The 123,821-nt window shown below is 45.3% G+C and overlaps 2 protein-coding genes across 2 annotated transcripts; one reads left to right on the top strand and one right to left on the bottom strand.

The window, feature by feature from the left end:
- Positions 1–30,638: 30,638 nt before the first annotated feature.
- Positions 30,639–79,202, bottom strand: NLRP13 (NLR family pyrin domain containing 13; the record flags this gene model as incomplete). Its single annotated transcript, XM_080828634.1, has 13 exons — positions 30,639–30,830; positions 30,909–31,010; positions 32,693–32,806; positions 47,148–47,262; positions 49,235–49,405; positions 50,040–50,210; positions 52,913–53,083; positions 54,663–54,833; positions 55,281–55,448; positions 56,395–56,490; positions 56,822–56,967; positions 59,777–60,942; positions 78,902–79,202. The coding sequence occupies 13 exons, from the start codon at positions 79,200–79,202 to the stop codon at positions 30,639–30,641; spliced, it is 3,084 nt and encodes a 1,027-aa protein (XP_080684760.1).
- A 16,581-nt stretch (positions 79,203–95,783) lies between these two features.
- NLRP8 (NLR family pyrin domain containing 8) lies at positions 95,784–117,149 on the top strand (the record flags this gene model as incomplete). Its single annotated transcript, XM_080828635.1, has 8 exons — positions 95,784–96,072; positions 98,142–98,216; positions 99,960–101,559; positions 107,064–107,231; positions 110,998–111,168; positions 113,848–114,018; positions 114,439–114,492; positions 116,975–117,149. 8 exons carry the CDS (start codon positions 95,784–95,786, stop codon positions 117,147–117,149), a joined length of 2,703 nt encoding a protein of 900 aa, XP_080684761.1.
- Positions 117,150–123,821: the final 6,672 nt, after the last annotated feature.

The following is a 123,821-nucleotide window of genomic DNA, read 5'->3' on the forward strand; positions in this document are numbered from 1 at the left end:
TGTGCAGAAGTTTTGAGGTCCCAAAAGTTCACCTTCACTTTTTTACTTTGCCTTTGGAGACGTGTCTTGAAAGAAGTTGCTGTAGCCAATGTTGAAGAAGTTACTGCCTATGTTCTACTCTAGGATTTTGATGGATTCCTGTCTCACGTTGAGGTCTCTCATGCATTTCAAATTTATCTTTGTGTATGGTTTAAGGGAATGGTTGAGTTCCATTCTTTTATACATAGCTGTCCAATTTTCCCAGCACCATTTATTGAAGAGACTGTCTTTTTTCCACTGTATATTTTTTCTTGCTTTGTCGAAGATTAGTTGACCATAGAGTTGCAGGTCCACATCTGGGCTCTCTACTCTGTTCTTTGGTCTATATGTCTTTTTTTGTGCCAGTACCATGCTGTCTTGGTGATCACAGCTTTGTAATAAAGCTGGAAGTCAGACAATGTGATGCCCCCAGCTTTGTTTTTCTTTTTCAACATTTCCTTAGCAATTTGGGGTCTTTTCTGGCTCGATACAAATTTTAGGATTGTTTATTCCAGCACTTTGAGAAATGTTGGTGGTATTTTGATTGGGATGGCACTGAAATTATAGATTGGTCTGGGCAGTATAGACATTTTAACAATGTTTATTCTTCTGATCCATGAGCATGGAATGCTTTTCCATCTTTTTGTGTCTTCTTCAATTTCTTTCACAAGTGTTCTGTAGTTCCTTGAGTACAGGTCCTTTACCTGTTTGGTTAGGTTTATTTCCAGGTATCTTATGGTTCTTGGTGCTATAGTAAATGGAATCGATTCTCTAATTTCCCTTCCTATAGTTTCATTGTTAGTGTATAAGAAAGCAACTGATTTCTGTACATTGATTTTGTATCCTGCCACATTACTGAATTGCTGTATGAGTTCTAGTAGTTTGAGGGTGGAGTCTTTTGGGTTTTCCATATAAAGTATCATGTCATCTGCGAAGAGGGAGAATTTGTCTACTTCTTTGCCAATTTGAATACCCTTTATTTCTTTTTGTTGTCTTTTTGCTGTCGCTAGGACTTCTAGTATCATGTTGAACAACAGTGGTGAGAGTGGGCATCCCTGTCTTGTTCCTGATCTCAATGGGAAGGCTGTCAGCTTTTCCCCATTGAGAATGATATTTGCTGTGGGTTTTTTGTAGATGGATTTTATGAAGTTGAGGAATGTTCCCTCTATCCCTATACTTTGAAGGGTTTTAATCAGGAAAGGATGCTGTATTTTGTCAAATGCTTTTTACTGCATCAATTGAGAGGACCATATGGTTCTTCTCTCTTCTCTTATTGATTTGTTCTATCACATTGATTGAATTGCAAATGTTGAACCACCCTTGCATCCTAGGGATAAATCCCACCTGGTCATGGTGGATAATCTTTTTAATGTACTGTTAGACCCTATTAGCTAGGATCTTGTTGAGAATCTTGGCATCCATATTCATCAGGGATATTGGTCTGAATTTCTTCTTTTTGATGGGGTATTTGCCTGGTTTGGGGATCAGGGTAATGCTGGCTTCATAGCAAGAGTGGACGTTTTCCTTCAGTTTCTATTTTTTGAAACAGCTTCTGAAGAATAGGTATTATTTCTTCTTTGACTGTTTGGTAGAATTCCCCAGGGAGTCCTTCGGGTCCTGGATTCTTGTTTTTTGGGAGATTTTTGATCACTGCTTCAATCTCGTTACTAGATATTGGTCTATTCACGTTGTCAGTTTTTTCATGTTTCAGTCTTGGAGGTTTCTAGGTTTCTAGGAATGTGTCAATTTCTTCTAGGTTGCTTAACTTATTGGCGTATAACTGTTGATAATAATTTTTGATGATTGTTTCTATTCCCTTGGTGTTAGTTGTGATCTCTCCCCTTTCATTAATAATTTTATTAATTTGGGTCCTCTCTGTTTTCTTTTGGATTAGTTTGGCCAGTGACTTATCGATCTTATTAATTCTTTCAAAAAACCGGCTTCCAGTTTTGTTGATGTGTTCTACTGTATCTCTAGTTTCTAACTCATTGATCTCTGCTCTAATCTTAATTATTTTCCTTCTTGTGTGTGGGGTTGGCTCAATTTGTTTTTGATTTTCTAGTTCTTTAAGGGGTAAAGAGAGTTGGTATATTCGAGATTTTTCAGGTTTTTTTTTTTTGAGTGAGGCTTGGATGGGTATGCATTTCCCCCTTAAGACCTCCTTTGCCTTATCCCATAGGTGTTGGACTGATGTTTCTTCATTCTCACTATTTTCCATGAATAGTTAAATTCTTCTTTGATTTCCTGGTTGATCCAAACATTCTTGAGCAGGATGGTCTTTAGCTTCCAAGTGTTTGAATTCCTTCCAAACTTTTTCTTGTGGTTCAGTTCCAGTTTCAAAGCATTGTGGTCTGAGAATATGCAGGGAATAATCTTAATCTTTTGATATCAGTTGAGCCCTGATTTGTGACCCAGTATATTGTCTGTTCTGGAGAGATTTCCATGTGCACTCGAGAAGATGAGTATTCTGTTGTTTTAGGCTGGAATGTTCTGTATGTATCTATGAGATCCATCTGGTCCGATGTGTCATTCAAAGCTCTTATTTCTTTATTGATTCTCTGCTTAGACGATCTATTACTGAGAGTGGCATGTTAAGATCCCCTACAATTAATGTATTCTTGCCAATATGACTTTTTATTTTGATTAGCAGTTGGCTTATGTAGTTGGCTGCTCCCATGTTGGGTGCATAAATATTTAGAATGATGTGATGTCCTTCTGTATTTCTGACTACAGTTTTTAGCTTAAAGTCTAATTTATCTGATATGAGGATTGCTACCCCAGTTTTCTTTTGAGATCCGTTGGCATGAAAGATGGTTCTCCATCCCTTCACTTTCAATCTGGATGTATCTTTAGGTTCAAAATGTGTCTCTTGTAGACAGCATATGGATGGATCCTGTTGTTTTATCTGATCTGCAACCCTGTGCCATTTTATGGGAGCATTTAGGCCATTCACGTTGAGATTGATTATTGAATGATAAGTTTTTATTGTCATCATGTTGCCTGTGAAGTCCTTGTTTCTACAGATTGTCTCTGTGAATTTCTGTTCTATGTCACTCTTGGGTTCTTTCTTCTTTTATAGAACCCCCCTTAATATTTCATGTAGTGCCACCTTGGTGGTCACATAATCTTTTAAACTTTGCTGGTCTTGGAAGCTCTTTATCTCTCCATTGATTCTGAATGTCAGCCTTGCAGGATAAAGTATTCTTGGCTGCATGTTCTTATCATTTAGTACCTGAATATGTCTTGCCAGCCCTTTCTGGCTTGCCAGGTTTCTGTGGACAGGTCTGACATTATTCTGATGGTCCTCCCTTTGTACGTAAGGAATCTCTTCCCCCATCTACCCTTAAGACATCTTCTCTGAATTTATGACTTGTGAATTTCACACTCACATACCTGAATGACTTTCTACCCTCATTGATCTTGGGTGTCCTCTCTGCCTCGAGAGCATGAACCCTAACTCCATTCCCCAGATTGGGGAAATTTTCATCCACTATTTGTTCAACTATGTCTTCTAGTCTTCTCTCTCTCTCCACCTCCTCAGGGATCCCAATAATTCTGACATTGGAATGTTTCATGGCATCATTTATTTCCCTAATTCTGTTTTCATGGCATCTAAGCTGTTTGTTCCAGGCCTCCTCCTGATCCTTCTTTTCTATCAGTTTGTCTTCTATATCACTAATTGGATCTTCTGCCTTGTTTACCCTAGCCGTTAGAATATTTAGATTAAATTGGATCTCACTGATAGCATTTTTAAGTTCTGCAAGATCAACTCTCACTTCTGCCCTTAGAGATTCTATGTTTCTGCTAATGGTCTTCTCCAACCCAGCCATTGCCTGGATAATTGTTACCCTGAATTCTATTTCCGACATATTGTTTATGTTCATATCCAATAGTTCTGTGGCAGAGGTCAGAGTCTCTGGATTCTTTCTTTGTTGGGTGTTCCTCCTCCTAGTCATTTTGGTGAGAGGTGGCTCAGGGAATATATTAGCTGAATACATCAACCATGATCCAGGCAAGGTGCACCCTGGAAAGTTTCAGAGCAATTGGAAGTCACCACCAAAAAGAATGAAAAAAAGAAAAAAGAGAGAGAGAAAAAGAGAAAAAGAAAAGAAAAAAAAACAGCCAAAATGAGCCTCAAAAGTAAGATTTATAAGGTACAAAACCAAAAACAAACACAAACAAAAAGACCAACAAAAGTAAAAGTAAAAAAAAGAAAAGAAAAACCCACCCAAAACGAACCCCAAGAATAAGATCTATATAGTACAAAAACAAATACACAGAAACACTGACAAAATAAAAAGATGGGAAGGGGGTTATAAACCCTCAATGTGGCTGAGGAAGGTTATTTTGGTTCTTCCTGGGTGTATCTTGTTATCTTTGTTAAAGGACTCAACTTTCCAGAGATACAGGGAAATTAAAACTGGTTTATATATAGGGGTAGTACTGAATAGGGGAAAGGACTACCTTGAAGCTTATATCTATATCTATATCTATATATTAAAAAAAGAAAAAGAGTGAAATAAGTCAAGCAGAGAGAGTCAAGTATCATATGGTTTCACTTATTTGTGGAGCATAAGAAATAACATGGAGGACATAGGGAGATGGAGAGAAGGAAGTTGAGGGAAATTGGAAGGGGAGGTGAACCATGAGAGACTGTGGACTCTGAAAAACAATCTGAGGGTTTTGAAGGGGCGGGGGGTGGGAGGTTGGGGGAACCAGGTGGCGGGTATTAAGGAAGGCACAGATTGCATGGAGCACTGGGTGTGGTGCATAAACAATGAATTCTGTTACGCTGAAAAGAAATTTAAAAAAATACAATACATCTCAAACCAGAAAAATAGATACCAAGTTAACACAATGTTAGTGTTAAAATGTTAGTGTTAAGAAAGCTACAGTAACTCTGAGAATATCAGACAAAGTCTACTTCAGAGCAAAGATCACCAGTAACAAAGGGTCATTTCATAATGATGAAGGGGTCAATTAACTGAAGAAGCAAACAAAATCCTAAACATACATACATCTAACAAAGGTGCTTCAAAATACACCGAACAAAAACTGACAGAAGTTCAAGAATAGACAAATTCAGTTGTAATCAGAGAATCAATATCACCCTCTCATTTCAGAGAAGCAGTAGACACCCCCCCCCAAATAATCTATGGGGATATAAAAGACTTGAACAACACCATCAACCAATTTGACCTAAATATTCTACCCAACAGCAGTAAAACACCTATTTCTGTCAAGAGCACATGGACCATTTACCAAGATAAATGGTATTCTGAGTAGTGAAAGTTGTCTCATATTTCAAAACATCAAGCTATGCCAATCGTGTTCTCTAGTCACAATGGAATTACATTAGAAATCAAAACCAAAATGTTTTCTGGAAAGTCCCAAATATTGAAAACTAAATACACTTCAAACAACCTTAAAGAGGAAAATATAAAGTAGTATTAGATAACACTTGGAAACAAATGAAAATAAAATCACAAGACATCAAAATTTGTGAAATGTAGCTAAAGCAGTACTTGCAGGAGAATGTAAAACACTTAATGCCAATATTAGAAAAGAAGGAAGTTCATAAATCACTAACCTCCAGCTTTCACCTTGAATAAGTAGCTAAGGAACATATCAAACCCAAAATAAAACAAGCAAAGAAAATAAATATAAGGGCAAACATTAATGTAATAGAAAGCAGAAAAGCAATAGGAAAAAAAAATCAAATCCAATACTGGTTGTTTGAAGTGATCAAAAAAATTTATATTCATCGAGCTAAACTGCTAAGAAAAAACTGGAAAGATAACCTGAGTTATCTGAAAACTATTACCAGGGTTAAAGTTATGATTAAAAACCTTTCCACAAAGACAATTTGAGGCCCAAATGGCTTAAGAACCAAGATGCCCTTCAATGGACGAATGGATAAGGAAGATGTGGTCCATATACACTGTGGAGTATTATGCCTCCATCAGAAAGGATGAATCCCCAACTTTTGTATCAACATGGACAGGATTGGAGGAGATTATGCTGAGTGAAATAAGTCAAGCAGAGAGAGTCAAGTATCATATGGTTTCACTTATTTGTGGAGCATAACAAATAACATGGAGGACATGGGGAGATGGAGAGGAGAAGGGAGTTGAGGGAAATTGGAGGGGGAGGTGAACCATGAGAGACTATGGACTCTGAAAAACAATCTGAGGGTTTTGAAGGGGCGGGGTGGGAGGGTGGGGGAACCAGTGGTGGGTATTGGGGAGGGCACAGATTTCATGGAGCACTGGGTGCGGTGCAAAAACAATGAATACTGTTATGCTGAAAAAAAAAAATTCTACCTAACATATAAAGTATATTAAATCTGTGCAAAATCTTCCAGAAAACTAGAGAGAAGCACTGTCCTGATATCAAAACTAGACAAGAGACATTACAGGAAAACCACAGACCAATAACCCTCTGAGCATAGATATGGTATTTCTACACAAGATTTTGACAAATTATATGCAACATTCCATAAAATGGATACTACTTTATGACCAAGTGAGTTTTGTGCCAAGAATGCAAATTTGGCTTAACATTCAAAAGTCATTAGGATTCCCAATATCAATAAACAACAAAAAATCATCTCAACAAATGTCAATGTCCATCAATAGATTAATAGATAAACACAATGCTTTATAACCATACAATGGAATATTATTCATATGTAAAAAGAAATGAACTCTTGAATCCTATATAAGTATTAAAATAAAAATGGAGAGTAAAAAAAGCCTGTCAAAAGAGGATGTAATTGTTGAATCACCATTGTATACCTGAAATTAATGTCAACTATACTTCAATTAAAAGTTTAAAAAAAAACACAAAAACACAGGTTTATGTATGAAAAAAATTCAAGTTAAAAAGCTATTATGGAATATGTTGTATTAAACATCTAGTTGTAATGGTAAGTAGGTTAAAAAAGGAAAAACAAGAATCATGAGAATGAATTAAAAGTTGTATCTATGAAATATACAGGTTTGGGGGCAATACCAGGAGCTTAATATATTGCTTTCCCCTGATGCTGGGGTTTTGCAGTTTCATGGGGACCCTGTGGTGTTTGTCCTCTCATTCTTTTGGCTTGTCTTCTGGGGGAGGGGCCTGCCACATTGTTTTTCAGTCAGTCTTGCTTGGGCTGAGTCCCCCTGCCCCCTATCAGGGACTGGCCTCTGTGGAAACTGGTTTTTCAGGCTTTTGTTCTCTGGAGGTTTTTGGTTTTTGGTGGCTTTTTGTGCCTTTTTGGAGGGTCAGAGCAAAGTAAACTGTCCGCACCCAGACCTCCACCTCAGAGAGAAGCCTCAGCCTGCTCCCCTCTGGGTGGTCCAGAACACACAGACTCCCCTCTGCAAACTCCACTGAATAGCGCAACCTCCTACAGGCAGTGTGCTCCCCCAGCCACCGTCTCAGTGGTTGCGGAAGCCCGGCTAGTCTCTGCACCCCCATACCACTAAAACCATGAGCGGTATTCTGGGTGAGCCTGAACCCAGGTGACTGCCGCTGTTGGGACTGCTGTCTGGGGTCCAGGCCCATGCCCGATGCACTCAGACCCAGAGGCAGTGCAGGTGGCGGAAGGCTGTATGCCCAGGGACCACCAACGGCCCCCCTCTCCCTTACCCCGCTGGGCTCAGGCGTGGGTGGGCACCGGCTGTATCTGCACTGGGACTGTGGGCTTGGTTCCATGCCTGTGGCCACCTGATCCCACCACTTGCCCCTTAAGACCCTTCGTTCTTTTTGAGTCCTGTTAACCAGACTCCAAGTTAGTGCTGGTCCCCAAGCCCAGGGCACTTCTGTGTTGGGGTATTACTTTCCGGTGGGTCACTCCTGGTGGCTCCCTCCCCCTTCTGTTTATCCTCCTTAGATATCAGTCCAAGTGCTCCCACTCCACGGGCCTCTCCACTGATAATCTTCTGCCCCCGTAGAGATCCAGAAGTGTGTAATCTTATATCTCGGACCGATTTCATGGGTGTTCAAAGTGTTCTGGTAGATATTTACCTCAATTCAGGGGAACGGTTGAAACAGGATCTCCTCCTCCTCCTCCATCTTGCCCCTCCTCTTGAGAAGTTCTTTATAGACCTTTGATATCAGCCCTTTATCTGTAATGTCATTTGCAAATACTTTCTCCCATTCCGTGGGCTGCCTCTTAGTTATGTTGACTGTTTCCTTTGCTGTGCAAAAGCTTTTGATCTTGATGAAGTCCCAAATGTTCATTTTTGCTGTTGTTTCCCTTGCCTTTGGAGATGTGTCTTGAAAGCAGTTACTGTGAGGTAACTGCCTACGTTCTCCTCTAGGGTTTTCATGGATTCCTGTCTCACATAGGGGTCTTTCATCCATTTTGAGTTTATTTTTGTGTATGGTATAAGGGAATGGTCCGGTTCCATTCTTCTGCATGTGGCTGTCCAGTTTTCCCAGCACCACTTATTGAAGAGACTGTCTTTTTTCCATTGGATATTCTTTCCTGCTTTGTCAAAGCTTAGTTGACCATAGAGTTGAGGGTCTATTTCTGGAGTTTCTGTTCTGTTTCATTGTTCTATGTGTCTGTTTTTGTGCCAGTACCATGCTGTCTTGATGACCACAGCTTTGTAATAGAGCCTGAAGTCAGGCATTGTGGTGCCCCCAGGCTTGGTTTTTGTTTTTCATTATTCCCTTGGCAATTCAGGGTCTTTTCTGGTTCCATGCAAATTTTAGGATTTTTTTTGTTCCAGGTCTTTGAAAAATGTCAATGATATTTTAATAGGGTTGGAATTGAAAGTGTAAATAGGTCTGAGGAAGATAGACACTTTAACAATGTGTATTCTTCCAATCCTTGAGCATGGAATATTTTTCCATCTTTTTCACAAGTGTTCTGTAGTTTCTAGAGTATGGATCTTTTACCTCTTTGGTTAGGTTTATTCCAAGGTATCTTAGGCTTTTTGTTGCTATTGTGAATGGAATTGATTCCTTAAATTCTCTCTCTTCAGTCACATTGTTAGAGTATAGAAAAGCAACTGATTTCTCTGCATTGGTTTTTGTATCCTGCCACATGACTGAATTGCTGAATGAATTCTAGTAGTTTGGGGGAGGAATCATTTGGGTTTTCCAGATAAAGTATCATGTCAACTGCAAAGAGGGAGAGTTTGACTTCTTCTTTGCCAATTTGGATGCCTTTTATTTCTTTTTGGTTTCTGGTTGAGGTTGCTAGGACTTGTAGTAATATGTTGAACAATAGTCATGAGAGTGGGCGTCCCTGTCTTGTTTCTGATCTTAAGGGAAAAGCGCTCAGCTTTCCCCCATTGAGAATGATATTTGCTGTGGGTTTTTCATAGATGGTTTTTATGAGATTGAAGAATGTTACCTCTATTCCTATACTCTGAAGAGTTTTAAACGGGAACAGATGTTGTATTTTGTCAAATGCTTTTTGCATCATTTGAGAGCATCATATAGTTCTTGGCTTTTCCTTTATTGATGTGCTCTACCATATTGATTTGAGAATGTTGAATCACCCTTGCTTCCAGGCACAAAACCCACTTGGTCATGGTGAATGATCTTTTTAATATCCTGTTGGATCCTACTAGCTAGGATCTTGTTGAGTATTTTGGCATCTATGTTCATCGGGGATATTGGTCTGTAATTCTCTTTTTTGATGGGGTCTTTGCCTGGTTTTGGGACCAGGGTAATGTTGGCCTCAAAGAAGGAGTTTGGAACTTTTTCTTCATTTCTATTTTTTGGAAGAGTTTTGGTAGAATAGGTATTTTTTTAATTTTTTTAATTTTTTTATTTTAAATTTCCTTGACAGACAGAGATCACAAATAGGCAGAGAGGCAGTCAGAGAGAGAGGAGGAAGCAGGCTCCCTGCTGCGCAGAAAGCCTGATGCGGGGCTCAATCCCAGGACCCTGAGATCATGACCTGAGCTGAAGGCAGAGGCTTTAACCCACTGAGCCACCCAGGCACCCCTATTATTTCTTTTTTAAATGTTTGGTATCATTCCCCTGGGAAGCCATTTGGCCCTGGGCTCTTGTTTTTTTGGGAGGTTTTTGATTACTGTTTCAATTTCATTATTGGTTATTGGTCTATTCAGATTGTCTGTTTCTTCCTGTTTTAGGCTGCTAGGAAGGCATCCATTTTTTCCAGGTTGCTTAATTTGTTGGTATACAGTTGCTGGTAATAATTTCTAACAGTTGTTTCTATTTTCTTGGTATTAGTCATGATATCTTCCCTTTGATTCATGATTTTATTAATTTGGGTCATTTCTCCTTTCTTTTGGATAAGTTTGATCAGTGGTTTATCAGTCTTACTAATTCTTTCAAAGAACCAGCTTCTAGTTTCATTGATCTGGTTTGTTTTTCTGATGTCTATTTCATTGATCTCTGCTCTAATCTTTATTATTTCTCTTCTCCTGCTTGATTTAGGTTTTATTTGCTAACCTTCTCCAGTTCCTTTAGGTGTAGGGTTAACTTGTGCATTTGGGATTTTTCTACTTTTTTGAGAAAGCCTTGGATGGGTATGTATTTCTCTCTTAGGGCCACCTTTGCAGTATCCCATAGGTTTGGGCCTATGTATTTTTGTTCTCATTGGTTTTCATGAATTGTTCACATGATATTTTTAAAAATTCTCTTTTGTCTGACTTTTTGTTCAAGAGTGTGTTGTTTAATTTCCTCATATTTGTGAATTTTCAGCTTTCTTTTTGTTGCTGATTCCTAGTTTTATTCCATTGTTGTCAGAAAAGGTAGTTGGTAGGATTTCAGTCCTCCTAAATGCTTAATACGTGTTCTGTGATATAATGTGGGATCTGTCCTGGAGAACATTCTGTGTACAATGTGGAAGTGTGTCGGTTGCCACTGGGCAAAGTGTTCTGTGTTGGCTCCACTTGGTCTGTCGTGTTGTTCAGGTTTGCTGTTTCCATACTGATGCTCTGTCTGGATGTTCTACCTGTAACTGAAAGTGGGACATTGAAGTCACAAATACTCTGTTGCTATGTGTTTCTCCATTCAAATCTGTCAATGTTTGCTTTATATGTTTAAGCAAAAAATTGTTGGGTGCATATATGTTTATAATTGTAATATCTTCCTGGTAGATTGACCCTATTACCATGTAATCAACTTCTTTGTCTACTATGACAGTTATTGAATTGATTATCTGATAAAAATAGAGCCACCTTTTCTGTCTGTTCCTGGAATATCTTTTTCCATCCCTTTACTCGCAGCCTACATGTGTCTTTAAATCTATAGTGAGTCTCTTGAACACAGCATATAGTTGGATCTTTTTTTTTTAATTTAATTTTTCAGTGCTCCAAGATTCATTGTTTATGCACCACACCCAGTGCTCCATGCGATACCTGCCCTCCTTAATACCCACCTGCTCCCCTCCAAAACCCTCAGTTTGTTTCTCAGAGTCTACAGTCTCTCATGGTTCATCTCCCCCTCCAATTTCCCTCAACTCCCTTCTCTCCAGCTCCCCATGTCCTCCGTGTTATTCCTTATGCTCCACAAGTAAGTGGAACCATATAATAACTGACTCTCTGGCTTGACTTATTTCACTCAGCATAATTTCCTCCAGTCCTGTCCATGTTGATACAAAAGTTGGGTATTCATCCTTTCTAATGGAGGCATAATACTCCATAGTATATATGGACCCTATCTTTATCCATTCATCTGTTGAAGGGCATCTTGGCTCCTTCCATAGTTTGGCGATTGTGGCCATTGCTGCTATGAACATTGGGGTACAGATGGTCCTTCTTTTCACTACATCTGTATCTTTGGGGTAAATACCCAGTAGTGCAATTGCAGGGTCATAGAGTAGCTCTATTTTTAATTTCTCAAGGAATCTCCACACCATTTTCTTTTTCTTTTTTTAAAAGATTTTATTTATTTATTTGACAGAGAGAGATCACAAGTAGGCGGAGAGGCAGGCAGAGAGAGAGAGAGGGAGGAGGAAGCAGGCTCCCCACTGAGCAGAGAGCCCGATGTGGGGCTCAATCCCAGGACCCTGGGATCATGACCTGAGCCGAAGGCAGAGGCTCCAACCCACTGAGCCACCCAGGCACCCCCCACACTGTTTTCAAAACCACATTGAGATACCACCTTACACCAGTTAGAATGGCAAAAATTAACAAGACAGTAAACAACAAGTGTTGGAGAGGTTGTGGAGAAAGGGGAACCCTCCTACACTGTTAGTGGGAATGCAAGTTAGTTGGATCTTATTTTATTTTTTATTTTTTTACTGATGTGCATCTCTTTATTGGCAAAGGGGCCTACAGAACCAAGACCACTCCGTCTCTGCCCTCTTCCCTGTAAAAATAAACTCTATCCTTCCCTCTCCCTGCTCTGTCTGCTTTTCTGCTGGGGCCCGGGAGAATCAGTCGGCCCCTAAGACTTGTGCCCCAAGACACAAAGAACCAGCATCCCCTATACATACACATGATACACAGTTCGCCTCTGAGCTGAGGGAAGCCGGGAGGCAGCAGGAGGGCTTGTAAAGGCCCTCAGCCTTCCACTGAGAGCGGAGGACGGTTGGTCGGTGACGGTGGGCAGCAGTGCTGGGAGCAGCAGCACGAGGAGCATGGGGGGGGGGCAGCTCCTGAGGGTGGGGCTGAAAGGGGCTGAGTCCACTGAGTGGGCCTCAAGGAGAAGTGGGGGAGGCAGCCACCCAGGCCCTGTGTGAACAGAGTGAGGCAGACACGGGAGCCCCCAAAGCCACCGAGTCAAGTGATCTTAGGACTAGAAGAGACAGACTCCTTCCTGCGGGCGCTGCCCACCTGCCCCAGCCCCCCGCCAGCCTCGTGCAGGCAGGGTGACCTGGAAGGATGTGACAGTGGATGGTGGGGGCTCCGCTGCAGGTCGGGGTACACCCAAAGCAGAGGCACAATGTGGTGTTTGAGGGAGGACCGGGATGTGCATCACCTGTGGTGTGGAGGCGCTGGACCCCCCCAGCTGGCATCTGCCTTCTCTAAACCTGGAACAAGTAACCTTGCTGGGCAAGCGGCCCGGGTCCTGGCGACAGCCCGCCATTCCTCCCCAGCCCCAGGTCTCCCGCACCTCACACAGCTGTCCGGGGTTCACGGGGGAGCCAAAGGCGAGCTGAACGCTGCAGGAAGTGACAGAGTGCCTAGCACGAGGGGTCGGTCACCAGCTCCTCAGGAGAGCGCTCAGGGGTGCAGACCGAGCTCCGCAGCTGGGCAAATCCCACGGAGAAGAGCAGGCGATGGGTGAGCCCCACCGTGGGCAACCGTTGCTCCCCTCGCTTTCCCAGCCGAGCTCTGCAAGTGTTAGAGGCTGCCTTGGGCTCCCCGTGGCCAGTGATGCTCTCCCCCAGCAGCTGGTGGCCGGTGAGCCTCCCCCAGCTGACCTGGTACGGGCTGTGCTTACTGCTCCTCCACGCAGGTCACGTGATTCTGGAAGGCAGCCGGTGGGTCACTCTGCCACGGGTTCCCTTCCTTGTCGTATTCAGTCCCCGGGTCACCAAAGGAGTCAGCTCATGGCCCATCGCCATGCCGATGCCACCGAAGTTCAGGACCTTGGGGTGGTTATGGGTGTGGAAGGGGACCTGTAGGGTGCTGGCAGGGAAGACGGTCTCGTTCTGGGCTGGATGGTAGTCGGCACTCACTGTCGGGGGGACGTGCTCCACCGGTCCTGGATGGGAGGCTCGTGGGCCGGTCCGCCATCACCTTAGCAGAGACGTTGTGCAAATCGAACACAGTCTGGAGGAGGGAGTCTCAGAGACTTCCTGCCCGTCGTAAACATCATCCAGCTCTTTGGGCTCCAGGATGAAGTCCAGGGAGCCAGTGCTCCCACAGACGGTGTCTGCTTTCTCCTTGGCTGCCTGATGGGGCTTCTCATGCGTCCAAAGCAGCTGCCCCGGGGCCTCCTCGAGGTGATGTCACTGGTCGTCCCCTCCGCAATTTCCTTGCTCTGCCAGTCAGATGTGGCTGTCGCAGAGAGGGAGCCCAGGGTGACGCCAGGTGCGACCTCCGTGTTGGAGACACAGGTCTGCTGCCTCGGCTCGCAGGACTTCTTGGTGCCAGGGAGGGTCTCCAGCAGCTTCTCTGCGTAGACTCGAAGCAGCGGTTCACACTCCAGGTCGTCCTCTGCACCAGGTGAGAGTCCAGGGTGCTTGGCTCTGTGTGGCCGATGAGCTCTGACACTTGCTGCTGATAATCTGTCCCGTAGACCGCCGTGGGCTGAGTCCGCCGGCTCTAGTGGGGACGGCAGGAAAGACAGAAACTCCAGCCAACCTGTGGAGGGGGCCAGGCCCTGCAGCTCCGCCATGTTCATGGTTGGATCTTATTTTTAGAAATCTGTTCAGCTGCGCTGTCTTTTGGGGAGTATAATCCATTTGGGTTTAAAGTAATTATTGATGGAGTGCCTGGGCGGCTCAGTGGTTAAAGCTTCTGCCTTCAGCTCGGGTCACGATCTCAGGGTCCTAGGATCAAGCCCCACATCAGGCTCTCTGCTCAGCAGAGAGCCTGCTTCTCTCTCTCCCTCTGCCTGCCACTCTGCTTACTTGTACTCTCTATCTGTCTGTCAAAAAATAAATAAAATCTTAAAAAAATAATTATTGATAAGTGAGGGCTTTGTATTGTCCTGTAGAGCATTTGTCTCTTTCCTGTCTTGCTGTCTTTGTGACTTTTAGATTACCGTAGTGATATACTTTGATTCCCTTCACTTTTCCTTTTGTGTATGTTCCACAGGGATTTTCTCCGTGTTACCCTCAGGCTTACACAAAATGTCCCATAGTTACAGTAGCCTATATTACACTGGTACGTTTGATCGCACCCAACACTCTGCCCCCTTCGTCCCCTCCCACACTCTGTGATATTGATGGGACAGTGTATACACTTTTATGTTGTGTATCCATTAACAAAAGTTACTCTTCTTTCTTTCAGTTTTACACTAAAACCGCAAGTGATTTACACAACACCACTCTAGTGGTAAACTATTCTGTCTCTGTATTTACCTTTGCTAGTGAGTTTTATACTTTTGTATCATTTCATGTTGCTGTTTGGTGTCCTTTTGTTTCGACCTAAGGAACTCTCTTTTGCATTTTTTTTAATTCTTTTCGTTATGTTCAGTTAGTCACTGTGTATCATTAGTTTTTTTTAAATTTTATTTATTTATTTTGAAAGTGAGACATCACAAGTAGGCAGAGAGGCAGGCAGAGAGAGAAGGGGAAGCAGGCTCCCTGCTGAGCAGAGAGCCTGATGCGGGGCTCGATCCCAGGACCCTGAGACCATGATCTGAGCTGAAGGCAGAGGCTTAACCCACTGAGCCACCCAAGGGCCCCTCATCCCAGTTTTTGATGTCACATTCAATGTTTCATTAGTTGTGTATAACACCCAGGGCTCATCACAACAGGTGCCCTCCTTGATACCCATCACCTGGTGACCCATTCCTCCCACCCCCCTCTGAAACCCTCAGATTGTTTCCTGGAGGCCGGAGTCTCTCATGGCTCATCTCCCTCTCTGATTTCTCCCCCTTCAGTTTTCTCTCCCTTCCTATGATCCTCTGCCCTGTTTCTTATGTTCCACACATGAGTGACACTATATGATCATTAACTTTCTCTGCTTGACTTATTTCACTCAGCATAATCTCCTCCAGTCCCATCCATGCTGATGTAAATGGTGGGTGTCCATCCTTCCTGATGGCTGAGGAATATTCCATAGTGTATATGGGCCACATCTTCTTTATCCATTCGTCTGTTGAAGGGCATCTCCGCTCCTTCCACAGTGTGGCTGTTGTGGACATCGCTGCTGCAAACATTGGGGTGCATGTGCCCCTTTGAATCACTGCATTTGTATCTTTGGGATAAATCCCTCGTAGTGCACCTGCCGGGTCCTAGGGCAGCTCTATTTTTAACATCTTGAGGGCCCTCCACACTGTCTTCCAGGGTGGCTGCACCAGCCTGCATTCCCACTGACAGTTCTCTTTTGCATTCTTGTAAAGCAGGTCAAGTTGTGATACATTCCCCCAGCTCTTGTTTGTTCAAGAACGTTCTCTCTCCTTCATTTCTAGAGGACAGTTTGTCGGACAGTTTGGGGACAACTCTGGAGAGCTTTCGCGACTATAGAGCTGTACATGTGACAGGCGGATTTATCTCCTACACCAGCCTGCTTCTCACACTCGGCATAGGTGCTGTTCCTCAGAACACCCCCCAGTAAACCTCCTGCCTGCAAATCTCTGTCTCTGTGGTTTGATTTTCCAAGCAGCATGATCCGAGTCATCTAATTCAGACAAAAGCATCAGAAAGTCTGGATAAAAATTTTATGCTTCTCATAAAAATTATGCTTCACAGTAATCAGCTTCATCCTCTGCATGTTTTTGAGATCTGAGTCAGGAAAAGACAGTTATTGGCAGGAAAACAAATTTGAAGCTAACACAGCTGTCAGAAACTTCACAGTGGCTATCTTTTAAGTGCCTACTCTTGCAAATCCTACCAACCACAGAACAATTCCAGCAAATCAAACTGAGCAACAGAGATCTTTCTCAACTGCCTTTGAAGTGCTTTTTTTAAAAATATTTTTTTAAAAGATTTTATTTTTTTTAAGTAATCGATACACCCAACGTGGGGCTTGAACTCAGAACCCCTAGATCAAGAATCACATGTGCTGCTGACTCCATTAGCCAGGCACTGATCAACTTCTCTAATTAAAGTATAATTAACATAATTAAAGCATTAATATATAATTAATATATATTAATTAATTAATATTAATTAATTAATATATTAACATAATATATTAATTAATATATAATAATAATTAATTAATATATAATTAATATAACTAAAGTATAATTAACATACAATGTGACATTAGTTTCAGGTGTACAGTATACTGATTTGATAGTTGTATACATTGTGCAGTCACCATCTGTCACAGCATTGTTGGAATATTGCTGTCTCTATTTCTTGAGTGTGTTTTCATCACCATAATTTATAACTGGAGTTTGTACTTCCCGATGCTCTTAATTTTGCCCATCACCCCCTCTGATAGCCACAGTTTATTCTCTGCATTTATGGGTCTGCTTTATGTTTTATTTGTTCATTTCATGTGCTTTTGGATTCCACACATAAGTGGAAATTGTGTGGTGTTTGTCTTTTTCATCCTGACTTATTTCACTTAGTGTGACACCTTCTAGGTCCATGCATGTTGTTGTAAGTGGCCAATCTCGTCTGTTTTCATGGCTAATATTTCATTGTGTACATTATACCATGTCTTCCACATCCATTTATCTATCAGTGGGCACTTGGGCTGCTTCCCTATCCTGGCTATTGTAGATAATGCTACAATGAACACAGACATGCATGTATCTTTTCAAATTAGTGTTTCCATCTTTTTAAAAATTATTTTTTGTTAAGTTAGTCACCATACAGTGCATCATTAGTTTTTTAATTTTTTCAGTGTTCCAAGATTCATTGTTTATGCACCATGACCAGTGCTCCATGCAATTCATGCCCTCCATAATACCCACCACCAGGCTCACCCAACCCCCCATTCCCCTGCCCTCCAAAACCCTCAGTTTGTTTCTCAGAGTCCACAGTCTCTCATGGTTCATCGCCCCCTCTGATTACCCCCCTTCACTTTTCCTTTCCTTCTCCTAATGTCCTCCATGCTATTCCTTATGTTCCACAAGTAAGTGAAACCATATGATCATTGACTTTCTCTGCTTGACTTATTTCACTCAGCATAATCTCCTCCAATCCCGCCCATGTTGATGCAAAAGTTGGGTATTCATCCTTTCTGATGGCTGCATAATAGTCCACTGTGTATATGGACCACATCTTTCTCCGTCAATGGACATCTGTCAGTGGACATCTTGGCTCTTGCCATAGTTTGGCTATTGTGGACATTGCTGCTATGAACACTGGGGTACAGATGGCCCTTCTTTTCACTACATCTGTATCTTCAGGGGTAAATACCCAGTAGTGCAATTGCTGGGCCATAGGGTAGCTCTATTTTTGATTTTTTGATTAATCTCCATACTCTTTTTCCAAAGCGGCTGCACCAAGTTGCACCAACAGTTCCCCTTTCTTCACATCCTCTCTAACATTTGTTGTTCTTGCCTTAATTTTTGCCTTCTAACTGGTGTAAGGTGGTATCTAAATTGTGGGTCTTTTTTTTAAGATTTTATTTATTTGACAGCCAGAAATCACAAGTAGGCAGAGAGGCAGGCAGAGAGAGAGAGAGAGGAAGGGAAGGAGACTCCCTGCTGAGCAGAGAGCCTGATGCGGGCTTGATCCCAGGACCCTGGGATCATGACCTGAGCCGAAGGCAGAGGCTTTAATCCACTGAGCCACCCAGGTGCCCCTCAATGTGGTTTTGATTTGAGTTTCCCTGATGGCTAATGAAGATGAATATTTTTTCATATGTCTGCTAGCCATCTGTATGTCTTCATTGGAGAAGTGTCTGTTCATGTCTCCTGCCCATTTTTTGATGTGATTATCTGTTTTGTGTGTGTTGAGTTTGAAGAGTTCTTTGTAGGTCTTGGATACCAGCCCTTTATTCGTAGTGTCATTTGCAAATATCTTCTCCCATTCCATGGGTTGCCTCTTTGTTTTGTTGACTGTTTCCTTTGCTGTGCAGAAGCTTTTGATCTTGATGAAGTCCCAAAAGTTCATTTTTGCTTTTGTTTTGGAGACATGTCTTAAAAGAAGTTGCTGTGGCCAATGTTGAAGAGGTTACTGCTTATGTTCTACTCTAGGATTTTGATGGATTCCTGTCTCACACTGAGGTCTTTCATCCATTTTGAGTTTATCTTTGTGTATGGTGTGAGAGAATGGTCGAGTTTCATTCTTCTGTACATAGCCGTCCAATATTCCCAGCACCATTTATTGAAGAGACTGTCTTTTTTCCATTGGACATTCTCTCCTGCTTTGTCGAAGATTATTTGCATAGAGTTGCAGGTCCATATCGGGGCACTCTACTCTGTTCCACTGGTCTGTGTGTCTGTTTTTGTGTCACTACCATGCTGTCTTGGTGATCATAGCTTCGTAATAAAGCTTGAAATCAGGCAATGTGATGCCCCCAGCTTTTTCTTTTTCAACATTTCCTTGGCAATTTGGGGCCTTTTCTGGTTCGATACATATTTTAGGATTATTTGTTCCAGCACTTTGAAAAATGCCAATGGTAGTTTGATTGGGATGGCGCTGAAAGTATAGATTGCTCTGGGCAGCATACACATTTTAACAATGTTTATTCTTCTGATCCATGAGCATGGTATGTTTTTCTATCTTTTTGTGTCTACTTCAATTTCTTTCATGAATGTTCTGTAGTTTCTCAAGTATAGATCCTTTACCTCTTTGGTTAGGTTTATTCTAAGGTATCTTATGGTTCTTGGCGCTATAGTAAATGGAATCGATTCTCTAATTTCCCTTCCTATAGTTTCATTGTTAGTGTATAAGAAAACAACTGATTTCTGTACATTGATTTTGTGTCCTGCCCTGTTACTGAATTGCTGTATGAATTCTAGTAATTTGGGGGTGGAGACTTTTGGGTTTTCATCTTCTTCACTCAATAATGGAATTAATGGATCATGATATTTTTATTTTTTATTTTGGAGGAACATCCATACTGTTTTCCACAGTGACTTCACCAGCTTTTATTTCCACCAAGTGTGTGAGGGTTCCTTTTTCTCCACATTCTCACCCCACATTTGTTATTTCTTGTCTTTTTGATTCTAGACATTCTTTTTTTTAAGATTTTATTTATTTGACAGAGTGAGAGACAGAGGCAGAGCAGCAGAGGGAGAGGAGGAAGTAGGCTCCCCACTGAGCAGGGTGCCCCATGCGGGGCTTGATCCCAGGACCCTGGATCATGACCTAAGCTGAAGGCAGTCATTTAACTAACTGAGCCACCCAGGCGCCCCTGATTCTACACATTCTGACAGTTGGGAGGTGGCATCTCATTGTGGTTTTGAGCTGCATGTCCCTGATGATGAGTGATGATGAGCCTCTTTTCAGGATGTCCATTGACCATCCATATGTCTTCTTTGGAGAAATGTCTATTCTGCCTTTTTAACTGGATTGTTTGTATTGTTGAGTTGTGTAATTTAATGTATATTTTGGACATTGACCTCTTGGGAGATAAGTTGTTTGCAAATATCTTCTCCTACTCAGTAGCTTGCCTTTTTGTTTTGTTGCTGGTTTCCTGACTGTGCAAAAGCTTTTGGTTTTTGTGTAGTCCCAATCATTTTTTTTCCCATTAATTTTATTTTTTCAGTGATTCAAGATTCACTGTTTGTGCACCACACCCAGTGCTCCATGCAATCCGTGCTTTCCTTAATACCCACCACCAGGCTCACCCAGGAGTTTATTTTTGCTTTTGTTTCCTTGCCTGAGGAGACGTATCTGTGACCATGTTGCTAATGGTCATGTCCGAGAGATTATTACCTGTGCTCTCTTCCAGTCTCATGGTTTCAGCTCTCACATTTAGGTCTTTCATTTTGAGTTTATTTTTGTGTATAGTGTAAAAAGTCCAATTTCAATCTTCTGCAGGTAGCTATTCAGTTTTTCCAGAACCATTTTTTAAATTTTTTAAGATTTTATTTATTCGAGAGAGAGAGCATGAGAGGGGAGAAGGTCAGAGGGAGAAGCAGATTCCCCACCAAGCAGGGAGCCCAATGCAGGGCTCGATCTCGGGACTCCAGGATCATGACCCAAGCTGAAGGCAGTCACTCAACCAATTGAGCCACCCACGTGCCCCCCAGAACCATTTATTGAAGAGACAGTCTTTTCCCCCATTACATATTCTTTCTTCTTTTGTAATTGACCATATGAGAGTGGGCTTATTTGGGGGCTCTCTACTCTACTCTGTTGATTGATGTGTTTATTTTTGTGCCAGCATCATGCTTTTTTAAAATTTTTTTTAAGATTTTATTTATTTATTTGACAGACGGAGATTACAAGTAGGCAGAAAGACAGGCAGAGAGAGGGAGGGGGAAGCAGGCTCCCTGCTTAGCAGAGGGCCTGATGTGGGGCTCGATCCCAGGACCCTGGGATCATGTCCTGGGCCCAAGGCAGAGGCTTTAACCCACTGAGCCACCCAGGTGCCCCATCATGCTGTTTTGACTACAGCTTTGTAATGTATCTTGAAATCTGGGATTTTGACACCTGCAGCTTTGTTCTTCTTTCTCAAGATTGCCTTGGCTATTTGATGTGTTTTGTTGTTCCGTACAAGTTTTAGTATTTTGTTCCAGTTTTGTGAAAAATGCTATTGGTGTTTTGATAGGGTTTGCGCTGAATCTTTAGGTTGCTTGGAGTAATATGGACATTTTAATAGTATTTTTTTCAAGCCATGAGCATGGAATATCCTTTTGTGGCATCTTCGACCTTTATCAATGTTTTATAGTCTACAGAGTATAAGTCTTTTACCTCTTCTGTTAAGTTTATTCCTAGGTATCTTATTCTTTTTGATGCCATTGTAAATGGAGTTATTTTCTTAATTTCTGTTTATGCTACTTTGTTATTAGTGTGTAGAAATGCTGATTTCTGGGTATTAATTTTGTATCATGAAGTTTACTTAATTCATTTATTGCTTTTAGCAGTTTACTGGGGAGGAGTCTTTAGGATTTTCTATGTATGTCATCTGCAAATAGTGACAGTTTAACTTCTTTACCCATAAGGGTCCCTAGTTGTCTTCATCGTCATCTGATTGCTGTGGCTAGGACTTCCAAGGACCACGTGAAATAAAAGCTAGCCTACTAATTTCTTAAAGCTCCCAGGGCTAAGGCTGCTGGGTTTCAAAGTCAAGTGTTATGGGAACTTCTCTTCTCAGTGGGGTTCCCCAGAGCCTTGGGTACCCGGAGTGGGATCGATTCACTTCCCCAGGCTTGTGATGTGTCTCCTATGTGGGGCAAGTTGCACGAGGGTTTGGGTGCCCAGTGGCATCTCTACCCCCCACCCTGCTCAAGGCAGTTTCTCTCCATGGTTAGCTGTGGGAGATCTGTTCTGCATCTTCGTCATCTTCAGAGTTAGCTGTACAGATACTGTTTTCTCAGTGTGTCCATGGGATGAGGTGAGCACAGGATCCTCTCCCTCCACTATCTCCCCAAAACCTCAGCAGATTTAAAAATGTATGCTATAATACGTTAGCTGTAGGCACAGTGTTGAACAGATCTCTACAACCTAATTGTCTTATATAACTAGAATTTCCTACCTGTTCAGCAGTAACTCCCAGTTTGCCCATCCCCACAGCCCCTGGTAACGGCCAGTCTATGTTCTGTTTTTCCAAGTTTGACTCTTTTATTTTTATCATGTTCAGTAAGTCACTGTATGGTACATCATTAGTTTTTGATGTCGCGTTCAGTGATTTGTGAGTTGAATGTAACACCCAGTGCTCATCACAACACATGCCCTCCTGAATGCCCATCACCCAGCCAGCCCATCCTCCCCACCCATGTCCCCTTGGAAACCCTGTTTGTTTCTTGGAGTCCACAGTCTCTCATGGTTCATCTCCCCCTCTGATTTCCCCCAACTCACTTCTCCTGCCTCCCCATGTCCTCCATGTTATTCCTTAGGCTCCACAAATAAGTGGAACTATATGATAATTGACTCTCTCTGCTTGACTTATTTCACTCAGCATAATCTCTTCCAGTCCTGTCCCTGTTGATACAAAAGTTGGGTATTCATCCTTTCCGATGGAGGCATAATACTCCATAGTGTATATGGACCACACATCTTCTTTTTTTTTTTTTTAAAGATTTATTTACTTATTTGACAGACAGATCACAAGTAGGCAGAGAGGCAGGCAGAGAGAGAGGAGGAGGCAGGCTCCCCGCTGAGCAGAGAGCCCGATGTGGGGCTTGATCCCAGGACGCTGGGATCATGACCCGAGCCGAAGGCAGAGGCTTAAACCACCGAGCCACCCAGGCGCCCCCCACACATCTTTATCCATTCGTCTGTTGAAGGGCATCTCAGCTCTTTCCACAGTTTGGTGACCATGGCCATTGCTGCTATGAAATTGGGGTACAGATGGCCCTTCTTTTTACTACATCTGTATCTTTGGGGTAGATACCCAGTAGTGCAATTGCAGGGTCATAGGGTCCAGAGTTCCCCTTTCTCCACATCTTCTCCAACATTTGTTGGTTACTGTCTTATGGAAATTTTTAAAATTTAAATTCAATTAGCCAACATAAAGTACACCATTAGTTTCAGAGGTAGTGGTCAGTAATTTATCAGTTGTATATAACACTCATCAAATTGCACGCTCTCCTTAATGTCCATCACCCAATTACCCCATCCCCCACCCACCTCCCCTCCAGAAACCCTCAGTTTGTGTCCTTTAGTTATGAGTCTCTCATGATTTTCCTCCCTTCCCCTCTGATCCTCTGCATTGTTACCTATATTCCACATGAGTGAAACCATATAATTGTCTTTCTATGACTTATTTCACTTAGCCCAGTACCCTCCAGTTCCCTCCATGTTGATGCAAGTGTTGAGTATTCATCGTTTCTGATGACTAATATTGCAGTGTGTGTGTGTGTGTGTGTGTGTGTGTGTGTGTGCACACTATATCCTCTTCATTCATGCTATCGTGGGTATTGCTACTATGAACACTGGGGTGGGTGCAGCTGCCCCTTCTTTTCACTACATCTGTGTCTTTGGGGTAAATACCCAGTAGTGTGATTGCAGGGTGTAGGGTAGCTCTGTTAACTTTTTGAGGAACCTCCATGCTGTTTTCCAGAGTGGCTGCACCGGCTTGCATTCCCACCAACAGTGTAGGAGGCTCCCCTTTCTCCACATCCTCTCCAACACCTGTTGTTTCCTGACTGGTTAATTTTAGCCATTCTGACTGGTGTGAGGCAGGATCTCACTGTGGTTTTGATTTGTATTTCCATGATGCTGAGTGATGTTGTGCACTTTTTCATGTGTCTGTTGGCCATTTGTAGGCCTTTTTTGGAGAAGTGTCTGTTCATGGCTTCTGCCCATCTCTCTTTTTTTTTTTAAAGATTTTATTTATTTGATAGAGAGATCACAAATAGGCAGAGCGGCAGGCAGAGAGAGAGGAGGAAGCAGTCGCCCCGCTGAGCAGAGAGCCCGATGTGGGGCTTGATCCCAGGACCCTGGGATCATGACCTGAGCCGAAGGCAGAGGCTTAACCCACCGAGCCACCCAGGTTCCCCATTCTGCCCATCTCTTGATGGGATTATTTGTTCTCTGGGCATTGAGTTTGAGGTTTTTTTTTTTTTTCATGGTTTATTTAATAATCTTCGGAATTCCTCTGGTGTTGTTACTGTGGACTTTAATCATCTTTATTATGTCAGTTCGCCACTGCGTCGTACATACTCAGTCCTTGATGCAGTGTCAGTGATTTGTTAAGTGTAACACCCGGTGCTCATCACAGCACGTGCCCTCCTCAGTGCTGGACGCCAGCCCCTCATCTGTAAGGTCACTTGCGAAGAGCTTCTCCCCTTCCACAGGTCGCTGTGTAGTTGTGTTGAGGGTGTCCTTTGCTGTGCAGAAACTTTTCACGGTGACGAAGTCGTACGAGTGCATTTTTGCTTTTGTTTCCCTCGCCCTTGGAGACGAGTCTAGCCCAAAGTTGCTGCAGCTGAGGTGGGAGAGGCAGCTGCCCGTGTTCTCTAGGATTCCGACGGACTCCTGGCTCACACTGAGGTCTTTCGGCCGTTTTGAGTCTGTCTTTGCGTGTGGTGGGAGAGAGCGGTCCAGTTTCGTTCCTCACGTGGCTGTCCAACGCCGCCTCCTGACGGCGCAAGGAGAAAGATGAGGCACAAACCAGTCCGCTGCAAGAGAGGGAGCAGGGCACGGCCGCTGGAAGGACTGTCGCGCCAACACCTCCTCAGCCCCGTATTTATTAGACACGAGATGACCACGGAGGAGGAGAAGGTTATGCATTAGCCATAGGTCTCGTGGGTGAGCATGAAGGAATGGGAGTCGCACGCGGATTGTAAGTGTTACGGGTAAACGAGAAGAGTAAGGTGCGTCTGGTCCAGCAGCATGAACTTGAAGTCGAGCGAGTGCGCTCACAGGGATCGCCGCCACAGCAGGCTTTCTCTGAGGCGGGGAGACAACGGAGACGGGAAGCAGGCGGTGTTCAGTGTTTGCCCTGAGCAGGCCGGGCGTCCCCAGCTGCTCAGCTTCAGGGACGTGTGTCCTCCTCCCCCAGAGGCCCGCTGCTCCGAGCGCTTCTCCTCAAGGTCGCGCTTCAGCAGGCCGGCGTGACCAGCATGAGTGCCCACTGCTGAGAGTTCTGTTGCTGGGGTCCCTGGTGCTAAGGGACCCTCACGGTCCGACTCTCCCGACACCATGTGTTGAAGACGCTCTTTCCCGTCGTGTGTTCCTGCCGCCACTTCCTGTGGACACGGGGACACGGAGACTTACAGGTAGGGGCGAGGTGGGGACACAGATGCTCCTGGTTCCATTCCCACGGTCCTTAATGCCCACAGCTGTCATTCTGGAGGCTTCTCGGCGCAGGAGTCGGGCGGAACCCCTCTGGGAGGACGGGGTCTCTAAGGCACTGGCCCAGGGTGATGGTCTACAATGTCCTGAACGAATTATTTCTGCTTTAAATCATGCTTCGTGGTGGGATTGCCCTCTGCGAAGGCGCAAGGCTGTCCCCAGACTGCGCGGGCTTCGCTCGGAGAACTTCCCGCCGCCGGAGTTACTTGGCGCGGTCACCGCCCCGTCCTCGCTGGGCGCCAAGCAGGGGCTCGGAGCAGACGAGCTCCTGCCGCCGGTGACCGTCCCCGGGAGAGGCGCGCGGCCGCTCCGAGCCCGCGGAGCTCATGTCCGCCATTCCCCGTTCCCCAGTGGGCGCACACGGGACCCCCATTTCAGGTGTACCGCATAGTGATGTGACAAGTCTCCACCTTACGCTGTGCTCCCCACGCCTGCCACTACCTCTGTCACCACACGGTGCTGCGACAGCGCCGACGACCCTCCCTCTGCTGCACCTTCGGTCCCGTGACTCGCTCGGTAACCGGGAGCCCGGGCCCCGCAGCCACTGCCGACCCGCCTCTCGCTCCTCCAGCGACCCCCAGCGCGTTCTCCACGTCTCCGGCCTGTGTCCGCTTCTGTGTTTCCGAGTCAGCGCGTAAGTCACATCGTGCGGCATCTGTCCTCTCTGGGGGACTCACCTCCCCGACCCTGCACGGCACCATGTGAGAGGCCACTGCGTCCTGCCCGCAGGGCCCAGCGTGTGGCAGCCGGTGCGCGGCTCCTGGGTCCCGCCGAGCATCCGCCAGCCCCGCCCGTGTCTCTGTCCATCTGTCGCGCCCGCTTGGTCAGGTGCGGATCTGGGCTGTTGTAAATAACACTAATCAACAGAGCGGTGCGTGCAACTTCAGATCAGTGCTCTCTGCCGGCGGACGCCCGGTGCCGGGATGACCGCGGGATGTGGTACCTTCACTGTCTCAAGGAACCGCCCTACTGCACTCCACAGTGACTGTGCTAACTCAGGTCCCCCCGACCACATGGCAGTGTCTCCCCTTTCCCTCATCCTTGCCAGCACTTACTTTTCAGATGCGAGCCAGCCTGACCGGGGTAAGGTGGGGTCTCACTGGGGTTGGATGTGCAGGTCGCGGGCCGGATGGTGAGGGATACCGGGCATCATGTAGTGTCTGTGGGCATCCGTGGCTCTTCTAGTCGGTTAGCCGCCGTGGAGCACATCATTAGTTTCTGATGTCGTGTTCAATGACTCATTAGTTGCGTGTAACACTCAGTGCTCGTCACAACACGTGCCCCCCTCAACACCCCCCACCCGGTCACCCCCTCCCCCAACCCCTTCCCCTCAGCCTCCTCCCCCTCTGAAACCCTCAGATGGGCTCCTGGGGTCCACAGTCTCTAGGGTTCCTCTCCCTCTGTGACTTCTCCCCTGTTGGATTTCTCTCCCTTCCCCCTGGTTCTCCCCACTGTTCCTTATGCTCCACACGTGAGTGACACCATATGATCATTGTCCCTCTCTGCTCGACTTATTTCACCCAGCATAATCCCCTCCAGTCCTGTCCATGTCGAAGCAGATGGTGGGTGTCCATCCTTCCTGATGGCTGAGCGATATTCCGTATGTGGTGCATATGGACCACATCTGCTTTATCCATTCATCTGTTGAAGGGCATCTTGGCTCCTTCCACAGTTTGGCTATTGTGGACATCACTGCTGTGAAGTGCAGTGCAGGTGCCCCTTCTTTTCACTACATCTGTATCTTTGGGGTAAATACCTGGTCGTGCAAATGCTGAGTCATAGGGAAGCTCTGTTTTGAACTTCTTGAGAAGCCCCCACACTGTTTTCCAGAGTGGCTACACCAGCTTGTGTTCCCACCAACAGTGTAGGAGGGATCCCCTTTCTCTGCATCCTCGCCAACACATGTTGTTCCCTGTCTTGTTGATTCTGACCATTCTAACTGGTTCAAAACCTGTGGGATCCTACAAAGGTGGTCCTTAGAGGGAAGTACAGAGCCATGAAGTCTCTCTCAAAACATCAGAAAAATCCCAAATGCACAAGCTGTTCTTATACCTAAAGGACCTGGGGAAAGAACAGCAAATAAAACCTAAACCAAGCAGGAGAAGAGCAATAAAGATGAGAGCAAAAATAAATAAAAGAGAAACTAGAAACTGCTGCTTTGAAAGATGCAGTGCGAGTGATAAACCTGGGCTAGACTTCCCCAAAGCAAAGAGAAAGGACCCAAATTAATAAAATCATGAAAGAAAGGGGAGAAATCACGACCACCACCAGCAGCTACATGTCCACAAACTAGGCATCCGGAAGAGTGGGTGGTTGATAAGTTTCCAGAAATGCATCCAAGACTGAAGCAGGAAGAAGTGGACAATCCTAACAAATCCATAGCCAGCAAGGAAATTAAACGACTCAAAAATCCCCCAATAAATCAGAGCCCAGGGGCAGGTGGTGTCCCAGGGGGATTCTACCAAACATTTTAAGGAGAAATAATACTTTTTCCACTGAAACTGTTTGGAAAAACAGAAATGGAAGGAAAACGTCCAAACTCCTTCCATGAGGCCAGCATCACCTTGATCCCAAACCTAGACAAAGACCCCATCAAGAAGGAGAATCACAGACCAATATTCCTGATGAACACGGATGCCAAAATACCCCAGATCCTAGCCGGCAGGATCCAGCAGTACGTGAGAAGGATTAGTCACCACGACCAGGTGGGTTTTATCCCTGGGCTGCAAGGGTGGTTCAGTATTCGCAAAATCAACATGATTGAGCACGTTAATAAAAGACAAGAACCATATGATCCTCTAAATTGATGCAGAAAAAGCACTCGATAAAATACAGCCTCCTTTCCTGATTAGAACTCTTCAAAGGATAAGGATAGAGGGAAACCTTCCTACACTGTTGGTGGGAATGCAGGTTGGTGCAGCCAATCTGGAAAACAGTGTGGAGGTTCCTCAAGAAGTTCATAATAGAGCTACCCTACGACCCAGCAATCACACGACCGGGTATTTACCCCAAAGATACAGACATAGTGCAAAGAAGGGCCATCTGTACCCCAGTGTTCATAGCAGCAGTGGCCACGATAGCTGAACTGTGGAAGGAGCCGAGATGCCCTTCAACAGATGAATGGATACAGAAGATGTGGTCCGTATGCACAATGGAATATCACTCAGCCATTTGCATCCAGATGGAGGGACTGGAGGGGATTCTGTTAAGTGAAATAAATCAGTTAGAGAAAGATAAATGAGCATATGGTGTCACTCATATGGAGAACATAAGGAATAGTGTAGCAGACAGTAGGGGAAGGGAGGGAAAACCAAACGGGAAGAAACCAGAGGGGGACAAGCCACAGGAGGCTCTGGACTCCGGGAAACAACCCAAGGGCTGCAGAAGGTGAGATGAGTGGGGGATGGGCTAACTGGGTGATGGGCGTTAAGCAGGGCATGTGACCTGATGTGCACTGGGCATTATAATGTTCAGTGTCTCATCAGATCAGTAGATCAAAAACCAATGAAGTCCTATCACTTGGCTAATTGAATTTAAATAAATTTTTTTTAAAAAGCCCTGTAAATGGTATAGAGTAGCTTGTATCATTTGTCAGTTTCCAAGTGTCTTCTCACTTGGGGGACACTTTGCTGCCCCTCCCCCACCTCTGAAGGACATCAGAGTCGACTCACTGATGAACACTGAGCCGGTGAAACAACACATTGGGGTAGCGAGATCGCAGGGGATCGCGAGCTCCCTCATGCACTGCTGCTGAGAACACCAAATCTGAGACCAATCCAGACACGGAATTAATGCTGACGGATGGGAGACAAAGCGAATTTAGGGAGAATAATGGATATGGAACCGTCAGGCACACATCCCAGTCGTAATGGTTTCAGAGAAGAAATGTCAACAGATTCTAATAGTGACAAGATAGTGACAATCTCAGAGTGGCTCTCCATGAGACACATTAATCTTAAAGCAGAAAATCTTAGTCGTGGAGAAACATCACAGGCAACACTGTGACCAAATGAGCAGTGACCCTCCCTCTCGAGGAGGAAAACAGACATTACGTGACGCCTCTGAGGTTCACTGAGAACATCCTCACATCCTGCCCAAAGGGCGTATCGTGGGTTCCATTGAGGAATTACCAGACACCAGATGGGGGGACATTCTACAGCGTAACTACATCGTACCTTTTAAAAGTGGAAAGATGTTGAAAAACAAGCCCTGTTTCAGATTAAAGAGGCTAAAGAGACAGGATAACTAAATGCGTGTGGGATCGTGGCCTGGGTCCAGAAGCATGAGAAACAGAACATTAGTGTTAATTGGTGGCATTAAGTAGCCGTTAGGTAACAGTATGGTGTCTGTATTTCCATGTTAAATTTCTCAGATGATATAATGTTATGAAATATATTCATATCTGCTCTGTCTGGGTATTCCTTTACAAATGTGTGTCTGAAAATATTCCAAAAATGTAAAAAAAATAAAGTTAAGAAACATTAGCCAGTTACCTTTATTGAGGGTGAAGTCCACAGCCGGGAAAGCAACGCCCCAACCCTCGCTGGCAACAGAGGCCGCACGACTGATGGCGGAGGCACCGACACCGAGTCCAAAAACGAGAGGAGTCCTGGCGGAACAAAGAGACGCTCAGGTCAACCGTGTTCGCGGGAAGCGCTGGCCCGGGGGAGCGTGTCCGAGAGAGGCGCCCTTGAATTCTGGACTCCCCAGGGAGAAACCGGCCGCGGATGGGAGCCAACAACTTTCACAGAAATCCCTGGGTCGTAAGAACGCAGCGTCCAGGCCCCTACGGAAACCGGATTTATCTGGATGAGAAAAAGCCTTTCCTTCCCAAACAGTCACAACAGACCAGCTCTGGGACTACCCAGGTCTCCGAAATAGAAGGAAACCAGAGAGCGAGAGAACAAACGGCCTCTGACCACTTGTCCACAGAAAAGTGCCGAAGGGAAGGACCCACTTGGCACGTCCGGAATGAAACGCTGTTCCCGCACCGAGCGCGCGAGTCGGGCTGGGGGAAGCTCGGGGAGCGTCGGGCCGCGAGAACGAGAGACACAAGAACGTTCGTTCACTCGGTGGGTGGAAGTGTCCTTCGCGGGCCGGTGGAAGTGTCCTTCACGGGCCGACGCTCGTGAACCAGATTCCCTCCGCCTCCCCCCGCGCTCCTCTCGCGGCATCAGCACATGTGGGACAATCGTGGGTCGCAGATTCTCTCTCAGAGCTGCGCACGGGCGGGGTTTCCGACGTCCCACGGTGGTCGTCGGGGGTCGTCGCTCCGAGCGCGACAACACGCCCCCCGGGTCCCCTCGTCGTCGCCGCCGCCGGGAGCCCCGCGCGGGCCTCTGCGGGCGAGCGCGGCTGTAAGGGGCGAGGGGACCCCGCGCTCGGTCCCGAGGACACAAGCGACCTGAAACGGGACGGGCGTTGACAGACACGCGGCACGGACGCTCCTCTCCGCGCCTCCCGGTGCCGCGCGTGGCCTCACCCAGACCGGACGCGCCGCGCGCAGCCGCCGCGGGGAGAAGGCGCGGATCTCCGCGTCCGTCCGGTCCCGGGCGAGCGCTCCTGCCCAACACCGTCGCCTCCACTTGGAAGGACGCGAAATGGATCCCGGCCTCAGGCAAGCTTAGTGGTTGGTAACGGCGCCGTTTCACTACAGTCGAACTCCGAGCTGCCCTCTGGGCTCCCGGGACAGAAGGTCCTGCTCCGTCGGTGATGGCGGCCCCGGGGCAGGAGCAGGGGCGGGTGTGTCGTGTGTTCAGGACACTTGCCAGATTCATCGTCCTGTTAAATGACACAACATCCTCAGATTCCTTCAAAGCGACCAGCATCAACTCACCTGGACGTTGGAGGTGAACTAGGACTTGGGAAGATTTCTACAGTCGTGAGACATGGTCCATCCTGGTCCTTTAGGACTTTCTGCCAAGATGTAGACTCTGTCCCCGGGGACCTGGCAATGCTGGGGACAGTACGGGCCCAACGAGGCTCCCCCCTGCCTGTCATCAGACAATCTCAGTCACTCAAGGTGTTCGCGGTTGTGCAGTAAAGGGGACAGTCATTCTCTGTGTTACGTTAACTCAGTGAAGATGTCCCACGAGGGCCCAGTTTGTTCGTGTGACATGGGCCCCTATGATCCTGTCAGCTCGCTGAGACCTGGTCTCTGTCCTCTGCTCCCTGCACACCCCCTGCAGGGTGACACGGTTCTTGGCTGAGAGACACCGGAAAGTCGAAGAACCCAAACTCTCTGTCTCCCGGCCAGGTGCTCCGTGAGCTTTGGTTTCCTAAGTTCAAATTTAGACGATTCGAAACAAAAGGAAAAGTGAAATATTGGCACCTCGTCAAGATCAAAACTTCTTTTCACTACGTCCGTGTCTCTGGGGTTCGTACCTAGTAGGGCAGTCCTGGGCCGCAGGGCAGCTCTGTTGTCGAGTACCTTGAGGAAACCGCACACTGTTCTCCCGTTCACAGCAGCTGCGTCCGCAACAGCTCGCCTGTGGGAGGAGCCGGGATGCCCTTCAGCACACGGACGGATCCGGCAGATGCGGTCCACACACACGACAGAACGTCAGCCAGCGGGAAGGACGGACACCACCATCTGCAGCGACATGGATGGGACGGGAGGGGATTGTGCTGCGAGAAGTCAGTCAGGCAGAGAAAGTCAATGATCACCTGGTTTCACTCACGTGTGGAACGTGAGGAACAGAGCAGAGGACTTCAGGGGAGGGAGGGAAGCTGAGTGGGAAGAAATCAGAGAGGGAGACGATCATGAGAGACTCTGGCCTCCGGGAAGCAAACTGACGGCTGGGGAAGGGGAGGAGAGCAGGGAGGGGGTCACTGGGGATGTGATGGGCACTGGGTGTCGCACCCCCGATGACTCGTTGAACTCTACATCTGAAATGAATGATGTACTCTATGTTGGCTAATGATATTAAATTAAAAAATAAAATTTAAACCCTTAGAGTTTTCCATGAGTGAGTCCCGCTGTCACTATGTAAAGCCAAAATCCATTTTTCTCTGCGTCTGCTCCTTTCCCAGTCTCCACCTACGCAGACATAGTGTTTGTCAGATTAACGTACTGTCCTCGCCCCCCTCTGGGTCCCCGCCCCACCCACTGCTCTCTGAGCTCAGACTGCGTGTCCTCTACGTGGCTCAAGCCGCCCCCTTCCCCTGTTCGACCCACCCCTTCACTTCGGAGCTGAGCTCAGAATAAATGACATGGGCCCTGTCTCTGACGGCAGGATGCTCGTAACAGGAAAGACGCTCACTCGCCTTCCAGAGCGTTCCATGGGTGACGTACTGCCCTTCGTTAATGTACGCGACACCCGTATCCAGATACGGACGCGTGTCCTCGGTCTTCAGCACCAGACACTTAAGCAACGGCGCCTGAAAGACACAGCAGCAGTGAGTGTGATGGGCGCCCGGGGGGCTCAGTCAAGCATCTGCCTCCTGCTCAGGTCGCCAGGCCGGGGTCCTGGGATGGAGTCCACATCAGGGTCCCTGCTCTGCGGGGAGTCTGCTTCTCCCTCCCCCTCCCCGCTGCTCATGTTCTCTCTCTAAAAATAAATTAAATTTTTTTAATTAAATTTTTTATTTATTTTCAGCATAACAGTATTCATTGTTTTTTCACCACACCCAGTGCTCCATGCAATCCGTGCCCTCCCTAACACCCACCACCTGGTTCCCCCAACCTCCCACCCCCCGCCCCTTCAAAACCCTCAGGTGGTTTTTCAGAGTCCATAGTCTCTCATGGTTCACCTCCCCTTCCAATTTCCCTCAACTCCCTTCTCCTCTCCATCTACCCTTGTCCTCTATATTATTTGTTATGCGGAGAACATAGGCAGTCACCTCTTTGATATCAGCCACAGCAACTTCTTTCAAAATATGTCTCCAAAGGCGAAGGAAACAAAAGCGAAAATGAACTTTTGGGACTTCATCAAGATCAAAAGCTTCTGCACAGCAAAAGAAACAGTCAACAAAACAAAGAGGCAACCCACGGAATGGGAGAAGATATTTGCAAATGACAGTACAGACAAAAGGTTGATATCCAGGATCTATAAAGAACTCCTCAAACTCGACACACACAAAACAATCATATCAAAAAATGGGCAGAAGACATAAACAGACACTTCTCCAAAGAAGACATACAAATGGCTAGCGGACACATGCAAAAATGTTCATCATCACTAGCCATCAGGGAGATTAAAATCAAAACCACACTGAGATACCACCTTACACCAGTTAGAATGGCCAAAATTAGCAAGACAGGAAACAACGTGTGTTGGAGAGGATGTGGAGAAAGGGGAACCCTCTTAACACTGTTGATGGGAATGCAAACTGGTGCAGCCACTTTGGAGAACAGTGTGGAGATTTCTTAAGAAATTAAAAATAGAGCTTCCCTTTGACCCGGCAATTGCACTCCTGGGTATTTGCCCCAAAGATACAGATGTAGTGAAGAGAAGGGCCATCTGGGGACGCCTGGGTGGCTCAGTGGGTTAAAGCCTCTGCCTTGGCTTAGGTCATGCTCCCAGGGTCCTGGGATCAAGCCCCGCATTGGGCTCTCTGCTCAGCGGGGAGCCTGCTTCTCCTCTCTCTCTGTCTGTCTCTCTGCCTACTTGTGATCTCTGTTGTCAAATAAATAATTTTAAAAACTTTAAAAAAAAGAAATTAAAAGTAGAGCTTCCCTATGACCCTGCAATTGCACTACTGGGTATTTACCCCAAAGATACAGATGTGGTGAAAAGAAGGGCCATCTGTACCCCAATGTTCATAGCAGCAATGGCCACAGTCACCAAACTGTAGAAAGAACCAAGATGCCCTTCAACAGACGAATGGATAAGAAGATATGGTCCATATATCCACTGGTTATTCATTCTGCTTGAAAACACCCCAGTATTAATCTGTATGATTCAGTCTCTTACTTCCTCCAAGTCTTTGAAAAAATTTTTGCTTGTCACTGAGGGTTACATTGACGGATTTTGCCTAAGATGGTCACACCCAACCATCAGCAGTCCTGACCACATATCCCAATCTACTTTAAAAACGGAAAAAGATTCTATAGCAATTTTTACTCTCTGATGCAAGAGTCAGCAATTTTTTCCTGTAAAGGGCCAGATAATAAATACTTTAGGCTTTATGGAGCACACACTCACTGCCACAAGAACTGAAATTTGCAATGGTAATGTAAAAGCATTCATAGACAACATGTAAATGAATGGTGTGTGCCAGTAAAACTTTATTTACAAAAACGGGCAGAGGGTCAGATAGTTTGCTAGCCCCTGGTCTAACAGAACCTATAGTTTTTTTGTTGTTTTTTTTTTTTAAATTAAATTTTTTATTTATTTTCAGCGTAACAGTATTCATTGTTTTTTCACCACACCCAGTGCTCCATGCAATCTGTGCCCTCCCCAATACCCACCACCTGGTTCCCCCACCCTCCCACCCCCCGCCCCTTCAAAACCCTCAGGTTGTTTTTCAGAGTCCATAGTCTCTCATGGTTCACCTCCCCTATAGAACCTATAGTTTACTTATGTCCTTGCTTCTTTTTTTTTTCACATTTTCCCCAAAGCCAGTGCAAAATCCATTAGGACACAGATACTTGTTTTATTCACTGATGTATCCCAACCACCTAGAAGCGTCCCTGACAGTGCACATTCAGTAATTATTTGTGTAATACTTAGATACTGAAGCAGATACTAGAAAATCTCAAGCTTATCTATTTAATAGTTGTGGAGCATTAATCATGTGCCAGTGACCATGATAATTTTAGAACAATGATAGTCTACATCTGTGCTTTCAAACTTAGCATCAAAGCATGATAAACAATGCAGCATTTTATATGCCCTACAAGAGCTCAGAGAGGAGACCTCAACACAGGTTGGTGTAGCAAGAGAGGAAATGGAAATTTAAACTCAAAGTGATTTTTGAAGGATGACAGAAGAGTGTTTAGAATCTACAGCAGAGGACAGCAAACTATAGCACGTCAGCCAAATCCAGCCAACTTCCTTGTCTTGTAAATAAAGTTTTATTGAAACAGAGTTACACACATTTATTTATGTATCACTCATGGCTGCCCTTGAAGGACAACAGCTGGGGTGAGTAGTTACAACAGAGACCAAGTAGCCAACAAAGCTCCAAATATTTACTCTCTAACCCTATACAGAACAAATTTGCTGGACCTCTGGTCTATAGCATTGAGTTCATTTATCTCAAACCACGGAGCACAAAATAAGGGTCAAGGAAAAAAATGTTATTTTCCCAAGGGCAGTTTCTTGTTTCTAGGAAACAAGATTGTAGAAGGAAAGTTTCTCCCCAGAATTTTCTGTGTTCCTTGACTTGTCTACCCCCACAAAAGTCAAGTCAATAGAACCATGGATGTAACTTATAACCACAAGGTAGGAAGAAGTTTGAGATAAACAGTTATATACTATAATTTTGGTTATTGTGTGTGTGTGTGTGTGTGTGTGTGTGTTTATTTACAAAACCAGACAACAGGCTGGACTTGGCTGGAGGGCTGCAGTTTGACAACCCATGTTTTAGAACACAGATAGTAACATCACACTGGGCAAGACTGAATAGTAGCTCCGCCCCTAACTAGTCCTGTAAATTTGCTGGTTATTTTTTGATACAAGTCTACTAAGCACTTCAATTCAGGAGCTCACAGTCAATAGAGTTGCTATTTTATGAACAGGAGACACTCTTGTGTTCTAGATTTACCCTATTCATGACCCCTCAAAACAGACATTTGAGGTGGAACACTTTCCAAGAATAAAAAAGTTAATTTTTTTTCAGACCAGGGGCAGCTTGGCATCCCTGAGGAATCTAAAAGAGCATGTTACTTAGTGTCGTTGAGGAAAGACATTCAGAAAGTTATAGAAGGTTATTGCCTATTCCCATGTCATTACCTAAGTTTGGTCAAAGGCCATATCCGTACAACTGAGTTAGCTCAATGGAGAAGCACAGTATCTTTGGCCCATTCCAGTGGCTCAGATAAGACCACCTCCCCCAGCTCTGCTCCCCACACACCTTTTCCAGTAAGGCTATTTCTCAACACAGATGGCCCCACTATTGCCTACCCCGCAAAAGATTTTCCCTTACTCACAAATGTGTATGCCAGGTCAGGGGAGAATCTCTGGGTCCCTCTGCTGCAGCATTTTTCATTGTATTCCAGCTGGGCCTGGCCCAGACACGCCTCTCTGTGATGCCAAAGATGAGGGATTTGGTAAACTCAGCTTCTTCTCAGTTAAAAGGTTTTGCCAAGAAATCTTACCCTGATTGTATGCTGCCTGTTGTTGAGAGCACATATTCTCATAACCCTTGTACACCACTACCACCACTGATATCATTGTTAAAACCCTTATTTCTGTGGTCAATCCCACCATCCAAACCCTTACACTATAGGGACATGATCATCCAAGAAAGCCTGGGCAAGACTTACTCTAGTTCCTGTAATTTACAGACTGGAAACATCAAGGGCAGAGTTCAAACCAGTGCTCCATGATTTTGTAGGTAATTCATACCCTGGTCCAGATGTTTTAGGGTTTTGCTGAGTATAAGCACTCCCCCAGTGAAGCTCCAAGTTTTAGGAGGACAACAGAAGAGTAATCCGCATGGAATCACAGAGAAAAAAGCAGAGTCAACGCCGTATTTTAACTGCCTGAAAGAGGACCATACATGACCCCCATCCTCTTCTACACAACTAGGCTGCTTGTTCCAGTCCAAAGTCTCCAGCCATGACTTCCTTATTGGAGGAGGAAATAAATGGTACCTGAAATCGTGCAGAGGATGAAATACGGAACAGAGAACATGGAAGAGCGCATGAGAACAATCAAACTTCCATCTCCACTCCCTGGGTCCTGATAGCAAGGACGGCTCAACGTGTCCAAGTCAATCCACAGGATACGTCACATCTACATCTACAACTTGGTTTCCTCATTGTTTGGCTAAATTTAATCCTAAAATCTTCAGTTTTAAACTTCTGTCATTCTGAGGGAATTGCTTTGCTGATTACATTGTAGGAACTGCTGAAAATTTTCCTTTTTTATTTTTTTGTTATGTCAGTCACCATACAGTACATCATTAGTGTCTGCTGCCGTGTTCCAAGATTCATTGTTTGCGTCTAACACCCAGTGCTCCATGCAGTCCATGCCCTCCTGAATACCCATCACTGGGCTCACCCATCCCCCCACCGCCCTCCCCATCTAAAACCCTCAGTTTGTTTCCTGGAGTCCAGAGTCTCTCACGTTTCATCTCCTCCTCCGATTCCCCCCACCCGTCATTTTCCCCTTCCTTCTCCTAATGTCCTCCATGCTATTCCTTATGTTCCACATATGAGTGAAACCGTATGATAATTGACTTTCTCTGCTTGACTCATTTCACTCAGCATAATCCCCTCCAGTCCCGTCCACGTTGATGCAAAAATTGGGTATTTATCCTTTCTGATGGCTGAGGAATATTCCATTGTGTATATGGACCACATCTTCTTTATTCATGTCTTTTTATCTTTATCTTTTATCTTTATATCTTTATCCGTGTCTTTCTTTATCCATATCTCATGTCTTCTGCCCATTTTTTGACTTGATTATTTGTTTTTTGGGTGTTTAGTTTGAGAAGTTCTTTATTGATCTTGTATTTATAATTATAGACTTACATAAGACTTATGTAGACTTATATGACTTATATACATTTATAAATGAAAACAAATCTATCAGATAAAATACATATTATATAAGTCTATATAAAATTACGTATGTATTATAAACATTTATTGCTATAAAATCAATATCAAATAGACTTATGTAACATGTAATATATAGACTTAAAATTATAAATAGGTAGTTATAAACTGAAACTATAAAGTTTAATATATCAAACACGTATTTATAATTTGTTATATTTGTAATTATAGACTTGTATACTTTATTACATATTTATAATTATAGATTTAAATGTATAAATATATTTAAATGTATAAATATATGTATATATGTATAAATGTATAAACATATTTAAATGTATAAATATATTTAAATATATTTAAATGTATAAAATATATGTGTAACATATATTTTATAATTATATATTTATAGAAGCAGAATTATGTGTAATTATATTTATAGAAGTATAATTATAAATACAAATTATATGTATTTTTCTTTTATCTGATAAATATTGTTCTATTAGGTAACCATATAATGAACCTTAAGCATCTCTATTTTCCCACTCTTCAAGCCTCTCTGAAATCACGCACAGTCATAGGTACTAACACGGCCGCTCATTTCTTGAAAGGGGAAGTAGATGACGTAGAAGTCCAACACTAAGACCATTACCATCTTCTCCAACTCTGAAGATATAGGTCCACTTCTTTAAAGCCCCTCCTTATAAGCCTGCATCTAGAAACTTCAGGTGCCTCGCACCCTGTCCTCCTCTTGTGTTGCGTGAGAGATCCAGAGCACAGAGTGCGAGAGGTGGTGCTCGGCAGTGAGACAACTTGGATTGTCCATCATTTTCCCCAGCCGTGGAATTCTAGCTTTTTCAGTCTTGCTGCCCCAAGCAAAGCATCGGTCTTCTCCGATAAACTCTCTTCTTTCTGCAAAATGGGGGCAAGGATTTGATTTGACATAGTCCCTACGGAAATACAGACATAATAAAAATACAGAGCTACGTGAGTTTCCGCGTGCCCTGCACCCTCCCCAACCGTGGAGAGAAACAGAGGCACAACGGTGAGGTGAAGCTGCTCAGGACAGTTGCAGACAGACAGACACCCACGGAAGAACAAAGACAGGTGAGCCTTAACCCTCCTGCTTAATTCAGAGCAACAACATACTGCCTTGTGTTAAGTACGGAGGCTCCAGAGCCACACTGCTGGGGTCTGGATCCCGTTCCTACCGCTCGATGCCTGTGTGGCCTCGGGCCAGTCCCTTAACTTGCTTAGCCCTCCCTGTCTTCATCACAAATCCGGTCAATAGTGGCATCTCATTAGGTTGTGACATTTTGAGGAGATAGACACCTAAAACTCACAACAGAAGGCTAGGACCAGGCACTTGGAAACTATTACTAATTTATCATCTTTTTTTTTTAAATTTATCTTTTTAAAGATAAAAAGTTTGTCCCTCTCCTGAGATTCCTGTCCCAAACCCTAGTGTTCAGGTGGATTCAGGGCTTTCTATCAGACAGGACATTTGTTCTGTCCAGTGATGTGCTGGAGGCCACTCCTACCAGATCACGATAACCCCATGTTAGCTCTTTCTCCTGTTGTGTTTAATGACATGAACTTGGCAGCTTAAAATTGGCCATGGTTGGTAATTTACACCTCAGAAACGTGCAGAGCTACAAATCAGGGCTTTGTTCCCCTTCCACAAGTCAGGTGCTAAACATTTATAAGCACACACACCCCTATAGATATGTCTTTCCCAGTGGAGGTAACACCAGGTTGTTCTAGGCTTGTTCCAGGAAAAAATGGAGAAAAAAGAGCTACAGAAAAGGAGTTAAAAGGTGGGAATTCAAGAGAGCCCTTTTCTATTTTACAAAGCTGCAAAAAAAAAAAAACAAAACTGAGTTTGATGAGGAAACCCAGAGATTTCAGACAGCTGCAGAAGAGCAACATCTCATTCTTGGCAATTATCGGTGACTGACGGGACAGAGGACGATAGGGCAGCGGGCAAGCTGGACTCCTCCTGACCCAAGTTCACCTGCAAAGAAAAGTTACTGGAGCCCTTATTTGCGCCTGGTCTGTCCCCAGGAGTTACAGTTCCTGACACGGATGTAAACCCTGGTTTTTCTGGCCCCTCATTTGGATACTTCATAGACTATGTTTTTATGGTTTTAATTTGCTTTGTGGCCTTGGGCAAACCACTGAAACCCTGCCAAGGTCAAGTTCCCATCCTGCCTCATGACAACACTTTTAAACACTTGATAAAGTCTTAGATCTTAAACATCTTGTAAAACAAGTCTCCAAACAGGGAGAATTCTTCCATAAAAAATGGGAATTTATTCCCATGTGAATTTTAGAGACCATGATCCTTTTCCTGAATTGCTTTGGGCAGCATCTGGACCCAAAGTCTAACTTTTCTGTTCATGCTGTTGGCGTCCCAACTGAGGCTTTTTCTCTTCTCTTGCCTCATGATGGTATTTGGGAAGTACTTTTTTTTTTATTAATCAAAGAAGTACACACCTTCCCTTGTCCTCCGCCTACAAGTACACATAAACGTAAAGATTTTTCTGACCACCAATCCCGTCTCATTCCCCTCTTCCTATTCCCCACAAGAAATCCTCAGGAGACTGACCTCCCCATTCCTATAATCCCCTATATGTGAGTACATCCATCAAAAATATAGCATTGATTTTTTAAAATTACATAAAGATCCCACACTAAATGCATTCTGTTTCATTGTTAGTCTACCCATATTGATAAACATATGATAAACATAATATGGATAGACTGAAAATAATGTATGTCATGTAATATACACGTATAACGGAATGTGTGTGTGTATCTCAACATGGATAAAGTGTAAACACACAGGAAGCACATGCATACAACACTCTGTGCACATGCACCACATTCTGTGGTGAAAGCTGTGTGCAGGTGTACATGTGTCCACACATACAAAAAGGTTGAGATACATCATAGGTATGTAAACCCTATGCAATATGTACTTATCTGTATCTAAACCTTGTTTCTGTAATCTGATACAATAGCTTTGTATATACGTATTTCATTGAAATGATCTATTGATAGGCTTTTAGGTGGTTTCTAATATTTGACATTATACGTATCACTACAACCTACAACCTTGTCAATCTCTTCTCATACATGAGCCTCGGTATTTAACCAACTAGAGACGTCTGTGCACCATGTGGAGCTACGGGGCAACCAACAGAAGGGTAACACTGTAACAAGAGGGAGGCAGGTGGCACGGGCATGGAGAACTGAGCTCAACAACCAGCACAGAAAGACTTTAGTAGACAATGTCCAAAGTTGCTATGACGAACGCCAGCAAGATACGCTGCTGGTCTCAGTGTCTACGTGGGGCTTCAGGAAGGATTACTCTACCAGCTGAGCGAAGCCTGTGCTTATCTTCATCAGTAAAACCTCCAACGTTTGATTCTCTATTGATGGGAAGGCTCTCCTGACCCCAGGAAATTAGCTTCATACACCTGGATTGGGTGGTACAGATCCTGAGTCTGTCACCTGCCAGTCAAGTAATGATTTTCCCCACTCCCTGGCCTTACCTCTTTCCGAACACGTCCCTTCTCAGGACTCATGGTTTCCATCTCCTAGTTCAGGAGGGCGTGAATTTCAAATTGAGTTTTATGGCACAGGGCTAGATCATTAAGTTATTGACACTGAGACTATTACATGATAAAGAAATGGCCCAGAACAAGTACTTAACCAGGTGCAGGAAAAGATTTCACACCGGAGAGTACATCTGAACAGTCGGGCTAAAACGATGCCTTATGATTCTGTCTCCTGAGTCATGCTTGTTCAGTGGAATACACTGAAAAAGTAGAAGCATAAGATTAAAAGGGCGCCTGGCTGGCTCAGTGGGTTAAGCCTCTGCCTTCGGCTCAGGTCATGATCTCAAGGTCCTGGGATCGAGCCCCGCATCAGGCTCTCTGCTCAGCAGGGAGCCTGCTTCCCCCTCTCTCTCTGCCTGCCTCTCTGCCTACTTGTGATCTCTCTGTCAAATAAATAAATAAAATCTTAAAAAAAAAGAAGCATAAGATTAAATAGTATGTGAACCCCAGAGAAGACTCCACAAGTCGGCCTCCGCGGAGCTACAACATTACTCCATCAACAAAAGCTGCAAGGGCAGCACCACCCCCAAAAGAACACCTTAGTAATTCTCTCTTGCCTCCTTCCAAGTTCTGGGTCATTTCTCCGGCATTGCTAATCTTACGCCCCTGCATGACCCGTCATGTCTCCCCCGTGGTTCCCCAGACTCCCCTCTGGTCCTCCTCTTCCCGTTGCAGCCTCCGGCTTCTGAGACTCTCCATTCTTCTTCCCTTTCCTCCAGATGAAGGCCTCCAGCCCTGTAAATGAAGACGGGGAGGGGACGTGGAAGGAAAGCTTAAGGAGTATTTCATTTCTGGGTTCCCGTGCCATCAATTTAGGAGTCAAGATGAATAAAGTCACCAACTCAGGTGGCCTCTGACAGAAGAATGGATGAACACAGTGTGGTCTGTCCACGTGATGAAGTAAGATTCGGCCTTTAAAACAAGGAAATTCTGACACCTGCTGTGTCATAGTTGAACCTTGAAGACATTGTGCTAAGTGAAATAAGTCAGCCAACAAGAAGATAAATACAGATGATCCCACTTTTTTTTAAAGAGTTATTCATTTGAGACACAGAGAAAGCATGAGCGGGGGTAGAGGCAAAGGGAGAAGCAGGCTCCCTGCTGAGCAGAGACCCTGATGTGGGGCTTGATCCCAGGACCCTGAGATCATGACCCGAGCCAAAGGCAGATGCTTAACCCACCAAGCCACCCAGGCGCCCCTGTATGATCTCAATTTTTACGAGGTACTTAGGATGGTCAAATTCATAGAGGTAGAAAGTAGAACAGTGGTTGCCAGGGGCTCAGGGAACGGGAAATGGGGAGTTCGTGTTTAATGGGGACGGAGTTTCAGTTTGGGAAGGTTAAGGATCGTGGATGGATCGATGGTGGCGAGGGTTGCACAACACTGTGAAGCTCCTGAATGCCACAGAACCGTCCACTTCAAAATGGCTAAAGAGAGACACCTGGGCGGGGGGGGGGGCTCAGGTCACGATGCCAGCGTCCCGGGATCGAGCCCCATGTCAGGCTCTGTGCGTAGCGGGGCGTCTGCCTCTCCCTCTCACTCTGCTGCTCTGCCTGCTTGTTGCTGCGTCAAAATCTTTCTTTAAAAAAGTGGCTAAACAGTGAATTTGTTATGTCCACCTTACCACAAACATCACAGGAGAAAAAGATTGAGAAAAATCACTTCATGTCATCTGTGGAGAAGGGGGAGAACATCCTGCCAGGGTTTCTGAGAGACAGACCAGCCAGAAGAACCAAAGAACTCAGTCCCTGAGCTACAGTTATGTCATGGGGACATCCATTGCCACCCGCTAGGAGACGCTCCGACGGCTTCCCTGTACTCTCAAACCTCTGTCCCTCCAAAGCAGAGGCCAGCAGGAAAGAGGGGGGAGGATGTACAGACCAAGAACTGAGCCAGGAAGCATCTCGTGAGCAGGAGAGGATCTGGAGAGGACAGGGTTGAAGGAGATTACTAACCTAAGAGCAACAGTTGCAGGTGTTTACCTCACACTGTGCATTTTGCAAGTTATTTTGTGTAATTTTCGCAAAGTCCGAGATTGGTGCTATTAGACCCAAGTTGTAATAAGAAAAATCGGCTTCGAGGGTGTAAATCGCTAAGAAGCAATGGTGCCATCATGAAAAGCCACTGTGGAGGTTTCCATTCCATAGAATCTATTTGTCTCGCCAGATTCCACTCAGGGGATCCTTTTCTCAACACGGTTCCTCCATCACCTCACAAAAGGGATTCTCTCCGCTCCTAACCTCAACTACACACCACCTCTGCCTCGCCCCCCCAGCCACTCCCTAGACCTGGCCATGTCTACTCACACTTTGAAGATGGCAAAGTAGCAGGTGTGGAAAAAGAGTGGGTGGGGAGATCTTCTGGATGATCACAGGCTTGCACTTAGTGTGATCTCTCCTTGCTGGGTCGTGGGCTTCATAACCCGTAGTGAGCCCAGGGAAGCGGCTCCGCCATCACAGCTCATACAGATCCCTTCCGTCCCATCTCTTCCTTTCTTGAATGTTCGTTCCCCTTCCTGGGGCGGGGATGGGTGGGCCTATCACTGATTCCCCTAGAAAGCCACTTTGGCATTACGTGGCTTTGAAATAAAACAACACTCTTAGGCTACCCAAGGGTGAAGATCCTCTGCTGTAATTGAATTAATTCCATGGCAAATTCAGGAACTCTAGAATAAATTCCTAAAATCTTATGAAAACAGTAATAGAGAATTTATAGCTCCAACACAGGAGAATATCCCTGTGTTATAAAGAAACAAGGAACGTCAGGGTCATCTTGGATTAGGGTTAAGTAGTTTGTCAGATTATCAGAAATGACATGATACCATTTTACTCAGCAGTAACTGAAGTCTAAACCTTTTGTTTTTAAAAGTCTCTCCCTCAAGTTTTTCTAAGTCCATATACCTCTCTCCACTCACTCTCTATCCCAGTTTTTATCTGCAACGAATGACCAAAGTGCAGCAGGAAGAGAACGAAGTATTTCAAGGATCTAGGTTTCACCTGGATTTAATGGCGAGAACATGGATGGATAGAAGGATCAAGGCATTCAACTTACTGGAAGACCCCACTGGCTTTCATCACGCATGCTGGCTCCTAAACAGAAGACAAGGATTCCAAGTTCCATTATTTGACTTACTATTTCTGTGATCTGTTGTAAAACATTCATCCTCAGTATCTTCTTTATGTTCAGTTAGTCACTGTCTAGAACATCATTCGTTGTTGATGTGGTGTTCAATGATTCATTAGTTACATGTAATACCCAGCATTCATCACAACACATGCTCTCCTCAATCCCCATCACCGGGCTACCCCAGCCCCCAGCCCCTCTGAAACCCTCAGTTTGTTTCCCTGGGGTCCAGAGTTGCTCATGGCTCCTCTCCCTCCCTGATTTCTCCCCCTTCAGTCTTCCCTCCCTTCCCATACTTGCCTGGCAGAGAAGATACCCTGACCACCCTCCATATCTTTGATTTTGAATTCATCAGGGAGGAATGCCCCCACCTACAGGGCTCTGATGAGGATTGAGACATACCACAAAGATTTTAGAAGCTACAAAATGCAAAATAAAATGAATATCCAACTGTTCCTTAAGACTTCTGATGGCTTTTGCTTGTTGAATAAGGCAAAGGAGAGAAAGTTGTAATAAGCTCCTATCCTCACATCCATTCTCATGCATGACATTAGTTTCATATTATATCCTGTGTAGGATCCATGGGTCCCGTGTGCAGGTAGGTTAAATACACTTTAGTTCTATCACGGCCATAGGTCACTGAAAGGTAGACGCAAAAGCCAAAATAGGGTCTATTGGCATGTTAGGAGTGGTTCCGGAGCTCCATCTGGCTGGTTTATCCGCAGTTGGATAACTGGAATAAGAGTCACATCCATCCCATCTCTCCATCCACAGTAAATGAGGCTTTAGGCTTTCTCAAGGTATTTTTTATATCCTTTGCTTTATTGAATCCTCTTAACATCTGAGAAAGACATTACACCAAGAAAAAAAGGAAATTTGAGGGAAAGCCAATGTAGGGTCTTGGGGCCAAATGTGGAATTAGATTAGGATTCTAGAGATTGGGTATTTAATATGCTGCCGACAACAAATGGCGGAAAAGCACTCTGGAGGTCACAGCTCATTTATCCCTATGAACAGGGACACCTCAGCAATCTCCTGGTGGTTTTAATCCAAGACCCTCCCATGGTGAAGCCATGGCATCTCCTCACTGGGTCACCACCACCATTTGTCCTCAAGGTCATTGAAATCCCATTTACACTTGACTCTTAGAAAGGACCCCCTCTCCTGCAATTCCTCCAGCTCCCCCTTCACTATGTCGTACAACTCTTTCTTGAGCCTGCAAGAAATAGAGAGAATTCTTTAAAAAATGCATCACTTAGATGTGAAGTTGATAATATAAAGTCCTGAATATATAGCTTTTGATCAGCTTCCAAAATTAGGCAAGATTCCTTGGAATCCAAAAGGATTTCTGCTAAAATGTGCCCAGTTTAAAGTCTTTTCCACGGGGTGGTGGGGTAGCCATGGCTTACCTTTCTGACCTCATCTCCAGAATACTGAATAAGGGGGAGAGTATTCTAATTCAACGCTCTATTTCAATGCCTGGGAGGAGCAATACAGAGCTTGGTAGTCCAACCTCAGGGCCTTTACACATGCTACTCCAACTTCCTTAGAACACTCTACTCTTTGTCTCTTGTCACTGTCCAGGTGCCCCTCCTGATACATAGATTCCTCCTTCCAGCCTCCTTGGGACTTAAGAACCAATGTCACCACATCAGAGATGATTTCTGTCACTGCTCTGACTACCCTTGTTCTTCTACCACAGCCCAGAGTTTTCTTCACAGCACTCATGACAACACTGCTTTTATCTATCTCAGATTTGTCATCTCCCTGAGCAGAGGAAGAGCCATGAGGGCAAGGCTCACGACCATTTTCCTATCAACCATGGCATGCTTGTCAGCATTGAAGAGGATGTCGTTGAGTGATTGTCTGTTGAGTGAAATATTGAATAGGTACAAGCATGAGAAAATCAAGGGGCCTCCTCCACTTCCCAAATGTTTGTAGGAAGTGCTGCCCAGCATGGTCATCACTACCCACATGGGGCCATTTCAGCAATTTAAACTGAGAAAAGTAAAAAACTCAGTTCCTGGGTTGCACTCACACCCTTTCGAGTGCTCAGTTATCACACGCTGCTACTGGCTATCCTACTGGACAGGAGGTATAAACTTCCGCCATCACTAAAGGTTCCGCTGGCTGGCCCCGCTCTAGGAAATCGAATGCAGGCTGAGCCCAATGCTTGCTTTAAAACATCAGCCAACCTACCCCCCTCTCTCAGCTAGTGCTTCCCAGTGTAAAAGTCACTGGGGGTTACCCAAGTTTCTGTAGTTTGCACGTTGATTTTTTCAAGGCCTTCCACAGTATGCGGACTCCACTGGGCTCCAAGTCATTCTGCAGAAGGTTCAGGTGAACCAGGCTTTTACTGCTTCCAAGAACAGAGGAGAGATGCTGGCAGCAAGCAGGCGTCAGATTGCATTTCTCCAACCTAGGAGTGGGTGGGAAGGAAGTGTGAAAGATGGTCCTCCAAGACTGAGAAGTTAGAAGTGATACCGGATCTAAGAAAAAGTACGTGGTTAAAACTGGCTTCTAGTGGAGAGCTTATCACACACTGGACACTTCTCCAAATGTTTACACATAACTCTCTTAATCCGTATACCAGTCCTATCAAAAGTAGCCAATATCTTCAACTCCATTTGCCAGGTGAGGAAACAGAACATTAGCCTGTCTGACTATCAAAGAAACAATATTCAGCCCTAAAAAGTGGTGTGAATTTATTTATAAGATCCTTGAAAGGACTAAAGTAAGACTACAACCCTTTCCTTACACTTTCATCTTGTTCCTAATTTCAACACAACAAAATCTGTATTCCTAGTAGCTAGCCAACCATATGTTCAAAGACAAAAGTGACAGTGATATCACTTTAAGGTAGTGGAAATTTCCATCTAAGCCTATAAAGAAATGTGATAGGTGTCCAGACATGGAAATTTTGATGCATCAAGAGTAAAGGGAAAGGTTTCCTTAGGAAGATGTTAGGAGATGTTGGGAGATGTGGAAGATGTTGGGTAGGATCCAGAGATTGCTTCAAGGTAAAGGCACTATTTGGTGGACAGGAAGAGGAGGACACGAGAGAAAAACGGTTCCAACATCACCCAAGTGTGTCCTGTCTCCGGTCTAGCGCCCCCTGCAGGGCCTTTACCACCATGTTACACGTTATTGACCTCCATCATGTACCTTTACTAGTAGTATTCCCTTGGTCATCTAGGCCAGTGTTTCCCAACGAGGGGTGATCAGCACTCAGAACAGCCCACAGCCAAGGACTACCCAGCCCAAGGTGTCAGTAGTGCGGAGGTTGAGAAACACTGGTCTGATGGTAAAGGTGGGACACTGTGAACATAAATAAGACACTCGGGTGCCTACTTTAAAGCTTATACATTGGCAGAGTGCCCAGGTGGCTCAGTGGGTTAAGCGTCTGCCTTTGGCTCAGGCATGATCTCAGGGTCCTGGAACAGAGCCCTGCATCGGGCTCTCGGCTCAGTGGGGTCTGCTTCTCCCTCTGCCCCTCCCCACCGCTTGTGCTTTCTCTCTCCTCCTCTCTCCAAAAAATAAATAAAATCTTTTTAAAAAATCATTAAAGCTACAACACTGGAGAATGAAACTGACTGAAAGTGAACTGAATATCGGGCAGACATTCATCATTAGAGACAGTGCAATAACTGTTGCAAACATTTCATTCATTTATACATCCGGGGAAGGTCCTAGAGAGTGAGGGCTTAAAACCAGACCAGCATTCTTAAGGCACAAATGGGACCCTGAATTACTTGCGTAAGTATGATAGCTTCTCCTTTGCCTACAGGATAAAGAATATTGAACCTCAAGATCCTTCTTGAAGGACAGAGATGTGGTGAAACAAACAAACAACTTCTGACTTATTTCACTTATTAAGGGCATAAGGTCCTCAAGGTCCATCCATTTAATGCAAATGGCAGGATTTCCACAGAGAAAGACTGTGTGATCTCTAAGCATTTTGTGAGAGTGAGTAGACACGGCACCTATGTGAAAAACAGCTATCATATTAGCCACACTTAACCAAAACTCCTATTATTGGAGTAGAAGCCATCTCAGTTTGCTGAACAAACACATCACCTTACGGTTAGAATCGGACTCCCCCTTCAATGGAAAAACTCTGGGGCAGGAAACACGGTACACCAGCCCCCACCTGCTATCCCAAAGGTACTGACCGAAACGAAGAATATCTACAATGCACCACGGGCGGGGAGTGACCGGATCGAACTTCTGTTTCTGCACTTGAACCTCACCGTTAAGCAGAAGAGATTCCGAACAAGAGAACTTTGTCATTTGTTCCTCGCCTTCCTGAACCCCCAGGTGACCGCGTGTCATCCCCTCCGGATACGCAAGTAGGATGGGGGCCTCCCACAAAGAGGACTGCGTCAGCTCACCCAAGCGTGTTCAGTGCACAGCTCGGATCTTTCAGAGCCTCACACAGGTGCTTCACGCCATCATCCCGGACATCATTGCTCCCAAGATCCAAAATGTTCATGTTATGATTATGCCGGAGGGCGTTAGCAAGCTCCTGACAGCCCCCTGCTGTTAAAGAACAGCCTGACAAACTGCGAAACAAACAGAAAGGGGGAAAGAATAACCCTCGCATCCTCGGGCTTTGCTCTGTCCACCCCGGCCCATCCACCCCGGCCCACACCCTAGTCCTCCGAGTGGAAGAGATGCCGAAGCCAGACTTGTCGTGCTGAGCCCTGGGAAGAGGAGGTTGCTGGTCAGGAGGTCTGCTACTCTATCTACGGGGAGAAAGGACGTAGCAGACAGGACAATGCGGCTCTCTTCCCCGTGCCATCTGCAGAGTTTGCACCTGGTTTCCTCTGGACTTGACCTTGTGCATCTTCCCCTTTGCTGATTTTACTTTTCCTCCTTTCACTGGAATAGATGGCAGCCGCAAATCTGACTGCTTGCCACGTTCTCGAAGTCCTCTGGGAGTCATCAAACCCAGAGAGTGGTCTTGAGAACCCCCGACACACACTGTGGTTGGTCCTCAGCCGTCATCCCAGTAGCCTCACCCCCCACCGCAGGCACACCCCCTCCACCTATCCCCCCTGCAGAACCTGCAGCTCCCCTGGTGAGCACACACGTCTACACCCGGGACTCCAGCCCCATCTGGAGCTCAGGCGTTTTTAAGTCAAGTCACACGCTTTCTTCCCATCCTCTGAAAGACAGAGAGGCAAAGGCACTCACTCCAGGTTCTGTAGGCGGCAGTCCGGGCGACGCAAGGCCTCACACAGAAGCTTCACCCCCTCATCTCCCAGGCTGTTCCTCCTCAGGTTCAGGTGTGTCAAACTCTTGTTCTCAAGGAGAGCGTCCGACAAGTACCTGCAACTCGGGGCCCCGAGCTGGCAGAACCAGAGCCTATGGGGCGAGAGCCACAGAGACAGATGCTCAGGAAGGCAGCCCGAACCGAGGCCCCTGGGGATGTGAGCCTCAGGCCCCACCTCTGAGTTCAACCACGGGGTCCCCCTGAACCCCAACCCAGGATAGGCCACGTAGCCGTGCTTACTTATGCTTTCCCAGATTTATGCAATGAGCACAGCAAGAATGTTCTGGGCATTAGTGATGGTCTCAAAAAAACAAAGAAAGCCAATAGAAGGATGATGATTGGGGCACCGGGGGAGGGGGCTCAGTCGGGTGAGCACCCAGCTCTGGATTACGGCTCAGGTCACGATCTTAGGCTCCCGGGACTGAGCCCTGTGCTGGGATCCGCACCCTGCGGGGAGCCTGCTCGAGGATTCCCTCTCTCCCTCAGCCCCTCCCCTTGCTCTCTCTCTCTCAAATATATAAATCTTTAAAAATAAAGGCTGATGACCAAAGCCTATCAAGTCTCAGTAACACAAGAGGAGTTCCAAAGATCCCCCATGAGCATCGCGCTCACAACGAATGATCCCACGCTGTGGAATTAGAGTTCTCTAAGGTTTACCATTTTCTATGTAAATAGTCTGTGTTAAGTGATATCTCAAAAAAAATTAATAAGAACAGTAGAAGAGGGAACTTTGGAAGGTGATGGGTGTGTGTTAGGTCTTGATGGCGGTGATGGTCTCGAGGGTGTGTAGCTCTCCCCTAATACACCAACTCGTGCGGTAAACACGTACGACTTCTCCCATGTCAGAAACGTTTCATGAGAGTTTTTTTTTTTTTTAAGTAAAAATAAAAAATACAAGGGGAAACACTTTGAATGAGCTTGTGGCAGCTAGGGATGAACCCAGGGCTTCGAAGCCCATCTGACGCGGTTGACTGGTGCTCAGCCGTTACCAGCTGTGGGCAGGCCTGCGGCCTTCACCTCGCGCTAAGGTAGAGCCCGAGCGCCCGTCACGGCGCTGCCGATCCCATGGGCTGGGAGGTGCAGTACAAACTGTAGGAGATACAGAGTATAGCAAGCGCATGTAAGCATGAGGTGTATGTAAGTATGAATGCTATGTGTAGGCATATAAAATACTTAGGGTTACAGAATAGACATGTTAGACATACAAGACATGTAACATCATGAATCATACAAGTTACATTTATGATTTATATATTGCATTTTGGTATATATTCGTGGGTCTACATTAAATATAATTACATATTAAAATATTGCTACAAGCATAATCATAATTAGCATACATGTTAATACACTGTAACCTGTCACAGTCCTATAGAACACATTAGTTCATATTACGTATGTATTCATTAGCCCTTCATGGTTCTTTGGGGCTCGGTGCCGAGTGAGCACTAACCTTCTGGTCCATAACTCAGACTCCACGGTCTTTCACCATTTACCCCCTCGGATGTGCCCCTCGGCCCTCTTACCCTTTTACACTCACTCACCTGAACAACATCCAGTTCCCGGAAAACCCATCTCTGCATCTATCCCACACCTTCCCGAGAGCAGCAGAGAGCAGCTGACGCAAGAAACGTCTACGAGATCACACTTGACACCCGCCAATGCCCGTGGACGTGTCCCCACCCAGCGACCCCCTTGAAACCTGGGGCCCTGCAGAGACCCGCTCAGGTAACATCACTATGTGGCTGGTCAGTAGGCATCTCACGCTCCAACGTCCCAGACCAAACCCCTCACACCTAAACCTCATCCCCCCAGGTCTTCCCCGTGTCGGAAAAAGACCCCACCTTTCACCCAGCGGCCAAGCCCATCATCTGGAGGCGTTTGGGTTCTTTCCTTCCTCAACCACGTCACTGCATCAGCAAGTCCTCCTGGCTCCAGTTCGAGTATACCCCAGACCCGACCACCTCACTCTGGTCAATTCATGGTCATCCTCTTGCCTGATCTACAGGCACTTGCTTCTGCCCCCATTTTTGCTTCCATCATAGTCCACCCCTCACCCGCCGCCTGGGTAATCTTTCAGAGCACGTCCCTGTGCCAACTCTGGTCCTCAGACAAGGTTCCGCCTCCAAACACAACAGACTCCTTCATGCCAGGACATATTCTGGGCCTCGTCCTGCCTCTCCAGCTTCATCTCTGCCCGTCATGCCCCTCACCTGTGTTACCCCAGCCTTATTAGTGGTCTTCTGTCCCTACAACACCCCAAGCACATGCCAGTCTTGGAGCCTCTGTCCTCCTCTTCCTTCTGTGTGTGTGGCTCCTTCAGCCAATATCTGGTGGCTTCAGTGTCACCTCCTCTGGTAGGTTGGTGAGAGAAGACCTTACTAAGACACCAGCCCACCACTCCTTGTCTATTCATTCCTCCTTGTCTTTCTTCCTAGCAGAGCTCCTGGTCTTGTTGTCTGGTGTCTCACTCATCCTCCACACAGGCGGGTGTCTGTCTTGTCCCCCACCCCAACCTTGGTGCACGGCTTGGTGTCTAGAGACAGGAGCTCAGTCATCACTTGACCAGACCATAATTTCCTGGTATCCTTGTTAAAATGGAATTCCTTGGCACAACCCCTAGAGACTGATTCAGCAAATCCGGGACTACTCGGAGCCTGGGTTTAAAATGGCGCCCAGCACAACACATGTTAGTAGTCAACGGTATAAATGGGTCCCAAATGAAGGACCCACTATGCCCCCCACGTCCCCTCCCAAGGAGTCACTTCCGGAAATGGAACCATGAGGAGCTTACACCAGTCTCTCTAAGGCGCACTCGGGGTGAGTCAGGGAAGAGCAGAGGAGCCTCACGCCGTCATCCTGGAGTGGGTTGAACCCCAGGCACAGTCGAGTGGTCCTCTGGATGCTGGTGAGGCACGATGCCAGGCCCCGATAGATGGCCACTGACAGCTGGCATTTCTCCAGGCTGTAGAAGGTCCAAGTGCAGTGTGAGTCCCAGCTACGCCCACTTCTCTTTCTTTCTCAAACTCCCAGTCCCTTGGGCCACACAGCTGGGACCCAAACATCATGAAACGATTAAACTGGAAAAAGGACAAAGGTTTTAAGGAGAAAAAGGTGGGTCGGTGTAAGGGCTTCTCAATCTCAGCCCTACTGACCTTTGGGCTAGATCATTCTTTGTGGTGGTGTTGGGGGGGTCCCCCAGGGCACTGATGGATAATGATCATACCCGGTCTCCACCTACTAGATGCCAGTAGCGTCCTCCCCCCTCAATCGTGAGAACCAAGTAGTGTCCAGACATTGCCAAACGTCCCCTGGAGGACAAGATCACCCCTAGCTTAAAACCACTGGGTTTTCCATGTTCCTGTGGAGTCTGCCTCTCCCGCTCCACCCCTTCTCCTGTTCGTGCTCTCTCTCTCTCTCAAATAAATAAAATCATTTTGTCTATTATGTTAAGTTAGCTGCCATACAGTACATCATGCGTTTTGATGTAGTGCACAATAAAATCTTTTTAAAAAATTGGGTGCCTGGGTGGCTCCGTCAGTTAAGCATCTGCCTTAACTCAGTGCATGATCTCAGAGTCCTGGGACTGAGGCCCAGGTCGGGCTCCCTGCACCGCGGGGAGCCTGCTTCTCCCTCATCCCCTCCCACCTGCTTGTGTTCCCTCTTTCTCTCAAAATCTTTAAGCACTAGGTGTTATACGCAATGGATCAATTATTGGACACTACATCTGAATGTACCATATGTTGGCTAATTGAAATTTAAGTTTTTAAAATGTTAAAATAAGAAGTTAAAATATTTAAAAATTAATAAAAATTAAAACCACGGGGTTTAGGGGAGGCTGGCAGGTAAGTCACCCACAATCAAGGTGAGGGCAAAGCTGGCTGAGTTGGAGCCCCAGGGACATGGTAGAAAAGAGTGAAAATACTTACTTGTGGGGCATAAGGAATAACACGGAGGACATTAGGAGATGGAGGGGAGAAGTGAGTTGGGGGAATCGGAGTGGGAGACAAACCATGAGAGACTGTGGACTCTGAGAAACAATATGAGGGTTTTGGAGGGGAGTGGGTGGGGGGGTTGGGTGAGCTGGTGGGTACTAAGGAGGGCACAGATTGTATGGAGCACTGGATGTGGTGCATAAACAGTGAATCTTGGAACACTGAAAAAATAAAGTTAAATTAAAAAAAGATAAAAAATAGGGGCGCCTGGGTGGCTCAGTGGGTTAAAGCCTCTGCCTTTGGCTTAGGTCATGATCCCAGAGCCCTGGGATAGAGTCCCACATCGGGCTCTCTGCTCGGCGGGGAGCCTGCTTCCTACTCTCTCTCTGCCTGCCTCTCTGCCTACTTGTGTCTGTCAAATAAATAAATAAAATCTTAAAAAAAAGATAAATAAAATTTAAAAAAGAAAAGAGTGAAGATAGGGCAGTGTCAGCAGGGTCGTAAGTACAATAGGGGATCCCCAACGCTCCCCCAGACATGCTGCCACTGCCACCCCACCCTGCCACTTAACCTTGCCAAGACACAATTTTGACAAGACGGGAGACTTACGACAGCTCCTGCAGGGACGACGTTGACACCGCGGAGGGCCCCTGCAGACTTTTTTCCTCAATGCCTGAGAGATCATTGTCCCCCAGGCTAAGGAAGCGCACACTCGAGTTCTTGCGGAGCTCCAGAAAGAGATGACAACACATCAGAGGGGTGAGGCCACACGACTCCAACCTACCGAAGGGGCCCCAAGACAGGCAGTTACTCCGGGGAGGGGAGGTCTTCGTCTGGAGGCCCCCTTGTGCGACAAGTGAAGGCTTATTTCTCCTTGTTCCTCATCGTCTCCCCAGGCAGGACGGCCTCCAGGTCCGCGTCACTGTGAGGGCCGTGTGGCGCCCGGCCCAGCACCACCGAGCAGCCTGTTAGAAACGCCGGCTCTCAGGCCCCCAGCAGCCCTGCCGGCTCTCGGGGTGTGGGTCCCAGGACCCCGCATTTTAACCTGCCCCTCGGGCGGCCGTGGTAGACCTGAAGTGTTGGGAAGCACTGCTTTGACCCCTCGCGCTTGTCCCCTCCCCTCCTCTTTCCCTACGTCCTTTGGGTGCTGTGTTGGGTCCTGCCCTCCCGGCGCGTCACTGAATCTGGAGGTGACCCCGGGACAGATCTGGAAGACCAGAGATTTACCACAGATACTGGAGGTTGCAGGCGGAATGCCTCAGGGTTTTAAAGATCATGGTGGACACAGGAATTCCCAGGTTGTTCGAGCTCAAGTTCAGATGGGTCAGCCTTCGGTTGCCGTGCAGGACGAGGACAAGCTCCTTCAGGACCCGCACGGGACTTACCGACTTGCACCTGAGGAAAACAGGAAGTGAGGAGGCTGGCCTCGTGGGAGGGGGGTACACCCTCCTCTGGCCTTTCTCCCCCCACCCTGTCCCCCGCACGGACCCCCTCCCTCAAGGATATCATCTCCAAGAGGAATCGGAAACTTGAAGCCCAGCCGGATGTGTTGCAGCAGGAGTCGATCCCCTCCCCCACCGCGTCTGCAAGAGGAAACCCTGGAGCCCCCGCTCTTCTGGGCAGGGGTGACCCCCCAACCCAGAAAGTTCTGACAAGAACACCACTGTTCTCTTGTTTTCTCCTCTATCCGTTTGTCCACGTCTTTAGGACTAAGTGATAAGACCAACGCAGCGGGGAGGGAGGGAGGATGCGAACGCCGGGTCCTGGTAAAGGGACCTTTGAGGCTGTGTCCTGTGCATCTGACGCAGCTCACACGACACGGAGGTTCGAGGACCGTCACTGCTGCCAGGTCTTCCGCCCTAAGCTCCCTGCAGCAGCGCGCGCGCGGGTTTCAGACCTCAGGGCGGCCCGAATCGCAGACGGACAGTAGGACAGAATTAGTTGGCGTGGACCCGAGAGCATCCGACCCAACGCCTTCCCCAGCCCTAACATTCGGTCTGTCCTCCGTCAGGTGGCTCTTCCCTGGCTTCTCCTTCAAGGGCCACCTCCATTGCCCCGACCTTCAAGCCGGGTTTGGGAGCCTGTGAGCTCTGCTTACATCACACGAGGGGTTTCGGTCCAAAACGATGCGTCAGCTCCCACGAGCAGGTCTTTCCTCCAACACCTTTTAGACAGGCGAGGCCCTTCTGCTTTCCCTGTCTCCCAACACGAAGGCTCCCCCTCCACACCGAGTCCCCGAACAGATCTCCTCCTGCTCTGGGAAGCCTCCGTGTCGCCTCCGCTGCGCTGGCCGTCTAAGTGTGTTCCTCCCACACGGGCAGCCTGTGCAGGTGGGACTTGCCGTTTCTGTTCACAGCGGTGACGCAGAATGAGGAGGAGATGCTCGTTGAACACCCACCGAGTGAAGAAGTGCCCGAGCACGAACTCCCCACCTTCCCTTAAGGCCCAACAATTCACGTGGGGCCCACATAAAGTCGTCTCTCAAGTGCCTCGTCCCAGCCACGTCCTCCAAGCTTCCCAGTCCTTCATAGTCAGCTCGGAACAGCAGCCTCGCGCAGAGGTCCCGGGGGCAAGGCCGTCCGCGTGCCCGCACCTCTCACGCAAGACCACGCGACGGAGTACCAGGTCTTCGCCTGAACGCGTACCAACGTATTTGTTATCCCAAGCACCCGAGCTTACCTTCTGAAAAAGATCGTCCCTGCAATAACCAGGAGAAAAACGCCGGATCGTTCTCTGTGGGAATCTTGCACACCGTGCGCCACACTTACGTCAGTCTCTGGAGCTTGCATCTTGGGCTTCTCAGCTCGTAACAGAGTTTCTTCACGGAAGAAGCGTTAAGCTTGCTGTTACTCAGGTCCAGCTCCCTCACACTCCCGTGGCAAAACACGGAGCAAACATCCTGCCACTGATGTGTCTTGGAGTGTGGCCTTGTCATTTAGGAGAGAGAAAGAAGGTTACTGAGGTGAACCGCACCTGACGTCCAGAGTGTGGCCGACAGGAGACAAAAACAGACCCATGGGAAGTGAAGGAATTCGCTGGCGTACTGGGCAGGAAAACCAGGACCGCAAAAGTACTGGTTCTTTAAGTCCCAGATGTTTTATTCCCACAATCCTCACCGTCCTTCTCAGAGGAAAGCAGCGCCGTAAGGGAGGGGAGGTGGCCGTTGGTAGGATCCTCTCACGTTCAGGCTTCAAGTCAAACAGGCTGAAGGTGAACTCAGAGCTGTGCCACCTATGATTTAACCTCTGTGCTCCATTTTTCTATCTCTAAATGTACATACTAACTTACTCTCGTAGGATTTTGTGATTTTAAAAAAGGTTTATACAGATATCTGGAACTTAGGAGGGGTATTAAAATTCTACACACGATGGAGTATTCCTCAGCCATCAGAAGGGATGAATCCCCACCATTTGCATTGACAAGGTTGGAACTGGAGGGGATTATGCTGAGTGAGGTAAGTCAATCAGAGAAAGACAGTGATCATATGTTCCTCTGATGTGGAAGATAAGCGGTGATGTGGGAGACCACAGGGGAAGGGAGGGAAAACTGAATGGGAAGAAATCAGAGAGGGAGACAAGCCATGAGAGACTCTGGGCTCCAGGAACCAACCTGAGGGTTACTGAAGGGAGGGGTGGGGGAGGGGGTAACGGGTGATGGGGACTGAGGGGGGCACACATTGGGATGACCACTGGGTGTTACACACAACTGATGAATCATTGAACACGACATCAAAAATGAATGTTGACTAGATGTTGGCGAACTGAACATAATAAAAAAGATTATTATTTAGCATTTCCTTAATGTGGCAGGCTCTTGACATTTACAAGAGTAAAAGAGCATCCAAGTCATGAATTAACCTTTTCATCTCCAGTGAAGAAAGTAAAGCAAAGAACCCATTAAAACACCTGAAGGATATAAAGTTCTACATGGAGAGCCCAGAATTACAGTGTGGGAGCGGCTGTTTCCAACCGTAGCCTGTGTGTGTGTGTGTGTGTGTGTGTGTGTGTGTGTGTGTGTGTGTTGGAGTGGTTGTTTCTGACCGTAGTGTGTGTGTGTGTGTGTGTGTGTGACACACACACGTGCCTATGTATTCATATGTTTAACACCCCCGTTAATTCGGAGATACAGACAGAGGTAAAAGCCACTGAGGAAAGGGAGCTGTAGTGTAGAGAAACAAGGACTGGCCTTCACATCAAAAGGTCTGTTATCACCATTAGGGAAGACAAGAAATCTCCTTCAGCCTCAGGGTGATGATGTGTAAGTTGGGGAATGGGGTTGATGGAGTATTAATCCTTACAATAAATGGTATTATCCTGGGGAAAATATGTGGTAGCCAGGACACTGACTCACATAACCCAACAGTGACCACTACCTAAACAAAGTCCCCTGTTTAGGTTTTAGGAAATCTAAGACCAGACAAATAAATGACAGCCAATATGTATTGAACTTTCATGACTCTGAGACCAAGACCAAACATCTTACTAATATTCCAGTCTGGATAAACACAAAGAGATTAGTCTTCTCAGAATTTCTGTTTGTACAACCAAAATTGAACTGGTATTTTTTGTAGGTTTGAGGGTTAAACAAAGGATTTGTGAACACATAGCAGCCCCTGTCTCAAGAGAGGAGTTTAGAAAACACCCTTAGGGCCTGAAATAATTAGGACACTCAGATCTCTTTACCTCTTAGGCTGGAAGTCAACAGTGTCAGCAATGGGAAAAGGTTATAGGATAAGAACCAAAAGTGCTTTAAGTATTTCTGGGATTCTTCTTCCAGGAGACAAAGGGACAAATTAAGTTCAGGATATAGTTGACACCATTGGACCCAACCCCACCTCAAATCGCGCTCAAAGGATGGGCACCAGCATTGTGAGCTCTGGAGCTGTGGAAGAGGGCGGGGCATTGACCCAGGCTGAGCTGCTTGGTGGCCACGCGGGCACAAGCAAATTCTGTTTTTATTCAGTTTTCTCATCTATGAATGGCAGTAACTGTCTACCCTCCATTCAACAATGGACATCAGCCAGATACAAGTGGAGGTCTTAGCACAAGGCTTGGCACGTACATCTTCACTATGCAGGGCCTGAGAAAGAAACCCTACCTAGAAGGACATCAGCAGAAGCAGCCAAGGAACACTATAGGACACCTAAAGGGAAATGGTCTCCCGGATTGGAGTGACCCAGAAGGTTTGGTCAGTCATAACCAATGATAACATAACACATCACCGGTTCTTCATGGAAGAACTTGGGCAGAGCCTGGGAAGAAACCTGGCGGGGGGGGGGGGGGGATGGTTTGCATTACTCACTCTGGAGTTTCCGTGGTGAAAGTCAATTCCGTTTGAGGGATGGGAACGGTGACAGAAAGCCTTAGCTTACTTAACCGTCGACAGTGCTTTAGGCAAAATGAAGCAACTTGGAGTTGTAGATTCCCAAAAATATCTAGGTCAGCTTCAAGGAGAGGACTCAAAATCTGCCTTACAAAGTCTTCCTCCTGGGTTTCATACAAGCACTCAAAAAAGTGTAGGAATTCAAAACGGTTGGAGACAATGTCATAACCTCCTAATTCCTCTGCCCATTCTAGTAGTTCATCTGTTATCCTGCGACTCACTTTACAGCGCAAAGCGGCTTCCAGTTCTCCTGCTAAGTTTCTTTTTAAAAGACCAAAGAAAAAAAGAGCCATCTGATTCCAGTGGAAGTTTGTGTCCGCCAAAGCGTCTGTCAGTAGCACCTTCATCTCTTCGTGCTTTGCAGGACTGCCCATGGAGCCTTTTGTGCCCCCCAGTGCATAGAACATGGCCCCCAAGAACACCTGGAAACTCTGATGGGTGAAAGTCACACACCCGTCACAGTCACTGACCTTTCGAAGGATATTCAAGCTGAGCAGAGTGTCGATGAGAGGTGCTTCCAGGCGCCTCTGCTTGAGGTCCTCCTTTGCAAATGTGAAATTCCAGAACCACATCCCCTCTGCAGCCAGAGAGCAGAGCGCTCTCCACTGCTCCGGCCAGCTCTGGGCCGACAAACTCACCTCCGCTCTGGCAAACAGGCTGGAGAAGAAGTAGACAAACAGACTGGTGGTTGTCTGGGTGCTCAGCTGGAAGCAAGGACTTCTTGCCATCTGCCGCTTCAGGCAGGAGCACACGGTCCAGCACACCATGGGCGCAGAGCAGAAATAAAACAGGTTTTCATTTTTTCTTACCCAGCGCAAGATTTTCTTCGCTTTGTTTTGGTCACCGAAGTACCTGATGAAATACTCCTCCCGGTCTCCCTCTGTGAACCCTAAGATTTGTACAAACCATGGATCCAGTAACAGCTTTTTAAGATCCTTGGTTCTATACTCCTTGGTTGTGATCAGCAAAGTGGCCCTGGGAACCAGTTCTTTTCTCAACAAGTAGAACAGGATCCTGTGGACTGGGAGTCGCTGAAACCAGTCTGTACACGGTGGGCTGGCGTCCAAGTTGGAGGGCATGTCCATTTCCTCAAAGCCATCAATGACAAACAGGAGCTTCTCAGGGTGACTCATGAGCTCTTCAATGGGGGGCTGGGAGTCAGGCCAGTCCCAGGAAAGCAAGCCAGCGAATGTGGTATCCTTCACCTCTTTAACTTTATGACAGCTGATGAAGAAAACATAGGAGAACCTCTGCTGAAAGAGAAAGCCCTCTGCCCAATGCAGCATGGCCTTCATGGCCAGGGTGGTCTTCCCGACCCCCGCTACTCCCTCCAAGACAATCGTCTGTGGCTGGGCTCCCATCCTGTTGGGATACAGGAGGCTCTTCAGTTCTTCGTGTTCCTTCTCAGTCACGTTGCGCAGATATATGTGGCCTTCAGGCCAAGGCATGTTGTCCCACATCATCAATATTTTAGCCTTCATCCTCTCTCTGTATCTTCTTCTGTGAACTAAAACAGAGAAGTGAGGCAAAACAGAACACAGCAATGGTCAGGATGAATTTTGGCCTTAGGAATAGTAAGTTCTTATACAAAGCCTTGAACAAGACAAGTTCTATCTTCAAGGGTCCAACTTTTGGGAGGAGCACCATGGTGGGATAAAACAACAAAGGTAGTGGAATAGTTTGAGGATACACAAAAATAAAAACAGAGAACGCAAGAGAGACTGAGAATCCCCTTTGAAGGTGGGGGAAAGGATCTGTAGAGGCTTCTGTGGGGGAGTTAACACCATAATCTTGAGAAGCTGCCAGTCCAAGATATAGAAAGAGACTTTCGGGCAGGGTAAAGAGCTAGTGCCAATGCCCTGAGACGGGAATAGGAACATTCTAGAACAGAGTGAGCAAAGTGCCTGACAGGGGGTACTCAACTGTGGGGAGAAGCTGGTCATGAATATCTCTTTTCTGAAGGGAGAATAAGCCTTAATCTCCGTTTTTCAAAGGTCACCATTGCTTGGAGAAGGGATTATGGTGCAAGAGAGGAGCAAGGAGCCCACTTATGAAGCCGCTTCCGGTTTTTTTTTAATTTCTTTTAAAAGATTTTATTTATTTATTTGACAGATAGAATACAAGTAGGCAGAGAGGCAGGCAGAGGGAGAGGGAGAAACAGGCTCTCCACTGAGCAGGGAGCCCAACGATCGCTTCTGTTTTCTACGTGAAAGTGGGTAGGTTGGTCCAACATATCCACTGATAACATGACAGCAACAATAATAGGTGCCTGGTTCTTTGTGAAAACACTTGAGCAGAGCCTGTGAAGAACTAGAGCACTGTACTAAAAATAAGATGGCTGGACTTTGAGTATATATTGAGAGTAGAACCAGTAAGATCACTAATACTTTCTAATTAATGAGTGTGTGGGGAAATGCTAAAGAAAATAGAGTTGTTCACACATTCTAGGTTCGTGCCTTAAATATCTTGGTGGATAATGATTCCTTTTACTACACACACACACACACACACACACACACACACACACACACGTTTCTGGTGGAAAGAATAGTATAGTAGGAATCACACAATAGTGACACTTAGGGTTGCAATGCTTTGTGGATACTTCAACTTCTTTGAACCTCAGTTCCCTTGTGTAAGTCCCAAATAAGCAGGAAAGAATGGAAAACCATTTTTCTTTTACCCACCAGAAGGGAAAGGTCATCTCTAAGTTGTAAACCTGAAACTAATGTAACATTGTGTCAACTATACTCAAGATAATTAAAAAAATCAATTTCATAAAAAAAAGTTATGATTGAACAGGAAACAACACCTAATTAGAGTTGTAGAAAAAGAACAGAGAAGAAATTAATGCCAAAAAAGATAACTCAAGGCTATCTGAGAGCAGAAGAGCATGTTTTTACATTTAAATGTCCTGCTTAGCATCCAACCTAATCAAGAGGGTAAAGACCACAAACCTAGTTACCCAGTGACACTTCAGAACACAGAAGTGGAGGACCCCACAAGCTTTCATAGTGTAAAAGATAGGTCACAGGTCAAATACAATGTAAAAAAAATCACAAGTTATTAAGATTCGTCAACACTGGGCAATAGAGGATATTGGAATACCAGAAACATTGAGGAGAATGACTCTCAAATTGGACAGTTATACCCAAGCCGTTCATCAGTGGTGCACTAGAGAAATTATCAGGCCAGCTTTCAAAGAAATTTCCTCATACTCACTTTTCTGAGTTATTATAAAACGGGTCCCCTGAAACGGTGGTGAGAAAGACAGATGGACGTAAAATCTAGGGAAAAGAGGGGATGACAACATTTGAGATTAGAAAATGGAATTTGAGATTAAATCAAGTCCCAAAATGGAAAATACAGGGCAACTGGTATTGTCTAGGAAAAGATGTACAGCTTTCAGGAAACAGTCTAGAAATAGTGGTGGCAGAGCTGATGGGTTCCTTGTTACATCCAATTCCATTAGACTTCCCAAAGATTTTAGAGATACTAATTGCATGGAAAGTTTAAAAAGGAATTATTAACTCAAACAAAAACAGGCAACAATTCCCCCAAAAAGGCATGTGTAGTGGGCTGAACAGTGACCCCTCCCCCCCCACACACGTATGTCCATGTCCTAATCCCCAGAATCTTGTGTAGCAAACGTAAGGACCATGAGCAGAGGAACTTATCCTGGATTGCCCTAAATGCAGTCAAATGTATTCTCACAAGAGACAGAATTCTGACACAAAACAGGAGGTGGTCATGTGACCAGAGAGGCAGAAATTGGAGGGATGCGACCACAGCCCAGGAATTCCACCAGAAGCCAGGTGAACAAGGACAATGTTCCCTGTGAGCCCCAGGAGGAAGCATGACCCTGCCGACACCTTAATTTTGGACAAATCCAGAGCTGTGAGGGAGTGAATGTCTATTATTTAAGCCACTCAGTTTGTGGAAATTTATTATGGCGGCTCTAGAAAAGAAATACAACATGTATTCCTGATGTATCATGTGGTTTAGCACAGATTTATATCCATGACACTGAAAATGGATTGTTCCACAAAAATAACTGGAGACATATTTAGCTACCATGATAATTGAAAAACCAAGGGGTTGGAGGAAGGAGCAAGATGGTGGAGAAGTAGGAGACCGAGATATCATCAGGTCCCAGGAGTCCAGCTAGATAGTTATCAAACCATTCTGAACACCTACAAACTCAACCGAAGATAAAAGAGAAGAGAAACAATTCTAGGAACAGAAAGTCAACCACTTTCTAGAAGGTAGGACGGATGGAGAAGTGAATCTGAGGCAACAGGAAGGTAGATCGCGGGGGCAGGGCCGGTTCCCGGCAAGCAGAACAGCAGAGCACAAAACCCAACTTGTCGAAGTCTGTTCCACTGAAGGACGTTGCTCCAGAGGCTAAACGGGATGTGGGGGTGCGTGGAGCCCTCGCGGGGACAGTGTGGCTCAGGACCCACGGGGTCACAGAAAGACCCAAGGTGCCTGAATGTGGCAGAGCCCCCAGGTATTGGAGTGGGGAAGCCGACAGCAGAGACGGAGCTGAGGAAGGGCCCTCAGCTTGGGATTACCTTAAACTGTGATCAGTGGCACAGTTGGCCCACTGCTCTTCAAGCAGGGACCCCACAAGCAGCAGATCCAGGGAGACCCTCCTTCCTCTGGGAAAACAGTTCGGGAGTGCATGGCAGGAATCTGCTGGGTTTGGAGACTCCAAATGGGGCTGTGCGCCAGAGACAGAAATGCTTGGTCACAGGCCAGGTGAGGTCGGAGCACAGCCAGAGACCAGGGAGACAGGAGGGATTGATGGCTTCTCAATGAGGTGCACTGAGGAGTGGGGCCTCGAGCTCTCAGCTCCTTCCAGCATAGATTGGGAGGCTGCCATCTTCATTCCCGTCCTCCAGAGCTCTATGGAAACCATTCAGGGGAAAAAAGCTCCGGAGTATGAACTGGACCAGATTACTTAGCCCGGCTCCTGGCAAGGGCAGCACAACTCCAACTTGGGCAAAGACATTTGAGAATCGCAACAGGCCCCTCCCCCAGAAGATCAGCAAGAACATCCAGCCAAGACCAAGCTCACGGATCAATGAGAACCACAGAACTTCAGAGCTAGGGGATCAAAAACCTCTCAAAAAACAAGAGCTCAGGACCTGATGGATTCCCTGAAGAATTCTACCAAACTTTTAAACAATAAATAATACCTATTCTGAAGCTGTTTCAAAAAATTAAAGCAGAAAGAGAACTTCCAGACTCTATGAAGCCAGCATTATCCTGATCCCCAAACCAGGCAAAGACCCCACCAAAAAGGAGAATTTCAGACCAATATCCCTGATGAATATGGATGCCAAGATTCTCAACAAGATCCTAGCTAATAAGATCCATCAGTACATTACAAAGATTATCCACCATGATCAGGTGGGATTTATCCCTGGGTTGCAAGGGTGGTTCAACATTCACAAATCAATCAATGTCATAGAACAAATCAATAAGAGAAGAGAGAATAACCACATGGTCCTTTCAATTGATACAGAAAAAGCATTTGACAAATACAGCATCCATTTCTGATTAAAATTCTTCAAAGTATAGGGATAGAAGGAATATTCCTCAACTTCATAAAACCTATGAAAATCCCACAGCTAATATCATCCTCAATGGGGAAAGCTGACAGCTTTCCCTTTGAGATCAGGAACACAATAAGGATCTCCACACTCACCACTCTTGTTCAACATAGTGTTAGAAGTCCTAGAAACAGCAATCAGACAACAAAGAGAAATAAAAGGTATTCAAATTAGCAATGAAGAAGTCAAACTCCCTCTCTTTGCAGATGACATGATACTTTATATGGAAAACCCAAAAGACTTCACCCCCAAACTACTAGAACTCATACAGCAATTCAGTAATGCGGCAGGATACAAAAATCAATGTACAGAAATCAATTGCTTTTTTAAAAAAGATTTATTTGTCAGAGAGAGAGAGAGAGCACACACACACAAGCAGGCAGAGTGGCAGGCAGAGGCAGTGAGAGAAGCAGGCTCCCTGCTGAGCAAGGAGCCCGATATGGGACTCGATCCCAGGACGCTGGGATCATGACCTGACACTAAGGCAGCAGCCCAACCAACTGAGCCACCCAGGAATCCCCAGAAATCAATTGCTTTCTTATACACTAACAATGAAAATACAGAAAGGGGAAATTAGAGAATCGATTTCATTTACTATAGCACCAAGAACTGTAAGATACCTGGGAATAAACCTAACCAAAGAGGTAAAGGATCTGTACTCGAGGAACTACAGAACACTCATGAAAGAAATTGAAGACACAAAAAGATGGAAGACCATTCCATGCTCATAGATAGGAAGAATAAACATTGTTAAAATGTCTATACTGCAGAGCAATCTATACTTTCAGTGCCGTTCCGATCAAAATTCCACCGGCATTTTTCAAAGAGCTGGAACAAACAATCCTAAAATTTGTATGGAATCAGAAGAGACCCCGAATTGCTAAGGAAATGTTGAAAAAGAAAAATAAATCTGGGGGCATCACATTGCCTGATTTCAAGCTTTATTACAAAGCTGTAATCATCCAGACAGCATGGTACTGGCACAAAAACAGACATATAGACCAGTGGAACAGAGTAGAGAGCCCAGATATGGACCCGCAAGTCTATGGTCAAATAATCTTCGACAAAGCAGGAAAAAATATACAGTGGAAAAAAGTCTCTTCAACAAATGGTGCTGGGAAAATTGGACAGCTATGTGTAGAAGAATGAAACTTGACCATTCCCTTACACCATACACAAAGATAAACTCGAAATGCATGAGAGATCTCAACGTGTGAGAGGAATGCATCAGAATCCTAGAGGAGAACATAGGCAGTAACCTCTTTGACATTGGGGAAAGCAACATACAGAATTCATGGCTTTTCCCCCATGATCCTTTAGTCATGCAAAGTTAACTTTTTTAAATTTTATTTTTTTCTTATTCTATTCAAAAAATTTTTTCCTTTCCTATTTTAACGTTTTCAAACTATTTTATCTTATTAATACCTTTTTTAAAATCTTTTAAAATTTTCATTTTTATAGTCATATTCTATTCCTTCATTGTATTTAACCTTATTTTTTTATATACATATAGGTTTTTTTCTTTAAAATTTTGGGATACAACTTCCTCTAATAGATCAAAATATACCCTAAATATTGTGAATGGCTTTGCTCTAGTCTCCAGCCTGATCACGTCCTTTCCTTTTTTCTTTTTTCCCAACTTTTCTTATCAATTCCTTTTATAGGATCTTTTAAAATTTTCATCTTTACAGTATTATTCTATCCCTTACTCTCTCTCTATATATATAAATTTTTCTTTAAAATTTTGGGAGGTAGTTTCTCCTAGCAGATCAAAATACAACCAAAATCAAGTGTGGCTCTGTTCTATTCACCAGTCTAATAAAGAAATAAATATTTATTTATTTATTTATTGCCCCCCCCCCCGCTTTCTTCTCCCCCTGGTTTTGGGTCTCTTCTGACTTGGCTAGTGTATATTTTTCTGGGGTCATTATTACCCTTTTAGTATTTTGTTCTCTCATTCATCTGTTCTTATCTGGATAAAATGACAAGGTGGAAAAACAACACCAAAAAACAAAACAAAACAGGAGACAGTACTGATGGCTAGGGACCTAATCAATACGGACATTAGTAATATGTCAGAACTAGAGTTCAGAATGATGATTATCAAGGTGCTAGCTGGGCTCAAGAAAACCATGGAAGATACTATAGAATCTCTTTCTGGAAAAATAGAAGAACTAAAATCTAAGTTAAAATTAAAAAAGCTATTAACAAGGTGCAATAAAAAATAGAGGATCTTACTGCTAGAATGAATGAGGCAGAAGAGAGAATTAGTGATATAGAAGACCAAATGATGGAGAATAAAGAACTGAGCAAAAGAGAGACAAACAACTACTGGACCACGAGGGGAGAATTCGAGAGATAAGTGATACCAGAAGACGAAACAATATTAGAATAATTGGGATCCCAGAGGAAAAAGAAAGAGAAGGGCAGAAGGTATACTGGAAAAAATTATAGCAGAGAATTTCCCTAATTTGGAGAAGGGAACAAGGATCAAAATCTAGGAGGCACAGAACCCCCCCCCTCAGAAATCAATAAAAATAGGTCCACACCCCATCATCTAATAGTAAAACTTACAAGTCTTAGTGACAAAGAGAAAATCCTGGAAGAAGCTCAGGACAAGAAGTCTGTAACATACAATAGTAGAAATATTAGATTGACAGCAGACTTATCTACAGAGACCTGGCAGGCCAGAAAGGACTGGCATGACATATTTAGAGCACTAAATGAGAAAAATTTGCAGCCAAGAATACTATATCCAGCTAGGCTGTCATTGAATATAGGAGAGATAAAAAGCTTCCAGGACAAACAAAAATTAAAAGAATTGGCAAACACCAAACCAGCCCTACAGGAAATATTGAAATGGGTCCTCTAAGCAAAGAGAAAGCCTAAAAGTAATAGATCAGAAAGGAACAGAGACAATATACAGTAACAGTCACCTTACAGGTAATACAATGGCACTAAATTCATATCTTTCAATAGTTACTGTGAATGTTAAGTGGGCTAAATGCCCCAATCAAAAGACACAGGGTATCAGAATGGATAAAAAACAAGACTCATTAATATGCTGTCTACAAGAAACTCATTTTAGACCCAAAGACACCTCCAGATTTAAAGTGAGGGCATGGAAAACAATCTACCATGCTAATGGACATCAAAAGCAAGCTGGGGTGGCAATCCTTATAACAGATAAATTAGATTTTAAGCCTATAATGAGAGATGAGGAAGGACACTATATCATACTCAAAGGGTCTGTCCAACAAGAAGATCTAACAATTTTAAATATCTATGCCCCTAATGTGGAAACAGCCAACTATATAAACCAATTAATAACAAAATCAAAGAAACACATTGACAATAATACAATAATAGTAGGGGACTTTAACACTTCCCTCGCTGAAATGGACAGATCATACAAGCAAAAGATCAACAAGGAAATAAAGGCCTTAAATGACACACTGGACCAGATGGACATCACATTTATATTCAGAACATTCCATCCCAAATCAACAGAATACACATTCTTCTCTAGTGCACATGGAACATTCTCCAGAATAGATCCTGGGTCATAAATCAGGTCTCAACTGGCACCAAGAGATTGGGATCATTCCCTGCATATTTTCAGACCACAATGCTCTGAAACTAGAACTCAATCACAAGAGGAAAGTTGAAAAGAACCCAAATACATGGAGGCTAAAGAGCATCCTACTAAAGAATGAATGAGTCAACTGAGAAATTTAAGAATTTTAATAAACAATGGATTCTGGAACACTGAAAAGAAATTTTAAAAAAATAAAAAGTTAAAAAGTTAAGGAAGATAAAAAAATTTATGGAAACAAATGAAAATGAAAACACGACTGTTCAAAATCTTTGGGTTACAGCAAAGGTAGTCCTGAGAGGAAAGAGTATATAGCAATATAATCCTTTCTCAAGAAACAAGAAAGGCCTTAAATATAAAATCTAACCCTACACCTAAAGGAGCTGGAAAAAGAACAGCAAAGAAAGCCTAAACCCAGCAGGAGAAGAGAAATAATAAAGATCAGAGCAGAAATCAATGAAACAAACCAAAAGAATAGTAGGACAAATCAATGAAACTAGGAACTGGTTCTTTGAAAGAATAAGATTGAGAACCCCCTGGCCAGACTTATCAAAAAGAAAAGATAAAGGACTCAAATTAATAAAATTATGAATGAAAGAGGAGAGATAACAATCAACACCAAAGAAATACAAACAATTATAAGAACATATTATGAGTGACTATACACCAGCAAATTTGACAATCTGGAAGAAACGGATGCATTCCTAGAGACGTATAAACTACCAAAACTGAACCAGGAAGAAATAGAAAACCTGAACAGACCCATAACCAGTAAGGAGGTTGAAGCAGTCATCCAAAATCTCCCAACAAACAAGAGCCCAGGGCCAGATGGCTTCCCAGAGGAATTCTACCAAACATTTAAAGAAGAATTAATACCTATCCTCCTGAAACTGTTCCAAAAAAAATAGAAATGGAAGGAAAACTTCCAAACTCATTTCATCAGGCCAGCATGACCTTGATTCCAAAACCAGACAAAGAACCCATCAAAAAGGAGAATTACAGACCAATACTCTTGGTGAACATGGGAACAAAAATTCTCACCAATGTACTAGCCAATAGGATCCAAGAGTACATTAAAAGGATTATTCAGCACAAACAAGTGGGCTTTATTCCTGAGCTGCAAGGCTAGTTCAACATCCATAAATCAATCAATGTGATATAAGACATTAACAAAAGAAAGAATAAGAACCATATGATACTCTTAGATACTGAAAAAGTATTTGACAAAGTACAGCACCCTTTCTTGGTCAAAACTCTTCACAGTGTAGGGATAGAGGGTACATACCTCAATATCAAAGCCATATATGAAAAACCCACAGCGAATATCATTCTCAATGAGGAAAAAATGAGAGCTTTCCCCCTAAGGTCAGGAACACAGCAGGGATGTCCACTATCACCACTGCTGTTCAACATAGTACTAGAAGTCCTAGCCTCAACAATCAGACAACAAAAAGAAATAAAAGGCATCCAAATCAGCAAAGAAGAAGTCAAACTCTCACTCTTTGCAGATGATATACTTTATGTGGAAAACCCAAAAGAATCCACTCTCAAACTGGTGGAACTCATACAGGAATTCAATAAAGTGTCAGGATATAAAATCAATGCACAGAAATCAGTTGCATTTCTATACACCAACAGCAAGGCAGAGGAGAAATTAAGAAGTCAATCCCATTTACAATTGCACCCAAAACTGTAAGATACCTTGGAATAATCCTAACCAAACAGGCAAAGAATCTGTACTCAGAAAACTATAAAGTACTCATGAAAGAAATTGAGGAAGACACAAAGAAATGGAAAAATGTCAGGGCGCCTGCGTGGCTCAGTGGGTTAAAGCCTCTGCCTTTGGCTCAGGTTATGATCCCAGGGTCCTGGGATTGAGCCCCACGTTGGGCTTTCTGCTCCGTGGAGAGCCTGCTTTCTCCTCTCTCTCTGCCTGCCTCTCTGCCTACTTGTGATCTCTGTCTGTCAAATAAATAAATTTTTTAAAAAATCTTAAAAAAAAAGAAATGGAAAAATGTTCCATGCTCATGGAAGAACAAATATTGTGAAAAAGTCTTTTACCTAAAGCAATCTACACATTAAATGCAATCCCTAGCAAAATACCATCAATTTTTTTCAAAGAAATGGAATAAATAATCCCAAAATTTTTATGGAACCAGAGATAGCCAGTGGAATGTTGAAAAAGAAAACCAGGGGCCCCTGGGTGGCTCAGTGGGCTAAGCCTCTGCCTTCAGCTCAGGTCATGATCTCAGATCCTGGGATTGAGCCCCACATAGGGCTCTCTGCTCAGTGGGGAGCCTGCTTCCCCCCCCCTACTCTCTGCCTGCCTCTCTGCCTACTTGTAATCTCTGTCAAATAAATAAAATCTTTAAGAAAAAAGAATAACAAAGTTGGTGGCATCACAATTCCAGACTTCAAGCTCTGTTACAAAGCTGTAATCCTCAAAACAGTATGGTACAGACATGTACATCAATGGAACAAAATAGAGAGTCCAGAAATGGACCCTATCTCTATGGTCAGCTATTCTTCAACAAATTAGGAAAGAATGTCCAGTGGAAAAAAGACAGTCTCTTCAACAAATGGTGTTGGGAAAATTGGACAGCCACATCCAGAAGAATGGAACAGGACCCTTTCCTTACACCACACACAAAAATAGACTCAAAAAAATGGATGAAAGATCTCAATGTGAGACAGGAAGCCATCGAAATCCTTGAGAATACAGACAGCAACCTCTTCGACCTCAGCCGCAGCAACCTCTTCCTAGAAACATCGCCAAGGCAAGGGAAGTAAGGGCAAAAATGAACTATTGGGACTTTATCAAGATCAGAAGCTTTTGCACAGCAAAGGAAACAGTCAACAAAACCAAAAGACAACTGACAGAATGGGAGAAGAAACTCGCAAATGACATATCAGATAAAGGGCTAGTATCCAAAATCTATAAGGAACTTATCTATAAAGAACTTACCCAGAACAAATAACCCAATCAAGAAATGGGCAGAAGACATGAACAGACATTTTGGCAAAGAAGAGATCCAAATGGGCAACAGACACATGAAAAAGTGCTCAACATCACTCGGCATCAGAGAAATATAAATCAAAACTACAGTGAGATACCACCTCGTACCAGTCAGAATGACTAATATTAACAAGTCAGGAAACAACAGATGTAAGTGAGGATGCAGAGAAAGGAGAACCCTCCTACACTGTTGGTGGGAATGCAAGCTGGTGCAGCCACTCTGGAAAACAGCACGAAGGTTCCTCGAAAAGTTAAAAATTGAGGATGTGGAGAAAGGGGAACCCTCTTACACTGTTGGTGGGAATGCAAGTTGGTGTATCCTTTGGAAAACAGTGTAGAGATTCCTTAAGGAATTAAATATAGAGCTACCCTATGACCCTGCAATTGCACTACTGGGTATTTACCCCAAAGATACTGATGTAGTGAAAAGAAGGGCCATCTGTATCCCAATGTTCATAGCAGCAATTGCCACAGTCGCCAAACTGTGGAAAGAACCAAGATGCCCTTCAATGGACAAATGGATAATGAAGATGTGGTCCATATATACTATGGAGTATTATGCCTCCATCAGAAAGGACGAATACCCAACTTTTTTATCAGCATGGATGGGACTGGAATAGATTATGCTGAGTGAAATAAGTCAAGCAGAGAGAGTCAATTATCATATGGTTTCACTTACTTGTGGAGCATAAGGAATAACACAGAGGACATGGGGAGATGGAGAGAAGTGAGTTGGAGGAAATTGGAAGGGGAGACGAACCGTGAGAGACTGTGGATTCTGAGAAACAAACTGAGGGTTTTGGAGGGGAGGGGGTTGGGAGGCTGGGTGAGCCTGGTAGTGGGTATTAAGGAGGGCATGGATTGCATGGAGCACTGGGTATGATACATAAACAATGCATTCTGGAACACTGAGAAGAAATTTTTTTTCCTTGTATATGCACATTCATTTATTTATATGTCTTTTATTAATTTCTTTTCAGCATAACAGAATTCATTGTTTTTGTACCATACCCAGTGCTCCATGCCATACGTGCCCTCCATAATATCCACCACCTGGCTCTCCCCAACCTCCCACCCCCCGCCCCTTCAAAACCCTCAGATTGTTTTTCAGAGTCCATAGTCTCTCATGGTTCATTCATCTCCCCTTCCAATTTCCCTCAACTCCCTTCTCCTCTCCATCTCCCTATGTCCTCCGTGTTATTTGTTATGCTCCACAAATAAGTGAAACCATATGATAATTGACTTTTTTTTTACTTATTTCATTCAGCATAATCTCTTCCAGTCCCATCCATGTTGATACAAAAGTTGGGTATTCATCCTTTCTGATGGAGGCGTAATACTCCATAGTGTAGGAGAAGAAATTTAAAAAAAAAAAATCAATAAATTTTTAAAAAATAAATAAATTTAAAAAAAATAAAGCTACCCTACAAACCAGCAATTGCACTACTGGGTATTTACCCTAAAGATACCAGTGTAGTGATCCAAAGGGGCCCATGCACCTGAATATTTATAGCAGCAATGTCCACAATAGCCAAACTATGGAAAGAACCTAGATGTCCATCAACAGATGAATGGATAAAGATGTGGCTTATGGGCACCTGGGTGGCTCAGTTGGTTAAACAACTGCCTTCAGCTCAGGTCATGATCTCAGAGTCCTAGGATCGAGTCCCACATCAGGCTCCCAGCTCCATGGGGAGTCCACTTCTCCCTCTGACCTTCTCAGCTCTCATGCTCTCTCTCACTCTCTCTTTCAAATAAATAAAATCTAAAAAAAAAAAAAAAAGATGTGGCGCACACACACACACACAAAATGCAATACTATACAGCCATCTAAAAAAATGACATCTTGCCATTTGCAATGACATGGAAGGAACTAGAGGGTATTATGCTAAGCAAAATAAGTCAATCAGAGAAAGACAATTATCATATGATCTCTCTGATATGAGGAATTTGAGGGGCAGGGTGGGGGGTTATGGGGGTAGGGAGGGAAAAAAATGAAACAAGATGGGATTGGGAGGGAGACAAACCATAAGAGACTCTTCATCTCATGAAATAAACTGATGGTTGCCTGGTGGCGAGGGGGTTAGGGAGAAGGTGGTTGGGTTATGGACACTGGGGAGAGTATGTGCTATGGTGAGTGCTATGAAATGTGTAAGCCTGATGATTCACAGACCTGTACCCCTGGGGCAAATAATACATTATATGTTAGTGAAAAGAAAAAAAAAGAAAAACCAAGAGGTTGCAGTGTATGTTAACCCCTTTATGAGCATAGAAATAGTGAAGTGGCAGCCAAGAGTAGCATATAGTTGCTTCTACAGAACTCAAGGATTGAACAATGGATTGATGTTTTTCATTACAAGTTTTAGGTTTCTGGGATTCTTTCTGGATTATACACCAGTACATATATTTGAGAAAACCAAGCCTGTTCCATAGCTGCACTATTACTTTGTCGACGTGAAAATCTCCAACAATCAACTGGTACCCAAAAAATACAGTTACCTGTTAATGCAACAAAATCACAACATCTAGAAACAGACACTGGTATCTAAGAACAGACAGTGGAGTCAGAAATTACCCAGTTTACAGCAACTTATTATTCAATAAGCAGCAACGCAAGAACAGGTGGGGAATGGTATACATTGAAGAAAATTTCAGAGGTGATGACAATTAGAGATCCAACAAAATGGATGACCCATCAAGCAATTTGTCCACAATCACCATAAAGTAGCATACAAACCTTTTTCTTCTTCCGGCATCTCTGCTGCTTCTTGGTTTGGATCTTGGGGTCCCGATGGCTGTGTCATCTCTGCAACAAATAGTGATAGTGGGATATTGAGATACCCAGGCTGAAAATGACCAGTGATGGATGCTCTCTGTGGAGCCAAGGACTGCCCTGACAAGCCTGAAACTGAAGACAAAGGAATCACATTCCCCAGGTCCATCAACTCAAGTTCTCTAGGTCCAGCCATCCCCCCCATCAGGAACACTCTCTCCCCACACTCATATGACCCACTGTCTCTTCTCCCAAGTCTTTGCTCAAATTTTAGCTCAATGGTGCTGGGCAGTCCTGATTAGCACTGCACCTGATCCCTACAACACACACCCAAGACTCTCCCTATTCACCTTTCTCTTCCCATTCCCTTTGTTACCTCCTAACACACCATGTAGTGTACTTATTTCTTACCTTCAGTACCTCTCTTCACCCCACTGAAGGAGGGACACAATGGCTAGCCTCTGTTTGCTTACTTATCCCAAGTACGTAGAATGCCCATCACATAGAAAACATTCTATTTCTGCACACTAGAGCACCATAAAAATAAAAGCACCAAGAATTGGGTTTTAAACCAAGCCCCCTCTATATATTCCACAAAACCACTCTGAATGCCCCATTCCTCATGAGCTGAAGGGCCCCTTCCATGTCTAACTCACACAGCAATAACTTATTCTACTGTCCAGTGCTTAGCTGCTATGAGCCAATGTCCCATAGGGATAACAGCTCTAACGGAGACATGGCTCTAACATTTATAATTCCACTGGTTGTCAAGGTTTGCAGGATGTGATCTGGGTAGCTAGCTGGGTCCTGGGCGGCTTCTTCATGCTGCATGTTCCTTTGACCCACTACCACCCATCACTCTCTACCATGGTGAACTTGACCCCCCCAAAAAAATCCAATTTTGAGGAGCCCCACAGAGCCTACCTGTAGGGTCTGTCCAAGGTTGGGTCAGCCCTCCTAGCAATAGGGAAACTGAATGGGGAATCTTAGGAGCATAGCACAATATGTTAAGATCATCCCCTCATCACTAGTCCATTTACCTGTACATCAACTACATGACACATTGCATTCCTCTGTTGCACATAAACCCAGTGAGGGGATCCCTCCAGATTATAGCCTTGCTGCCACACTCTATATCTAGATACATTAAATTGAAGACTCTAGATCTAGCTGGGGCCACTTATCAAAAGAACCAACGCCATAGCCTAGAATTATAAGTACAATTCCTTTTTAAAAAAATCCCAGTCCTGACTTCCCTTTTGCAGGGAAATCACAGATTCACCTGCCCAAAATCTGTCGGAACAGTCTTGGGTAGGGTGGAAGATATGTGCCGTGCGATGACAAAGACATTCCCAGTTCTGATCCAGGCCATCTGGCATTGTCTCAAACTAGCACCTGGAGTCCAGAGAAAACTACCCCAAAGATAAACAAATGTGTGAAAACTTTCTCATCTTCTAAGCATTTCATCCTAGAAATGCAGAGGTAGGTACAGTTAGCCAGGTTTTCAAGAAGAGAGAACAGAGAGCTCAGTGGTAAGTCATTTGACCAGGGTTATAGTTGGTTAGATGAGCGAGGCTTTGAATCCTGGCATTCTGACACCAAACCTAAGCCCAGAGCCCCCGAAAGATAACACACATACACCCGTAGACACACATGCATTCACATACTCATAACACAGCATCGTTCAAGCACAGACACTCTCATTATGCCGTATTTCCTAGAAGATGGAGCCAAGGGGAAGCGGAAGCTATCCTGACCTGCTGGACCTTTGTATCATCGCTCACATTGCCAGGACGTGATGTGGTCTAGGGCTTTTTCCTGCTGGCGAGGTGTCCTCCATATGCCACACCCCCTCCACAGGTCGCCTGGGAACCAAATAAGGACGAGAAGGAATGGGCTCTTCCAATGTGCCAGGTCTGGCTCTACAGCACTCATACAGGACCAGTGGCCAGGAAGGAGGTCCTTCCTTAAATGACATTTTCCTCTGTGCACACGCCTCCCTCTGGGATCACCAGTCAACAACAAGATTTAAGGATTCTAGGTTCCACTCTCTAGCTCTCTGCTCAACACCTGCCCATTCTACACAAGAGTAAATGAGGGATTTCAAATGAAGGGGGAAGACGGGGAGGGGGAAAGGAATGGAGAAAGGGTGGTGGGTAGACAGGGAAATCTCATCCCCACCCCATCCTCCTGCCCACCTGAAGATCCATAGAGCCTGAATTTCCAAGACTCAGAATCTCCGATTTGGGAAATATATTGTCAGCTCCCATCCCTACTGCTTTGAACTCATGCCCTCATTCTGGGGCAAGGGAAGCAGTGTACAGTCAAGCACAGAGCCTCTGGAGATCCACTACCTGGGTTCAAGTCACCAGGTCTGTGACCTTGGGCAACTCACTTGAGCTCTGGACCGTTTCCTTGTCTACAAAAGTGGGACAACACTACATCTTATGAGCATAGTAAAGACTACGTACAAATGCACAGGAGGCATCAGGATCGATGCCTGGCTCATTACAGGTACCACCAAAAGTTAGGACAATTTTGTACCGGTCTCAGAGACAACTGGTTCTGCCATCAAGTGGCATATGCACTCCTAAGGCTCACTGCAGAGAGAAAACGGGATAAAAACCACATGGGTTTTTACTTTACAGGAAAATGAGATCAGTGATACATTCAGAAAAAGGATTCCAACAAAAATAGTAGCACAGTTTCACGCTTGCTAACCGGTTATGAAACACATCACGGTCCCAGTAAATACTACACAATACAACAGCACACCAGGCAACTAGCTAGCTACTGCAATGCCTCCACAAACACAGCACGCACTTTACCTTAAAAAAATAAAAATAAAATAAATTAGGTTTATTCCAAGGTATCCTGTGGGTTTTGGTGCTATTGTAAATGGAACGGATTCTCTAGTTGCCCTTTCTACAGTTTCATTGTTAGTGTATAAGAAAGCAACTGATTTCTGTGCATTGATTTTGTATCCTGCCCCATTACTGAATTGCTGCTGTATGAGTTCTAGTGGTTTGGGGGTGGTCTTTTGGGTTTTCCATATAAAGTATCATGTCATCCACAAAGAGAGAGAGTTTGACTTCTTTGCCAATTTGAATACCTTTTATTTCTCTTTGTTGTCTATTGTTGCTAGGACTTCTAGTACTATGCTGAACAAGAGTGGTGAGAGTGGGCATCCTTGTCGTGTTCCTGATCTCAGTGGGAAGGCTCTCATTTTTCCCCCATGGAGAATGATATTTTATGCAGTCAAATGCTCTCCCACTGAGCTATACCCCCAAGAATGATATTTTATGGAGAATGAATTTTATGGAGGGCATGTATTGCATGGAGCACTCGGTGTGGTATATAAACAATGAATTCCGGAACACTGAAATTTTAAGAAAACGAATGATGTATTTTATGGTGACTAACCTAACACAAGTCAATCAAACAATAATTTAAAAGTGCCTGACACTTGCTTGCAGATGTGGGAAGTTTTACAGCTTGTGAGGATCTGTGAAGGTGAACGAGCAATCTAAAATCAGACAGTAAGTTTTGGGTGGGTGTGGCTTGTGCTAGGGTAGCTGGTAGATGTTTGAGGTGTGTTTGTGCATGTACATTTTGTATATTCCTTCATGGCTTGGCTCAGCTGGGTGCAGTCTTTTCTTTTTTTTTTTTTAAATTTTTTGTTTATTTGACAGAGATCACCAGTAGGCAGAGAGGCAGGCAGAGAGAGAGAGAGAGAGAGAGAGAGAGAGAGAGAGAGGAGGAAGCAGGCTCCCTGGTGGGCAGAGAGCCTGATGTGGGGCTTTATTCCAGGATCCTGGGATCATGACCTGAGTCAAAGGCAGAGACTTAACCCACTGAGCCACGCAGACCCCCCTTATTTTGTTGTGTTGGCATTTACCTAGTGTTTCCCTTGTAGGACGAAGAATCCTGTGTAAGCAAACATGAAATCCTGTTACACTCCAGTCATTCCCTACTACTATAGCTGCATTGGAAGAAGTCTGTATTTTCTCTCTTTTCTTAAATTTAAATTCAGTTAGCCAACATATAGTACATCATTAATTTCAGATATGTGTTCAATAAATTACCAGTTGTGTGACACACCCAGCACTCATCACAACATGTGCCCTCCTGAATGCCCATCACTGAGTTACCCCATCCCCTCATCCACCTCCCCTCCAGGAGGTAATCTGTATTTTCAAAAGAAGGTCTGCAACACAACTGAGTGTACCTCTAAGTGTCCTCTTTCTGCTTGGAATCACCATTCCCTTCCAGATGAGAGCCAAATCATTGTAGCCCTCATACCTTTACCTGAAACTTTCATAGCCCAGCAGGGGGATTTTTCATGGGTAACAATTTGGCACGACCCCATAAAAATCCACCAACAATCTCCTTGCTTGTATGAGCACAAAGCAGATGTCCCTCTGTACCCCCCCATCCCTCCATCCCTCCTGTGGACCCACTCACCATTCAGTATTGCTCTAACTTCCACACACAACGAAGTCAGATTCATGTTCTCAAAGATGCTGAGGGTCACTTCCCATATCTGCCTTTCTGAAAAGTATTCACCCAACAGACTTAACAGATTAACAGGATCACTGGCTTTCAAGTTTGCCCAGGGGATCTTCTGGAAGTTCCCAAGCAGCAGCTCTGGGGACTGGAGGCACAGCTTGAATTCCTCCAGCTGTGACTGATCCAGGCCCATCAGGTAAGACAGCAGCTTATCACAGGAACCGTTGTTGATGGAGACATTCACAGAGGAGCTCATCTTGCCCAACATGCAAGACCTCTAGCTCCGCCCAGGGACTGTTACATCCACAGAACAGAACCTGTAGAGAATAGAGTTGAAACCATAAGCCAGGATGTCACCACCTCCAAAACACATCTACACACTTGTTCTGCTTTCTCCCAGTAGCACCTGTTTCTGCTGCTACCAGTGTTTGTACACTTCTCTATCTCTCAGCTGCACAAGAATGTAAACTCCTTGGGACAAAGATGGTGTCTGTTCTGGGCTGCACCACCAGTGCCTGGAGCAGCAGCTGGTGCAGGAGAAGGAAAGAGAAACTTACTCTACACTGATCGGTCACCTCACTGCATTCTCTAAAACACCAGAGACACACAGGTACATTATCTGTTGTACAAAAATGACAATGAAATGACATCTTTAAATTGCTGTAAAGAAAAAAAAAATACATTGCCCACCTAGATTACACGTCCAGTGAAAATATCCTCTAAAAATGAAGAAATACAGACTCTTAACTATTGAGAACAGACTGATGGTAACCAGAGGGGATGTGGGGGGGATGGGAGAAACAAGTTATGGGTATTAAGGACTGTGCTTCTTGTGATGAGCACTGGGTGTTGTATGGAAGTGTTGAATCACTGTATTGTACACCTGAAATTAATATTATACTGTATGTTAACTGCAATTTGATAAACTTTTAAAATGAAGGTAAAATAAAGATGTTTCCAGGGACGCCTGTGAGATCAGTCAGGCAGCTGCCTTCGGCTCAGGTCATGATCCCAGTGTCCTGGAACTGAGTCCCACATTGGGCTCCTTGCTCAGTGGGGAGACAGTTTCTCCTTCCGCCTGTAGCTTCCCCTGCTTACGTGTGCATGTGCTCTTTCTTTCTCTCACTCTCTCTCTCAAATAAATAAATAAAATCTTTTTAAAAAGATGTTTCCAATCACATACCAAGTTGCCAGGGGCTGGTGAGATGTCAGTCTAAAGTTACTAGCTTTCTGTCACATGATGAATAATTCTGGGGATCTAATGTGCAGCATGGTAACTTTAGTTAATAGTATATACTTGAAATTCACTAAGAAAGTAGATCTTAACTGTTCTCACCACTCAGGGGAAAGGTAACTCTGTGGGGTGGAGGTGTTAATTAACTTGATTGTGGTGATCATTTCACAGTTAATATGCACATTAAAACAAAGAGACAACCCACGGAATGGGAGAAGATATTCACAGAGGACACTACAAAGGACTGATATCCAAGATCTGAAAGAACTTCTCAAACTCAACACCCAAAAAACAGATAATCAAGTCAAAAAATGGGCAGAAGACCTGAACAGACACTTCTCCAATGAAGACATACAAATGGCTATCAGACACATGAAAAAATATTCATCATTAGCCATCAGGGAAGTTCAAATCAAAACCACACTGAGATACCACATTGTACCAGTTAGAATGGCCAAAATCAACAAGACAGGAAACAACCAATGTTGGAGCGAATGTGGAGAAAGGGGAACACTTTTACACTGTTGGTGGGAATGCAAGTTGGTGCAGCCACTTTGGAAAACAGTGTGGAGATTCCTTAAGAAATTAAAAATAGAGCTTCCCTATGACCCTGCAATTGCACTACTGGGTATTTACCCCAAAGACACAGATGTAGTGAAAAGAAGGACCATATGCACCCCAATGTTCATAGCAGCAATGTCCACAATAGCCAAACTGTGGAAGGAGCTGAGATGCCCTTCAGCAGATGAATGGATAAAGATGTGGTCCATATATACAATGGACTATTACTCAGCCATCAGAAAGGATGAATACCCGACTTTTGCATCAACATGGGTGGGACTGGAGGAGATTATGCTGAGTGAAATAAGTCAAGCAGAGAAAGTCAATTATCATATGGTTTCACTTACTTGTGGAGCATAAGGAATAACATGGAGGACATTAGGAGAAGGAAAGGAAAAGCCAATTAGGGGAAATTAGAGTGGGGAGAGGAAAGATGAGAGACTGGATTCTGAGAAACAAACTGAGGGTTTTCTTTATTTTTTTAGCACTTTAAAAAATGTTATTATGTTATGTTAGTCACAATATAGTACATCATTAGTTTTTGGAGAGTTCGATGACTCATTGTTTGCATGTAATAGTGAGTGCCCATTCCATTACATGCCTTCCTTAATACCCATCATGAGACCAACCTATCCCGCCCACCCCTTTCCCTCTGAAACCCTCAGATTGTTTCCCAGGGTCCATAGTCTCTCATGGTTCATCTCCTCCTCTGATGCCCCCCACTTCATTTTTCCCTTCCTTCTCCTGATGTTCTGAGTGCTATTCCTTATGTTTCACATATAAGTGAAACTGAGGGTTTTAGAGGAGGGCACAGGTTGCATGGAGCACTGAGTATTGTACATAAACAATGAATCTTGGAACACTACATCAAAAACTAATGATGTATTGTATGGTGAATAACAAAAAAATTTGTAAAAAAAGAAGAATTTAAAAGTTAAGTCACCATGTTGTACACCTTTTTTAAAAACATCACTTACAACTTAAGTGTCTGTCTCACCTCAGTAAAGCTGGAAATTTCAAAAAAGTTTTAAAGCAGAGAATTCATTACCAGCAGGCATATATATATACACACCACCTGAAAACTTTTTCAGATGAAAGTACAGCAGAACACAAAGAGGGACACAGAAATGGTCAATGTGGGGATGAATGTGCAAGAATATTAACCCTTGACAACATTGTATTAAAATGTTTTCCCACCAAAATGTTTTATATATTAATATATATTAACACATTATAACATATGTGGTAAAACACAGAGATGGTGACAGAGGTGACACAGGATGAGAAGTCAAGAAAGCTCAGCTGCTCCTTGATTCTTGCATTGATCAGTCATGACATCATCTCAGGCAAACCACTAGTTAGAGATAAATACTGAACTCTCTACAGTAAACACTGTAATATGAGCATGGGAAAGAGAAAACACTCAATTTCTTCGAAAAACAACAAAGGAAGAACAAAAACACAGAAAACAAAGAGCAAGAGAACATACCAAAACCCCAAGGTGTTGGCAATCATAGAAACATAAATGGGATAAATACTAACTCAAGAACATGGTCAAACGGGATTAAAACTGAAAGGCACATGGTAAGTATCAGGGCATAGGACATTTAGAGTAAGTTAATGTAAAAAAATGCAGTGTTCACACCCTAACCAGAACAAGCATAGCTACAACATTATCTAAATACATTTAGAGACAAAATTATCACTAAACACAGAGGACATTTTATAGTAGGACTAGTCCCGCAGGAAGATAGAGGAGCTCTAAAATTTTATGAACCTAGTAATACAGCTTCAAACTACATAAAGCAAAAATAGAAATAAAATGGTGATTAACTGGAGATTCAAGATTTAAGGGAACAGGTAGGGAAAAAAGTATAAGACATAGAACATTTGAACCACATCATTAGCAGCTTGACCTAACTGAGGTATACAGAGCACTGCCCCCAACAACTGTTACAAAAACATCCTAATTGTACCAATGCTTGGAACACTTCAAGAGGCATGTCACACACAAGGTTCCCCAGATGGCCCATGAACAGGACTCACCAGAAAACTTCCATTAGATCCACAGGGGCAGAGTTCTATACCCCAATGGGAGGAGCTACAATGGTAAGGGCTGTCATCTAGCGTTGTCACCAATATGGAACTAGAAAAACCACACCTTCCCTGGAGGAGTGTGAAAACATACAACCACTGTGTACAGCTCCCTGGCCACGAATCCTAGAGCTACACATACACAGATCCGACAATTCCCCTCCCAGGCACATGTCCAAAAGACATGAACAAGAATGTTTATGGCAGCTCCAGCTGATGATAGTCAAACACGTGGAGGCAGCCAAATGTCCAGCAATGGGGAAATGTGCTACATCCATACACTGGCCTCCTAGACAGAAATAGATATAGAAACAACCAACCTGTGCAATTTTATGGGTCAACCTCATAATTGTTATGTCAAGCAGAAGAGACCAGGTCACAACAGGCATCACTGCATAGTATCCTTACATGAAGTTCAGAAATTAACTGAACATGATAGAACCTAGAATAGAGGTTAGTGCTGGGGGAGCCTGGGAGAGGCACTGGGAGGCATCCTGAGCACTGGAGATATTCAGGATGCATTGCGATATATACAAAAGGCATTAAGCTGCTATCAAGACAAGTCTGAATCAAAAGTTGAAGGACATCTCAGCTCCTTATCAACAGAGGAATGGATAAAGACAACCTGATGTGATGGGCCCTGGGTGTGATACGCAACTAATTAAACACTGAACCCAACATCAAAAAATAATGATGCACTATATGTTGGCTAATTGATTTTACATTTTTAAAAAGTTTTAGGGTGCCTGGATGGCTCAGTTGGTTAAGCAACTGCCTTCGACTCAGGTCATAATCCCAGAGACCGGGGATCGAGTCCCGCATCAGGCTCCCAGCTCCACAGAGAGTCTGCTTCTCCCTCTGAACTTCTCCCCTCTCATGCTCTCACTGTCTCTCAAACAAATAAGTAAATAAAATTAAAAAGTTTTTGTTTAACAATTATTCTCACTCAGGTAAAGGGAGAAAGGATTTTCCTCATTTTTAAATTTCTGTGTCATTGAGGTATAATTGACAAAACTTGAAGATATTTCAAGTATATATTGTGGTGGTTTGATCAATGTATATATTATGAAGGGCCCCCCTCACTTACTATACATGTGCGTGGAAACGTTCAAGTTCTACTCAGCAAATTTCAATCATACAGTACAGTGTCATCAAGTACAAGCACCGTGTGTTACATTAGGTCCTCAGATCCTATTCATCTTAGAGCTAAAAGTTGTACCCTTCTACCAGCCTCTCCCTATCTCCCCCATCTGCTAATCTCCTGCCACAAGAATTTGCCTAGAAGACATTTTGCTAAGTGAAATAAGCCAGACAGAGATACCACATGGTATCACTTACATGTGTAATATTAAGTTTATTTTTTTTGTAATCTTAAGTTTAAAAAAAAGTCAAAAATCATAGCAGGAGTGTCCACAATTGCCAAACTGTGGAAAGAGCCAAGACATCCTTCAACAGACAGATGGATAAAGATGCGGTCCATATACACAATGGAATATTACTCAGCCATCAGAAAGGATGAATACCCAACTTTTGTAGCAACATGGACGGGACTAGAAGAGATTATGCTGAGTGAAGTAAGTCAAGCAGAGAGAGTCAATTATCATATGGTTTCATTTACCTGTGGAGCATAAGGAATAACACGGAGGACATTAGGAGAAGGAGAGGAGAAGTGAATTGGGGGAAATTGGAGGGGGAGACGAACCACGAAGGACTGTGGACTCTGAGAAACAACTGAGGGTTTTAGAGGGGAGGGGGGTAGGAGAATGGGTGAGCCTGGTGATGGGTATTGAGGAAGGCACGGATTGCGTGGAGCACTGGGTGTGGTGCATAAACAATGAATCTTGGAGCACTGAAAAAATTAAATTAAAAACAATTAAAATTCTGGAGAGCTAATGTACACCATAGGACCTATGGCTGACAATACTGCATTTGTGCTTACAATATGCTAAGAGGGTGGGTCTTAAGTGTTCTTATCACAAAAATAAGGTGGAAGGAAGCTTTGGGCAGGGAAGGACATTTATGGCCTCAACAGTGGTGCTCATTTCAAGGTATATACCTATCCCCAAATGCATTGAATTGTGCACATTAAACATGTATCATTTACAAGTCAAAAATGCCAATATACGAGGGTGGTCACAAATCCAAGCAATGAAAAATCATGAGGCATCAAAGTAAAAGGATTATCTACTTAAAAATATCTCTAGTTCAATTTTGTCAATCTTACAAATATGGCACAGGGTGGCTCAGTGGGTTAAGCCTCTGCCTTTGACTCAGGTCATGATCTCAGGGTCCTGGGATCGAGCCCCACATTGGGCTCTCTGCTCAGCAGGGAGCCTGCTTCCCCCCTCTCTCTGCCTGCCTCTCTGCCTACTTGAGATCTCTGTCAAATAAATAAAATTAAAAAAAAAAAAAACAAAATATCTCGAAGCCTATACACAGTATTTATGCTCCTCCCCCCAAAAGACCTACTGCTATTCCCCTCGGAGCTTGGTCCAGCGCAGACACTGGTCATCTCAAGTCCCAGGGAGCACTGAAGGCAATAAAGAACAGGCCTGAGGCAACTAGTCTGCAGACTTGCCTCTCTGACAAGGACATCCTCCAGATCAGGTGGCTATGAAAACCCATCCCAAACAAAAGCAAAAGTGAACTTTGGGGACTTCATCAAATAAAAAGCTTTTGCACAGCAAAGTAAAGAGTCAACTAAAAGGCAGCCCACAGAATGGGAAAAGATATTTGCAAATGACACTATGGACAAAGGGCTGATATCCAAGATCTATAAAGAACTTATCAAACTCAACACCTAAAAAACAAAAAATCAAGTCAAAAAATGTGCAGAAGACATGAACAGACACTTCTCCAAAGACCTAAAAATGGCTATCAGACCCATGAGAAAGTACTCAACATCACTCGGCATCAGGGAAATACAAATCACAACCACAGTGAGATCCCACCTCACACCAGTCAGAATGGCTAAAATTAACAAGTCAGGAAACAACAGATGTTGGCGAGGATGCGGAGAAAGAGGATGCGGAGAAAGGGGAACCCTCCTACACTGTTGGTGGGAATGCAAGCTGGTGCAACCACTCTGGAAAATGGTATAGAGGTTCCTCAAGAAGTTAAAAATAGAGCTACCCTACGACCCAGCAATTGCACTACGGAGTATTTATCCTAAAGATACAAATGTAGTGATCTGAAGGGACACCTGCATCCAGAATGTTTTATAGCAGCAATGTCCACAATAGCCAAACTGTGGAAGGAGATGAGATGTCCATCAACAGAAGAATGGATAAAGAAGATGTGGTTCATATGTACAATGGAATAGTACTCAGCCATCGGAAAGGATGGACACCCACCATTTACATCAACATGGATGGGACTAGTCGGGATTATACGGAGTGAAATTAGTCAAAACAGAGAAAGGCAATTATAGAGTTTCGTTCATATGTGTAATAGAAGAAAGAGCTCAGAGGATCACGGGGGAAGGGAGGGAAAACGGAACGGGAAGAAATCAGAGAGGGACACAGAGGATGAGAGGCTCTGGACTCCGGGAGACAAACCGAGGGTTGCTGGAGGGGAGGTGAGTGGGGGGATGGGATATCAGAGTGATGGGCATTAAGAAGGGCATGAGAGGGGCGCCTGGGTGGCTCAGTGGGTTAAACTTTTGCCTTTGGCTCAGGTCATGATCTCAGGGTTCTGGATCAAGCCCCGAGTCAGGCTCTCTGCTCAGCAGGGAGCCTGCTTCCCACCCCCAACTCTCTGCCTGCCTATTTATGATCTCTGTCAAATAAATAAAATCTTAAAAAAAAAAAGTTCATCCCATGAGATGGGATGAACACTGGGTGTTATACACAACTGATGAACTGACGATACACATGAAACGAATAATGTACTATAAGTTGGCTAATCATATTTAAATTAAAAAAAATTCCAGCAGCCTAAATTCACAGGACAGCACTGAAAATTGTTGGGAACTCCTGGGGGAAAGCCCTCTGAGGTATTAAGAGGGAGGAGAAAGATCAGTGGAAAGTCTGAGCTTGGAAGAGCATCAGATTATCATCAAACAACTACCAGGAGCCAGGGCACACACTGTACTAGAACTGGCGACCCAGCCTTGGCCAAGCAGATTGCACGAGCTTACAAACCAGCCACGAAAATGCATGTTGGCAAAGTCTGTGTGCGTCTTGTTGACTTCTCCGCCCACTCTCCTAGTAAATGCATACCATCTGCTGTTGTAGGTGCAGTCCGTTCTCGTTTGCAGTCATTACACTCTGTAACGTCACCAGGAACACCGAATCAGCAATTACTAAACCAGGGCCGAGGCAGCAAATACAGGGTTAGCGTCCTGTAAGCCTCTGGTCAGTGTTTTTGTCAACCCATCAATACATAGCCTTGTTTTATGTATGTCTGTTTCGGACATCTTATTCAACACCAACCGTTGATTCATCTAGACTGACCTCATGGCCCACAGTCCTATTACGCCTGAAGGAAAAGCACCTGACACAGGTGTTTCTCTGTAGGGCACAGTACCAGCCTTCTCGAGCTGAAGAACACCAGCATTTCACCAGTACACACGGAGCCTATTAAAGAGTCCTGTTATCTCAAGCGAAAAAGCACAAAAATGCAAAAGACATGGCACCGAACGGACCAGCTAGAAGGACATCTGCGTAGAGGAGAGCTGAAGCAAGAATGCAGAGCATTGGCTTGTCCAAGCCCCCAGCTGGGAGCGTTTCTCAAATCTTTCATGTTCTGTGCATGTCCAAGAAGGACCAGGAGAAAACATACCAAGTACTGATTTAGCTGCAGGGGGAGGTTATAAATACATTTTAGCGAGCAGGTGAATTCACAGATACGGAATCCGTGAATAATGGGGAACAACAATAATTAATATTACAGTGTGCTGAGTCTGAGACAGGACCCTACAAGGTGCCACGAAATCACACAGCCAACAGAACAAGCAAGTGAGGAGGAAAGGGAATTGTAGGAGACTTGAAGACTGCATCAGACTGAACCAAGGAGGGGAGAAGGCGATACGGAGCCATGGTCAGCGAAAACCACAGGAGCAAACAGCCCTGGAGGGAGAAGGTCCAAGAACTAAGGTATCTCCTGGGTCTAGAAAGAGAGACGCGTCAAGTCCAAGGACAGAGGTGCTGCAGACTGCTGCTGATTAAGAAAGTGCCCACAGCAAACCCTGCCCAGCTCCCAGTAAACCACCATCCTAGTCTCTGCCTCTCTAAGTCTGACTCTTCTAGATACTTCTTAGTCATGTAATCACACAGAGCTTGTCCCTCTGGGGCTGGCTACCTTCACTTAGCGTAACGTCCTCCAGGTTCACCCACGTTGTCCCAAATGGCAGGATTTTTTTAAGATTGAGTAAAATTCTGTTGCACATATATCCCACAGCCAAGCATCATTTATGCAAGACTCAGTTCTAGAGGTCTGCCGTAGTCCGCAAAGTACACAGCTAACAATTATGCACTGTGCACTTAGAATTTCACTAAGAGGGTACATCTCCAGTGTTCTCACATCATGGGCACACACACCAAAGGGCACAAACCTTTGGACGTGATGCACACATCCACTTCCTTGATTGTGGTGATTGTTTTGAGAGTGCATGCCTCTGTCCAAACTCCTTAAATTGTACTTGTTAAGTATGTGCAGGGTTTTTTGGTTCGTTTATCAGTCATACCTCAATAAAGCAGATCTTTTAAAAACACCCACGGGATCCCACAGGAGGAGGAACACTAGACAAGGAGTTTTGGAGCCCTGGAGAGAGGAGACATCACTTACCAATCGGACTCGTAATCTCAGGCAACTTCCCAGATGGCCCAGTTCAGAGACCCTCCAAGAAGTAGCCAGCTGCACCCCCGCCCCAGCCTGTGATTGGCCCTCAGGCCGCTCCTCAGCCTATCAGGTCTCTCTCCAAGCTCCTAGTTTAGGGCTTCCTTCTGACTCCCCCTAGCAAGGTCGAGAAGCCACTTAGGAACCAGCTGCCACACATAATCTCCAACGCCTTCTCCAGGTGCAAATCATCACTAGCTGGGAAAGGGGAGGCACAGGTGTGTTTCTAATTAAAACCTGTGCTCTCCTGGTGCCTGGATGGCTCAGTGGTTTAAAGCCTCTGCCTTGGGCCCAGGACATGATCCCAGGGTCCTGGGATGGAGCCCCACATCAGGCTCTCTGCTAAGCAGGGAACCTGCTTCCCCCCCCCACCCCCACCTGTCTTTCTGCCTGCTTGTGATCTCTCTCTGTCAAATAAATAAATAAAATCTTAAAAAAAAAAACCTCATGCTATCCTGACATGAATGGAGTCTTCTCCTCCAGCCGAAAGCCATTGATGTACCTCTCCTGCCATCGAGAGGTCATGTAAAGCAATGAGATATAAGGGGAAGAAAGAGCCCATAAGGCCTTAAGACAAAAGCACAGACGCAACCACATGTAGTGACCGATTCTTCTCCCAACAGCAGGAAAACCACCTGCAACAACATTCCATCGCGCACGTGAAGGCCCTTCCTGAGAAGTCAGGAGCACGTTGGGACAGGTTTTATGCCACTGCGATCAACATCGTCTCGGTGGCATTCGCAGACTGAATTCAAGATTTAGCTATTTTAAATTTAAATTAGCAATTTTAAATTGGAGATTAGGAAACGCTTAGAGAAAGGTGTAAGAATTGGAAAGAAACAGATAAAACCACACGTGCAAGTGACTTGACTGCGTATCAGAACACCTGAAAGAGTCAATGGGAAAACTACTTGAAGCATGTATATTCATGTCATTTTCCTACATGCTCTGTTTCTGGGTCTCTCTTTGATAGGACCCTACATTGGGTCCTGGTGAAACTGAGACCTTCCGTTTGTGCAAATTCCTTCCAAGTAGGACAGGTACAAGATCATCCAATAAATTGCTCTAGATGTTTTCTTTTTAAAAAAAGATTTTATCCATTTATTTGACAGAGAGAAGATCACAAGTAAGCAGAGAGAGAGGGGGAAGCAGGCTCCCCACTGAGCAGAGAGCCCAATGCGGGGCTCGATCCCAAGACCCCAAGATCATGACCTGAGCCGAAGGCAGAGGCTTTAACCCACTGAACCACCCATTCGCCCTAGATGTTTTCAAATGGGAAGCAACATGCTAGGACTGTCTCCAGTATCAGCCCTCTCCAAAACCATAATTTTCTGAAGTGGCTTATTCTTCTGAATCTAAGAGGTTGGGGAGCATTTCCTCCTCAGATTGAAAGCACCTGTGGGGAAAAATTCTTATAGCCCATTACCTGGGACCTGGGACGCTAAATGCTTTCCAAGCTGTGCGGTGAAGGGGATGATGGGATGGTAATATGCCAGCCCCACCCAGTGGGAGGGATGATGTTAACTGGCTGGAACCACAGAGCCTATTAGGGCTGGGGGCAGGGCAGACCCAGTGCTCTTCTTTCTGCTTTGGGCGATGGACTTGACTGGAAGGAGCCAGGGAGCCTAATTCCCTTCGGGGTGAGTGTTGTGTTTTTTCTCTCCTGTCTCCATCATCGGCACCATCTCACTTTCTTACTTACAACGACAGACACTCAAGTTCACCAAGTCCAGTTGGCCCATCTCGAAAACGCAAAGCAAAGCTGGAGAGTCACCTTTGAAAACAACCAGCTCCGTTTCATTGATAAAATCCTCACCACTCTCCGAACCCAGTCTTCCTGTCCCTGAAGTGAAGTCCTAAGTTCTCAGCCTTTATTTTCCCACTTATGCATAGCTGAGGGCCAAGAGACTGTCGGAGCTAGCACAATCCTGAGACCAGAGGAAATATCAGGTCTCCAGGGGCTCCATGGTCTATGGTAGCCATTAGCTGATAAGATTAAAAAATAATAATAATAATAAGCAAAAAAAAAAAACACGAGAAAGCTGTAGTCACGAAGAGGAGACAGCTTTGACACCACCTCCCCCCAAGTATTCCTTTTCAATAAAGACTATTATCATTCAGCCACATGGCTTGGTGTATAGGGCTAGGAAGGAGACTTGACTCCAACTGCTGGTTTCTGTCAGTTTGGGCCAATTTAGCTAACCTACGTAAAGCTCATTTTTCTCCTTTGTAAAATGGAGGAGAAAGGATCTACGTGATAGACTACAGTCACCATCTGTACATTAAATTCCTCAAAACTAATTCATAGCCAAAAGTTTGTACCCTTTGACCCAAATCTCCCCATTTCCCCAGGCAACCCTTATTCTACTCTCTGGTTTTATGAGTTCATCGCTTCAGATTCCGCAGATGAGTGAGATCATATAGTATTTACCTTTCTGTATCCGGCTCATTCATAGTGTTGTATGTTGTAAATGGCAGGACTTCCTACTTTTTAATGGCTGAATAATAATCCATTGTATATAAACCACCTTTTCTTCACCCATTCGTCCATTGATGGGCACGTAGACTGTTTCCATATCTTGGAATTATTGCGAATAATGTTGCAATGAACATGGGGATGCAGATATATCTTCAAGATACTGATTTCATTTCCTTTGGATGCATACCCAGAAGGGGGATTGCTGGATCATAAAATAGTTCCATTTTTTAATTTTTTGAGGAGCCTCCATACTGTTTTCCATATTGGCTGTACCAACTTACACTCCCACCAACGGTGCACCGGGGTTCGCTTTTCTCCACATCCTCACCCGTTGTCTTTTGCCTTTCTGGTAATAGTCATCTTAACAGGTGTGATATATCTCGTGGTTTTGTTAGCATTTCCCTAATAAGTAGTGATGTTGAGCATCTTTTCATGTATCTTTTGGTCATTTCTACATCTCTGGAGAAATACTGACTTAGGGCCTTTGCCCATTTTAATGGGGTTTTTGGTTCAGTTTTATGTTGTTGCTGTTTGTTGTTTTGTTTTTGTTTTTCATTGGGTTGTATGAGTTCTTTATATATTTTGGATGTTAATTCTTATCACATTTATGATCTGGAAATATTTTCATCTATCCTGTAGGCTGCCTTTGCTGTGTGTACAAGACTTTTAGTTTAATACAGTCTCATTGTTTTGTTTTTGCTCTGTTGCCTGAGATTTGCCCAAAATCATTGCCAAGATTAATGTTAAGGAGACTTTCCCATATGTTTTCTTCTCAGAGCTTTACAGTTTCAGGCAATACATTTAAGTCCTTAATCCCTTTGGAGTTATTTTTGCATATGGTGTAAGGTAAGAGTCCAATTTCGTTTCTTTGTAGGTGGGTATCCAATTTTCCCAACACTTATTGAAGAGATTATCCTTTCCCAATTATACATTCTTGGCTTCATTTTCAATTATTAGTTGACCATATATGCATGCATTTCTTTCTGGGCTCTAGATTCTGTTCTACTGGTCTGTGTCTGTTTTTATACCGGTACCATACTGTTTTGATTACCATAGCTTCATAATATAGCTTGAAATTGAGAGGTGTGATGCCTCCAACTTTGTTGTTCTTTCTCAAAATTGTGTGTGTGTGTGTGTGTGTGTGTGTGTATGATTGTGTTAGCTATTCAGGGTGTTTTGTGGTTCCATACAAATTTTAGGATTATTACTTCTATTTCTGTGAAAAATGCCATTGGAATTGTGATAGGGATTGCATTGAATCCATAAATTGCTTTGGGTAGTTTGGACATTTTAACAATATTGAGTATTCCAATCCAAGAACATGGGATCTTTTAATATATTTGTGTCTTCCATTTTTTTAATCAATGTCATATAGTTTTCCACATACAGCTCTTTCACCTCCTTGATGAAATTTATACCCAGATATTTTATTCTTATCTGGTTTTGGTATGAGAGTGATGCTAGCCTCATAAAACCAGTTTGGAAGTGTTCCTTCCTCTTCAATTTTTGGAAGAATTTGAGATTAGTATTACTCTTCTTTCCATATTTGGTGAAATTCGCCAGGGAAATCATCTGGCTCTGGGCTTTTCTTTTGGGGGACATTTTTGATTGCTAATTCCATCTCCTTACTTGTTAATGATTTGCACCTGTTTTCCATTTCTTCATGATTCAATCTCAGTAGTTTGTATGCTTCTAGAAATTTATCCATTTCTTTTTCTTTATCCAATTTATTGATGTGTAATTGTTGATAGTAGTCTCTCATGATCCTTTGTATTTCTGTGGTACCAGTAGTAACGTCTTCTTTTTTATTTCAGATTTTGAGTCCCCCTCTCTGTTTTTTCATGGTTAGTCTAGCTAAAGCTTTGCCAATTTTATCTTTTTTTTTCACTATGTCATGTTAGTCACCATCCAGTACATCATTAGTTTTTGATGTAGTATTCCATGATCATTGTTTGCATATAATACTGCAACAACTCTTAGTTTCATTGATCTTTTCTAATGTCTTTCCTGTCTTTATTTCTGCTCTGATCTGTATTATTTTCTTCCTTATGCTAACTTGGGGCTCAGTTTGTTCTTCTCTTCCTAGTTCCTTGAGGTGCAAAGTTGGGTTGAGATGTTTTTTTCTTAATGTAGGCTTTTTTGCTCACCTATCAGGAATGAGAGAATCCAAGAGTGGAGGTGAAAGCTGAGTGCTTGCTTAAGCATCCGCAGGGGCCTTCAAAGGTTCAAAATCATTGCAGTGACTCAAAGGAAATAAAACATCGAGTTAGTGCCCAATACATGATGAGTTGAGGGAAATATACAGGAATTTCTCAGATGATGGGGATAAGGATTAAAAGATGGTAACAATGAAAATTCAGAGAAGCAATTGTATGTAAGCAGCAGGTTGACTAAGAAGTGAGTCTCTCTCCTGCGGGCAATGTCATTGTTTTCTTTCTTCCTCTCCACATTCCACTTCTTGCTCATAATAATCATGAAGGAAGACAAAAGAAGGATGAGACAGTGGATGGAGAGGAACAACACGCCTTTGATTCCAGACACTTTTTATAAATTCCCATTGAATCTTTAAAATCATCATTAGCCATCAGGGAGATTCAAATCAAAACCACACTGAGATACCACCTTACACCAGTTAGAATGGCCAAAATTGACAAGGCAAGAAACAACAAGTGTTGGAGAGGATGTGGAGAAAGGGGAACCCTCTTACACTGTTGGTGGGAATGCAAGTTAGTGTAGCCATGTTGGAAAATGTTGCAGACCAGCATGAGAAGTCCAAGGGAAGACCAAGAGAGAATGGTGGGGAATTAAGAAAGACAAGAGTCAGAAAACTGGGATTGGGAGGTCTCCATGGGCTGATAACCCAGTGGACCTCCAAAATGCACGAGAGACCTTATTTTATGGTTCAATAACAGGGATGTTTATCAAGGAACTTGAGGTCAGATGACCACAAGTCCCACGTGGCCGCCTTGCTTTGAAACAAAAGTTTATTCAAACATATTTACAGAGGAACTCAAGAACCATGTCAGCTTGACCCAGAGTGCTTATGTAAGCCAAACCAAATAGTGAGTGACCTGCAGGGATTGCGAGAGCTAGCCCTTGGTAAAGTTCCTTTGACTGCAGGACCGTGTCAACTTGCAGTCAGTTCCCCACAGGAAAACAGTGTCGAGTTTCCTCAAAGAATTAAAAATAGAGCTACGCTATGACCCAGCAATTACACTACTGGGCATTTACCCCAAAGATACAGATAAAATGAAAAGAAGGGCCATATGCACCCCAGTGTTCATAGCAGCAATGTCCACAATGGCCAAAATGTGGAAAGAGCCAAGATGCCCTTCAACAGATGAATAGATAAAGAAGATGTGGTCAAAAAAAAAAATCTAAAAAAAAAAAAAAAAGGCGGGGGCACCTGGGTGGCTCAGTGGGTTAGAGCCTCTGCCTTCGGCTCAGGTCATGATCCCGGGGTCCTGGGATCAAGTCCCGCATCGGGCTCTCTGCTCCGTGGAGAGCCTTCTTTCTCCTCTCTCTCTGCCTGCCTCTCTGCCTATTTGTGATCTCTGTCTGTCAAATAAATTTAAAAAAAAAGATGTGGTCCATATATACAACAGACTATTACTCAGCCATCAGAAAGGATGAATACCCACCATTTGCAACGACATGGATGGGACTGGAGAACATTACGCTGAGTGAAATAAGTCAAGCAGAGAAAGTCAATTATCATGTGGCTTTACTATGTTGTGGAATATAAGGAATAACATGGAGGACATTAGAAGAAAGAAGGGGAAAATGAAGGGGAGGAAATTGGAAGAGAAGACCAACCACGAAAGACTTTGGATTCCAAAAAACAAACTGAGAGTTTTAGAGAGGCAGTTGGTGAGGGGATGGGTTGGCCCAGTGATAGGTATTAGGGAGGATATTAGTTTTGCATGGAGCACTGGGTGTTATACGCAAACAATGAATCTTGGAACACTGCATCAAAAATTAATGACGTACTGTATGGTGACTAACGTAACATAATAATAAGATAAAATAACTGTGGCATACATGTAAGCCCCAAATAATTGTGCTATTATGTGCCTGGCACAGCTCCAAGTGTACCTATAGATTCATCTCTTTCAGAATCCTCACACCCCCATCAACAGGTATGCTCTGGTCCCAGGATCAAAGATCAGAAAAGAGGCAGAGAGGTGCTGTGATTTGGCCACTTACCTTGCTAATACATGACATCAAGAATAAAAACTACAGAATGGAGTTAAGTCCAAACCCTAAGCCTGAATACTGGACAGATCCTTAGGCTTTTCCACAAGCAGAGAACCTTGAGGAGGGAAGGAGCTAAAGAGAGTATCTGGTGCGTTGTATACTCTACCAGATGTGGATGAGATAAATCTGTCTTCTTGAGTGGGTTTCGCTTACTTATATTTTCATGTCTCCACAGGTCTTGTCTGTTCTCTCTTCCAACTGACTGTCATCATCACTGGCGCTAAGTTTCTAGGTCTTGAGTGAAGATGAGTGATGGGAATCTGAAGTCTGGCCCTTTTGTCTGCTCCTCCTCCAGCTCTTCCTCTCAGTCCTCCCCCTCTTCTTCCTCTTCCTCTTCTAGCTCTCCTTCTCCTTGTTATTTAATCTCATCCTTGATGTCCTCTGCCTCCTCCAACTCTCCTTTTGAAAATGGAGTCATGCTGTACATGGCCTATTTAAGCAAGGAGGGGCTGCAAACATTCAAGCAGCTTTTAGTGGATGAGAACCCCAGGCCTGGCTCAGTCCAGATCACCTGGGACCAGGTGAAGACAGCCAGATGGGGAGAGGTGGTTCATCTCTTGGTGGAGTTCTTTCCCGGACGACTAGCTTGGGATGTGACTCATGACATCTTTGCCAAGATGAACCAGACAGAATTGTGTCTTCGGGTACAGATGGAGCTAAACTGTGAGTAGTAATCTGGTATACAAAACGGGGCTGGGGGGATACCTGGGTGGCTCAGTCAGCTGCCTTCGGCTCAGGTCATGATCCCAGGGTCCTGGAATCGAGTCCCACATTGGGCTCCTTGCTCAGCAGGGAGCCTGCTTCTCCTTCTGCCTGCCACTCCCCTTGCTTGTATTCTCTCTCACTCTCTCTCTAGCAAATAAATAAATAAAATCTTTAAAAAATGTTTTATTATGTTTAGTTAGGCACTGTATAGTACATCATTAGTTTTTGATGTAGTGTTCGATGATTCATTAGTTACATATAATACCCAGTGATCATCACAACACATGCCCTCCTGAATACCTATCACTCTCTTACCCCCTCCCCCCATTCCCCTCCCCTCTGAAACCCTCAGTTTGTTTCCCAGAGTCTCTCACGGTTTGTCTCCCTCTCTGATTTCTTCCCATTCAGTTTTCCCTCCCTTCCCTATGATCCTCTGCACTATTCCTCATGTAGCACACCTGAGTGAAACCATATGATCATTGACTTTCTCTGCTTGACTTACTTCACTCAGCATCATCCCCTCCAGTTCCATCCATGTCGATGCAAATGATGGGTATTCATCCTTTCTGATGACTGAATAATATTCCATTTTATATATGCACCACATCTTCTTTATCCATTTGTCTGTTGAAGGACATCTCGGCTCCTTCCACATTTGGCTATTGTGGCCATTGCTGCTAGGAACATTGGGGTGCACCCCAATGTTCCTAGCAGCAATGGCCACAATAAACAAAATATTTTTTTAAAATGGGAACGGGTTTGAGTATTAAAGAACTAAATACTTTACTGGGTACCCAAGAAGGCAAATAGTGGAGTATGATGATGACTGACCCCCAAACCCAAAGACCATCACATTAGTATAGTTTTAAAAAACTTAACCAGATACTGCTTATCTGGTATCTGTATATACTCTATCTTCATTATTGATGGATTCCACGTTTGTGAATTTGACTATTCACTAAAATTTGTTTTAACTCCAAGATCAGTAATTGGGGCACTTTCATAGTCATTTATAGACATGTAGGTTGGAGAAAAATTGGACACTGATGTTCCCAGCTGCAGCTGAATAAAGCAGTGCTCTGTCTTCTGACCTGTGCCCTCATCCTGTAAATAAGTGTCCTTTCCACAATCTATTTGGTGCCACTTTTTTATGTTTCTGTGTATCTCGTTGGTGTTTAACCTGTCCCCCACGTGTGGTGGTGAAGGGATGTTCATGAATCAATAATACATATTGAATAAGATTTCTTTAAACAAAAACACACATAGACCATGGTTTCGTATTGAAGAGCCGAAATGTTGTAAGCAGAGGCTACAGGAATCTAACCCTGTATTCACGGGGGCGCGGTACTGGTTATTTGAATATTCACAGTAATTTTATAGAACTTAAATAGCCCGAGTAAGAGGAGTTAGTGAGGGGCGCCTGGGTGGCTCAATGGGTTGGGCCTCTGTCTTCGGCTCAGGTCATGATCTCAGGGTCCTGGGATCGAGCCCCACGTCTGGCTCTCTGCTCAGCAGGGAGCCTGCTTCCTCCTCTCTCTCTTTGCCTGCCTCTCTGCCTACTTGTGATCTCTGTCAAATAAATAAATAGAATTTTTAAAAAAAAGAATCTTTAAAAAAAAGAGGAGTTAGTGACTATGTATATGTGTACACATGATTATTTTCATATACATCTAAATATGTACATACACAGACACATGCAGACATATATGTGCACACTCATAGATTTTAAAGTGTGCATGTATCTCATACACACACATGCATGTGTGTTTGTGTATATCACTCCCTCTGTGTTTGGATGAGCTATCGGTTTATGTTATTGAATACTTCTTCAGTACATCCTAAAACGGCACCATTTTCTTACTTCCTAGCATCATGGTGGAGTCTAGGCCATTTTCTTCACCCTGGACTAAAGTGGTGAGAGAATGAGACTCTGGGATCCTATCCTGAAAGAGCCTGTTGCTTCCATGTGGCTATCCCTGTCTCGTCAGTCATTCCAGTGCGATAGCCTCCTTTCTTGTCTGTTCCAGACATTCTACCCAACCTGGAGCCCGAGGACTCGAACCCAAGAGAAATGCCAGTGAATTTGGAGGAAGGAGAATCTGGTATGTGCTGGCATTGTGACAAAGCCTGGAGGAAAACGGGCTTTGGGTTGGGGTGAGAAGCTCAGTTCCTAGGGTGAGACAGATAGTAAATTAGTATGTCAGTGTCTGTTCAATGAATCAGAATTTTAAGAAAAAAAGATAGTTACGGACACACCTAACTCAGAAGTCCAGCCACTAGCCCAGTGGGAGGCATCGAGCGATGTCAAGGAGACATCACTTCTGTCCTTCTCCTGGCTCCCTCTTTTTCCATGGGACTCAGCCTTGAGTGGTCCGTCCTACCCCAGTGGCCACCTTGGCCACCAGCTACCTTACCCATACATTGTGCCTGCTTAGCACCATCGGCAGAACAAGGAGTATTTTCTCATTTCTCCAAGCACTCATCCCTGAACTGATTCAGCTGAATGAACTGAGGTCATGAGCTCAACAATGAATGAAATGATGAAGCGCCCCGGTTGGTTAAGACTGGCCCATGTACTTCAGAGAGAGCTTGTTGGTAGGGCCACCCACAGCCCAACGGAACAGACCAAGAGTGGCAAGGGGTGGTTTTCCAAAGATCCACTGGAGTGCTGTTGCCAGATGGGAACAGCTGGTAGGCAAAAAAAATACAGCCAATACCTTAATCCCTCCTCTTCTCCACTCCACCATCCTGAAGCATCAAAAGTTGGATTCTAGAAAGAATTATGTTCATGTGAATCAAGTTTGCACTTCCCAGTCAGGTTGTATGAAGAGATGAGGTCAAAAGGAGCTGGGGCCCCAGGGCAACACTCTAATCTGTTAGGAAAGCACATGGAAAGTGGGGTATGGGATCCCCATTCCCATTCCCATAGCCATTCAACAAACACTAGAGGGCTGATGGTTCTGACACCACATCTGAGCCAGAGTTGTAAAGTCTACTTATTTTGGAGACGGCAGGCTCGAGGCTTAGAGCTTCTGTGATTTACTTACTCTCATAAACCCAATAAGTAAGTAGACCTTGAACTTGCAGTCAACTCCTTCTATCTGTCAGCTGAGGTGGAGGGAAGGAAGTCAGAGTCAGACATCATGTATCATTTGTAAAGTTTCCTGTTGAGGGGAGGGGAGAGAGAATCACAGGTTGAGATAAAGGCTGTGACAGATCCTATTAACTCCCTACCCCACACCTCATGTGTTGACAGAATCCAATTTATTTAGGGATAAATTGGACCCAGCCCTAAAGGAAATACTTTTTCTCCAGGTTTCCTTAAAGTTGGGGTTAACCATCTGATGGCTCTAGGCCATGAGATACAAGTAACTGTATCTGAGCGTTACGGTTTGTACCAATGGACGTACCCATGAGCTGCGAACATGTCCCTTCTCCCCACGATTTCTGCTTTGAATGCAAATATAACTCATGACATAACGATAACATAACCACAACAGCAATCCCCTCGTCATGAGGCAAGAGGTACCAAGGACCTACTTACAGAAATGTGGTGTTCCTTGGCCCGGAAGCTACAGAACCACCCGCCTATTTCAACAGCTTTACACACGGCTCCCTCTATTTCTTAAGGAAAAGGCAGCCCTTCTCCGTTTAAGCCACTTCGAGTTGACTTTTCGGATTACTCACGGCTTCTTTATCGGTGCGGGGCCGCCAGGACAAGAGCATGAAGTGCAGGTGTGTCATGGGGCTTGATGCAGACGTCAAGGCTAGCGTTCTTTCCGTTCGATCGGTTCTCGTAAACAACTCACACTGTACCCTGTCTCTCTCCCACCCTGCTAATCTAGATAAAATACAGGAGTACAAAGTGCACGTGACGGATGAGTATTCCATGATACGGACGATGACCACCTGGTCTGGGAGCCATGTAGACTTCTTCTACCAAGACATAGAGAGACACGGGAGGTTCTTACCATGTCTTTTTCTTCCCAAAAGACCGCAAGCCAGACAGCCCAGGACTGTGGTCCTACAGGGAGTCGCTGGGGTTGGAAAAACAAGTTTGGCCAAAAAGGTGATGTTGGAGTGGGCAGAAAGCAAGTTCTACCGCCACAAGTTCCGGTGTGCTTTCTACTTCCATTGCCGGGAAATGGCTCAGGCGGACGAGCAGAGCTTCGCAGAGCTGATGGCCCGTAAGTGGCCTGGGTCACGGGCTCTCGCGTCCAAGATTATGTCCAAACCAGACCAACTTCTGCTCCTCTTTGATGGCTTTGAGGAAGTGTCACTGACCCTCACGGATAGACCAGCTGACCTGAGTGATGACTGGAACCAGAAATTGCCTGGGCCTGTCCTCCTGACTAGTTTGCTGAGCAAAAGAATGCTTCCCGAAGCCACCTTACTGATCGCCTGCAGGTTCACAACTTGGCGGAAACTTAAGCCCTTCCTGAAACACCCCTCTTTCGTAACACTCACGGGGTTTAGCATGGCAGAAAGAGCCAAGTACTTCAGGACATACTTCGGAAACAAGAGGGATGCTGATGAAGCCTTGAGGTTTGTCACGGGAAACACAGTTCTCTTCTCCATGTGTCAGGTCCCTGCCGTCTGCTGGATGGTGTGCTCCTGTCTGAGACAGCAGATGCAGAGAGGAGCAGACCTTGCACAGGCATATCCAAACGCCACAGCTGTATTCGTCCAGTACCTGTCTGGCTTCTTTGCCACCAAGCCTGGAAACCCTCCCAGGAACACTCATCAGACACGACTGGCAGGTCTGTGTTACTTGGCCGCAGAGGGTATGTGGGACATGAGATGGGTGTTTGACACGAAAGACCTCGAGCAGGCCAGGCTGGATGAGACCGCTGTTGCTACTTTTCTCCGTGTGAATATTTTTCAAAGGGTGGCAGGTGACAGGGACCGCTATGCCTTTGCCATTCTAAGCTTCCAGGAGTTTTTTGCTGCCTTGTTGTACGTTCTGTGCTTCCCACAACGACTCAGAAATTTCCGGGTGTTGGACCGTGTTCAGATCATACGCCTGATAGCATATCCCGGAAGAAAGAAAAACTACCTTGCTCAGATGGGGCTCTTCTTATTCGGCCTTTTAAACGAAACGTGCGCTTCGGCCGCGGGGAAGTCATTTGGATGCAAGCTGTCCCTGGGCAACAAGAAGAAGTTGCTGAAAGTGGCAGCCCTGTTGCATGAATGTGGCCCACCCACGCCGCACCACGGCGTCCCGCAGCTGTTCTACTGTCTGCATGAGATCCAGGAGGAGGCATTTGTGCGTCAGACCCTAAGCGATTGTCAGAAGGCTGCTTTGATCATCAGCAAGAAGAAAGACATGCAAGTGTCTGCCTTTTGTCTTAAGCACTGTCAACATCTGCGGGATCTAGAACTGACTATGACCCTGACCATCCCCTACGTGGGCACACTCAGCCCGGATCCCCTCCATTCCGCTGAGTGAGTGCTCCCATCTCTCCTTTGGCAACTTGTGCCTCCCAGGGACCTTGCCTACCGTCCCCCAGGCATTCAGGGCGGTCAGCTGTCCTGAGGTCGTTCCTCACACACGGTGCTGCTAGGGTGCAGATTTCCGTGCTGTAACTGGGAGAATCCTGGAAGCAAGATGATCTGTCTACTTTCCTTATCTCTATCCTGCCTGCCCTCCCCTCCCTTGTATGTGGGGACCTTGTTTCACCCGTCACCCCCACTTCTGCGTATCACCAGCTTGCTAGTCTCTAGGGAAGTGCTGTCCAATGGGACTTCCTGTCACGGTGGAAATCCACAAGCTATGTGAGACTGCTGAGCACTTGGAATACGGCTCGTGGGACTGAGGCAGTGCATTTCAAATCTTACTTCACTTTAATTAATTTAAATTTGAGCAGTCACATGTAGCTAGTGGCTGCCGTATTGGGCAGTGCAGCTCCCGGGGAGATTTTCTTTCAGTGCAAAAACATCGCTTCTGTCTTTAATTAGTGAAAAAAGAACTGAAAACTACTTGTCCTCATCAGGGGACTATCACATCTCCCTTCTTATTTTCCGACCAAACACCTGGAAAACACCATTTCTAGTCACTGTTTCTTCCCTACTCCCCACTGTGATTTGAAGTGGGTGTCCTGGCTTCCTGGGCAAGAGTTTGAGTTCTCCGTCTCCTCCCAGAACCAACTGTGTGTCTTCGGACAAGTTCAGCTAACTTTTCTGGGTCGCTGTTTCTTCATGAGTAAATGATTTTTTAAAAATAGTACAAGGTTTTTTGAAGGTTAAGTGAGATAATATGCATGATACACCAAGCGTGTCCCAGCCTTTAGCTCCTACCAATAAAAACAAGCTATAATTACTAATAGGATTCTTACTCCCACCACTCAACTGAGACTCTCACAGAAGATCTATATTAAAACAAATATAGTGAATTTATTTTTTCTTAAGAAGTGACAGTTTATATTGACTACTCGTTTTTTCATACAGTTCTCATACTGGTTCATATTTTTTTAGCCATTGCTCTGTACCAGACACAGGGCCAGGTATTTTTACTTTATGTGAATTATTCCTTTTAACGTTGCCATTGGGCACCATGAAGCCATGGAGGTCAGGCAGATTTGTAACTTGTCCAAGGTCACACAGCTGGGGGAAGCTAAGACTAAACTGAAATTGGACCTCTGATGGCTCTGATGAAGAGCCAGAAAACTAGACTTAGGCTGGGGATTGGAGTCACAGCAGGGAGCACAATCCTTTTTGCTGCAAAATTAGAGTGCTTCCCTCATTCCCTAGTTGTGCTGTGTAAAGGAGCCACTTTTCCAGACGCATGGTTTTTTCCATGAAAGCCAGCATGAATCTTAAGTGTGTTGATGGGTTGTTGTCAGATTCTTTTTAAATATCCTCTAATAGTCTGATATATGGCTAGATAAATCAAACGGACCTCTTCTGAAGTTAGGGGACATCTAGGTTCTGCTCTCTCTGTTGTCACATCAAACGGTGCCCCATCGTCATTGGGCACATGTGAGTTTCTCCAAAGCAGAGGTAAGCAAATTAAGCCTGGTCGTTTTTATAAATAAATTTTAATCAGACGTCGGCCATGCTTGCCTATGACATCCGTTCCAACGGCCACCACATGGCCGCGCCAGAGCTGGGAGACTTCCACAGATCACTTGGGCTATGAAAACCGAATATATTTGCTGGTTGACCACTTACAGAAGAGGTTTTCCGACCCCGTGCTAGGGTATATTTTTAGAAAAGGAATTGCCCAATCACAGAGCGCACACATCACATCACATTAACTTTCTATCACAGATAGCACCAAATCGCTCTCCAGGGAGCCTTAGGATCTTGCGCGTGGGATGATCACGCGGGAAAGACCACTCCGTGTCTTCTTCCCACGTCCACGAGCAGCTGCACAGCTCCCTATTGCACATGGTTGGGCTTCCCAACAAAGACCTCCAAAGTCGAACCGTAATGTCTTGAGATAAGTCTGAATAATTTTAAAACCTAACATTGGCAGAGCTCTTAAAAGGTGAGAAATTGGGGCACCTGGGTGGCTCAGTGGGTTAAAGCTTCTGCCTTCTGCTCAGGTCATGATCTCAGGGTCCTGGGATCGAGCCCCGCATCGGGCTCTCTGCTCAGCAGGGAGCCTGCTTCCTCCTCTCTCTCTGCCTGCCTCTCTGCCTACTTGTGATCTCTCTCTGTCAGATAAATAAAATCTTAAAAAAAAAAAAAAGATGAGAAATTTCCTTCATGTTGGTCAGTCTGTTGATAACTTTTGGGGCAGTTCTTGAAGGAGGTTCGTATACTTACCCCAGCTTTTTGGAGCTATGATTGATGTATAGCCTTGTGTACGTTTAGGTATACAACATAGTGATTTTCTATATGTACACATCGCAAAGGATTGCCACAATAAGGTTACTTAATATATCCATCTCCTCGCCTAGTTACAGTGTGTGTGTGTATCTGATGAGAACTTTTATTCTCAAATGACTTTCAAATACACAATATGGTATTGTCCCTGGTAGTCCCAGCTGATAGTCCCCCCCTAGAATCTACTCATCTTATAACATATCTTATAACTTATATACCTTTGACCGCTTGTATCCACTTCCCCCACTCCCATACATGGAGTTTGCATTTTTTAATATCAATTTTATTGATTTTACTTAAAACATTAATATATCTTTCCATAATTATAAAAATTGTTAAGATATGTGCAAAATACTCTGTATTGCTTTTATGTGTTTGCATTTAAAATGGATGGGAAAGGCACGTGGTTTTATTTTATGGGATTTCGTTCTGAACGAAAATGACATGCTAGTTTAAGAAGTATTCTGAAATTTTCTTTTTTCATCTAATACGTCTTAGAACTATTTTAATGTGTGTGTATACCTTCTTCAGTGAGGTGTCCTACAGTCTCCTGGGTGCACTGGAGATTATTAAAGCAGTTCCCCCTCATTTGCTTTTCAGTTATTTGCAACTCTCTAATACAAACAGCATGAAAGAAAAATCCTCACAGTGCCTCTTGGCCAGCCTCTCTGAAAAGACTGCACAGGGGAAAATGAAGGGGAAAATCAGCAGGTCCTTCCAGAGTCCAACTACATCTCATACTGGTCTAGCTGTGGATTTTCCTTTCCTGCACTCACCATGCCAAAAGAAATTAATTTTTCCCTTATTCTGTTCCTACATAGACTTTTTTCTTTTTAATAACTTTTTTAAAGATTTTATTTATTTGACAGAGATCACAAGTAGGCAGAGAGGCAGGCAGAGAGAGAGGAGGAAGCAGGCTCCCCGATGAGCAGAGAGCCCAATGCGGGGCTCCATCCCAGGACCTGAGCCGAAGGCAGAGGCTTTAACCCACGGAGCCACCCAGGTGCCCCTCTTTTTAATAATTTTATAAGCAAAGAGTAAGAATATAAAATAAAGCTATAATTCAATCTCTGCCCCCATAGAAATCCTAAGTGATTAAAACAACAACTCTCTTTCTTCCTAAGTCATGGGAAAATCTAGATATCCTTATATAAGACCACAAGTCTTCCTGGAATAAAATGAGAACTCTTGCAGTGCTATTCCTGGGCAATTTTTTAAATGAGAGAGACTTACTGGAATCGGAAAGACTCTGTGATCAAAACCAGCCCTGGGTTTACAAGTAGATTTTCTCAAGTTTCATCTCTGACGGTGATCTGTGTTCTCTTCCCTCCCTTGCACATAGACCAGAAAGCAGTGACCAGTGTTTTCTCTGGTGGCAAGAATTCTGCTCCGTGTTTAGGACACATGAGAATCTGGAAGTCCTGACTTTGACCAACACTTCTTTGGAGGCTGAGTCAGTGAAGGTTCTTTCTGCGGCTCTGAGACATCCTGGGTGTAAACTGCAAAAACTCATGTGCGTACAAACAGACCTTGGCTGGAAGGAATCCCACTGAAAGAGTCTGTTCCCTTTCCCGTGTTTCTACCCCCTCTCTGTTCACCTAGACTTGCAGAAAGTGTCCGTGTGTACTGTTTTCCCCTTCCAGTCTTATGGAAGCAGAGTGGACACAGCACTGAGTAAGTGTTCAGGTGTGCAGCATAATGTCTTGACGTGCATGTAATGCAAATTGATCACCTCTGTAAGTTAATATTCATCCCCTCCTAGAGCAGCCAAGTGGTTTTCTTCCTTGTGGTAAGAAGGATCTTCTCTCTCGGCAACTTTCAAATACGCCGCCCAGCCATGCTGACGGCAGTCCTCGGGCCGTACGGCACGTTCCCAGTGTTTTTGCATCTGGTACCTACGAGCTTCTATCCTCACCCAATTCCTCTGCCTCCTGCCTCTGACACCACCACCAACAAAAAAAAAAAACAAACCCCAATCTCTTTTTCTGAGTTTTGGGTTTGTTTGCTTTTGAGATTCCACCCATTAATGAGATCATTTTTCCAAAAAGGACATACAAATGGAGTTGTTTCCCCATTTCACAGATGAACAAACTGGGGCACAAGGTGATACTGTTGATACATACTTAAAATATGGATTTTTAAATTTTTTACATTTAAATTCAATTAACCAACATATAATACATCATTAATTTCTGATATAACATTCAATGATTCGTTAGTTGCATATAATGCCCAGTGCTCATCACATCACGTGCCCTCCTTCATGCCCGTCACCCAACTAACCCAGCCCCCGACCCACTTCCCCCCAGCAACCCACAGTGTGTTTCCTGGAGTCAAGAATCTCATGCACATCTTGGCTTGAGTCCATTCTCCTAGCCACAACACCATGCTCTCTCTCTCTCTCTGCTTTTAAATAACTCATCAATAACTCATTCAATAACTCATCAGAATTCCTTGAAATAGCCCACCAGACATCACATGGTCCCTAGCCAGTATCTGACCAATTTTGTCTCCTGTTATTATGACTATTATTAGCGCCCACATACTGAGTGGGCACTGTACATCAAGCCCCGTGCAAAGCCAATTACAGGTATTGTGTACATTAGCCTCCACCCCCATCTTAAGGAGAAGGCATCAAGCACTCTCTCTTGTGGCCCTGACGCTGAAGCCTGGAAGGTACGTGACCTACTTAAGGATCACCCAAACAGGGAGGCCCCGCGAAGCTGAGAACCCAGTGCAGACCTCATAGGAAAGCCCTCATGTACTCCTAGATGAACTGAATCTAGAACTGATGAGCAAATGGGCAGGCGTTGGTCAAAAGGTACAGAGCTCCAGGTAGAAGTCGAAGAAATTCTGGGAATCTGATCATCAGCATTGTGGCAGCAGTTAGCAATATTGTATGGTATCCTGCAAAGAATTCTCATCGCAAAAAAAAAAGAAATGATAATTTTGTGACAGGATGACGGTGTTACCCAATGCCAAGGCAGTCACCATTTTGCAGTATATTAATGGATCCAATCAACATGTCCTGCAGCTTAAACTTACACATTGTTCTGTGTCAATCACACCTCAATAAGGAGATGAGATCTGATTGTAACTAGGCATGCTTCCCTCTCCAGCTTCACACGTGTGCATCCCTCCACGCTGAACGAAGACTTAATCCAAGTTTTGATTGAAAACCAGTATCTGAGCTACTTGGAAATACAAGGCACGGAAGTGAGACGTGAGGCCATGGAGTTTCTGTGCACAGCCTTGAAATGTCCGCAGTGCTATCTGCAGTATCTGAGGTAAGACGAGCCTGGGGTCTCGCGAGACCCTGGCGCCCAGACTGTTCTTTCCGAGATGGGGTTATATGCTCAGTCTTCCTATCATCCTTCTTTCGATCTTGTCGTTGTTAGTTTTATTTGGCTTTTCTTTTTTTGAGGTGTACAATGTGATGACTTGATATACACACACATTGTTCTTAGCTCACAGGCTGAACAAAACCAGGTGGCCAGGAGACCTGGCCCACAGCCAAAGTCAGCCAACTCCCAGCGCGTGTTCCTGAGGTTGTTGGGTTTATGCAGTGGGGTGCTCCCGCTGTGCGTTCAACAACTCCATGTCGGTGAATCAGCCACTGTGGGAGCATCACACTAGACATCAACAAACACTGCACATAGGGCTTTTTTCTCCAGAGTCAGGAAACACTTACCAGTATCCTCACCAGACTTTCTGTGTGTTCCATCGTCCCAGTAAAGCTTGGGCAACCTCTTATTTTCACCACCCAGCTCTGGTCCTTCACACCTGTCAGAGCTGAGTGGAGCCTGGAGACTCAGGTGGCTAGACCCGGAGGTGGCTCAGCACGGTAGTTGGGTAAAGGTCGATGTCAGGTGGGAATCTCCCTTGATAAGATGGCAGCTATGATCTCACGGGATGGAAATCTCAGTTCTTTGTCTTGAAGATTGTTTGACAGATAAATGTAAAATTGAGGTCCTGTTTCATTGATAGAGCCCAGTTGTAAGCCCGCGTCTGTTGGTTATGGCCCCAAGTGTCTATTATTTGTTACTTTGTGACAAAGATGCTGAATTTGATGCATGCTTACCAGCTGGAGAAGATGAGCATCCTTCCTGGAGCTGCTCTTGTGTGAAGAACAAAGATGTGGGACAGTAGATGGGATATATGCGGCTACGTGGGTACCATTTTCCCCAGGAGTTCAGGCTCGGCATTTTTATGTGGACTCCATAGGCTGGAAGACTGCTCAGTTACCCCTAAAAGTTGGGTTGATCTTGCCAAGGATCTTGGAAGTAACAAACGCTAATGCTAAGAAGTACCTGCCTGAGCAACGTCTTCCCGGAAACATCACCAACGGCTGGGGAGCACGGGCAGAAAGGAACTACTGGGACTTCACCAAGATCAAAAGCTCTTGCACAGCAAAGGAAACAGTCGACAAAACCAAAAGGGAACTGACAGAATGGGAGAAGATATCTGCAAACGACATATCCGATAAAGGGCTGGTGTCCAAAATCTATAAGGAACTCATCAAACTCAACACCCAAAGAACAAATAATCCAATCAAGAAATGGGCAGAGGACATGAACAGACATTTCCGCAAAGAAGACATCCAGATGGCCAAGAGACACATGAAAAAGTGCTCCACATCACTCGGCATCATGGAAATACAAATCAAAACCACAATGAGATACCACCTCACACCAGTCAGAATGGCTAAAACTAACCAGTCAGAGAATGACAGGTGTTGGCAAGGATGCAGAGAGAGGGAAACCCTCCTACACTGTTGGTGGGAATGCAAGCTGGTGCAGCCACTCTGGAAAACAGTATGGTGGTTCCTCAAAAAGTTGAAAACAGAGCTACCCTACAACCCAGCAATCGCACTACTGGGTATTTACCCTAAAGATACAAATGTAGTGATCCGAAGGGGCACATGCACCCCAATGTTCATAGCAGCAATGTCCACAATAGCCAAACTATGGAAAGAACCTAGATGTCCATCAACAGATGAATTGATGAAGAAGATATGGTATGTGTATATATATGTGTGTCTATAGACAATGGAATACTATGCAGCCATCAAAAAGCACGAACTCTTCCCATTAGCAACAACATGGTTGGAACTAGAGGGTATTATGCTGAGTGAAATAAGTCAATCGGAGAAAGACAATTATCATATGATCTCCCTGATATGAGGAATTTGAGAGGCAGGGCAGGGTGTGTTGTGGGGGGTAGGGAAGGAAAATATGAAAGAAGATGGGATTGGGAGGGAGACAAACCATAAGAGACTCTTAATCTCACAAAACAAACAGAGGTTTGCTGGGGGGAAGGGGGAGGGAGAGGGTGGTGGGGTTATGGACATTGGGGAGGGTATGTGCTATGGTGAGTGCTGTGAAGTGTGTAAACCTGGTGATTCACAGACCTGTACCCCTGGGGCAAATAATACATGTTAATAAAAATAATTTTTAAAAAAAGAAGTAGCTGCCTGGAGACATTTGGGGCGTATTGCCTGCCAGTGGACCGACTGGAGAGGCTGTCGTAACTCTTGTTGTCATGACTATTGTTCATGAGTATGGGGAGTTGAGTGCTTCTGGGACAAGAGCGTTAGTGATGGAATGTGTGCCAACCTAAGTCTCGTGGCTGGCATCATTGCACAGATGGGTCCATGAAGAGTCGAGGCGGGAGAGAGAGAATGTCTACATAAAAGTGCACGTTTACAAGTAATACCTTGGACTACAGAGCTACAGAGAGCCTGGCTTGTCTGTCCTCCCGTTTATGACCTAGAACCTCTCCAGCAGGTTTCCTTCCTCACCATTTGTGTTCATCCCAGCCCCGCTCTTCACGATAGCCTCCTTCGGCTGGGCTGATCAGGCCCCTCACACGTATATTCTTTTTTTTTTTTTTTAAGATTTTATTTATTTATTTGTGAGAAAGAGAGAGGGAGAACACAGAGAGAGAGGGAGGAGCAGACTCCCCGCTAAGCAGAGAGCCCGACGTGGGGCTCGATCCCAGGAGCCTGGGATCATGACCTGAGCGGAAGGCAGACGCCCAACTGACTGAGCCACCCGGGAGCCTCTCACACGTGTGCTCTTACACACAGCACCACAGTTCCACATTGCTTTGAATTTCACACAAGCGACCTCAGCTAGGATATGGTCTTTTTCTGATCCACGGACGTTTTTGTGCTCAGCTGCTTCAGAGCCCCGTCCCCGTCACAGAGGAATGGTAACAATTGTGTAAATATGCAACAATGTAGTTATCCATCCGACCTGCCGCTGAGGTTTGGCTGTTGGCACACACACACACACACACACACACACGCACGCACACACGCAGTCCACACGCACACACACACGCTGTGATGCACACTCCAGCAGTGGGGTCTCCGGGTCACGGAGAACATGCCTCCTCCATTTCACCGTCTCATGTCTGGTGTCTTTGCACCAGCTTAAGGTCGCACCAGCAGCTGGATGCCCTGTCCCGTACCTCCGAGTCCCCATCCGGCCGTCGTCCCCGTCTGTACTCTCCCCGCTGGCCTCGCCAGTCTGCTGAGCAGGAGATGGCATCTCATTGTTTTGACCTCTGTTTCCTTCATTACTATGAAAATGTTTCCATGACCTCTACGATGAATGCCTGCTCCTATCTTTAATGCAACTTTTAAAAGTGTATACATGTTGGTTTTTTTTTTTTTTGAGTAAGCATTGATTTTTGAAGCTTGCAAAAGTCTGTCTCTCACAGACTCCAGTGTCTGTGAGTCTGGATACTGCCCGCCCACAGTATCCATTGCATATTCTTTAGCCGTCGGTGGTCTCCTTCCCGTCCTCCCTATCCCTATAACCGTTCTCCTGACCCACGTCTCCTCCACTCCCTAGTCTCACAGGAAGGCTGCTACCCTCTTCTTCAGGACTTGTTAGCCCTAAGAGGGGGTAACAGAGGTGTGATGAGGCTTTTCACACCACAAAGGGGAGCCCAGATGGCAGTGTTCATCTCTCAGTGCGGGGCAAAGAAAATCTGGGCGTGCATATGAATTAAAGTGGATTCCGTCTGTGTGTTTCTGCCCCCCAGATTGGAGAATTGTGAGCTCACGCTGCTTACCTGTAAAACTCTTGCCTCCTCCCTCAAGAGTAATGAGATGCTGACCCATCTGAGCGTGGCAGAAAACGCCCTGCAGGACGAAGGAGCGAAAGAGCTTTGCAGCGCCTTGGAGTGTTCTACATGTCCTCTACAGAGGCTGGTGTGAGTCCCAGATAGCCTCTTCTTGAGGGTCCCTGGAGTAGAATCGAGTGATTGACGGAACCGGCTGTGTGTGTGCACATAATCTCGATCATGAATTCTTTTTTTTTTTAAGATTTTATTTATTTATTTGACACAGAGAGAGAGAGAGAGATCACAAGGAGGCAGAGAGGCAGGCAGAGTGAGAGGGAGAAGCAGGCTCCCTGCTGAGCAGAGCCTGACGTGGGGCTCGATCCCAGGACCCTGAGATCATGACCTGAGCCCAAGGCAGAGGCTTTAACCCACTGAGCCCCCCAGGTGCCCCTCAATCATGAATTCTTTAAATGATTTCCCTTAGGCGTCAGGATGTGTGATATTGTGATTTATAACACAAGAAATGTGTATTTGGTCTTTGTCCCTGTTTCTGGCACAAAGTTCCCTAAACCCTCGGAAATACCTAAGCAGTGAGAGCTGTGAAAGTGTCTTTTATTATGTTAATGAGGCGACTTCGGGAAAGCACCCAAGGATGGGGTGTTGCTGCCCTAAGAACCAGCCTTGTGATTAGAGGGTTAGAACTTTAAGTCCTTCCCCATGACCTCTGGGGAGGGGAGAGGGGCTGGAGATGGAACCAGTCACCCACAGCCGATGATTTAGTTAATCACGCCTGTGTGATGAAGCCACCAGGTAAGCCCCAAAGGACGGGGTCTGAGAGCTTCCGGTGAGAGGCAGGGCGAGTGGCCCACCTGGAGAGGACCCCGAAGCTCTGCGTCCTCTCCCCGCGCCTCCTCCCGCGCGTCTCTCCCACCTGCTCTTCCCGAGTTCCATCCTTTTGTAGCAAAATGGTAATGTCGCGAGTAAATGGCTTTCCTGAGTTCCGTGAGCGGCTTCCGCAAATTAACCGAATCCAAGGAGGGGTCACGGGAACCTGACGGGTGACTGGCGCCCTGGGATGGCACTGGAACCTGCAGAGGAAGGAACCACAGCCTGGGCTTCGGGCCAGGGTCGGGGGCAGGGTCGGGGCCAGGGTCGGGGCCAGGGAGGTGGGGCCGTGAGGTGGGGCCATGAGGTGGGGGCCTTCCAGTAGGACTAAGCCCTTAGCCTGCACAATCTGGCGATCTGCACATGGTGTCAGAATTGAGTTCATCTCCCTGATCCTATTAGTGTCCGGGAGCTGTTTCTTACTGTGGGGGACCCTCCCCCCCATACTCGTTGAAATGAGACTCAGAACACTGATGTCGGGTGCTTTTGTCCATTATTAACAGAAAATAAACTCAGACGGTCTTAAACCGTAAAGAAATGTGCTAGCTCCTAAAACCAGAAACGGAGAAAGTGGCACGACATATCCCCCGAGCGCACGACGCTTTCAGCAGGGAGCGGTGCGGGGGCTTCTGGACACCGTCCGGCTCTTCACAAGGTTAAATGTGGACCCAACACGGAGTCAGCGACTCCCCCGCAAGGTACCTGCGCAGCGGAAACAGGACGTAGGTTCCCACCGAACTGTGCCCAGATGTCCACAGCGGCATGTTTACGAGAGTCAGAAGGTGCAAACAAGCTAAGTGTGGATTGTGCGGAAAATCCGAGGTGACCGAGGAAACCCAAGGGGGCCATGGGGAGATGGGAGAACCCAGCTTTATTAACGCCAGTGGGCTCAGCGGGATGGTTCCCAAAGACTGAGTTAGGAGTGAGTTTTTATGGTTACAGGCAATGGGGGATGGTGCGGGGTGTTCTCCAGGTCTCTCAAGGCCCGGACACTTTCCCAGTTCCCCAAAGCCAAATGGCCCTTTCCTGCAGAAGTGTAATCTGTGTGGAGGCCTCTCCGGAGGGTGCTAAATCACCCGGGAGGGGGGCTGTTTCTCTTTCTTTTCTTATTCAAACAGGACCAGGCAACTGGTCTTTTTCTTCTGTCTCAGCAGGAGCAATGACTTGTTATCTTAGTCAAACGGGAAGGCTACGGGTCCTTTTCTTGGCCTTAGCAGGAGCCAAGGGGAGCCCGGGACAGAAAGGGGCTGGAGCTGGAAGTCTCCATCCGCCTCAGTGATAAGCTGAGGCGTGAATGAAGAGTGTGTGCTGTATCCTGTGACGGAAGTGACTCAACCGTAGTGAGGAACAGTGCTTTGAAATACGTTACAAATAGACTACGGTCGGGCGCCTGGGGGGCTCAGTGGGTTGAGCCTCTGCCTTTAGCTTAGGTCATGGTCTCAGGATCCTGGGATCGGGCCCGCATCAGGCTTTCTGCCAGTGGGGAGCCTGCTTCCCCCCCTACCTACTGCTCCCCCTGCTTGTGTGCTCTCTCTCTTTCTCTAACAAATAAATAAAAATCTTTAGGAAAAAATTATGGTAAATGAAATAAGCAATTTTTTTAAGATCTCGTTGAGATTTGGATTTTAGTTCGTTTGGATGACTATCCAGAACCAGATAGAGACTGCTGGGGTTGGAGGGTAGGCTGGGGGAAGAAATTAGGAATTGAAAGGGTACAGGGTTTTCCTTCTTGGGGTGATGAAAATGTCCTAAAATTGTGGCAAATGTGCACCTCTGTAAATATACTAAAAGATGTTGATTTGTACAATCTAAATGGGTGAGTGATATTGGTGATATTAGTCATATCTTGATAACGCTGTTATACAAAAAAAAAAAAAAAAGGCAAGAAAGGAGTAAAATCTAAAGGTGTTTTGGTTGGTTTTCTTGACACATGTTTCTTTGCAGCCTGAGAAACTGTGCCCTGACCTCTGACTGCTGTCCGGACCTGGTCTCCGCTCTGGATAAAAACAAAAATTTGAGAAGCTTAGACCTTGGTTTTAATAGGCTGGAGGACGATGGCGCCATCCTGCTCTTTGAGGCCCTCGCGAAGTCCCAGTCTGGCCTCCAGATTCTCGAGTGAGTTACCCCGCCTCCACGTTTGCGACAATGGTCTGTAAAACTCTCTGAGCAGAATACGGGAAAGGGTTTTTGCATTTCTGCATTTTTTCCTCCATTTAGTTGGAGGACTGGGCAGCCTCAGTGCAGGGTTGGGAAAGGGGTTCCCCAGACTGGGAACTTCTTCCCCTGGGGAGTTGTTAGAGACGAAAAGGAAATCATTGCCTTGTTTGTTTCCCTGTCTGCGCAATGCCCTCCAGGTGCATCGGTGGGATTTCCTTCTTTCTTAGGGCTGGATAGTATCCCATTGTGTGTCAATACCACATTTTCTTTATCCATTCACCCGTTGGTGGGCAAAGAGGCCTTCTCTGTGTGGTAGCTACCGTGGGTCATGCTGTAGGGAATGAGGATGCTGGTGTCTCTTGGAGACCCTGGTTCCAGGTCCTTGGATGGGGACACGGAGGTGGGGCTGCTGGGTCGTGTGGAGCTCTGGGGGTGAGCTGGCAGCGCCCTCGACCTTCACGACCAGGCAACTCCCATGCATGGTGCACTTGGAGGACCCTGGTTCTAGGAAATGGTCTTCCATTCAGCAGAAATGTCTTTGTTGGCTGTGGACCCATGCCTGACATGGCTGGTCTGAAATCGACCTTTGTACCTCGGGATTCCTTTATACATATAATTTTTTGTCGTCTTCTTCTAAATGATCTCGATGCTTGCATGCACACCAGCCAGCGGTTTGACAAGATTCATCCTATTTTTAATTTGTATCGTGGTTACATTAAGTATTTGGAAAAGATTTGGAAACAGCTCTTCTCTGGTGATCAGTGGATGAAACGATTTTGCCTCTTTTCTGCCCACATTTTCTTTCCCTATTAGTGTAATCTGGGTTTGTAGACTAGATCATCACAATCATTGTTTTCTGTTACCTCTCTAGTTTCTTAGGTTCGTCCTGATAATGGATTTCCTTTTTGTTGATAATTAGCTAGTCTAAGGAAATTCAGTGTTCACTGTAACTCATGATTTTTTTTTTTTTAACTTTACGACATCTGGGTGGCTCAGTCCAGTCATGCACCCGACTCTTGGTTTTGGCTTAGGTCACGATCTCAGGGTCGTGAGACAGAGCCCCATGTCGGGCTCTGCTCTCCGTATGATGCCTGCTGGAGAGTCTCCTCCCTCTCCTCTGCCCTTTGTCACACACTCTCTCACTCTCTCTCTCTTAAAAAAAAGTATTTTTCAAGATTTTTTAAAAAATTTTAAGTAATCTCTACACTCAACTTGGGGCTTAAACTCCCAACCCTGAGATCGAGAGTCCCATGTGCTACCAGCCAAGATGCCAGGCGGCCCAGGTCACGATTCCTTTTCTCCAGAAACTGAATCTTGGGTTTTAGACATTGATTTCTCTCTTAGATTGTGTGAAGTATATTTTCAAGAAGGAAACAAATTTCCAGATGAGCATTTATGTGGTGTCCTCTAAGCCTTTGATCGTGTGAGATGACTTTTTTAATCTGCGTTCACTGATGAGCGGTGACTTGGCTGAGTATAAAATTCATGGACCGTCCCCCACCCCAAACTTCTTGATCTAAAAATCCCCTAGATTTCATTCTGTGGGATTCTGGTCTTGTAGAAAAGCCATCTACACTTTCCCCAAGAAGAACCCAGACTTCTATTGCTTATTCTCCTCATAAAAAAAAAAAAAAAAAAAAAAAAGGCCCTCACACCCCTGCAGGTCTTACTCACGGTTAGAATTATTTTAGAATGACTCTCCCTCCTCCTTCTGTTGAAGTGATTTGCATGACTGACCAAGATTAAGGAATGTTTCAGCTGGTGCAAGGAGGGAAAAGCAGGTGCCTCCCTGGGGGGGCAGGGTCCGGGCCATTCCGCACTAAGGAGAAGCTGGTGCTTGCCCTTTTGGCTTGGGCAGCTGTTTCCAGCTTGTCACTTCTCAGCTAGCAGAGGTTCACAGGGCGGGGGAGGCCACTGGAAAGAGAGTCAAGGATGCACACACAGGAGACTCAGGGACCCCCAGGGCCCCTCTGTCCTGTCTGCTTTACACTGCTTGTCATAGCCTTGCTCCGAGGGAGATTGTACTTTGTGTTCAAAAATGGGACCCAGGATGCCTGGGTGGCTCAGTCAGTTAAGCGTCTGCCTTCGGCTCAGGTCATGATCCCAGGGTCCTGGGATCCCACATCTGGCTCCCTGCTCAGCGGGAAGCCTGCTTCTCCCCCTGCTTGTGTGCTCTCTCTATATATCTGACAAATAAATAAATAAATATAATCTTTAAACAGAAACAAAAATAGGATCCCAAGTGCCCCCTTTCTGTACCTTTCACTCAGCTACACACTACTTCGTCTTTTATGCCCACTCTGGATTTCTTTTTTTTTTTTTTAAGATTTTATTTATTTATTTGACAGACAGAGATCACAAGTAGGCAGAGAGAGAGAGAGGAGGAAGCAGGCTCCCCGATGAGCAGAGAGCCCAATGCGGGGCTCGATCCCAGGACCCTGAGATCATGACCTGAGCCGAAGGCAGAGGCTTTAACCCACTGAGCCACCCAGGCGCCCCCACTCTGGATTTCTGATAAGTGGTACTCCTGTGGCCCGGCTCCTTTCTGGGCTGGCCTCTCCTGCTGAGCCGTGAGCACAGGGGGAGCTGTCCACAGAGGAACCAGAACCCCTTGCACACTAGAACAGTGAAACCAACCATGCTCTTCGCATAGATTTATTTGGTGACCTGCCTCCTCGCCCCACCCCCAATCACATATGCTGTCCGGGAAGCCGGGGATGTTTTCCTCACTGTGACATCAACAATGCCCAGGGCAGAGCCTGATACACAGGGCTAAATAAATATTTTTTGGATGGACAAAATTAATGCACAGTGACAATTTCGGAAAGAGGTAATGTGGCTCAACTTCTTGGAGTTGGGGCTTAGAGGGTTGGGATGGGCACAGCGACTCGTCTACTGTCTGCTTCCCCCCCAGGCTGGAGAAGTGTCTGCTCACCGCTGTGTGCTGCCAGGCTATGGCTTCCATGGTCCTGCACAACCAGAGCCTCAGATACCTGGACGTGAGCAAGAATGACATCGGGCTCAGGGGCAGAGAGCTCCTGCGGGAGGCCTTCCAGCAGCGCAAGGGGAAAGAGAAGGTTGTTCTGTAAGTCTCTGCTGGGTTCCCTGCACAGAAACAGCCACCCAAGCAAAGCTCTTCAGAAAGAGGGAGACTCTGGACCCAAAAGGCTAGTGCAGATGTTGCTAGTGTCCCTTGTCTCGTTTCCTTGGGGTTTAGAGTCTCCTTTAGTGGCTGATCAGACCCCAGCTCCTGCTTCTGCCTGATGGGAAAATTCGCCTGGATTCTCCCATCTGATTTTAAATTCTTCCCATCTTTCACTTTCCACCCTGGTCTTCACTGATTAATTACCACTCACCAGCCATAGGACTGTGAACAGGTTCCTTTACCTTTCTGAGTCTGTTCCCCCATCTGTGAAATGGGCTGGCGGCTTCCTCAGTGGAGATGTGAGGATGGAAAGGAAGTGTGTCCATGAAGCCCCGTGCCTGAAACCGGGACCTTCTCAGTCAGCCGTGGATTCTGGGTGGAGGTTGTAACGACACCTGGAATAGTCCTCGTCTGTTGCCCTGTGACAAAATACCTCAAAGTTTAGTCACTTGACACAACACGTGATTTTCCTTACGAAATTTCTGAGGGTCAGAAATATGGAAGCAGTTGACTGGCTGGTTCTAGCTCGTGGTCTTCTCTGAGGCCTCAGGTAAGGGCCTGATTGGAGTTCGACGGAGTCTAGTTTCCACGCTGACCCACGTAGGGCTGCTCATGACGGTGAACAAGGGAGAGAGAGAGAGCACCCAAGAAAGACCCCGGTCTTTGATTACCTCATGTGGACCACTTCTGCCTTATACTGCTGGTCACACAGACCAACCACAGCCCAGTGAGGGAGGAGGCTCCACCAGAATGTGCGTAACGGAGCTGGTGGAGGCTGCTCACCACTCAGTAAGGGGCTGAACTGAGGCCCTCGGACTCCATCCCTGACTCCCCGAGAGCAGCATGGTTGGTCTCAGTCTGCTGTGGGGGACCAGAGGGGTCTCCGGGGTGGTGACTGTCCTTGGGGTTCTGTGTGCTTCTCTGGGACCACAAAAGAAAACCGAATGTGAGGGAACAAAGCCCCATTCTTACCCTTCACAGGGAGACGAAACAGAATTATGCCCCAGATATGACAACGAGGCTGGAGGGCCCAGTCATGAAGAACACAATCCTGAGGATCGTACAGGACTGGAGCGCGGACTGCTGGGATGAGGCAAGATGGACAGAGTGATGTGGTGGCTTCCTGGATATTTTCTTCCTTTGGAAATGTTGGCCTTTTTCTGTGTGCCATTCTGAGTCTGGAATGGCCCAGTTGGTTCTAGAAAATGGTGTGAGGCATGACCTCTAAGCATCTCCAAGGGCCATATGTTAGACATGAATTAGTCACTGAATTGGGGGGGGGGCGCCCACCTCCCCCCTGCCCCTGCTCCCGTCTCTGAGTCTGTCATGCTAACATTGTCTCTGGAAAATATCTGACTGGCCTTTAAGGATATCGGAAGAATTTAAATAAAAATGTATACATGAATGCAGTTTGAAAAGTTTTCAAGTGTTACTTATTTACCAGTAGACTAGTATATGAGACTGTTCAGAAGGAAGAAATCTCGGGGGCGTTGGGCTGGCTCAGTGGGTGGGACACGCAACTCTTGATCTTGGGTTGTGAGTTCAAGCCCCATGCTGGGTGTAGAGATTACGGAAAATAAAATCTTAAAAAAAGAAGAAGAAGAAATACATCCCTTGTCTGTAAAAAGGTGTCCAGGGGACATTTCCAAGGAAGATAATACGACAGTGGGATGGAAAAGGGAAATCACCTCATTTTTGGTTGTTTGGGTTTTTTTTTTTAAGATTTTGTTTATTTGAGAGAGAGAGGGAGCATGATTAGGAGGGAAAGAATCTGTCAGTTCAGAGCCTGACATGGGGCTCAATCTCACCACCCCGAGATCACGACCTGAGCCGAAACCAACAGAGCCACCCAGGCATCCCTCACCTGGTGTTTAAGGAATGCTCTTAGGGTATTAAGGAGGGCACGTATTGCATGGAGCAATAAACAAAACAAAACAAAATATAAAATAAAATATAAAATAAAATTTTTAAAAAATGAAATAACTTTTTTAAATGGGTTTAGTCCATTAATACACTAGAACAAGTTAAAGGAGACGTTTCTGGGACACCCAGCAGACTGACCAAGAGCCTTGCTCTAGAGAGTGGTCCCCTGCATGGTCTGTCTGTCTCGTGGTGGGCAGGACGTTCGCTCCGACCCCACGGGAAGGGACTGTACATCACGGCACAGACTGAACTCTCAGGTCCAAACCCTGCTGTTCATGATTGAAGTATTAGGACAGCATTTGGAACTCAAAGATCTAGAAGCAGCCACACAATTTTTCTTTTGGAAAAAGCATCTTTTTCTACACAAAATGAGCAGGTATTATCTGTGTTGGTTTCTCTGCTCTCCAGAAGGGTCTCGTTACAAAAGTGAGAGCAGGTGGGATCCTTAGCCGACCCGAACCTCACACCATCCTTAAGGGGTAGAGAAAAACAAAGGTCCCTCAAAGTCAAAGTCTCCATTTAATTTGTTCTCCAGAGCCCAGAATTTAACAGCTGGAGCCAATGGTGAGCCACCACCAGCAGGATCCACAGTGAATGAGCCCCAGCTGCGATGGGGTCGGCAGGCTCAGAGCTGGGCAACAGAAAGCCGGAGAATCCACCCACTGACATGTCCCCTGTAAGGCCCTGGAGACACCCCTTTGCGAAAGCATTCGGGGAATGTGCCTTGGAAAGGGCTGGGCTTGAAAGTGTAACAATGTCCCCAGGCTTTGTGGCACAGCGTCTTACCTTAGGGGGCTTCAGACCTCCGGACTCAATTGGAACAGGGTGTGGTTCAGGCATCGAGGGGTTTTACAAGCCCCCCCAGGTGATTCTAATCTAGGGGAAAGTTCGGGAATACAGAAGTGGGCTCCGTCCTTACCACAGCTGGTAATCATCCTGCAGTAATCAGCCTATCAGATCGACACCTCGCAAAGCTCAAACTTAAACAGTGTTGTCAATTATATCTCAATAAAGCTGCGATGGCGAGGACAGGAAAGCTCGGGGGGGGGGGGCCACCATTCACGTGGAGACTCGAGGCACAAAGGGCCTGGTATTTCCATTACCCAGGATGGACACTGTAGAAGGGGAGAATTCTGGAGAACGTTCTTCTCACAGCTAACAGGACTGCTTACTGTGAGCTCACGGGGAGTCCAGGTAAGAGTTTCGCGGAGGGAGTGGACTGAACCGACATCAGCAACGGCATCAGACAGTGGCCAGTAAATACGGGTCGTGTAAGTAAGGACACACGCGCGATGATTGCTGTGGGACAGCTCAGGGGAGGCTGGGGACGGCAGGCAGCGTCCTCACCAGTGAGCGCTGGGACAGGTGGGAGGGCAGTTCACACAGGTGCCGAAAGCAGCTGCTCTGCATCTGTCCTGGGTCTGGCCATTCCGAGGCCAGGGCAGCCAATGCGAAGCAACAACGTCACTGGCCCAGGATTCCCCAAAGACCCTCGCTGTGCGGCTGCCCGTGGGCTGGGGAGCGGGCTCTGGTTTGGTAGGCGAGGAGGCGAGGAGGTGAGTCGGTATTTTATCCCGTCCGGTTCCTAGTGCCTTCCCCTCTCCTTTCTTTCTCTGTTACTGATTCGGGCCTATTCCTTGAGCTCTGCTCTGTGCCCCCGGGTTCTCCATGTTGACTAGCCAGAGCCCAAGGACCAAAGACACCCTCTGAAAGAATGAAGTGCCCCATTTCCCCCATTTTCATAAAAGAGCGTTTTCCACATTCACCTGGGGTATGTTCCTCAGTCCTTCCCAGCCTCTAGGTCTAAAATAAAGATCTTGACTCCGGAAAACAAACTGAGGGTTGCAGAAAGGGAGGTGCATGGGGGGACGGGGTCACTGGGGGGTGGGCTTGGAGGAGGGCACGTGATGAGATGAGCACTGGGCGTTACATGCAACTGAAGAATCACTGAGCACTACATAAAAAGAGAAAACAAAAAGAAAAATAAAGGACAGAGTCGGGGAGGCCGTGGCTCCAGGTTCAAGATGAGCTGACGTCTGGACTTGTGGGAGCCTGGGGGTGTCGCTGGGTTAATTATGCTAATTATATGTTAATTACAGCTTACGGTTCTCCTGAGGCTGTTCTTCATTAGTGAGGAAACTGAGTCACGGATGAGTTGAACGGCTTTGCCCGGGGTAGCAAGGGGTGAATCCATGCTCGGAACGGCGTGTGACTGATCTCTCGCTCTGCGACCGTGACTGCCTCTACGGGATCGTTCAAGGCCCCCGGCAGAGAGCTGTTGCTGGTAGAGGCTACAGAGGATAGAGACCGAGGGAGAGCTTTGGTGTCCACGGTCTTTCATGTCCAGGAAATAGCCTTAACCTTGACCACCACTCTTGGTTTACGTTCTTCCAACCTACAGTCCTGCGTTTACGGGAGTAACAACCTTCTCCCCAGTCCCGTTGTGGTTTTACAGGGGACGGCGTCCCTCTGCCTCTCCCAGGCTAGTCCTCCCACCTGGGCTCTCCTCCTCTCTACTCCGGTGGGTTTGGTTGTCAGCTCCCTCGCTGGGATGTACTGGAAGACTGGGGGGCACTTACAACCAGGTGTGTGTTAAAATGCTTTTGCCTAAAGCGCTTCATGGAGGTAACCATCTCGCTGAGACGTCAACGAAGTCATTCCCCACCCCCCAAATGTTCTTGTTTGCTTTTGGCTTCTTTCTTTCTTTGGTTTTCTGTGTTCTCTTTGTTTATTTTTTTTAATATTTATTTAGTTATTTGTTTTTTTTAAAGATTTTATTTACTTATTTGACAGAGATCACAAGTAGGCAGAGAGGCAGGCAGAGAGTGAGGAGGAAGCAGGCTCCCTGCTGAGCAGAGAGCCCGATGCAGGGCTCGATCCCAGGACCCTGGGATCATGACCTGAGCCGAAGGCAGAGGCTTAACCCACGGAGCCGCCCAGGTGCCCCATACTTCTCATTTCTTTATCCAATTGCTTTGCTGCAGAATATATCAAACGGTAGTGGTGAGAGCAGGGAACAAGGAGCAATGTTCCATTTCCCTCCCTGGGCTCAGCAACCTGCTGTCAAGTGCAGCCCATCCCCTCTTTCATCGGAAACCGCTTTCCTGGGTCTCCGTTGTCAACGGCTGCCGAGCTGAGCGGTTGGGACAGAGCGCTAACGGCCCACAGCGCCAAAAAGGGCCAGCCCTTGGCAGAAAGTCTGACTTCTGCCCTGATTTTTCTTTCTAAAACAGTTTCACCATTAAGTATATTTGCTGGAGTTTTTTTTTTTTTTCCTGGCATTTTTACCAGCAGAAAATTCAGTCTGCTGCAGGATGCCTAGTTCTAGTTTGCAGAGCTTGTCTCCGCACCATGTAAGCGTTCACTGAGACCGTGTGATCTTGCTGTTTTCCTGGAAATGTGGGACTCGGGCTTTATTGTCACGCCAGCGTCCCTCAGTTTTGTCAGGACTGTGCTCCGTTTCTCTGACTGCGTGGCTCTTTGGCTCTACTCTGCCTTAAATAGAATCCGTCTTCCGGTGCGTGTGTGTGCCCATGTGTATTGTTTTTTATGCCTTTTTCCAAATTCTCATTCTCACCGCGCCCGCCTGTTTGCAGAATACTGCCCTTCTACTAGAGAATGAGAGTCTATTTCCCAAGACAAAAGAGCGCTTTTCTCATGCCGCGAGATACTGGTAAAAATTGATTATGGTGCAAAGAGAGGCTGCAAATACTTCAAATCTGAGGTCGTTCATGTCTGTGAGGAGCGGCAGAAACACAAATGAGACCACCTTCCGTAAAAACTGTAGGATGTGGAGCATCTTTTCACGGGTCTGTTGGCCATCTGTGTGTCTTCTTTGGAGAAATGTCTGTTCACATCCTCTGCCCATTTTTAATTGGATTAGTCAGGATTTTTTTTGTGTTGAGTTGTATCGGTTCTTTGTAGATTTGGGATACTAACCCTTTATCTGATGTGTCGTTTGCGAATATCTCCTCCCATTCCGTAGGTTGTCTTTTAGTTTTTCTGATCGTTTCCTTTACTGGGCAGAAGTCTTTTTGTTTTTAGCCATACTGAAATTAAAATTTTAAAAACCGGAAAAACAAAACTGTAGGGGTTTCTTCTAGGTTTGTGGAACAACTGAGGTTTCTGTTCCAGACTGGGAGAGGGAGTGATTATTAGCCACTCTTGCAAATGCTTTAATCATGCGAGTAGCCACTCTCAGAGGCTGTCACTTTCCAGAGGACATTCTTGATTGTCGTGGAAGCAGAAGTCGGAGCCGGGCTGTCACTGCATCTGGGAGCCTGTGCTTCTAATCACAGAAGCACACACCCTCCCAACATGGAAGTACCAAGGTGGGCTCTTTTCATTTCCCATCTTTACTGAGGTATGATGTACTAATAAAAATTATATATATTTAAGACGTTCAATGTAGTGTTTTGATACAGTGTACGTTACGTAGTAATTACTGCCATCAAGCTAGTTAACCTATGCATTACCTGTATGTGGTGAGAATATTGAAGATCTAATCTCAGCAAATTTCCGTTATACCCCACAGCACGGGTACCCATCATTGCCGTGCTGTGCGTTAGAGCCCCAGGACTTATTCATCCAATAACTGGAAATTCGCACTCTGACCGCCACCTTGTGTCCCCCCCCCCTCCCCCGCCGCCCAACCCCCGGCCAGACGCTGGCAGTCACCTCTCTCCTCCACTTC

The sequence above is a fragment of the Martes martes genome (genome assembly GCF_963455335.1).
Source record: "Martes martes genome assembly, chromosome: 17".
NCBI classification, from domain to species: Eukaryota; Metazoa; Chordata; class Mammalia; order Carnivora; family Mustelidae; genus Martes; species Martes martes.